This window comes from Cyprinodon tularosa, unplaced genomic scaffold (genome assembly GCF_016077235.1).
Source record: "Cyprinodon tularosa strain WSP-4 unplaced genomic scaffold, ASM1607723v1 ctg15, whole genome shotgun sequence".
Classification (NCBI taxonomy): domain Eukaryota; kingdom Metazoa; phylum Chordata; class Actinopteri; order Cyprinodontiformes; family Cyprinodontidae; genus Cyprinodon; species Cyprinodon tularosa.
The window spans coordinates 459,271-603,449 of record NW_024038331.1 but is presented as its reverse complement, the minus strand read 5'-3'; the positions used below and the strand labels follow the sequence as shown (position 1 = coordinate 603,449).

At 38.0% G+C, this 144,179-nt stretch overlaps 6 protein-coding genes and 1 long non-coding RNA gene across 14 annotated transcripts; 5 read left to right on the top strand and 2 right to left on the bottom strand.

The window, feature by feature from the left end:
* Positions 1-8,882: 8,882 nt before the first annotated feature.
* Positions 8,883-26,730, top strand: efna1a (ephrin-A1a). Of its 2 annotated transcripts, none has more exons than XM_038279298.1 (5): positions 8,883-9,221; positions 22,552-22,847; positions 23,603-23,668; positions 23,757-23,849; positions 24,844-26,730. In XM_038279298.1, exons 1-5 carry the CDS (start codon positions 9,124-9,126, stop codon positions 24,951-24,953), a joined length of 663 nt encoding a protein of 220 aa, XP_038135226.1. In that variant the 5' UTR covers positions 8,883-9,123; the 3' UTR covers positions 24,954-26,730. The 2 variants fall into 2 exon arrangements, with proteins under 2 accessions (XP_038135226.1, XP_038135225.1); XM_038279297.1 differs by having other exon boundaries at positions 24,841-26,730.
* Positions 26,731-43,087: 16,357 nt separating this feature from the next.
* On the bottom strand, positions 43,088-44,166 carry dpm3 (dolichyl-phosphate mannosyltransferase subunit 3, regulatory). Its single transcript, XM_038279295.1, has 2 exons — positions 44,097-44,166; positions 43,088-43,902 (listed from the first exon to the last, which is right to left on the bottom strand). Exon 2 carries the CDS (start codon positions 43,875-43,877, stop codon positions 43,599-43,601), a length of 279 nt encoding a protein of 92 aa, XP_038135223.1. The 5' UTR covers positions 43,878-43,902; positions 44,097-44,166; the 3' UTR covers positions 43,088-43,598.
* A 30,194-nt stretch (positions 44,167-74,360) lies between these two features.
* trim46b (tripartite motif containing 46b) lies at positions 74,361-96,364 on the bottom strand. 4 transcript variants are annotated; one of them, XM_038279292.1, is made up of 13 exons: positions 96,243-96,363; positions 95,971-96,133; positions 92,317-92,578; positions 92,037-92,226; positions 91,335-91,533; positions 89,825-89,971; positions 88,490-88,585; positions 87,533-87,786; positions 86,398-86,519; positions 85,929-86,267; positions 78,860-79,089; positions 77,459-77,526; positions 74,361-76,196 (listed from the first exon to the last, which is right to left on the bottom strand). In XM_038279292.1, the coding sequence occupies exons 2-13, from the start codon at positions 96,061-96,063 to the stop codon at positions 75,749-75,751; spliced, it is 2,448 nt and encodes an 815-aa protein (XP_038135220.1). In that variant the 5' UTR covers positions 96,064-96,133; positions 96,243-96,363; the 3' UTR covers positions 74,361-75,748. The 4 variants fall into 4 exon arrangements, with proteins under 4 accessions (XP_038135220.1, XP_038135219.1, XP_038135221.1 ...); XM_038279291.1 differs by having other exon boundaries at positions 95,971-96,364; XM_038279293.1 differs by lacking the exons at positions 95,971-96,133; positions 96,243-96,363 and adding an exon at positions 95,304-95,387.
* Positions 96,365-101,301: 4,937 nt separating this feature from the next.
* On the top strand, positions 101,302-104,170 carry LOC119779670. Of its 4 annotated transcripts, none has more exons than XR_005280262.1 (6): positions 101,302-101,316; positions 102,828-102,938; positions 103,161-103,260; positions 103,428-103,464; positions 103,539-103,698; positions 103,941-104,170. It is a non-coding gene; the product is annotated as an uncharacterized LOC119779670 (long non-coding RNA). The 4 variants fall into 4 exon arrangements; XR_005280261.1 differs by having other exon boundaries at positions 103,114-103,260; XR_005280263.1 differs by lacking the exon at positions 102,828-102,938.
* Positions 104,171-109,034: 4,864 nt separating this feature from the next.
* Positions 109,035-110,510, top strand: s100a10a (S100 calcium binding protein A10a). The gene is made up of 3 exons (XM_038279431.1): positions 109,035-109,192; positions 110,014-110,176; positions 110,272-110,510. The coding sequence occupies exons 2-3, from the start codon at positions 110,036-110,038 to the stop codon at positions 110,425-110,427; spliced, it is 297 nt and encodes a 98-aa protein (XP_038135359.1). The 5' UTR covers positions 109,035-109,192; positions 110,014-110,035; the 3' UTR covers positions 110,428-110,510.
* Positions 110,511-113,238: 2,728 nt separating this feature from the next.
* LOC119779605 (ictacalcin-like) lies at positions 113,239-115,978 on the top strand. The gene is made up of 3 exons (XM_038279290.1): positions 113,239-113,332; positions 114,418-114,563; positions 115,717-115,978. The coding sequence occupies exons 2-3, from the start codon at positions 114,426-114,428 to the stop codon at positions 115,858-115,860; spliced, it is 282 nt and encodes a 93-aa protein (XP_038135218.1). The 5' UTR covers positions 113,239-113,332; positions 114,418-114,425; the 3' UTR covers positions 115,861-115,978.
* A 3,947-nt stretch (positions 115,979-119,925) lies between these two features.
* Positions 119,926-137,260, top strand: snx27a (sorting nexin 27a). Its single transcript, XM_038279289.1, has 13 exons — positions 119,926-120,375; positions 125,151-125,376; positions 125,477-125,669; positions 125,779-125,843; positions 126,619-126,723; positions 126,847-126,925; positions 127,030-127,193; positions 129,795-129,884; positions 132,065-132,214; positions 132,627-132,755; positions 134,689-134,748; positions 134,886-134,934; positions 136,485-137,260. The coding sequence occupies exons 1-13, from the start codon at positions 120,071-120,073 to the stop codon at positions 136,553-136,555; spliced, it is 1,686 nt and encodes a 561-aa protein (XP_038135217.1). The 5' UTR covers positions 119,926-120,070; the 3' UTR covers positions 136,556-137,260.
* Positions 137,261-144,179: the final 6,919 nt, after the last annotated feature.

The following is a 144,179-nucleotide window of genomic DNA, read 5'->3' as shown; positions in this document are numbered from 1 at the left end:
TGCTTTGCTAGCTCCTCCTGCATTTGTATGTTGTGTCTCATCTAAACAACTTATTAAATCTTCTGTTCTTATTCGTTTCCTATTTACCTCCATCTCTGCTAGCTGTCTAGTATTCATTTGTCATCCATCCCAGCTTCCTCTTCTCATCCGGTCTGCTCTTTGTCTCAGTCTTATTTATGTTTACACATTAGCTCTCTTTTCACCTCGATTCCCAGCTCCTTTCGTCGTTATTAAACTTACTCGATGCATAAATTGAAGGGAGCAAATAAGAAGGACTCTATCAGTTCTTGCTGCTTTCCAGCCTTTAGGCTTGGCCCCTGAGACACCACTGCATTGTACATTTGTTTGTCCGGAAGTCACCTGCAATATATCAGAACGCACTTACTAGAATGTGGCAGTGTTGAGAAAATGATGTATTGCACACTGAAATTTAAATTTGCCCAAGGGAGCTAGCCATAATTACAGGTCAGTAAAAGCTACATGTCGACTAATTATTGGTCCAAAGGTCTCTCTGCATCATTTATTGCTGAAACATATTTATTGCCTCCTTATGTTATTTGCCTTCTAGCCTATGTTTTTCCTGCATCACTTTGCTTTGCATGCTATCCCTCTTACTGCATCTTTATAAAGCTCTTCTCCCACACGCCTCCTCACTTTTGTTTTCATTCTTGTTCACATATACTCTTGTTATCTAACACTGTGTTTGCAAATTCTCCTCATTCCTCCTCTTCATCATTATCCACCTACTTCTGAGAGGATCTTTGTCTCTTCGCTTTGTTAGCATGACATGTGTGCAGGCATTCATGATATTTTTGAATTCTAGGTATCCTTCTCATTCAGTTTGAATACAGTGAACTGTAACCTCAGGAATAAGTTAGCTATTTGGCTCAGGAGAAGGAGCAACTGCAACAATCCACATATTAAAGGGGGACATTTGTTTATGGGACAACTTTAAGACTACATACACTCAAAGCTGAAGATGGTAAATGTACGGGAAACACATACTTTAATGCTTATGCAATGCCAGAGAGAGGTAATGATACCACAAAAGTAAAGAAGGAAGAGCAGGGCATGAACAACAAACCCAGGAGTAGAAAAAGAGGCATTTGTGTGAACCAACTGCATGGCGTTCTGATCAAACTCCAAGAGGAACAAATTGTATTTGTGTGAAATCTACCTTAAACTGAGTAGCGTCTATAAAATGTCTGCAACTTTTTAATCCACCATTTTTGTTTTAGTCTTGGCAGCTATGTGCCCAAAGGTGAGGCGATTAGTTTTTCCACCTCCCTGTATGGATGGGATCCCTTATCAGACCAAGAAGCTTATTGATTACAGACTAAATGGGCCAGGGTTGTACTCAGAAAATCTGACTCTTTTGGAGCACTAGCAAGAGGAGAGAAGCGTATCTCTCAGGCAAGGTTGGTGATTAGATGAGAGGTTGGTAATGCCATGGACAAGGTCAGCAGTCAGTCCCAGGCAGAGAGCAAACATATACACACTCACACTAAAGGGTTATTACCAGCATTGACAAAAAACTGCAAAGTTCAATACAAGCTGTTCAATACAAAGCAAAAATCTGCTTCAGGATTTGCTGGTCAAAAGAGACCAGCGTGAACGCACCTTACCATTGTTAAAACAGTGGTTGTATCATTTAGTTGGACGGCATTTCTTCAGCAAGGACAGAGAATTTTGTCAAAGTAAATTGAAAGAGAAAAGGAACCTAACACTGGTAAATAAATCCTGTTAGAGGCTGTAAAATACTGAAGATCTAATCAGGGTCAGGACCTTAACTGAGAAGCAGAACTTACGAAGATTTTTTTACTGAAGTTTTTTTTTTTTTTTTTTTTTGGGGGGGGGGTCCAAAAAAGGAAGGATAAAAGTATATAGCGGTGAAAATTAAGGAGCAAACCATTGAAAGCTTGCATTGATATTGAAAAGCAGGCTTGGCATCGCTAAATGAAACATTGAAAAACTAAACTCATAAAATTCAAACAATGATATTTCAAACATTGAACAGTAAGACACCATACAGCCAATGAAGATAGTGGTATTAGAAATAATATCTCACTTGTGGTTGAGCAGCCGCATTTGAGCGAGAAATTCACTGCAGGTAGAGAACGAGAAGTATGAGAATAACTGAAGGCCCTTTAATGGGGCTTTAGTTTAGCCCTGCTGCAGACGCCAAAACAGTGCCAGCTTGTAGTGACATCCCAACTGAAGTAACTCTGCAGTAACACTGAAACCATCTATCTTTGGGGGAAAAAACTGCTGCATAAAATGGGAGTCAAAATATTTAACTTTTTCGGCAGCAATAAGATTTTTTTTGAGCGTTTAAATTTTCAGTGTCTGACTTTTCAGTGTTCAGTTTTTTCAATGCCAGTTCCCTTTAAATATCAATGCCAGCTCTCAAAGGTTTAGCTCATTAGAAAGGCTAGTACATAGCCAAAGATGGCTCTACAAATAACTCTACTAATGCGTACCACACTTCTCAGATTGTGATGACAAAGCCATTGTGAAAAGCATTTGCATCTATGTGCTACGATCTTAGTCTGCCACATAGAATTCCAAAATACAAATTATAATTTCTGGTTCTAAAGTGATGAAAGGTATCGAGGTATTTTGTTAAATGATGTTTTTGATTCAAACACAGCCAAATAGAACCTTAAAGTTAAAAAGAAATTATAGACACATGTTTAATTGTTTTACATTTATATACCACTTAACCCTTCAAAGCCTGAACCATGAAATAATCGACAGAATATTCTAATTTTCCAAAACTAGAATTGTCATTGAACTTTCTGACAATTGAAATAAAAATATACATAAATCATGCCAGCGTCAGAAATTACATCATTTAATTGGATCAGTTTTGATACATTACGCATTTCTATATAATCTTTTATATGTTTTCTCTAAACTACTACATGTGTCTGATTATGTAAGTCAGGGTTTCAAGAACAAAAACATCACAATGATATGCAGAGGTTTCAAAAACTCAGGTATCAAATATGATACACTTGGCTTTAAAGGGTTAAGTCCTTGCTGCCAACTGGGCGCTGATGCACAGTGAATGGTTCTCTGAGTAAGAGATACAAAGCTGACATATTGACTTATTTTTGCTGGTATTATAAACCAGGGAATAATAATGTCACAGCAAAGTCCAATTTGCTGTGACACTTCTCTTACAAAAAAGACAAGAAACATAATTATTCTTTGAGTATGAGGAGTATTGATTTATGGATGAGGTTTTCCAGAGCTATATTATTGTATAAATTTCCATAAATCATTACGCATTGTGATATATATTGTATTGTGACACGTTTCATGATACGTATTGTATCATAAACATTCTTGCCAGATGTGTCTAGAATTGTTTGTAGTCAAAGATTTACCATGTTTTGTTACTGAACTGAGTTGACAGTTGACAGTAAGGAGGCAGCACTTATTTATTTTTCTGTCTGTCATAATGTTTCTATTATGTAGTGATTGCCTTAAACAGTGTCCCGCCTTGTTATTACCTGTCCTTTAAATTACTGCAAGTAATGAGATGTTTTTCTACAGGCAACCTTATAAAAAAAAGCAGTAAACACCTTTATTAAGTCTTGATTTGAAAAGAGAATGTAGATTTTAGCAATGCTAATTACAGCACACACTTCATTTGCATTGTTTGCAAAAAAAACAACAAAAAAAAGCTCTCAGGTTGAAGAACAACTCCAGTAATCGAGCTGCACTGACTAATAATGGGGCTCAGAGAGGCTAATATAAAGAGACACACACTGGATGAAGCACTGCTGGGCTTCTTGACAGCATCAGGGTCCACTTATGCAAATAGACATTTTTTGTTTAAAGATAGGGGAACATAATGATAATCTGCCATTAAACCTCTCATTTTTGTTAACAGAAAAGGGAATAAGCACTGATAGCTGGGCCACAAGAATAAATTGGTGACTGTCTTTATATGACTTTAAACTGAGGGAAGTAAACATTTGGAAAAAAGTCATGCAGCAATGTTCTCAGATCTGTTAAATCTGTTGTCTGTAACAGTAGATACTTTCTGTTTCATCAATTTGTGAGAGGGGAAAAAAAATTACCATTTTATTTTCTGGTTTATCTTTTCAGAATCACAAAGTATGTGTTTCCATGACATCACCTAATCACTCTGGTTATGAGGGTTGAGAAATAAAGATGTTTCCTCATGTTCCCATGCCGGGATGAAATGGCTGTCCCCTTTCATTTTCCTATATCTCATGTTTATGCGGCAGAGAAGGCTCGCTGCAGATATTGCCAGGAATTGAGGTGAAAAGGGTTGTGCTTATGATGAAATGTGTTTTTGTAGGGGTCTGTGAATGTGTGTTTTATCACATATCTGGAGTTTGCAGTTTTCTTAAACCGCATCTGTTTGGTCATTTAGAAATTTAGGCTTTGGATGAAGTTAAGGGACTTCGAGCTTTGAAGTTTTGACATGCTGAAAGCTTCTTCTTTTTTTCACCGCAGCTTTTTATTGCAATGCAAATGACAATTATGCTGGCGGTCCCTCTTAGACCCCTTATCTTTGAATGCAAAGCCAGAAAAAACAATTGGATTCTGCAAAAATTGATTCAGCAGGAGGAGGATGAGCACCCTTCATGAATACAAAACCCCGCCTTTTTTGATGACCTGCTTGACACAGAATGGTGCACAATTACCAGGCATACATTCATTTCTTTATTTGCACTGTGAGACCTGAAATGGTTTGTCAGCTTGGAGAGAATTTTAAAATGTAGATTGCCTTAGCTGGCGAGGACTCACCTCCACTGAACGCAGAATGTATTATCTGTGGAGTGCAAAGAGCTCGAGTCGGGGACTTTTGTTACAGAAAGTGAGTATTAAAAGGAGTGAGTGGATGTATGGGTGGGTTCATAGTTTAGATCAATGAAAGATAAGGAAACGCAAGCAAAGATTCAAATAGGAGTTAACAGGAGATAAGGCTCACAGGTATTATATGGGCTCTAAATCTGGTGGAAACCCCAGATAGGTTGTTTTAATTGCAATCACAAAATTAAATTGTCTGATTAATATGCAAATAGCGTCTATAGCTAAGCTGATAGTGTAATTATCTTCTAAAATTTCAAATTGGTACTGTTTACAGTGACCAAGTTGCAAAATCTAATTGAGAAAAACTCAATTGAGAGATTATTAACAAAAATTATTTACAATTTAGTTTTACATTTCTTTTAAAAATACAATCAGTAATTAGCAGACTGCATTAGTATCCAGACCATTTAAATGTAAAACACTTTTAAAAAATTCAAGCTCTGGCCTTTAACTAGGCCATTCTAGCACAATAATAAAGTTTGATCTGAAACATTGCATTGCAGCTTTGAAAGCTTTATTAGGGTCAACATGCTGCTGGAAGGAAAGGCTCTGCCCCTGTCTCAAGTGTTTTTCGTCCTCTAACTTTCCTCAGGAATGTCAGTGAGTTTAGCTCTGACCAGCTTCGCTTCGCTCACTAAGAAAAGAATATTTCAAGGCTCAACCATATTTCAAGGTGGTGGTTTGGGGGGGGTGGGGACGCAAAAGTTTTACATAAAGAAAAAAAAACATTGAGAAAACAACTCTTTTAATTGTTTCCCATAATTCCCTAATCTGCTTATGGTACATAGAACTTCCTTTGTAAACATATTTTTTTCTTTCCAGCCTTCCATAAGGGGCAGATTTATATTTTGTATATTACAAGACCTTCAGTGAACATGTCAAAAGATATAGGCTAGCAAACTCTGCAGCTCTACTAGAGGCAACTTGTTGCTTCTATGTTTAATGCTCTATAAACTTTAGCTGGACATTGTTAATTTGAGGGATTTGAAGATTTGCTATAATGTCTTAAGTTCAGTATCATGTGTTGTATGAGATGCTTGTAGTTTAAGTCATTGTTTCACATCCAAACTTGCTATAAATTCCTGCACCATTTTATCTCCTTTATGTTCCTTGGGTTTTTTTATGCTGTTTGTTCACTAACGCTCTCTAACAATATCTAAGGCAAATGTGAATTATCTCGAAGGAGATGATTTTTGCAAATCTGTTTATATAGGTTTTCTTATTTCTATTCCTTTTTTAATATTGCATTTACATAACATGGGTGCTGTACCTTTCACCATTTGCACAATTTCTTCTTTAAGCCTCCTTTACATCTTTTTGTGAGTCAGTCCAACAGATTGTGCAAAGCTGCATTTTCAGTATTTACTGTTATACCTTTAAAAGTTAGGTTGCAGAACAGGCCTTAACTAGAGTGCCATGTGAAGCAGAAGTAGGCTTGAAAACACCCTGTGGGCAAAGTAGTGCACTTGACTGAGCAAGCAGCTCCCTGTCAAGATTATTTATTCAATGTTACATAAAATTAGGTTGATCCAATTATATCTAAAAGCTGAAACCTTTGAATAAATATAAGAAAAACACCCGGAACTTTACTTTTGGTCTATCTTATAGGTAAGGAAGGATTTAATCTACCTGTAAATGAGGCAGCAGAACAAGTACCTCTAATGTCTGTCATTACTCGAAGGTGTCAGAGAAAACCCGTTGGATAAAAATACACCTTGTGTTAATAAAATCACTGTGCAAGCAACATGTTAGATGTTGCTCAACCACCACTATTCCAGCATGGCTGGTGCACTTCAGTGATAGACTGACTCAGGGGAAAACATCACACCCTGAATGTGTTGAAGTTCAATAATTGCTTGCTTATTTGTGAACAATGCAATGAAGTGTAAAAGGTTATCTTTGACACTTGGCACACCCTTTCTAATGCATAAGGTGGGGAAGATAATGAACCATTATGGTAATACTTACACCAGTTACTAATTGTTCCAGCAAACAGATTTATATTGTAAATATAAGAATCCAGATTTAAGTAGTTAGACCAGCTGACAGAGATGTCATCTGAGATCCCTTTTATAGGTAGAATTTATTACATGTTATTTCTGGCTATAGCCTATTTTGTCTCGGCGTTTGTTTGGCTTTTCTAATAAATATTTATGCTTTGCTTAACACCCATTCTACCGACTCTCTGGCTTTATGTGCAGTGTAACTGTCCTGTAGAAAGTGAGCCTCTGTATTTGCCTCTAGTGCTTTGCAACACGTACCAGGTTATATTCTGTATTTAGCTCCACTGTACTCAGACCATCTTTCGTATCCCTGTTTAAGAAAAGCATTATCTGCACTATGATGATGCCTCCACCATGTTTCATTATGAGAATGCTGTTTGTGTTTGTCATAAAGCAATACTGTTGCCATTTTGAAGTTATGAAAACAACTGTGCTTTATGTAATCCTCAAAGCTTAGCACAATGCTTAATTGTCTCCATAACCTAACCTGACTATTGTGTTTTTTGGTCTTAATGATGCAGTCATGTCTCATAGTTATTTAATACATATATATTATCAAGTGTTATTTAAAGTGTTTGTTTTGCTTAAAGATGTTAACACTGAGCTTTTTTTTTTTATAGTCCTCACTAATCTTCCTAAAGAACAAACTTCTGAGGCCACAAAACAGCTGTATTCATAGAGAGATGACTTTCCATACAGGTGGACTTGGGTGATATCCAACAGCTGTTGTTTGACTAAATTATAAAAGTGAGGGGGAGTTAAATTCAAATGAAAGGGACAATTTTCATTTATTTTTATATCTACTTCACAATTATGGATTTCTTTATTCTGGTCTGTCACATAAGATCCCAACTATAAAATGAAAATTGTAGTTTAAGCCTAGCCCTAATGTGTAAAAGTTTAAATGGTCCCAGTAGTTAAAAGCAATACCTTTGACATTTATTTTGAAATGAGATAACTTTAACCTTGCTTTTTAAAAAGCGAAATTATTTGCCTTAATAGATAGATCATACATTTACAATGGGTATATATGTCTTTAGTTTTTTAACGTAGCTTCAGATCTTAACTTAGGGATCAGAACTGTCATTACATCTGTAGGAGCCAAGTTTTTTTTTTTTTTTTTTTTTTTTTTACATAATCCAGCTAAGTTTATTTTAGTTGATTTTAAAATTATTTTTAATATTTGAGATTTTTTTGTTTGTTTGTTTTTTGGGTTTTTTTTTTTGGTTATTTAGTTATGTTCCTTTGTTTTTGGTTAGTTATTATTAATTTGGGTGAATTATTTTTATAAATAGGCTGTCAGTGGTAGGTCCAGCATGTATCTGGGTGGGCCTATGGTTTTTGTATGGTGGGCGCAAGAGACACATGGAGGAAATGTTTGTCGTTTTCTGTTTGCTTGTCTGAGGAAAAAATAAACTGAGAAAACTAAAGTAGTTTACCTGGAACATTTTTTCTTTTGCCTGCGTAAAATTAGTCCAAGGTGCATCTGTAACCTTTGTGGATTTCCTTTTTTTTGTGTCATGCATGATCAGCATGATCATCATCATCATCATGTAGAACACTTTAAAACAGCTACAGCTAAAATCAATGTGTTATAGCTAAAAATAATAAATCACAATGAAATAATAAAATACAGCATGAAAATATGAAATAAGGCCATCATTTGTTAAAGCAAAATAAAAATGGTCACAATAACTAAATCATGCCAGCATTAAAAGAAAGCGAATAAATATACGTTTTGAGCCACATTTTAAAGTTTGGCAGTGAAGGAGCCTCCTTAATGATAATTTATAACAAAATTGAACATCTTAAGAAGATTCAAAAGTGAAGATTTAGATAATAATAACAACTGATACCCTAATTATTTAACAGAAGTTGTGTATTTGCCCAGATTTTCGCTTCTAATTTTGCTTTAAAGGCTTTGAGCGGCCGATTTGGCGGACAGCCTTCTGATTGGTCCGCTGTCCCTCAGAGGGCGTGTCCTTCTGTGTGTGTTTCACAAAACCAGTCTCCGCGGAACTCATACTCTCATTCACTACGGGTTTGTTAGGTTGGCTTGATTATCCAGAGTTCTTGCCCACTTTTTTGCAACTCTTTCTGATTTAAAGGAAGCGGTTTGATTTTTTTTTAGCGTGCAACCTCCATTGAATGTGGATGTGCACTTTACTTTCATTTTAGCGTTTTTCTATTTCTTTATTATTTGTAGCTTTTGCACAATCAGTTGAGCTCCGTGTATCTCTGCGCGCCTCCGGCTCTTCGCTCCAGCATGGATTTAATTTGGATTGGGGGCTTCATTGTGAGTTTCTGCGCCTGGTTTGTCTCAGCGGAGCGACACAGCGTCTACTGGAACAGCTCCAACCCAAAGTAAATATCTGCTTTCATTTACACCTTGGATGCATGCTAAAAAACAACAACAAAACGAACAAAAAAAAAGAGAGAAAAAAAAAAAGAAAAAAATTGTTTTTCTGTTTGTGAGTTAATAATTATTGATGCTCGTTGTTTAGATTCATGCATGAATAATTGCAACATGTCTCCTGTGGTTGTTTTGATGAATTTTGCGATGGAAGCAACTGCTGTTGACATGATAATGCCAGTCAGTTGGGAGTGTTTCTCCTCCCTCTCTCCCACTTTACTGCACTTTCCTTCTTGCTCTGTTATTATTATAGGGTTGTTTATCTGTAGGTCATGGCCCAACCTGTTCTCATTTAATCCCTTTTGCAATCTGGGCGTGCATGTGCTGCAGAATTACCATCATAGTGTATTTAGGCAGCGTTGTTAAACATTTCATGCTTTTAAGTGGAAATAAGGCGAAATTAATTGAAAGGGTTTAATAAAAGCTGCAGGGATTTAAAGTCATTATCCATGCTTTTAAGAAACGTCACTCCAACTCACTTTGCATGTAGTTTGTTACCAACAAACCTTAGTACTCTGTTTAAGACATTTTCAGTCAAGATAAAATGATTAAAAAAAAACATATTTTCTGTCTCTTGTTACGTCATATAAGGCATAAAGCAGCACAATTATTTCATTTTTATTTATGTTTTCATTGCTGTTCCCCTCTACTACTGTTTTGTACATGTTTTGGAACACTATTTTAGCTGCATAAAAGAATGCTACATGATTATTAAGGAAAATTTGGCCACAGCAAAGATACAACACCTAAAACAATTATGGTGGCTGATTAAGAAAAACGACCAATCCCTATATCTGCCCATTTATTTTGGTTTAGTTTAAAATGTTACAGATTGGAGCAGTTTGCAAATATGAAAACAGATTTCATTATCAAGAATGTTCTGCAGTAATTTCAAGCAAAATCGTTGAGATCCCAGAAGATCTGGAAAAGTTCATTTTCAAGCCCCAATATTTTTTTCCCTGCGTTTGACCAGTCTTTACAATCACAGCCATTACTGTCAACACCAGGGGAAAGAAGTGAGAGAAAAAAACTGTCAGAAAGAGGAACTTTGTTTACATAAAAGTAGTTAAGTTCAGACTGCTTGCAGTGCCACTGTACTGGCTTGGCATGTAGCTAAGGCGTAGAAGAATATGGTATTTATTCAGATGTGTTGAAAATTTGATGAAATAAAATCAAATTGAAAAACAAACTAACAATAGAGCTGAATGTGTTACAGTCAACGTTTTGACATCAATCATTGCCACTTTCACAGTTTCTTTAGGCTTCAATGCCATCTGAGTCAAACTGACTGAGATATGTGACGTTTACTCCCCTGCAACCTTGACTGAATAGAAGGGGTTCAGAATCCCAATCACTGCAGATACAATGTAACATGAATCCTTGAGAAAATAGTATACAAAAGCATCCCATTTTTTGTGAGCTCTGAGTATTTCTGATAGTAAAACTCTATTAGTCATTGAAGAAAAGGAGGCACAGAAGCCAGAATCTGTCAGTTGTTCCTTAATTTCCCTTGATAGTTTATCTGTAGATAAAGTACAAAAAGTATTTTATACTTTATCTGTTGATTAAATGCATGAGAATGAAGAACTCCCACTTTTTACATCATCATGATGCATAAACATTGATAGTTTCCTTGTTTTTCTACAGGAATTGTCTGGTTGCTCTTCCAAGAGAACTGATAAATCAAAATGTTCATAATGTTTTTATGGTGATGGTGTTTTGTTGTCCATTTAATGTCATTGTTGAATAGAAATACACCACTGGATGGCATCTTTAAGGTAGATGCAACCTAAAGCATCTGTTTCAAAAACATATTATTCATGGACTAACACCCTGTCACCTCATAAACTTTTCCATGATTTTTACAAGCTTTACTCACAGCAGAGCGTGTTGAAATATCTGTTGCAATATCCTCCCGATCTGACACTGAGTCGGTAGGTTACCATGTCTCCTAAATCAAGGAATATCTTTCGCACAGTGTTCTACGTGGGCCGTCAGGGAGACAGGCAGGGGGCGTTTATGGTGGCAGGGCGAGCAATAATGGTGTACGACAGAGACAGAGGAGGTAACATGAAGCCTGCCCAACAGGTCATACTACGTGGGAGAGAGATGGATTGCTTGGGAAGGAGAAATTGGAGCTCAAATCGTTGGGGTTAGAGGGTAGCTATTTGGAATAAGTGAGGGGGGTCAATTAGAAATATAGTTGATGATGTTTGGGGTGAATCGGTCCACAGAAGGTCAGGTTCATGAAATCAAAAGCAAAGTTCTGCACACAGATGCTCACACAGTGACACACATGGGCGGGCAAGCACAAACAGAGAGTCCTGGCAGACAACCACTCAATCACGTCAACTGACGCCGTCTAAATCAATCAAGCTCTCTCTCTTTCTCTGCAAACACCAAATGTTCTCCCACACACAACTTTCTCCCCATGAGGGATAAAACTGCTTGATTTAATGTTCACAGAAAGTTCGTAATTACAACAGCAAAGCTATTCTCCGAAAATTCAGAAGAAAGTCAAAGTGCCAGATGGAGAGGGGATTTTTTTTATGTTTGTCTGCTCCTGCTGTGCAACAACAGTTGCGGTGCTTGCGTACAAACTAGTAATCCGTCTTGTTTGCACTGATTTTATCCAAATGACTGAGCTAAATTTCACCCTTTCTCTTTGGCTGCTGTTAATCCCAAGCAGAGCTTCTGAACTGTTTTCTTTCTGAACGTTTTTTATTCAATCTAGCTGCCTCCCTCATGAACAGCCACTTGATCAAGTGTGTTGACGTCCATCATTTCTCCCTTGCGGTCTTCTTTCTGCTCCAAGGTTTTTAACCCCGTAGAAAAGCTATCGTTAATCAAACCGTTCTCAGATTGATCACTGTGCTCAATACGGCTCAAGCTCATTTCCTGTTTCACAGCTTGTTTGTTCAGCAGCTCACACTCATGCATATGTACTGTTTTCCCCAGTTGTGATGGTGCCTTGGGGCCTCCTGACTTCCAAGGTCAAGCTTGCATGAACCTTAAAGGATGACTTTGATTCAGAGTGGCTAAAAGGGGCTAAAAATCAGTTTGCATTTCAACACTTTAGCAGCTCTTCCCAGCTTTTGTTCCAGATTAGCATAATCTTAAAAAGCTCTGATTCCCGGAAAGTGGAGCACAGGTTCTGCGTGGTTCGGCATGTTTTTTTGCAAAAGGGAGTGTCTTTGGGCAGAAGCTTACTCACACTGTGACTCACGCTCTCTCATACACATTAACCCGGCTATGCACACATGTGCTACGTGGGTATGAAGGTTAACATCCTCCCAGGAGCCCTGTGAGCCCTAAAAATCCAAATCTAAGGCCATAATTTACCTTTTCACAGCTTCCTTTTACATTTTCCCCTCGTTTTTTTCCCGATTTGGTAGAGAAACTGAAAACCACCAACTTCACTCTCCCTCCTCTCCTTTTCTGCTTTGTACCTGTCTGCTTCTCTCTCTCTCCTACTTCCTACTCCTACTTTTTGGCAGGGTTCTCCTCTCAGCTTGGCTCTTTAACTTTTTTAACTGTTTCTTCACTCATTTGTGCAATGATTTACTTTTTCAGTCAGCTACATTTGTAGGTTAATCTGCCTTTATTCTGAATTTGAATATCTCTTAATTTACTTAGATATAGAGATAGTTCCACTGTTCTATTAAGTATTCCCCTTCTTCTGACAGCCACAGGGCTGTTAGATATACTGTACAGAAGGTTTAGGATGTGTGGCTTTAGTTCAGTTTGAGATGCATTCAACAGAGTTTTGTGGTCACTTTCACAATTTTTATGTAAAAATGTAACTTTTTTTCCCCCCCAATTCATCATTCTTGTTCAGAATGCCAGTGGAGAAAGATGGGAATTTGTGAGGTTAAAGCAACAAAATGATGATACATTTTTAAAAAAATCTTTAACAAATATTTCCAATTTCAGCATTTTTGATGTCAGACATATATTATGATCTCCACAGGATAAAACTGACCCTAATTCGCCTTGGTATTTTTGGTTCAGATTCTCATACCAGTCCATGAATGTCTCATACCACCACATGCTTTAATGTGTGCAGTTATTTCTGGTATGTTTCAGACCCTTAAAAGATTTTCTTGCTATTTAACCAGTCGATGTGGCTGTTTTGTTATGCGCCCCATACAAATTGGGGAATGGTCTTCACAGCGGACGACAGAAAGAGAATAGTAACTGGTGTGACCGATTGAGGGTCAGAGTTCACTATGTGATGAAGTGGCACAGCCTCTATCAGTCTGTCAGTCATTCTGTCATGGCGGCAGTCTGTGAATGCCACTTTGCCACTCAGGCCAGCGCTCTGCCGCTGGGAAACTCTCTCACTTCCCCCTTCGCGTTTTTTCGCTCCCCATTCGCTCCTTCTTTGCCAGCTTTTATCTCAACTTTACAAGCTGTCCCTTTTCAGTCTATTATTTCCTTACCTCCAACTTTGCTTCTCAGAGAAGGTAATGGGAAAGAGGGAAGCATGCTAAGAGGTGTGGAATTTTTTTATTGTTCTTGGCACCGAGGTACTTTGCCCTTTTTCTTCACACTTTTTTTTCCTCTCAGCCATTTCCCTTTAAGTTTCCTTCTCCAACCTTCTCATCAAAAAGCCACTTGAGTCTCTCTTTTGTACTGTTTCTCATCTTTTCACCTCCCTGCCTATACATAGGTGTCCCACATTGAGTGTTTTTTAACCACTAGAACCAAACATCAAATAAAAATCAAACAAAATGCTCAGTACTACTACTGTGAGTTCAGCTTTTGCATATGTGAATCAGAGATTAAAGATAAAATAGCCTTTTTTTCTGAAAGGAAAAGAAAGACGAAGCTTTGAATTCCAGGTAACTTGACCCAAAGTTTCTCCCCCTTAAAAGAAAGCATCCAGGTTTTCCACTGAGGTTCCTGATCTGGGCCCATACCTTCCCCCTCTTCGCTGGTCAGCATTCTCCTCAGAAAATTCCTAAGTCGATTCATCCCTGTCTGCCCCCTCTCCCCCTCCTACTGCCCTTAATCTAGTGTAGTAATCTGTCGGGTAAATTCAATCTCGAAAAATGCTGAGGGAAATTGTCAAACTGAAAGTAATCATGTCCAGGGTTGTTCTTCCCTGTCCTATTCTATTCTTTTTCTTGCTATGTCAGTAGTAAGAGGGTTGTGTTTTATTGACTGCACCACATAATGAATCGGGCCAAAGGCTTTAAACTTCCTGCAGGCATGCTGTCGTGTCGCCACTGCCAGAGTCTGCACACTGTCTCCTCCGTAGTGCTGAGCTTCCTGTTAACGTGTTTTCCCGGGAAAATGCGTATCCTGTCTGCACAATAAACAATACGTTTCTCACACACCAACACACGCAACATTGGAAGGCCTGAATGCAGTTGATTAAACTTCCCAGGACTTTATTTGAGAGATGTTTGGAGGGTGAAATTAGTTAGATTTACAGGTATTCATTGTTTTTCTGACATTTTCAACCATGATGATTTGCCTAAATACGTATTTTTTGAATCACCTGTGATCAGTCTTACCTCTTTAAACCTCTTCATTTCCCTCCTTGCCCCCTTGCCTGTCCTGATTCCTCTCTCTTATCTACTCACCAGACTTCCCCCTTTTCCTTTACCCCTCTCAACTGATTTACAAGAATCCTGGAGGAAGAAAAATCTTAGTCACAGCTATAGTTTTTAATCACGACTGGTTTGAATAAGGAAGGAATTACTAAAAGAAAAGTCAGATGTTATCAGTAAAACATAACATTGAATTTCTTTGTAAGGTAAATAAAGGCTGTTTTGTAACTCACCTTTTATTGGATGCTGTTCAAGAACAGCTATAACCTTACTAAACTTCTTCTAAAGTAAAATGCTTACCAGAAACATCCATAACATGTTCCATAAACTGGAGCCATGAATTAATCTATTTGTTTGTAATCTACATTTAAATAGTTAGATAATTCATTTTGAATACTGTGCTTCTTGTAAGCATTTGACCAAATGTCTGAGGAACCATCTGAATGTAGAAACATAGATGGTTTTAGAAGCATAACTGAAGTGTAATGAAACATTTTACAAGTAAAACTAATGTTGTTTTTTTTGCAAACCGTGGGCTAAAAAATTAAAATATAGGTTGAAATTATTTGTTCTCTAAGTGAATAATGATCCATAATGTCCACTAGAGGTGTTTAATATACAAATAAGGGGGTATTACTTGAGGTAGGTTTGTACGAAAAGGTCCCTGGAGACATTTTGATTTATTACACCAAATCTCATTAATTATTAATGGTCAAATCTGATGTGTAATTTTCTGTTGGATTCAATACTAATACCTCTCTTGCATATGTTTTCATAGTAAGCATTTCATTGGTAAAATAATTTTTACTTAATTTAAAATCTGCAAGCTAAACCTTTAAGGTCGATAATAGTATGAATGATTTTAGTAAGAGATTCAAGCTGTATCAGGCTGCTATCTTAGATTGTTTGTAAGTATGCACAAGTAGAAAAATAGAAATATTTTCATTGTGGACATCAATCCAGCAACGTTGTTATACAGATATTTGCTCCCTGAGAGATGTGATGTCAGTGCTGACCTTTCTGCTCTGGCCTTTTAGGAAGTACAAATGGCATTGGGGCCAGTTTGAGAAAGTTGGAAAGAGCATGTGCATTTGTCTGTGCTGCCTCAGTACCAAAGCTGTGGCCAATTATTTTAAAGCTTTGTCATTTTGCTGGGTGGCAAAAGAAGCTTGGCCTGTTCAGCCAGAAACGCCGCTGGAATGACCAATGATGCAGTCAGCAGACAAAGGTTGAATGGCAGCCAGGGGGGAAGCTGATTGAGATGGATGACAAAAAGTCACGCCGGCCTACAAAGAGCAAAAAAGATGGAATATTATGTTTGGAGGGAGGGGTCAAGAAAGCTCATTGGTCCACATCTAAGCCCTGCACAAACACTTTACGCTGCAAATGGCGAGCTGTAGAGAGCCGCATATTTGGAATACCACCAGGACAGGTTATGATTGGTTCAGTGGGTTTGAGGTGGAGGGGGTCGGTGGTGGACATGAGGATCTGGTTTGCTTATTGAGTGATGAAAGACGGACAGAGAGTGGGAGGGAATGGCCGGCAGTGATGGATGAATGGAGAGACAAAAGTTACAAGAGGAATTCAAGCAGAAACACTGAACAGTCTGACTTTTTGGCTCAATCATTTTATTAAGCAACACGTGGGAATCTTGAAGTAAACTTCTCCCTTATGTCCAATTTTTTTATTACTTTAATTGCTTCCTAATTACTGTTTTGCAACATTTCAACATAAACAGTGTATTCTCTTTGTGCTCCAAAACTGTAGTGTATAGAAGTACTGCCCACTCCCAATGTCGGGACAATAGACGTAGAAAAAAAAAGCTCCAGCCTGCCTGTCTCACACATTACTTTGTCCCTGATTTGGGCCTCGCTGTCCACTCTAAGCCTCTGTATTAAGCAGAGTCTGGGTCTGATGAATAGACCATTGCACAGACTCTGCTCCACCCAATAATCCAGGCCTGGATGAGCCGATTAGTTGGTCCCAAACATTTTGGTTTACTCATCCCCGTCTTTGTTCAGGAATATTTTCAATCATGTGAACATAACCCAGGAGACCATAGTTTTATGCTCCCTTGTTCAAACAAAAAGCACTTGTATGGTATTTCTTTATGGGTTTGTGTTTAAGGTGCAAGATAGTAGATTTGACAACTCTCCAAACTTTGATCCGGATCATGGCCCCCTCGCCTCATAGGTCTAGCATTCCAGAGGGTGATAGAGCAAAAAGATGGGAGGGTGATGGATGGATAAAAGGAGGGGATAGAGGTTGGGTAAAAAGGAGAAAGGCAGACCTGGTAGATAAAAGAAGAGAGATTAGACTCCTGCTTTCAGAGAACCCTCGCTTAAATCAAAAATTCCTCTGCATGAAGGGAGGAAGAGAGACCAGATACAGTCTGCAGTGTATTTTTCATCAAATCCTTCAACATTTGACACACTCCGTCCTATCATAGCTGCTTCTTATTGGTGTTTATCCTCCACCTTATCGCGACTGAAACGCACTCCCAGATTCCTACGAGCTCGAGAGGGAAAAAACACACATACACGCCCTCTCAGACATAAACAATCACACACTTAAATGTATCAGGCTGAGACAGACACGCATGCAAACAATAACCGCTGCTTGCCTTAGTTCCACAAATCATCTATAAAAGGGAAAAGAGCCTTTTCTCCATGCTGTGACATTTACAGAAGCACTGATGTGATTAATAGAAAGCATCCTGGCTTAAACAATAGGAATAAATCAATGCAGTCCATTAACCCGAAGTGAATTGAAGAGTCTCAAACAGGGAAATACCAAGGCACCAGCAGGTTGAGTATGAAAGATTAGTCAGGGATTGGAAAGTAAAGGTGGTAGGATTAGAGTTTGTTAGCATAACTTTTAAACACAGGAGCTAAAGCTCTCTTTGAAGGGAGTTACTCCAATCAGTTAATTAAGCTGATGATGTGGAACGTTTCAATGCAGAGGTGTTGGATGGGAACAAAGGGCAGAGGGATAATTAAAACTGTTTGCCATTAATAAAAAGGCATTAGCCAGCCTCCCCTGGTGTCCATTCAGATACTGTTTTGCCTGCTAAGTGAGCTATTCCCGTCATCGCCATCAATAGAGACGCGTATGAAACGGCCGCATTGATAAAGCAAGAAACAGAAACACTTACTGATGGGGAAACTTCAAAAGCTGGAGCCCTTTGACCCGCCTCGCCCACTCCTATTCATGTCTCCCGTCTCCCCTGCTCAGACTCTCACCCTAAATGGGCTTGGAGGTGGAGAGCAGTAGTGCATAATTACCCCCCTCCAGGGTGACTTTAATACCCCTTTTTGTGTTTTTAATTGCACCCCCCCTTCGACCCTCTTTTGATGAACACATCGGGACCATACCACAACCAGTTTGTAATCAAGGTTTAGGCAGTTTGTTGTTGGGGGATAACTCTGTCAGGGATAGTGCAGACAAACACTGCTTGTTCAAATGTGTTATCGATTTAACTGCAATTGAAAGCAACAGCAGGGGGAAAAACACTTAAGCTCCGATCTGGTAAACAGAGTGTGGCAGGCAAACGGGAGATAAGTACTGAGCTTTCTGGAGCATAGCAAAATGATAATAATTGTTCTCTCTCTCCACAAGTTGGCTGTTGCACACTGTTATCAGCACAGCTCACTGGAAGTTTCACAATTATACTAAAGAAGCCCCGTATTGAAATAGTGCTGGTGGTTTATCTGGCCATCAGCAGTAAGGGAATGCAGTCAGGCAGAGATTGGTAAACCGATTTAGGGGGGGAGGGGGGACTAAAAGGGGAGTTGGGGCCAAGAGCTTGGAGCCATACCGTCTATCCTGTTACCAGGGGGTATCAGGAAGACCTATAGCAACAAACAAGCTCACTGACTAATGAGCGACTGGTGCCTGTGCATGGGCCTTGATACTTTGATCGTTAGTCACACATATGGTACCTGTCACTGAAACCCCACCAAATGCTACTTGCTAAATCCAAAGTGCTTTATGAGAAAAGGCAGAATTCACAGAGAAGGATATACGTTAGTTTGACGCCCTGAAGGCTTTTGAGAAGTTATAACTTGTAAGATCTTTGAAAAGATAGTTTGCTGTCTTTTTTTTTTTTTCAGCTCTTGAAAGCCTGACCCTACATACTTTCACTGCACTACTTTATTAGGTATGTCTGTTAAAGACAGCTTCCTGAGTTTAAGCTGAACTTCAGAATGAAGACGGAAGGGAGTTTAAGTGACTCCTAAAATGTTATCGAGGATGGGGGTCAGTAGAGAATAGTGTTGATTGGTATGAGATGGTAGAATGGTAATATGAAAAACTAAAATTGAAAAACTGAAACTATAGCTGTATATGCTCACCAATGTTTAACAGATATTTGTTGGAGAAAAAAAAATACATTTTTAGGATAAGACTACTTTTTTGCTGAAACTTGTAAGAATAAGACAAAAGCATGTCTGAATCCTATCCACATTCCAGGGGAAAACTGGTGCTTTAAAATAATCTGCTGCAATATTGGGGAAAACTGGTACTAAGTGAATTTAACAAACCATTTTAACATTATTTAAGCATTAGAGCATTGTCCTCCAGGAAGCAGTCATCAGAAGATGAGGACCCTGTGTCATATCATTACAGTAGGCTATGATTAGGAATTTCAGGATGCTTACAGTATTCAGGGAGGCTGTGTAAATGTACGTCTATTGAAAATTACCATTTAATCAGGCATTAGAAATATTATTCACATGTTATTGGTGTGCAATGAAGGTATAAAATGATTGATTGAGTAAACTAAGAGCTTTGCAATACTACTCTAATTTATGGAGAGAAAAAATGCAAATGTAATTTTCTTCAGAAAATATTTGCAGCGCCACGGCACCACCAGATGGAGCCTAAATCGAAACAGGAGAATTGCATCCGGGGTATGCAGCCAAAAAATCTGCACCATCTGCATGATGCCATTATCTTTATATGGACATATTTTCTCAGGATTTTTCAGACACCTTGCTTTGTCAATGCCAGGAAGAATTAAGGCTGTTTTAGAAGCAATGGGTTCAGCCTAGTACTTGACAGCTAGAGTGTATAAGTAGTAAAAGATGTATAGATAAAACATTGGTAGTTTGTTTTTTCTTCTTTTTTTAGTTTTTGAATATCAAAGAGTACTTGTCTTCATTGCAAAAGCAACAAAACTATATTCTGCTTGAAAGCTGTTAAAATATTTAGGTGTGTCAAATCTCATCCCTCCTTTGGGATTCCCTTGATACCTCAGAACTGTAAGAGATGGTAAACTGATCCACCTTTTTGGGGGATGGGGAGGGAGAGTTTCTCTGTGTGGGTTTGGTGGGTGTAAATAGTAGGTAGCTACAGCTTTAGGTTGTTGATAGATGGGAATTAGTGTGAAGTGTGTGCAACTAGTGTGTTACGAGCAGTTAGCTACTGCTCCTGGATGGTGATAGATGGCTTTAGCTAGGAAAGGGCATTAGCTATGAGCCACCCCCAGAGTTCCAGCTCAATAAGGAGACAAAAACTGAAATACCTTTGGTGGCAGTCCCCTTGGAGATACATTCTCAATATCTCTAAAGGATGGGCTCAAGAAGGAAGAAGAATTCTGGATTATTGAGATAAATCATAGTTGAACTCATGGGTGCAATACTCCTGTTTATTTTTCCACTGTGGAAGAGACTAAAATACATCTTTTTCTGCAAGGAAAAAAAAAAAGTTTTCATGAAGGCTATCGTAAAGAGGGTGGAGGACTGAAGGGAGGGATTCATGTAAAGGGAGAGAGACAGTCTGACTGTCTCTGTGATTGTAATGAGAGGGAATGTGATGGAGGACTGTTAAAGCCCTTCACCATGTTGCATGTTTGTTAAACTAATGAATGGGTTAAAACATATGTTTCTATCTTGGTTACAACAGGATGGTTTAGTTAATCTCAACTGTGTTCTATACATTAACTGATGATATTACATCCTATATATAAGGGAGGAAGTGTGTGGTACGTCCCAAATTCTTTGAGAGTAAATACGTGTCTTTATAAACATATTCACTTTTCATTACATATAACTACGTTTGACAGTTTGCTAAATGTGAACTGCATTCACTAAAAAGCATAGGACCGCTGTTGTTAACTGTATCAATACCCTTAATATGCAAAACTTATAGATGAAAAGTTGTCAATCTTGCAGATTTTAAATGACAATATATATTTAACCTTTTATCTTTTTCTGAATAATTTCAGTGCATAGTTTTGTTAGCAACATTTCTATTGACATTTGTTACAACATTTATGGGCTTGGGTATTTTAAATTTTTAAAAGCACAACACTTATGCTGGATTCATTTGGTATGGCGAGGACGATCTCCTCCACTTGTAAAGTGGAAATTACCATGGCGACATGTTGGACCTACAGATTATCTTGACCCGCTACTTTGGCAAGATAGTTATGGATATCCTCATTTACTAGCTGCAGGAAGAAGAGGATGCTTCATATGCATCAACTGACTGCTGGGGAGAATCTGATCAAATCAAATGATAATGGTTATTTTAAAATCTACAAGTTTGATGGGCAATATTTCTTATTTTTTATGTATGTAAATGCATTGTATAGTCAATAAACATGACGTGAGAGGACATTGACAAATTTTATGCCAAATTTTATGCTACTTAGGTATTATAATAAAAAATATCCAGCTTTCCAGTGGAGATTACGTGTTTTCATGTTGGTTTTTCATATTTACCATAATTAGGATACCACTTGAAGCATCATTAGCTGTGAATAAAACCTTTGAATTGCTTAATGTTTGCATCTCCTGTAATGACATTTTATATTGACTTGCATTATATCATACCTATCTACTGTTTAGATTTTAAGGTTTTTTAACAAGATCGCTTAAGTTGTTGGGCTAATGATTTTTAGTAAATGTCCTGTAAAGAATTTTCAGGGTTGTAACAACTTGTGCGTGTTTAATGTAGAAATAAATAACTGGCTGAATTCAGTTTCTGATTGTAGCTTACAGGGCGGATGGGAAACGGTTTTACATAATGTCAATTTGAACTTTATTACTGATAAGATCAGGACGATTGATTGGCGTTGGCATTTTACAACAAATCTGAAATTCTTCATTATCAGGTTATACCTTTCTTATATGAAGGAATTCATAAAGGTATATAGATCAAAATATATATTAACAACGTTACACTATTGCTATTTAATTAGTTGACTGCAAAGTAAATAAATATTTGTTTACGTAGAATTGCATTTCTCAATTATGCATTCTGATACTCTCTGTTTGTGTGTCGCCTTGCTGCTGTCGATACTCATCGCTTGTCTTGACAGGCTAACTGACTGCTAATGTTTCTTTGTAAGCATCCTTTAATTCCTGGGGGACGTGGGATCGATGTGCATTCTGTGTCAGCTCCTAAAACAGCAGCTATCTCACTTTCATCCATATTTACGTAAATTGCTCAGCAGATCACTTTTTCTTACTGTTTTCCCTTTCATTCCACTTAAACACACTCATCTTCAAGCTCAGATGTCCCCTCTTTGGTCCACTATCCATCTCTTATTCTCAGTCTTTCCACTGATTTCCCTGTTGTACATCTGGAATGCAGCCGATCAATATATAATCACAGGTTTTGTGGCTAATATTTATCACCTCTCTAGTGCTAAAATTACGATTATGATCCTGCTGCCACTGGTTTAACCTTTATCGCTTGTTCCCTTCCCCCTCTGCAGGTTCCAGCGTGACGACTATACCGTGAAGGTGAAGCTCAATGACTACCTGGACATTGTGTGCCCCCATTACCCTCAGGGTGAGGATCCACTGGTGAATGCAGAGCGATATGTGCTGTACATGGTGGAGCGAGAAGATTACGCCTCCTGCAAGCCCCAATCATATGACCAGATGCGCTGGGAGTGCAGCCATCCATTTGCCGCTCACGCTCCAGAGAAGTTCTCTGAAAAGTTCCAGCGTTTTACCCCATTCACCTTCGGGAAGGAGTTTCGTCAAGGAGAAAGCTATTATTATATCTGTAAGTGTTAATCATCTTCAGATTGCAATTTGTTCAAGATTTTCTCAAACTTTAAACTTTCACACAAAAAAACACTTGCAGATTGGATAGTTGTTTTTTTTTATTACATTAATTAAATTAAGTATAAATTGAAAATACTTGCATTCACAGTATTTTCCTTGATATATTGTCTAAAAGTTGCTTCCTTCCATCCATTCTAAGGTGTTTGCAAAACTACTCATTGTACACTAATGTTAACAACTTTAGGTAAAACTTTTTTTTTTTTTTTTACATTAGTTTATATTGTAAACAGACATCGATATATTATCCATTTTACAAGATAACACTCATTTTAATCTGAGGGTGGCCCTGAAAGAGGGTGAAATCAAAGTTAATGTAATTATTCTCAAACTGAAATCTTGCCCTGATAAGAAAGCGTAACCAGAACAATCTCTGTGCACCAGCTGGATTGTAACGTTCAGCTCTGAAGCTTATCGTGTTAAAGCTGTTGGCACAGTTAGTGCAGTGTTTGTCCTGCTAGACTGTGCACGGATCTGGTGCAATTTTCTCACCCTGACCATGGTTGTAATTAGACGAACGCCAGGACTAAACTCACTTTGCCTGGTCACACAGATGGCCTCCCAAGGCTTTGTTGCCAAGAATCTAAGCGTGTTTGTATGCTTACAAGCATGAAGGTGGATTAAGGGGGAGGATAAGTGCATTAGGCTGGATGTTAATGGCTGTTTTGTTGTTTCCCCAACTTGCTTCCTCTGCAGCTAAACCGTTGCACCGCCACGGCAAAGAGTGTCTCAAGCTCCAGGTAGACGTCATTGCAGCTGATGGTGAGTTCACCCTAATGTCTGATAAAAGGAAAAATAGGTCAGGACAGACCAAAGCAGGAGATTTAATCATGTTTTTCTTTTCACGTAGGCTCCCAGGAGGCCAGAGTAGCCAACAAAGGTACAGGCGGGGGTGGAGTAGGAGCAGGGGGTGGTGCTCATAACCCCTCTAACAGACCTGTTGGTACGTTTGCCAGTCCCTTGCAATACTGTTTTTTTTTTTTCAAGAAAGAAAAAAAATTCAGACCTCTTGAAGTTTTCTAGATTTAGTTTTTAATATTTTCTACACAAAAAAATCTGAAAAGTGTGGCTTGAATTTTGCGTCCTGCTATAGGGTGCTTCTTTGCACAAGTCTCAAATCTTTAGCAGCACCAAACACACACACACACACACACAAAAAAACATAGACTAGTCTCTGACAACTTCTGGCATCTCTGAATAGCTTCTCTTCCTGCAGAAGGAAGATATTCCCTTTATTCCTTATACGGTCAATGCCATGTTGAACTTTTTATTGATCTTTCACAAAAAATGTTTTCTACTCTTTCCCAAAGATTTATAAAGGGCACAACTGACAGACATAGTCTCAACACAATCTCTCACCTGAGCTTGGGATCTCTGCTGTTCCTTCAGAGTTGCTTATTATTTCGCAAATGCTACAGTTTTGCCATAGTCTTACTTTTTTTGAATAGTTTTGGAAAGCGCTCTGGGTGATATTTAGAGGAAGGGATGGTGTTTAAAAATCTAACCATGCCTTATGTTTTTTCTAGAACATATCCTTGACCCTTCCACTGTGTTCTTTAATAGTCATCATTCTATTTTATTAATTCTTTCCAAAGAAAAGCGTAGGTGTAATTATGCTGAAAATGTATTTATCATAATTGGTGTTTTTTTTTTTTTAGGGCTATCAGAATAAAAGGCATTTAATACAAAAAAAAGGCCACACATCAGATTTATTTGTGGAGTTTGAAGTATTCCAACATCTTAAATCTACTATTGTAGAATTATGCATTACGTCCATCACATAAAAGTGCAGTAGAGTCCATTAAAGTTTGTGTTTAGAACTTAACAAAATGTCTAAAGTTCAAGGGGTCTGAAAATGTTTTAAAGGCAGCATTCGTCAGGCTGAGTTTGAAAATCATAAACTTAATGTCTCTTCTTTATGCTCCTTCTTCCAGCAGATGACCCTGTTGCAAACCTACCAGATGTCCAAAGTGTCCATTCTGCTGCTGCAGTTACGTCACTCTCAGTCCTCTCATTGCTCGTCTCCTTACTCCTTTTATTACACTGAAAGAAAGAGAAAAAGACTTGTTTTTTTCAGGGACTACATTGAAGTCAGTCAGTGGGGTTAGAAACCACTGACTTAAAGTAAAAATATTATACCTGGTGCAGGCCACTGGGTGATACTTTCAGAACTCTTAAAGTAACAGATGGACCCTCATTTTGCATTTCAAAGTTTTTTTCTTTTGTTGAATTTTCAAAAAGATAAGTTTTTTTTTGTAAAACAAAGCCCTCTTTGAGTTGTATTTGTCTGGAGGGTGCAACAGTAAAACTTTTTGGAGGAAACATTCTTTCTAAAACTATGAAGACGGAGAAGATTTCAACGTGGATAACGAAGAATCAAGAAATGCTAATATGACCATCTAGGGGTTGAATATCTGAACTTGAGCCAAAGATCAGCCCTCTCTACAACTTGTACACTATTCCACCCTTGACTATTGTGTACCGAGTCGTTGTGTTTTTATTGTTACCAAGTGGCGTTAATGTCTCGAGTTATTCCTTCTCTTTAAATGTAGCATTTAAACTCACAGGAGCTGTTCTCTTAACCACAATCCCTCAGCGGACCATGTGCTTACATGTTGTAGCACTGACAGACTCTTATGCAGTGGCTCCTAGAAGGATTCACATACAGCTCAAATGAAAGTTTTTTGAGATGAATCATTTTTTAAAATGTTTTCTACACAATTCTGTCTTTCTTGACCATCTCTGCCTTTTATATTTTTTTTTAATATTTTTATTTTGGAAGAATTTCCAGCATACTTATTTTCCTCTTCCCTATACATCTACAATTCACCTGATTGATACCTTTGTTCAAAGAGATCATTCTATCTTTGAAACCTTTCTGCAATCTACGACTTTATCTAAAGAATTCAAATGTCTAGAAAATGCTAAGATGTTTTTTAAAATTTAGATTCACCTATTTTATTTTCTGTAGGTAGAATTGGGGTTATTCTTTCTAAATGTGTCTTATTTTCAGTTGAATTGGGATGGAAAAATGCCTAATTATATGTGTAAAACATTTTAAATGATTTATCTTGGTCTGCTTTTAGCATTGGGATGTAGACCTTTTTGGAGCCAGTCTAGCTTGAACACTGATGCTGTGTGAAGACACTCCACTACACCATACATACTTTTTACGTGTACATTCTGTGAAGGTAATTTATGACATTTTTTGCAGCTCAGAAGTTTTACTGTACATACCTTGTGCTCACTAAATGTAATGTTTACCGAGGGCGATGAGTGCTGGGCAGCGCGTGTGTGCGTGCATGCTTGTATACGTGTGTTGATTTGAAATTATGAGAATGTGCTTGAGCTGTGGGGAGTTTTGATATAAAGGAGAAATGAGACAAAATGTTTTCGATAGCAAAAACACTGAGATGATGCGAATCGAGGAGAGGCTGGACTTCTCTGTTAGTCGGGTTAAGCCACTAAACTGGTTGAACTCTTTGACATGAGGGGCTGGTTGAAAATCTTTCTAGATCTTAAATAAAAAGCAAAAGATTATTACTCATCACATCCCAGCAAAACAGGACACAGCATCGGATGGAGTTGCTAAGCTCATTTTCACCCGACCAGAAACGACAAAGCACAACAGTGTATGACTACCATCTTTTTTTTTTTTTCCCAACAGAACTCTTGTTGCCTAATTTTTGTACATGTGTAAGTAAGAGCTGTGTATAATATGTCCATATGTATATATATATAAATATAGATTATATAAAAGACCAGTTTGATAAATGTGAAAGATTTTCATGTGAAATAAAAAAGATATTTTTGGAAAACCAAAACGTTGTTCTTGTGATTATCTTTGGTTGTTATAGCAGAGCTGCTACAGAGATCATATTTGTCTGGATGACTGAATTCCTTCACAGCACTAATTACACTGCCAAATCATCATATTAATACACACACACTGCCAAGTATTAAATCCCAAATCATTTTTTACCTTCAGGCTTTTATTTTAGCACATAATTAAAACATTCATACCATCCACACAATATATTAGAATGCTGTAAATGTCAATCTTTTTAGAAAGTGATCCTTCTGTATTGCATAAATGTATTATTTATTGAGGCTTGCAGCTAATTAAGATCCAAAGTTCAGATATTGTGACATATTAGAATGTAAAATAATACTAGAAAGAAAAGGATTTATGATCTTGTCATGCTGGCCTTAGTAAGCCTGTGCACTTTGTTGAGGCTTCGTTTGCATTAATTACCATGAGTGCAGCCTGGATAGGCAATCAACCCGTGGCTTTGATGAGGTGTAATAAAGAACAGTGTTTCCTGTAACGTGGCTTTCAGCTTGTTTACAGATGTGCCTCATCTAAGTCCACATCACAAAACATCTTAGTCTGTTAATAGGATGTAGGTCAGGGGTGTTTTCTTGCTAAAAGTGCAGTAATACCATAGTCATTAAAGAAGGTATCAGACTTTTGTCTTTTTTGGCAGGTGATATTTTCTGCTGGCAAATTAAATTAGCGTGTGCATGACTCTTGTTCAAATCCTTGCTCACCGAAGAAGGGTCACATTACACACCAAGCATCTCTCCACCCCTCCTCCAGATTCTTTTTATTGAATTTCTGAATGAATAAAGCTGTTTTAGTATAATTCATTAAGATGCACGTGTCGTGTTTTTAAACTTTCTTGCAAGTAATGATATTTCTTGTGTTCTTTTTCATTATCATAATTATTTTCTCACACAATAAAACATGAGTGTTTAAAGAATATATGCTAAAAGGGATAATCCCAGTATAACCGGTTAATAATTAACCTGACTGCAAGGTTAATTAGCTACACAAAAATGAAGCCATCCAGCCTCTATAAAGGGATGGACGGATGGATGGAGAGGAATCTGGATAGAGGTTTCAGACAAACTTTCATCGACAATGTATAATGGTAAACTTTTCAAAGATGTGTTATATTATCTCCTTTGTTTGAGAGCTAAAACCTTTTGATGCAGATGAATTGCTCAAACCTTCTGTTTTTCAACCTTCCTGTTTACAAAAAAATGGATCCTCAAAGTCTACAGACTTGTTAAAATCGCACATTTTATGTATTTAGGATGAGGTAATGATACATCATTTGGAAACTTTTTCCACCTTGCATCATTTAAAATAAAGAAAAGAAAAGATACCATAAACTGATTGCATGAGTGAGCTATGAACTAAATCTAAACAAAAATATTCACTTTAAAGTTCTATTATTCTTCAAATGACACCTGCCATCAGTACCAAGGAAAGAATGATCAATTCTCATTGGATTTTTCCAGCCTTTAGATGTAAGAAATGTGCATAGAGGTTAGCTACAACAAAAAAAAAATCTCATTGTAGAAAGGTATCAAACAAATTATAATTAGTAGCAGTTATACAAAATCCACAACTTCTAGCAACAGGTGCAAAGACCTCATCAATATTACAAAAGAAGGAAAAGCTGGACCAATAAAATCCATTTTATTTAACCAGGTTATTAGATTTCTTCTTTTCATTTTGTTTATTTGTGCTCTAAGCAGATTTCTCTGTCAGTTTTTAAAAAAACATATTACAACTCTGTGGTATTACAACCTTTATTGGTTCTTTTATTGTAGATATATAGATATAGATATAGTAGATATGGGTCATTTAAAGGTAACATATTAAACAAATGTCACTCAGGGAATTTAGGGAAGCACACCTGTGCATGGCTGGGGACAGTATATCCATATTACTGCTTTAAGAATAGCTTTTAAATATGCCTGACAGAAACACCAGAGGGACCACAGTATTGGTGCAATCAATTAATAATAGCGTGGTGCAAAAGGAGAATGGCCAAGTGTGTGGGAACTTCTCAGACTGAAGTTATATCTTCCATCTGCGCATGAGAAAAGGCTGGAATGATGTAATGCGAGCTCTGGCGTTTATCTTAAAACACAGCCTTCCTAGTGGGCAGAACATGGCTTTAGACTCTCAGTCTAACACTTGAAAACAGGAACAAATCTCAGAAAGCAATAGTGACACTTAGTTCTTTCCTTGGCTGAGCTCCTCTCACGGTGTTAGTGGAGCACTCGACCTTTTCCGATAACTTTACAAAACCATGAGGAGCAAACGGATTACCACTCTTCCATAGCATCTGTAAATTGGCCTGGATTACTTCACCATGTAGAGCACCATTTATCAGCATCCAGCCATGGCACATCGCCCTTGGTTGGACTCCTAATGGGCAGTGGAGTAAATATTCATGACAAAGAAGCAACTCTAAAACTACCGCGATTCAACCTAAATGGAAAAAAAATAGCTTTTCTTTAGAATTGATGTGATTTAGAGTTAAAAGGCTCTCAGGAAACCTAATCTGTCCCTCCTTCTGATTAAAGCAGAGAATGGCCAATATCAGAGATAATGGCTCCAACAAACCGAAGTGTCAGGAGGCAAATAGGATCAAGAGTAAGGGAGGCTGACAGAGGAAAAGTAACAGAAATGGGGGAAAATACAGAGATCCAAGCAGGGATTACCATAACTTGTAAATGCAAAGATGTGATCCCTCTCTACTTACTCCATATATACTCACACCTCCACATCTCCCAGGGCCAAACACTCTGCTTTTTTTGCAAGCTACATGACAAGTCGTTGTTCTCCTCCCTTTCCCAGGAGAGCTTTATGGCCATGACAGTAAAACCAGCTGCAGCACCAAAATCCTCGGTGCCACAGTTTAACAACTCCCTTGTGTTTTCAAAGAGGTGCCGATAAATTGTAACGGTCAGACAGGCCCTCTTAACCGCCCGACCTCTGGAGGAGGCTCCGCTCAGTAGACGATCATCGGGAGGGAAAGTATTCTTTTTATTTACGAACTGGTTCGGCATACTGGCCTGTGGAAATGTGGAGAGCGAGTGTGAAATCTTTTAGGGCCGCAGTCAACGTTTGGAGGGCTTTCAGGCTAAGAACATAAGCAGTGTCACACACGTAGGAGACAAGAAGGTATATCATTTCAAAAGGAAAAAAAATGTTGTATTTTTTACCTATTGAAGAGCATAGAATAAAAAAAATTGGGAATGGCCAATACAAAGAAAGTACATCCTTTGCAGTTTTAAATGTTATGAGTATCAGGACATAGAAAATTAAAATCTACTACAGAAAACAGAATAAGCTATACCGGAAAACATTTCTGTGTAAAAGTATTGCAACATTTATATATGATTATTACAGGAAGACTGGAAAACAAGGTTTTTTGCTGTTCAAATGCACTGAAAAAACTGAACAGGCCTGATCAACTCTAGAAAAGCAAAACTTTTGGTCTGCTGCCAAAATTGACAAAATATCTTATTTGACAAAATAATATTCAGACTCTTATATATTGTTTTGTGAACAAAATCATGTCTAATAAAGCAGAATGTTTGGTCAATTGCAAATATTGTCAAAGATGTAATTTAAACGAATATTATTCAGACTGCCATTTTTTGTTTTGTGGACACATGACAAACTGGATGTATGTTAGGATAACGAATAAAAGTATGAACCGTCTTAGAGACAGTTTTTACCCAACAGCAATAACAAAACTAAATGCAACCAAAAATAACCATTAATCATCATGGATGATGTGTGTTAGAATGTACTATTCTTATTTATTAGTTTTTTTGTATCAGTTATTTGTTATTTATTTCTTATATTGTGTGTAAATGGTGGGACAGTGATTTTTATTTATTTATTTTTTTAAGCATATGCACTGATTGATGGCACTTTTTAAAATTTCGTTGTTCTTGTGAAAATGACAATAAAGATAAATTGAAATTGAATTGAATGAACACAGAATAAATTCACCACATAAACCTATATAAATATAAGAAAAAATCGTTATATTAGCCATTAGAATTCATTTTATTTGCAATGAGGTTAAATTAGCTTTTAGAGAAGCTATTTTTTTTTTCTTCTCGGATGATTCACCCAGTGTCTTGCATCACAAGATCTCCTGTAAACTCAGAGATAAATGTTGTAGAACAGTCTGTTTTTGCAGCAATCTGGTTCTGATATTAACCACTGGGAGAACCACTGAGCCTTTGATGGGTCTTCAAATTCAGGTCCTTAGCTTCAATGTGGCTGGCTTAGAAAAAGCCTCAAAAGAGGATTAAAGACTGTGAGGTAAGGTCTCTGTCCCCAAACACAGTGGGAGACAAGATCGCGTGGGAGTGTCTTGAGAGAGGTTCTTGTGAGAGGGGTGTTAGCAGTTTGGAAGTTGGGTCCAACAGCAGAGCAAAACTGCATCCTTCTACACCAATGATCAAAGTTAATATCATTATCTGTCCTAACTGTCATAATATTAATTTCATGGCTTAATAACATTGGCTCAACACTGACACAGATGCAGGGTATGCATTCTGTTTATTTTTTACCGTGTATATAAAAAGTACCCCACCACTATAATCGGGTGCACTTTCTTTTCCAATAGGTAAACATTTGATAATTTATTGGTTTCCAGTGGCTTGTGATTTGTTGTGGTATAGCCTCTGTTTGTTTTTTTTTCTCTCTTTTGTTTTCTATATCTGGTTGGACAATGATGTGTCAGCCTGCTGATACATCTCCTTGACAAAGCCAGATGCCCACAAGGTGATTTCCCTGCAGTTTTTTCACCACTAGTTGTCAGCTGTAGACATTCAGGACCCGTGCTTTTTTTGGTCCTTTTGTTTGCGTGAAAAAAACTGTTGGTTTGGCTTCTTTAGCCATACCCAAGCCTAACACTTTACTTTAAACTTTGTTTTTCCCAAAGAGAATAGTAAAGCCAAAGTATGTAAAAATTTACATTTTGAGCACTTATTATTAACAGTAGGAGTATCTAGCTGCTTTAAGCATTACTGATTGGACGCAAAGTGTAAGTGTGCATACATTTATATATAGTAGTGTCATTACACTGAAGGAATCTTAAAAACAAAAATATATCTCCTGTTAAATTCAGTCACAGCCCCAGTTTCCAATGTACTTAATTGTGGTTTTATGTGATAAACCAAGACAAAGCAGTACAAAGAGGAATTAAATGTTTTTCAAAGCGAAAAGAAACACTCTGGCCACCACAACCTGATTAACACAAACCACTTTACCAATCAGACTTACCATTCTGAATATTCTATATTTAAAGAATAATTATTATAATGTACAAATTATTCTAAAACTATCACCCGGGGAGTGTTGGCCTAGTGGTTAGAGCAGTGGGCTTGTGCTCTCAGAAGGTTGCAAGTACCTGGTTTGATCCCCACAGCCGGCACTATGAGCAAGACTCCACACTGCTCCCTGGGTGCTGCACAGTGGCAGTCCACTGCTCCTCTAAAGGGATGTGATAAAGGCATAGACTTAATTTCGCCATTGCGAGATCAATAAAGTTAAATTTCTATCCTTTTCCATTTTTCTGAAAACTTATCAGTAGGGTTGGGAATTGAAAAGATTTTCACGATTCCGATTCCCTTTTCGATTCTATGAAACGATTCGATTCTTAATCGATTCTTTTTTCGATTCCAATTTGGGGGAAAAAGGAGAACAAACAGTTTGATTATCAGAATCAACTTTGTTTACTTAACTATTGCACAATCTTACAAACTCAAAAAGATCAAGATGTCCACAGGAAATGTGAAACTGGAGTAACATCTGTGTTTAAATGAAAAATGAATACAAGAACAAACTTAATAACCAACAATGTCTAATAACAAATGATGGGATAATAACCTATTTTAAATAACAAAAAATACTAATTATAAAACAGTAGTAGGGAAAATTAACAGTTCTTTTGCAGAAAGATGAGCATATCTGCTTTTTCTGGAAGGATACGGGATCTTTCAGCGCTTATGGTGTCTCCAGCCGTGGAGAACACCCTCTCAGATGGGGTGGAGGAAGCCTGCACACAGAGGTAGTTTTCAGCCAGTCCAGATAGCAAGGGCAGCGTATCTTGCTTGTTCCACCACCACAGTGTGGCGCTATCCCTGCAGGGGATGGAGGGCAAGCTTTTATAGAGCTGGATTTCCTGATCTACCCTCTGGGCTAAGGAAAGACGGGGCTTTGATTCACAAAGTGACCGCAGCACGTTGTCTTCCTCCTCGAATAGTTCTTCCAACTTGCGTAACTTGCGTAACTTGCGTAAGTTGCGTAACTTACGTAAAAAACGTGACGTAAGTCGTGCTCCCCAGAGCCGGCGCTCTCGGCTCTGGTGCTGCGGGAATCGAAAAAAGAATCATTCAGCGAGCTGCCAAACGATGCCATGGAATCGAAAAATACGGAACCGGTTCTGAACAGGAACCGGTTTTCGATTCCCATCCCTACTTATCAGGACACCTGTTCCTCCAATTCAAGATTCCACAAAAACATTCTGCCAAGATCTCCACCCAGAACCATTAACGGTTCTTGTCTCTTGTCATGGTTTTGGTTCTGTTCAAGTTTTATATCTGAGTTTTCATTGGTCTTATTCCCATTTTTGTGTTCCCATTTGAGTTCTTAGATATTTATTGTTTGCTCTCTTGTGTCAGTCTCCTTTTCCCTAGCTCCTTTCTTGCTTCTGTTCACACCTGCTCCCAATCTGCTAATTAACCTGGTCTTTGTTTCTCTCTCCCATATATTCTCCTTATGTTCAGTCACTCTTTGCTGGTTTGTCGTCATTTCTTTGCCCCCTTGTTGTACTGTAAGTATACCTGGTCTTCTGTATTTTTGTGGATTTATGTTTTTGGATTTTTGCTTCTGTTACCCTTTTTGTTATTAAATCTTCAAGTAACCTCCTCAAGCTTTTCTGTCTGCATTTGCGTCCTGTCAAACCTCCACCCCCAACTTGACATCTCTGAAGTCAGGGGAGAAACTATACTGCAGAGCAAAGCAGAAAGGTTCAACCACAGCCTCATCCCTTAAGCTATGAGACAGCTGGACTCAAATTAAACCCCAGGCTCCGCCTCACACCCTCTTCTCCCTCCTTCTCCACCACTAAGGACAGTGCTGATCCCTCATTATGGTCTAGGGATTGACCCTTTGGTCTGTCTTTATTTTATGCACAATAAATACAAATTGAGCCAAATTTACATCATACAACAAACTGTTGGGCAAAAATTAATTTAGTCAGCCACTTAAAAAGATGTGAGGAGTCTGTGAAAAAAAAAGTTATTTTCCCCAGCCCATCTTTTCTTAAATGCATTGTAAAAGGTACATTATCCTTCATAAAAACCTCCAACATTGGTTTTATTAAGTCAGTTTTGGTCCAATCAAAATGGATCTCACCCTCCTCATCAAGCTAGTTATGATGGATAGGCTATTTGCTTGCTTTTTCTAGCCTGGCCAGCCAGACTGATAAGATGCATACATGCAGTAAGTATACCTGTCTCATCACCACACCCCCCTGCACTGTGAATGGTGTGGCCAGATTTGGTCGGGGTCAACTGCAGTTTACCAGACTGAAGTACGCTCCATGTAATTCAGTCTGGCTAGCCAAGCTATGCTTTTTCTTCCTAGTGTTGATAACTTACCTGCTCCTCAACATTATTTTACAGCACTTAGATGCCTGATCTTATTCCTTTTATCTATTCCCTCACTCCTCCTTTCCTTTTAATGGTCTCACAAACTCCAAGGTATACATTATGGGGCGAACACTCAACCAGTGATGTAACTAAAGTAAGTATGTAAAATTGTATTTGTAAAGCAGATTTAAGTGGCAATTTAAAGAGCTTTACATTATAAAAAAAAACTAAATATAAATATAAATCCAGTACACATCAATACATCAGATTCATCAGACAAAAACATAAAAAACTGATACACATTATTATCATAGGGAGATGGTCAATGTGTAATAAGATATTTTGTTGCAGCTACAAATCAAAAGCAGCTTTAAACAGGTGGGTCGTCAGCCTTGATTTAATTAGTGTTTTGGCTGTTTTGCAGTTTTCTGGGAGATTAAAGGTGCATTAAAGCCCAAAAGTGCTTTTTCATGTCTGGTTCTGGTTCTGGGGAAACAAAGTAGACTGGAACCAGAAGACCTGAGTTCTAAATATAGTGGTGCTAAACTATTCAGAGATTTTATAAACAAGTAAAGTAAAAAAAAGTATTTTAAAGTCTATTCTATGAGCTACAGATACCCAGCAAAAGGACTTCAAACCGGGAGGGGATGTGCTCCATTTTTCTAGTGTTAGCGATAACACAAGCAGCAGCATTTTGGATTAACTGCAGCTGTCTGATTGATTTTTTGTGGCAGACCTGTGAAGATACTGTTGCAGTAATCAATGCGACTTAAGATAAAAGCATGGATGAGTTTCTCTAGATCGCGTGGAGACATTAGTTCTTTAATTCAGGAAATATCTTTAAGGTAGTAGAAAGACTTTGTAACAGGTCTGAGCCCATTACTACACCCAGATGCCAGGCCTGTTCACAGGTTTCTAAATGTAGCAACTGAAGGAAATAAACTCCTCTTTTGTTTTTGTTAAACTGGGGAAGGTTTAGCCACATCCATGCATTGAATTAATTGCTCCTGCTCAGCCTGGTGGATTCAACAAGGTAGATCTGATTGAAATGCACAAATAGCATTGATTGTTAATTTTAAACAACAAGCATGACCATTAGAAATCTATTAGATCCACCTTATTTGCAAACACTGAATGGACCAGCAGCCAGGAAGGCCACCTTGTACTGTCTGCCTCTCCCAATGGCCAGTCTGAGCCTCATGGGTTATATTTGTATTGAGCACTGATTACTGTTTTAGCCCTAACTTTTGCAATAAGGTCTGAGAGAAAGATGTGCAGAGGTTGCAAACATACAAAGCTAAAGCAACCTATAAACCATCTAAAACAGACAGGTTGGTCAGGGGGAGCATTAATCAGAGACATGCACAGACGTAACTTTGGAGGAGCTTCAAAGGTGCATATCTCTGATAAAATCATTCTCCACAAATCAGGCTTTAATTGAAGAGTGACAAGGGTAAGCTAATGTTGGAATAAGAAGCCAGAGAACATGGCCAACATGTAGGGCCAGGTGTTTTGCTCAGTTCAGTTTGACTTACTTAACCCAAATCCAAAACTCCATTTGTGTCAGAAAACTAACTCTGCACATTATACTGAAAAAGCCCTCTGTATGGCAGAACATTATGAGGAGCTGTAAGGGACAACATTTTGAATTTGCTGTAAAAAACACTACTGAAATGTTACAAGCTCTCACACACACTTCTGAAATATTTCCAATTTATTTCAGTTGAAATGGAAAGATAAAGATTATGATGAACTGATTATGGCAGTACCGAAGAGGAAGCTTAAAAAGAGGCGGCCAAAAATTTTCCAAATAAGAACACAGATGATGTCAGAAAGTCTTGCATTTGCTGCACATAAAAGATGAGATTATCACAGGTTTTGGCACATGAGCCAATATATTTGTATATAGTTTTACATTTTTCTCATTTCTAACATCATTTTCTGATATATTTTGTGCAATGACAGAGGTTGATATTTTTTCCTCACATCTTTACAAAGCATTGAGAGATTTTAACAAATCTCTCATGATAAGTTTCACAGACAACCTAATGACCACTAAAGAATCAAACACTGTTTATGGTAGCATCACACAGGGAGATGCTGAAGCTTGTGGCATTTTGCAAAAATGTTGTTCTTTAGATGCATAAGGCTGGTCAATACAAAAAAAAACGTATTTTTTTGTATTTTCAACTAGAAAACAAGCATACATTACCAACCACATTCCTTTTTTTCATTTCTGTGGGTTATGATTATGGTTTTTAGAGAGCCAGTGCTGTGAGTGATACTGAAACCTGGGATGCAGCCATGGAAGTTACGTTTTCCAAAACCAGCTGGTCCATCTCTGCCTCTCTGAGCTATGTCAAATCTCCTATCAGCAGGACAAATGACGAGCGGTCCCTGTTCGCCTGCCAGCGTATGGTTGATCTCACAGAAGCCAGAACAGTCTGCCTCAGAGGACCTCTGACAGGTCACCTAATGCCTTTGTAGCTATTTGGAGCATTTATAAGCCACCAAGCTGGCCTGATCAGAAAACCAGCATTCTATAAGTATTAAAGCAGCTGTTCTAGAAAACCCTGACCCAGAGGTGACTTTTTTCTTTGCATTATTATGCTCTGATGATATTCTGCTAGTTCAGATTAGTGCCTTTCATTCTTTTTTTTTTTTCTGGTGTATGTTAAAGCTTTGGGTGATGGCAGGGTCAGATGAGGCTGCTGGGAAATTGAGCATACCGCTTTTGCAGAATAAGCTTGAACCTTTGGGCTAACTTTGGCCCACTGCCAAGGTTGGGGTGTGGTCTCCCCTTCCCGAAAAAAGTCCTGTCACAGACTGTCCCCACAGCCAAGGTCATCTTTGTCACCAGCTCATGGTTTAGTTTCCTGTCTGCCTTAGTCACTTCACCTTCTTTTTTCATGCTTTGCACTTCACCTCATACCAGTCTGAAATATCTTGTCAAGGTCACCGATTCTGTAGGAAATAAATCAAAATCTCGATCTCCTTGTCCAAAGGCTCTGATTACCGACTCGTTCTGCCTTCCTGTCCGTCTCGCGATGGGTTTGAGGTTTTGCTGTGAAACGTGTGGGTGGGGAAAAGGGAGTCTTTTCGTAGGACAGAAACGATAACCTATCATTTTTTAGTCATGTTAAGATGAATTTTCTCCCGGCACTGTCACTGAATGTCTCAAAGAGAGCTTTTTAAGGTCCCCAAGGGGCCATGCGTTGGGCATGAACCAAAGTGCTGCTGTTCTCATTGGCAAAATCTCCTTTAGGTTAAAGAAGAGGGGGACAGCAAGTCTTTGTTTGTCTCTTTCTGCAGGCTTTATGATCTGCAAATCAAATCTAGCTCAAGAATAACAACCTGTCACATCACCTAAAGAAAATAAAATGTGTAGAGTTTAACTGTATCGTATAAGGACATTACTAGCAACATTTTTAAGTACTGCACAAGGCTATTATCTATCTATTATTTCCATGATTTATTATTAAGTCAGAGACAAACACTTAATTTAAAAATTATGATGAATTTCCTTTGACCAATTCAAATGGTAATGGTATTTTACCATTTAGCATAAATTAAAGGGATAAATTACATTTATTAAGTTCCTGAGGAGAATGTCTGCTGTGGACATATGGATAATAAAGATTGGTCACAAAGATGGCTCAGAGATCATGTCATCAAAATTATTCAATCGAGACTGAATGGAAGAAGAAAGCGAAATTGGGTCATCGGGTCACCAACAGCTTTGCATGAAGTCGATTTCTTCCCAAAAATGTTTAACAAATAAAGTCTTAATAACAAAGGGAAAAGGATTAGCCTGTAAGTTTTGCTAATTTATTACATGCAAAACGAATGACTCTATTCACCACATTGTGATTTCAGCCAAAAGGTATTCCTAGGTATGTCTCTACAAGCTTGGCGCACCTTGTTTTCTGGTGTTTTCTCTAATTTTTCTTCTCTATAGATTACAGGTGCTGGTCATAAAATTAGAATATCATGAAAAAGTAGATTGATTTCAGTAATTCCATTTAAAAAGTGAAACTTGTATATTATATTCATACATTACATACAAACTCATATATTTCAGATGTTTATTTTGTTTAATTTTGATGATTACAAATGACAACAAATGAAAATCTCAAATTCATCATATCAGAAAATTAGAATATTACTGAAGACCAATAAAAACAAAGGATTTATAGAAATGTTGGCCAACTGAAAAGTATGAACATGAAAAGTATGAGCATGTACAGCACTCAGTATTTAGTTGGGCCTCCTTTGGCCTGTATTACTGCAGCAATGCGGCGTGGCATGGAGTCGATCAGTCTGTGGCACTGCTCAGGTGTTATGATAGCCCAGGTTGCTCTAATAGTGGCTTTTAGCTCTTCTGAATTGTTGGGTCTGGTGTATTGCATCTTCTTCTTCACAATACCCCATAGATTTTCTATGGGGTTAAGGTCAGGAGAGTTTGCTGGCCAATTAAGAACAGGGATACCATGGTCCTTCAACCAGGTACTGGTAGCTTTGGCACTGTGTGCAGGTGCCAAGTCCTGTTGGAAAATGAAATCTGCATCTCCAAAAAGTTGGTCAGCTGCAGGAAGCATGAACTGCTCTAAAACTTCCTGGTATGTGGCTGCGTTGACCCTGGACCTCAGAAAACACAATGGACCAACACCAGCAGATGACATGGCACCCCAAACCATCACTGACTGTGGAAACTTTACACTGGACTTCAAGCAACGTGGATGAAGTGCCTCTCTTCTTTTCCTCCAGACTCTGGGACCTTGATTTCCAAAGGAAATGCAAAATTTACTTTCATCAGAGAACATGACTTTGGACCACTCACCAGCAGTCCAGTCCTGTTTCTCTTTAGCCCAGGCAAGACGCTTCTGACGCTGTCTGTGGTTCAAGAGCATGGCTTGACACAAGGAATGCGACAGCAGAAACCCATGTCTTTCATACGTCTGTGTGTGGTGGTTCTTGAAGCACTCACTCCAGCTGCAGTCCACTCTTTGTGAATCTCCCCCACATTTTTTAATGGGTTTTGTTTCACAATCCTCTCCAGGGTGCGGTTATCTCTCTTGCTTGTACACTTTTTTCGACCACATCTTTTCCTTCCCTTCGCCTCTCTATTAATGTGCTTGGACACTGAGCTCTGTGAACAGCCAGCCTCTTTAGCGATGACCTTTTGTGTCTTGCCCTCCTTGTGCAAGGTGTCGATGGTCGTCTTTTGGACAACTGTCAAGTCAGCAGTCTTCCCCATGATTGTGTAGCCTATAGAACTAGACTGAAAGACCATTTAAAGGCTTTTGCAGGTGGTTTGAGTTAATTAGCTGATTAGAGTGTGGCACCAGGGGCCATCAATTTTTAACCTTTTCACAATATTCTAATTTTCTGATATGATGAATTTGAGATTTTCATTTGTTGTCATTTGTAATCATCAAAATTAAACAAAATAAACATCTGAAATATATGAGTTTGTATGTAATGTATGAATATAATATACAAGTTTCACTTTTTAAATGGAATTACTTAAATCAATCTACTTTTTCATGATATTCTAATTTTATGACCAGCACCTGTACCTCCAGCTCTGTTAAGTTTGCTGGGAAACAACTGGGTATGATGTTTTCAAAAATCCTTGAAAAAATCTCCTCACATTGACACCAACATAGGGATTTTATTTTTTTCATGCCGAAATATGCAGCTAAACAGGAATCAGGATGGCAGCATATATAGAAAAGTCCAGGATGCTTTTTAATCACAAAGATTAAAATTTCACTGGTGAATGAAATTAGTAATTCTTTGCTAATCTTGAAGTGATCCACATAAACAAATCTGTTTGGTTCAAACAAAGTGAAATCTGAGTTCATTTAAGTATCCAAGTGGATCTACTTTCAGCTGAAGTAAGAAGATGAACAAATGTGGTTCATTTAAGCTATTTTATGTTTCTAATATTGGAATTAAATGAAAGGGCCACAAATTTCACTTTTGAACTATTATTTTTTAATTATCTTCAAAACATTTTGTCCAGAATCATAAATTCTTTTGTTTTGTGCAAATAAACCACATTAAAAAGAGACAGTGAGGATAAAAAAGTGACCAAACAGCTTTATATGTGGCTACAAGTGAGAATGAATCTGGCTAACAAGGGAAGGATTTCGTGAAATTCCCAGATCTGAAGTTTGCTTTTTTACAATAAGTAACTGGTTGCCTTTCATCCAGTTTGCTTAAGCAACAGCTTGCATGATTCATGGGGGGGATGAGAGAACGTTACGAGGCATGATGGGGTTGCAGCCAAACAGCACAGCAGGCAAAGCTGCCAACTCTTTTGCATTTGTTCAGAAGTTATTGGATCTTTTGAAGCTCCATAATGATGCCTTTGGTTGGGCAAAGCTTTGTTTGTATGCAGCAGGAACTCAGTAAAAATGAGCTAAGGCCGCTTGTTAGGGATCAGACAAAAGAAGTGTAACTCCCAAAATCGATTGCTTGATGAGTTTTGCTTGAATTCAGAACTCTATAAGGAAAAGAAAACTACATTTCTATTAACCTCACTGTAAATTTTTTGATGTTCTTTGAATCCTTCCTCATTCAATCACATTGCAACCAAAACCCTTGATGCATACTATTGAGATTTTTATGGGATAAATCTACACAAGTAGCAAATAGTTGTGGAATGGAAGGCAGTGGGGGTCGAGCAAAGCAGCAAAGATGACTGTGAAGGAGCTACAGAGACCCACGGGTCAAGTTATAATAGCTGCCTATTTATGTTAAAGCTGCATAAAAAACTGTTACTAAAAGAAAGCCGTAAAAAGCAGTTTTCAACAACATATTTAGAAAACATAAGGAGGAAGATACCTTAATAGTACAATTTAGTCTCCATGCAAAATGCTATGACTTGTTTAAAAATTCAATATAGAAAAATAAATAACTGGCTTTACCTTTCCTGACCTAACGTTTAGTTTGCATATCATTACACATGGGTACAAGGTTGGAATACTGCTCAGGTGGTGTTTTGCTTCAGAGAGGACAGGAAAGCAGGTAAAAACTGATGGAAACCTGGATGGAAGAATTTTGGTTCACTGCAAAAGACTTAAGACTGAAGCAGTTTTAACAGGCATGGGGAATAACTAATTACATTTATTCACTGAAAAAAATAATACAACCGTTTTTGGCATTTACTTAATCATATTTAGTTACTTTAACACAACTGTTTCATGTTAGCAGGGTAGGACATTAAAAAAAAAATGTGTTAAAGTAACAAAATATGAGTAAGTAAATGCCAAAAGTGGTTGCATAATTTTTTTCAGCGTAAAAAAAATAAACGAAAAACTGTCAGAAATTGTACCTTCACCGTACTTTCTACCCAAGTGAAGTAATTCTGGTAATCCTTTTTGGAGTGTTGCTATTTTTATTAGAACCAATGAGTAATTTTAGCAATTCAGAGATCCAATAAATACACTGTAAACAGTAGATATTGTAGCTGGAAGTTTTTTTTATCCCTTCCTGTCATATATTCATACCCTACAGGAGATTTGTTTAACTGCTTTATGTCGATTTGGAAAAAGTGCTTCCTCTGTCCAAAATATGCCATGGTGGAATCATGTTGTGTATTATGATTTGAAACACAAGCCTTTGCACGTTGACTAATTACATTTTTTTAAACATTAATTCAGATGTCATAACCCATTGGTTATTCACTACTTAAGGAACCATTTTGCTTATTCTTCTCCTGAGTAATTTCTAGAACAGATACTCTCTACTTTGAGTTAGTTGCAAGCAGTGCTTTTCCTGCTGCATAAATTTGAGGTACTCTGCCCACTTTTGGGGTGCACCTTCAAGCAGGACAACAAAGGTACAGTGAGGGCTATGATTTAGATATAAGACTTCCAGCTTTGATTGCAGCAAGAGATGGCTTTATGAAGAAGTTTGTTAGGATAACAGAATACAAAACACATGCTTCATCTTAAATATTTGAATTTTTTTTATGAGAACCATGGAAATTTTGTCTATCAAATTGTGTGGTAACATGATTTGTCATTATGGCATAATAAAATATGGTTATGCCCAGTGGCAGTTCGTAATTTGGAAAGACCCAGTAAACATTGCACAAACTATCAGATCCTGCAACCCACAGAAAGACACCAGCTGAGAAAATAGGCTCTCATTTAATTAATTCACAGTAAATGGCTAAAGGGCACATTTTAGTAACTGAACAGAGGAATGCACAGTTCTTTACAGGTTAAATCCAAGCCCATCTGCTCTGACAAGCACTAAGCTCTTAAGGAATACAGAAAACCTATATTTCACTGTAGCTCGGCCGACAACAACTGGAAGCATCCAATAAATATCTGTCGGTGCACCAAGTGTTCCTTTGTAACATTTTCAGTACCTTATTGTGGTTTCAGTAAAATGCTGCAAGATTCTGGTGGTACAGGTAGATAACAATCCAACCATATTTTTGAAGAAATGCACAATCACATCATGCAGCACTGTATGGCTTCCTATTGATTAAATGGATTAAAACTAAGAGCATGATGCTGTTTCGAATTATCTTAATGCCCAGCTGAATTTGCTTGAACAATTGTGTTGAGAAATAAAAAAAGGGCTTATCAGCAACATGCTTCACCGAATAAACAGAACCATCCAGGTCCTTAACCTTAAAGAAAAAATGACAGAAAATAAAATTGAGTCTTGAGGAAGAAATTATCTTACAGATATTGATCTTTTATAGTGCTAATAAAAAAAATCCACAAAACTGCATAACCCAAATCACAGAAACAAAAACAAATCAGAGCAGAATATTATTTAAAACATGGAAAAGAAAATTCATAACACACTATTTTCCTTTTGTATTTTACAGTCCTAAAAAAAACTTGTTAGTATTATTTTTTTTGAAGTTTTTGAAAAGTGAAACAGGAGAAAAAAAAACAACAAGTAATACTGAATCAGTATTGGCCCAAATCACTGCAAGCGCAAAAATGCAAATGGAAAAAATTCCAAATAAATCTGTTAAGGTTGCCTGGTCTCAGGGGGAATAGATTTATCCTAATAAAATAAATATTTAAAACAAAATAGAAGAACTATTGGAAAAACAATATTGGAAGTGAGTTTAATCCAGTGACTTTAAACTAACTTTCTGCCAAGAAAAACATGACGTGACAAGGACCCTCCTTTTCTTCCCCCTTTTTCAGTCTCCACAGTTTCAATATGTGTTTTATAACTTTAACCCCTTTTTCCTCAGGTCCTCTTTTGCTTCTTTGATCTGCTCTTGAAGTTCTCTGGCCGCCTCATCGCAGTCGTTAAAGGTGGCCACCCGGTAGCCAACGGTGGCCAGGGAGTAGCAGCCGAATGAAACCAGCAGGTAGAGGGGCATGGGCCAGGCCACCTCCCTGTAGGTCCCGGGGACGCTCAGCTCCAGCAGGTCGAAAGCGATCACAGCCCATATGATACCCAGAAGCGAGACTCCAAGCAGCCACTGAAGGAGTTTAGTCATGATGGAAGTCTGAGTAACGACGAGCCTGACAGAGAGACCAAATGTTAGCACCGTAACGTAGCAACGGCTCCGATTGAAGATAAAATACGTTATACAAAACAACCAGGAGGTAGGACAGTTAAAACACGCTCAATAAAGAAGTACTTGCAACGAAAGAAGAGCTGAAAGATTCAATAGCTCATTAATTCTTCTAAGTTTAAACAAAAGTTCAATGTTTACCTCCTTACAAACGCCACCTCAGCTCTGCGCAGGATGATGACGTCAACCTTCCTAACGCCTTATGGGAAATGTTGTGCAATACTTTGCTCTCGACCACAAATTAGATTTTCAACTCAATAAAATGTAATTTTTACGGAAGAGGATTGGGTCCACTGAAAAAATAAAAAAGTTAACTGATTTTTAAATATTATTTCACTTTAATATGGGAAAAACGTCAGAATTCTGACTTCAATCTCAGAATTTTGAGAAGCTGAGTGATCCCACATGTCTTCCACATCTCTTCCACATTCTTCTATTCTGAGGAAAAAGTCAGAATTCTGAAAAAAAAGTCAGAATTCTGAGATTAAGTCAGAATTCTGGGAAAAATCTCAGAATTCTGATTAAAAATGCCAGAATTCTGATATTAAAGTCAGAATTCAGAGGGAAAGAAGTCAGAATTTTGAGAAAAATGCCAGAATTCTGATACTAAAGTCAGAATTCTGAGATTAAGTCAGAATTCTGGGAAAAATCTCAGAATTCTGATTAAAAAAAGTCAGAATTCTGATATTAAAGTCAGAATTCTGACTTTTTTTTCATACTATTCTGAAATAAAATTTAAAAATCAGTTAACTTTTTTATTTTTTTTAGTGACCCTAATCCTCTTCCATAAATTTTTGATATTGAAAAATAGTAATAAAAAGCAATACATTAAATTCATGTTCTTGCATAAAAATCTTCATAGCATAATAAGATATAACAGATGATAACGATATTGTTAAAAAATATATATAATATAATAAATATAATATAAATATAATAAAAATGTCTTTGCTGTCTGACAGAGGGGAAGTTTGGCAAAACTTAATAATATGAGAAAAAAATTGCAAGATTTAAGCTTTACATTAGAAGAGATTTTAAAACATTTTAGAAAGAAAAAGGAAACATGTGATTATTAATAATGATGGTAAAGAAATGGTTATTTAAGTAAAAATGAGAAATGTTCAAGTAAAAAAAAATTAACAGCAGCTCGATTACAAAACAATATAAAGTCTAATAGAAAAAAACATAGAACAACATTTAATATGCATATGTATAACTTCTTTCTATTTGAACCTTCTAATTGGTCCAAATTTAAATATTTTGCTGTTTATGGGTTTTTTGTTGTTGTATTGGACATTTATGACTTTTATCAGACATGTTTTATGTCTTGATATTTTAAATGTGGAATTATCTTTAAAACTATTTTTTTGTATGATGGCCATCAGAAAGACCTTTTGAGAGTAGATGTCAGAGATATCTTACTGCTGTGTGAAATTTTACCATTGGTGTAATAACAACAGCCATACCCAGTCAGCTGTGAGAGAGATGACAGCTTGTTTTGACCCTGCCTTTAGTTAGGCACCCCACATAAGCCCTGTAACCATTTTAGAAATTAAGTACCATTAGAAAATAATAAAAGCTCTCAATGACAGCTAGTGTTTTTTTCCCCTGAGAGAGGAATCAAACAACAATTTAATGAGGGTTCTGCAGGAGGCTCTCTGTTCTTTGATCTCAGTCTCTGCCTCCTTATTCAGGGTGGTGAACTATCCAGGTGCAGAGGGCAGATTTCTCCAGGGTGGAATCAGGACTTGGTCGAGATATAAACATCATTCAGTGAGCCGGGTAGAGCGACACGCTGAGCAGCCACTGAGAAATAAACATCATTCTCTGGAGAGAAAATGGAGAGTTATTCTTAGGGCTGGAGTGTTTATGTTTGTCTGCATTAGTGTTAATAGTGTGAGCTTCTGCCAGAAGGGTAGAGCCTATTTCTTATGTTTATTTTGACTCTAGTAGGCAAGACTGAAAAACAGGCTGCATGACATTAAAAAGAAAAAAAAAAACTTAAGATGGCATAAACAGAATTAAAACATTAAGAAATTACTTTAATGTTTATTCATTGGCCTTTTTTGAGTTAAGCTGATATAGTGTGGTCCAAAAACATTAATAAAATGAAACAAAAACACAAAATTATGAATAAAAGACACGAGATAAACATACAAGTTAGTACAGGAGAAAAACAGATTTTAAGATTTATTTAAGATGTTAGAACATATGACAGTGAAATGTTGATCATAATCTCTGCCATAGGAATTTACTGGGGTGTTCATTTGGTCATTTAGAGCTAATGCTAACAAAGTATCTACAGAGCCGTATGACACCATTAGCTCACTGCAAAAAAAGCATCTGGAGGCATTTTACCTGTTTGCTGGAAACTTTAATCAAGTAAAACTGTCAGACACTCTGTCGCTTTTTAGCACTTCTCCTTAACCTTGTAGGGGGGTCAACACTTTGGGAACTAATATTTATGGTTAGTGCACAAGACCAGAATCTTCCATGACCCATCCGAGGCATCACCGACCACATCTTCATCCTACTGGTGCCAGCATATCGACCACTGATGACAGATTAAGCCAACTAAGAAATGGCCAAAGAAACATAGAAAATTCAGGGTCACCTTAACATCAATGACCCACTGCGCATGTGGAAAGTCATCAAATTCATCACAGGCAACACAGCACAGATACAAAAGCCCAACAGGTTCTATGCCCACTTTGAGAATTCCAACACCCCTATCAGCACCAGGCTCTTTTCACCATCTGGTAAACCACCCCTCCATGAGACCTAAGCAGACATGAGGGAGACCCTCCAGGGGTTCACCCCCAATGAGGCTGCAGGCCCCAAAAACATCCCAGGGTGAGTACTAAGGGATGGTGCACACCAGCTGTCTAAAGTGTCAGCAGAAAATTTTAACACTTCACTGTCACTGGCATCTGTTCCAACCTGCTTTAAGTGCTCCACAGTGACAGGCCTGAATGACTATCAATCTGTAGCCTTAACATTGGTAGTCATGAAGTGCTTAGAGATACAGCTACAGGTACCCGGGTGTGCATTTGTCTAGTGACCTTACCTGGAGTGCCAACATTTCCTGTCTGGTCAGAAATGTCCATCAGCATCAATAATTCCTCAGGAAACTGCAGAGAGGTGGACTCTGGAGCTCAATCCTGAGGGACATTTATCGCTGTGTTGTGGAGATTATATACCTACATCTACATCATCATGTGGCACAGCAGCATTAATGCTGAGGGGATGGCTCTGCAGAGCATGGTTGAGGCTGCACAGATTATTGCATGAAACAGCGTTTCCTCCATCTCAATCTCTACACATCAAGATGAAAAATTAGAGCACTCCCCATCAATGGCGTAACAACACAACAATAGGCCTGTAAGCAACATTATCAGGGTGGGCCCCATATAAAGTACAACACCCTCTTTTTGGTATCCATCATCGCTAACACATTGTACGGAACGGTTATGGTTTTAAGTCTTTGTGTAAAAAATAAAATACTCTAATACATTGTTCTTTTAAGATCTTTATTGTGGTTTGAAACATATTATATGAGTGTATTTTTTACCAACCGTCTAATGAATTATACACAGTTGTTAACATAGTAATTAAAAGTACCTGCTTTGCTATTGTTATCTTTTTTAAACGGCCCCCCATCATGTTGAAATCTGCCATTTCTTAGGGTATAAATAAGGTCTGGTCAGTAGACGTACTGTAGTATCAGGTGGATTTAAGAGGAATTCTTCGCACAATTACATCTGCAAAGAGACGTCCTAGATCACAATTGCATAGGGGGCCAACCAGGTGTCAGTGACAGGGCACCTAAGAGGTCAGGGGCCCCTAAGCAATTGCAGTCTCTGCTTACCGATAGTTACCCCATTGCTCCCCATCCTCCAAACTGTTCCATTGAGCATTTAAAGCAGGACTACCAAGATCAGAAACAGTTTCTACCTTGCAGCTGTTAGACTGCTGAACTCAAGTCAGACTTAATTTAGGTTCCTCTATTTCTACATCTTTTTTTAAATATTAAGCTAATTGAACTGGGATTTGAGTCTAGATTTTGTACAACAAACATGCAAATGTGAACTGGTATGACCATAAAAAAATATCTAATCCTGAAGCTAAGAACCCACAGAAATTAGTTCAGATTGAAATAGAATTACTGCGACTATCATCAATGTCTCATCCAACAGCCTGATGTCTTTATTCATGGTAAACTAATGCTAAATGGATTAACAAGTGAAAGTGTCTACTGCATCCATTGCTACTTTGCTTTTTAGACCAAAGTTTAACAACAGAATCCAGACGTGTGTTTTACACCTCTCACTGGTGAACAAGATGTAAACCAACAAATAATTAGTAGTAATAGTTCCAAAATTTTTCCAAAATCGAGCATAAATCTTTGGACAAGTTGGCCTAATGCTGAATGCACATAATTTTATGTTTAACCTAAGTGTTTAGGTCAACAGCAAAATTATACTGTACATGGATTGCAATAAGAGACCTCTCCCACAAAATAAATGTTTTGCTATGATATACAATAAGGTATGGGTGTTTTACAGGGCTGTAGTTTGGGGTGAAATGATTTTTTCCAAATTTTAAAGTGTAAATACCAAGAAATATTTAGTATTTGTTTTACGGCCATGGGCAGAGACAATGTCCTTAGTCATCATGTACAAACTAGAGTATAGACATGGGTTTGAGTAACTTCAAATAACTACCTATAGTAATGCACTCTACATTGTGCAGTCTGGTGGATATGAGTGTCATTACCCAGAGATATCCAACAACTCCAGGAACAAAATCAGGTCCTACAATAACATTCTTTGTTCTCTGAAAGGACTAAGGAGTCAGTAGTGGACTTCTATGTTTCCAGACAGTAATTTATTTGTCAAATTTTTATTTGAAAATAAAGTTAGTTGACTTTATTGTCAAATAAGAATGCAGATTGCAGAATGCAATTCCAATAAAAAAGATGGAATTATCAATACACGAACTAATGCACTCAGGGAAGGTAGAAAAAAACTCATACTTTCTTGGTATTATTTCTACAGGAGATGGTGATGAGGCCCTCCAACCTCAAAGACTTGGAGCTCATCCCCAAAGATAAATCATTAAAAAAAACATTAAAAACATGCCAAAAGTATTATAGTTGTCCCCCTTTGGACTTCTTGTTGAGTTTCTTTTTGAGCGCTCAGTTATTTAAAGTATGTCATTCTGTTTTGTTGGTCAGTGTTTCCTTTTCCATTTTGCCTTGTATTTAAGCTGTGTTGAATTTTTTGAGTTACTCTCTGCTGCCCCCTTGTGCCATTCTCCTTTCCCCCCAGCTCCCTTCTAGTTACTTCTATCCACACCTGCTCCATATCAGCTGATTAGCCCTTTCTTTATTCTGTCCCCCATATATGAACCCTCTGTACAGTTCCTCATTGCTGGTTTTCTTTGTTACTTGGCTTCTCATGTGTTTGTTTTCCCCTGACGGCTTATTGTTTTTGTGGTTTCCTGTATTTTGTTCTTCTATTTTGTTTATGTTGCCCTTTTTGAATTAAATCAGCAAAAACTCATCTCTGCATTTGGTTCCTCAACCAACCACCACCCTACCTTGACAAAAAGGTGGTCAGCTACTGTACAATGTATGTCCCAAAATATTCCAGAGTATATATAAAGGTATACATTGCTTGGTATATACATACTTTATATCTAGATGGAAAGTGTTTTTGTAATTGTTTTTTGCATGGACTGTACCTTTTATCATTTTGCTTTATAAATATCAATGCTTGAGATTGAGAACTGAGGTGATGGAAAAAGATCTTGAATTAATGTGTTCAACATGTTACACTCTTGCTTCACCTAATTAGGTGGGATATGGTACATATCACACTGTCAAGGCCAGCCGCCTCTGCTGACCTCACAAGATAAATTGGATCCAGATGGGATCACCTTTGACACACAGCATCATCACACCCATCTCTATGTGTGCTGGGTCCAGCTCTGGTTGTGCGGATACAAACACCAGCCTCAGCGTGTATGACGCTCAGTGGGAACAGTCAAGCTGGCTTTTCTCAGTGCGTCTCTCTGCCAGCTCCCGTTCCGTTCCAGTACTCAGGAAACCTGTGCTATGGACAACAAGGCCTGGCAGACACAACACGACAGCCTGCAAGCGGGAGGGGCCCAAAACTGCGAAAATGAGACGGAGAGAGACAATGACAACTCAGAGAGGGAGACTTACAGGAGGAAAAACAAAGCAGTGGGGGTGGGGATATTTAGAACAAAGGGGCTGATGCAGTGGCAACTGATTTATGTATTTCTTTTTAAATATGGCATAGATATAAAGCAGAAACAGGATGGGAGGTGTTCAACACTGACAAGACAAGAGAGGAAAGGCTGAGAAGAGCAGAAATAAAAAGAAAGGGTGACCGAGTATTTGGACGAAAGAGGAGAGGACACAGCAGGGAGGTTAGACATAGGGGGTGGAATCTGCAGATTTGCAGGTGCAGCTTGAACAACAGATGACCTTAATGGTGCATTAAATCCAGCTGTTGCTTATCCAAACTTCAATCCAACACCTCAAGCAACGCTCAGACGTTGGTTCCCACAGTAATGCAATCAAACCTGAATCTCAGTCGAAAATGTTTTGTCACATAGTCACAAAAAAATGATTTGTTTTGATTCTTCTTAATCTGTTCATGGAATTGAGAGCAGAAATAGAGTAGACAGAGTGACTCCAATCAACGAGAACAGAAAAGAAGGGCAGATAAAACAGGAGAAGTTCTGTTGGGAACTTCTGTTGACTTTTTCTGTCTAGATTTGTCAACATTACGAAAGTGAAGGATCCTGATAACAAGGTGGTGCCTGCAAATAGTTATATAGGGATCAAGATGCGAGTAAATGATAACTTTTTGATATGTGGAATAGTTGAAGAGAGAACTCATGAGACACAAAAGAGAGCAAAAGCTTACAGTGCTGTTTAGGATAACAATAGAGCATGGACTGAAAACAGGAACCCTCTGTTTCCTGAGCTGGAAACCAACCTCTGAGTTGTCATTAGATCCAAGTCGAAGGGATAGAAGGTGTTTTTTTTCCTTCTCTTTTTAAAAGACGACAATCTGTAAAGCTCTACATTAAATATATCTTTTGAGAGTATATTGTAAATTTAAATGTACAACAAAATTTAAAAAAAACACTTTAAAATAACACATTTTGTGTCTTTCAGTAAAATAGCTTATTTATGTCCTTAAAAGAAGAATAACATGTTCCTGAGTGGATACGTTGAAGAACCTCCTGAAACTTCTTATCAAGGCTTGTGGAAGTACTCACACAGCTGATAAGTGTCCTCAGCCCAGGCTCGTTTGGTGAGAGTTAGAGTCAGTATTAAATGACTGTGATAATAGCTGTGGGACACATATGCTACTAAGGACCTACTTAATGAAATCTTGGGTTATTCAAAGGTCAGAATGTGGTCAAGTGTGACCAGCAAAGACCACATGAGAGCGGCACTTGTGTTCCCCTTGTTGCCCTCTTAAAAGAAACACACCTGTTCCAGTTGGGAAACATTATAGGAATTTGCCCCCTTATCCTCTTCCAGCGAGCTTCTGCTGCTGTCCTAATGAATCTTATGCCAGTGGCCTGTGGTTTCCCTACTAGTGCTTTGTTTGTTGACCTTTACAAAACGTCATTACTCATTATATTCACGGGTCGGAGAGTTTTGCCCCATGACACAGACCGTTCAACGACAATCGTGGCCCACAATAAGTGTACATCTGTGTCTGATCAAATCATTCTTGTCAGTGTAACAGCCTTTAACAATGAGCCATATGCTTCACCATGTCTCCCTCCTTCCTCTATCTGCTCTCTCAGCTAACCCCAAAACACAACGTCCTACAGCATTACTGTTATTGACAGTGAAATTAATTGGTGCATGGCCATGAAAGATCCCCCTGGGACATTTTAAAGCGGTCTGCACAATTTTCTTTAGCATCTATATCTGCATTCATGACCAGAAGAGATATTGATTATAGATGTACTAATATGGGTCATTGCAATTTGCACAGGAAGGGGTGGATGATGAAGGGCTGCATGTCTAGACTTGATAAACTGACCTCATCCTTGCTTTGCATAATGGGTTTTGATTTAAAATAATAAAAATCATTAGCTTCTTTCAGTGCAAGAAAATAGTTTTAGATTCAAGCTAATATAAAAAAACTGAATCGAGTGAAAAATCCAGTTAGGAGTAGGTTCAAGGTATTGGGTTTGGTGTTTAATTTCTCAACCTTTTTTAATTATTCCTCCAGATAATATGCTCCTTTCCAGCAAAACTATCTAAGTTGTTGTTGGTAACTGACTTATCATTGGATCAGTACAGATAAAATGAGGCTTGTTTATAGCTAGTTTATAGCTGATTGCATGCAGAGTAGATCTGTTCTATACTACTATCTACTGTCACACTATGTCCTAGTTTGGGGTTTAGGTTAAAAAACACAGAAAAAACTTTTTTGAGGCATCAAGTCCTATCCTCTTTTGTAGGATTGGAGTTGCTTTCGGCATGGCCTTGTGAATGTTTCTGTGAGTGGAGCTGGTACAGAATGTGTCATATGAAAACAGGTCATGTGATAAAGATAGCTTATTCCAGTGATTAATTTTTAGTCTAGGAATTACACTTCAGTGACTTCAAGTGGGTTTATGAGTTTGCCGAGTCAACCAGAGTAGTCCATGCCAATTGGTTCTCTTTAAGATTCCTGTTTGCAGAGATGAGTGACTTTTTATGAGATTAAGGCCTGTTTGTCAAGGCTCAGAGCAGAGGACCCAGTATTCAAGGCAGACAGACATTGAGATTGGTCAAAAAGCATTGATTTAAAAACAGTGGGCAGCTAGGGCGTCTAAGGCAGGAACCTCTGCAGGAGAGAAACACAGGTTAGTGACCACTTTAATCGCGTGGAGCATGATTACAAACGTGTGAGTCACTTACCTGCCCATAAGTTCAGTCCGTGCCCAGAGGAAGAGGTGGATTCCAACCAAAAGGCTACCAACATAAAGTGGTGAACGCTGCCCAAAGAATTCCAAAGACTGACACCTAGAAGACTGCAGAACTGGCAGGAGGATCCAAGCAGACAAAGGAAGGCAGGACAGGACCTCTATAGACAGGTCAGGCAAACAGATCAGATGGAAAAAGGTAGGCTCAGTGATTGGGAGAGAGCAGGTCAGGATCAGGTAATCAGTAACATTAAGGTAATGCTGACACACTCTCACAACTGGCACTGATGACTGTTTTGAGGGCTGGTTGAACAGAGGCTGGAGCAGGTGGATCAGATGAGTGGCAATGAGAAACTGGGCAGAGTTAGACAGGTTAATGAAATTAGTAATTAAGCCAGTCATCAGATCATGACACTGCTATTATATGTGTTGTTGCAATTTTTGACATCAGATGTAAGAAAAAGCTGCACCAGTGCCACACGTAGAGGTTCCAAGAAGATCTGTGGTGTTCTGACTTATTCAGTGATTCAATGTTGTATTCTACAGCATAAGTAGCTATAAAGGTGTATTATCTATCAAAAGCAGCACATTTTATGTATCTGAAATCCAGATTTTTTTAAATAAAAAATCTTAGGTATAATTGATGATTCAGATTGTATTATCTTCTCCATTTTTATAGAATATTTTAGTTGTATATCAAATGCATTGGATGCTAGTTGTGACAGAATGTTAACAACAAAGTGCCTTAAATCCAACTACATAAATGAAAACTGGTGTGCTGTGGATTTACTATGCAGACTTACTTCCCATTATAAGTAAATCATGGAATAAAAATGAAAAAGACTAGCCTCTGAATAATGCTAATGACTTAAAGGCTAAAAATTGAGGGATTATATATTTTTAGAGCCAGTAAGTAATGCCATAAAAGCAGATTTTGGTGAATCCAGACAGTCGTTCCTTGCTAATAGTAAAGATGAAGTTGGATTTATGTGTGATCCTGTCTGGGTTGACACTAATCATGCTGCATTAATATGTTTCAGACAACAACTGCCCCACAGAAATATCTGTTAGAAATATGACTCTCTGTTTTTTATTTATTTTTTTTTTGCTGGGTTTTGAGGCACCTGGTGAACTTTGACCTTTTTACTGGGAAAGCATCTGGAAGGTGAGGAAGGACAGATTAAGCAGCCCAAGCTGTTGGCTTGGTAACAGATCTGCTCATCGAGTCAGTAGACTTTAGAACCCCCTTCATTTAGGAGAGCAGTTCCAACTTCCCCTCCCCTAATGCATGATCTACATGGATTTTTCCTATTTGATATCTCATAAACACAAATTTTTGACACTAGTTTTTTGTTAGGGAATATACAAATAAAAAAGGCTGATAACATATCTATATCTAATGTTTAGATCTGAACATGTTTTAAAACTTGTGCTGAATTTTATAATAAATGCATAACGTAATGGATAAAATTGTACTAAAATACAATCAAGACTGTGATTGTATCATGACAACACGTGAAAAAAGTCATGTGGTACAAATGCTTCAAGCAAGACACGATATGTCTGTTGTCGTGTGTCTGCGTCCGACTGTTTGCTTTTATTCCTTTGTCCTTCGTTCTTTCCGCTGTCTTCACCAGTGCACACATATTATTCAGCTTCTGATGTATGCACAGCTGGTCTTGACAGAGCTGTCCAGGAAGCCTGTGGTATACAGATCCCTTAATGACGCGCAGATTTGACTTTCCTTTTTACCTACACAGGATTTTAACTGCGTTAGTGAAAACTGAGGTCCAGCTCAGTGTGTTCGACCATGGTGGGAAACCGCTTAACATGTGGTGCATCCTGATTGACTGGATGGGTGTCATTTAGCACATGAAGCCTGATACAGAATTATGGTTTCAAACCATGCAGGCAATGGCTCCACACCTGCTCTCTCCATTTGTTACGAAGAATTTTAGGTTGTTAGTCTTCCTAAAATGCTTTTCCACACATTGGTTTTATGGGAGCTATAACATTAGACATTAAGTCCCTGTGCAGACATGTCGGTGGTGTTCAAACTCCGGGACCAAAAGATATATATCTCCACCTCACACACAGCTGAGACAAAACAGAGTGATTGATAAGGCAAACAGGTGGACATTTTATTGAGAAAGTCTTTACTGTGTTTTAAGTTTTTGAGCCGTTCTTGTCACGTTTTTGAACTTCAGAACTTTAACGAAATCAGAATTAACTTTAATGATTCTCCAGCTGCATGCTTTGAGATGCTCTGGAGACGTATACCTCATCTTAATGTGGAAGCCATATAATCACATTAGTTACTTCAAGCAAAATGGTGGGTATGCCTACGATCGCAGGTCTCCAAGAAGACAAATTGCAAGCACCAAGCTGCTCCCCCACCACCATCACACCGACCTTGAGTACTTTAAATGAATGCCTTTACTGCAAACAGGTGCATTCTGTACTGCAATAATTTGACCATAAATGCTCCTCTGAGACAAAAAAAAAAAAAAATCAAGCATAGAAAGGACAAGCTGACTATCTCCAACTTTAAATATATTTTTTAGACATTTAATTCATTTGTATGCTCAGTATTTGCCTTCCAGCAAAGGTTTCTTTTGTGTGTGTGTGTTTTGCCTTTTTTTACAATGTTGACCATCATTCAATTTCTTATTAGGAAAAAAACATTATAAAAAAAACGTTAATACTTGAAAAAAAGGTGCAAAAAGATTACTTTTACTTCTCCAATTAAAAAAAAGGGTTTTAAATTCGGTTTAGCTTGTAACCCACTGTAAAAGTTAAATAGGCATCTATATTGACTACCAGTGAAGAAAGGCCATATTTGTATTGTTACAAGTATAATTGCTGTATCAAAATATTACTTTAGATCTCTAAACAGACCCTTTTGTGACAAAGTGATTCAGTTTGTGTTCACCACGTGTCCCTTATTCTTTTTTCAGATTTTTAATGGTGAAATTTAAACATTAGTTTGCAACTTTGCTTCACTTACTACCCCGGGTTTGTTTGTGTTCGCATTATGTTGCAGTTTCCATCTATTTATGTTTAGGTTAAAGCTATTACTTTTGTATGATTGGTTGAAATTGTTTGTTTTGTTTCAAAGTATATGCATGGTATTTGTTTTCCTTTTTATTCACCATTGTTTGTCTAAATATTTCCTGCTAAATTGGATATTTATTTTAGATGTGATTAATCTATCTCTGTTACAGGTATATGTACCTAAAGCTTTTAAGGTTGCTGTAATTAAACCTCTGCTTAAGAAACCGTCTCTTGACCCAGATGACTTGGTTAATTATAGACCTATATCCAATCTTCCTTTCTTATCCAAAATTCTTGAGAAAGTAGTTGCCAAACAAGTTTGCGATCACTTCCACCATAATGAACTTTTTGAAGAGTTTCAGTCTGGCTTTAGAGCTCATCATAGCACTGAAACAGCTCTGGTGAAAGTCACTAATGATATTCTCATGGCCTCAGAAAATGGACTTGTATCTGTGCTCGTCCTGTTGGATCTTAGTGCTGCATTTGATACAGTTGCCCATAATATTCTTTTAGAAAGACTTGAATATTTTGTTGGAATTAAAGGAACAGCACTAGACTGGTTTAAATCTTATCTATCTGATCGAATTCAGTTTGTTCATGTTAATGATAGATCTTCAACACGCTCAAAGGTTACCTGTGGAGTACCACAGGGATCAGTGCTAGGATCAATTCTCTTTACTTTATACATGCTCCCAATTGGTAGAATTATTAGACAGCATGGGATTAATTTCCACTGTTATGCTGATGATACCCAGCTATATCTGTCTATAAATCCAGATGAAGCTAACCCATTACATAGATTACAGGCATGTCTTGAAGACATAAAAACCTGGATGACTCTTAACTTTCTGCTTCTGAATGCAGACAAAACAGAAGTTATAGTCTTTGGACCAGAGTCTCTGAAAAAGAAGCTGATTAGCCAGTCAATTCATTTGGATGGGATTAAACTGATTTCAGATAATAAAGTAAAAAATCTTGGTGTTATTTTTGATCAGGACCTGTCATTTAAATCCCATATCAAAGAGGTTTCTAGAATTTCCTTCTTTCATCTGAGGAACATTGCAAAAATTAGAAATCTCCTGTCCAGGGGTGATGCTGAGAAACTAGTCCATGCATTTGTTACTTCAAGGCTGGACTATTGTAATTCTTTACTATCAGGAAGTCCACAAAGTGTAGTTAAAAGCCTTCAGCTGATCCAAAATGCTGCAGCCAGAGTTCTAATGAAAATTAAAAAGAGAGATCATATCTTGCCTATCCTGGCTTCTCTTCATTGGCTTCCTGTTAAATCAAGAATAGAATTTAAAATCCTCCTTCTCACATATAAAGCCTTAAATGGCCAAGCTCCATCTTATATCAGAGATCTGATTGTTCCTTATGTTCCTAACAGAGCACTTCGCTCTCAATCTGCAGGTTTACTAGTGGTTCCTAGAATTTTTAAAAGTAGAATGGGAGGCAGATCTTTTAGTTATCAGGCTCCTCTCCTGTGGAACCAACTACCAGTTTTAGTCTGTGAGGCAGACACCCTGTCTACTTTTAAGGCTAGGCTTAAAACTTTCCTTTTTGATAAAGCTTATAGTTAGGGTGGCTCAGGTTATCCTGAGCTATCTCTATAGTTATGCTGCTATAGGCTTAGACTTTTGGAGGACATAGGGACCCCCATTTCATCATTCTGCTTCATTCTCTCTCTTTTCTCCTATTCTGCAGAATCTGTTAGTTCAATCTCTAACCTTCTGCTCTCTCTGCTTTTCCTCAGAGTAGCTTTGCCTCGTCTGTTCCTGTTTGGCTGTGACGTCATCCTGGAAAGAAACATCAGCTGTGCTGCTTCTATCAACACCCTTGTTTATAGATGTTGGAGATCGGCCAGTTTTCCAGTGTGGTCCTGTTTCTCTGACCGTGACTGAGTGGATGTGCTCTCTTCGTCCTCTGACATGGGAGCTGCCTTGGAGCTCTTCTGCCTGGCTGTGTGTTTCCTGGACGGGGCCGCCTTTTACAGCTGCTTTTTGTATCTCTGCTTCTGTCTCCTTGAACCCCAGTCGGCCTCGGCAGATGGCCGCTCACACTGAGCCTGGTTCTGCTGGAGGTTTCTTCCTGTTAAAAGGGAGTTTTTCCTCTCCACTGTCGCTACAAGCATGCTTAGTGTGGGGGATTGTATTTGAGTCAATGAGTCAATGCAATCAACTGGTTTTCCTTAGATAGAAAACTTTGTATCAATTTGACTGTATGATCTGGTTGAACTGTAAAGTGCCTTGAGATGACATGTGTTGTGAATTTGGCGCTATATAAATAAACTGAATTGAATTGATAGATGATGTTTTCAATAACCTTGCCGGGTTCTACCATTTAAAGGGTTTCCTTTGGAGTAATGCTTTATTTGTTCATCTATAAAGTAACTTTTTGAGTTATCTTGTGTTACATTGTTTATTTTGCAGACTCTTTGTTTATGTAGATGAGTTTGTAAATTAGATTAATAAATTTATGCTTGTTTCTCTCTTTAGACTTTGTTTTTTTTCTACCAGTTTAATTGTGGCTTGGTCCACTCAAGTGCAGGTGTGTTGCCACTTGGTTATATAAGCACTGAGCTCTTGGAAGCTCAGGAAGGGTTGTCAGAGTGAAATGCTAAATAAAAGACAACAGATAAAGCTGTTTTTTTTGTTTGTTTTTTTTTTGTTCACCTTACTGATCCAAACTACTTCACACCTTTATTAGCTCACATTTGTATTTGGTGTAACTGCTGTGTTTTTGCTAACAGGTTTTTTTCCTATGCTATACACAACAGTTAGTTTTTAACTTGATATATCTTTTTATCTGCACTTATATAATATTTCCTTGTGTCGTAATGCCTTCCCTCGTGACAATATTATGTTCACCTTTCTAGTGTGCCAGCTTGGACTCCATTTCTTTCTTTAAAAACCGTACATCTTTAGTGGAAGAATTAAGAAAGATGTCAGAATATTCTTCAAAGATTTTGGTCCATGTTTTCATATCCTCATGAGGCTGCTGCATATTTGCTACATCCATGGTGTGATCTCCTGTTCCTCCACAACCAGCGTGTGCCCTGCTGTGGGGAGTTCTGGTGTTTAAGGAGGCTGCTGGAATACAATGAACTTATTGTCATGCTCACAAAAACGGTTAGAGAGCTTGTTTGCATTGTACCAAGCAGCTGGCCACCACATGAACAGGTGTTACTAATGAAGTAGCGAGTGTATGTACAATTGATGAGTTCAGTAATGCATGCACACACCATTAGGAGGGAAAACAGTTCACACTATCCTATTTATTTACAACAACACTATTGATTTCAATTCTTGTCACAGGAGTTTTGCTGATTAATCTTTGTTTCAGTACCATTCCGCTGTCTAGGATTTTGAATGTATTCAGTTTTATAGATTTTACCAGTGCATATAGAAAAATTACAGATCTCAAGAAGCATGATTTCTGTCAAGATCTCATAATCCATAGGCGGATCTTTTTAGTGGACAACCAGAATCTTTGTTTAAATCTTTAATTTCTTATACAATTAGTTTGTTATACTTAACATCTTATAATATCCATTAGGAGTCTTTTTTTGCCATTGAAGGAAGCATTTCTAGATGCTCTATGTCATCTATGCACAGGGAAATTATCAGCATGAGAATAACATTGTGATAATGCAAAATCACTGGTGTAAGGATTGGATTTTTATATTTCACTTATACTCTTTTCAAGCGATGGTGCAGTAAAAAAATATCTTTGAATTATTTATTTATGCAGAGCACGGCTCCATTCAACGGATCCAAGTTTTAAACTAAGTGAAATAGTTGCAAGTACCACAAATATAACCACACAATGACCTGAATTTAATGCAATCTAATTAAAAATGCTTTTTTTCGTTATTAAATGTGAAATTAACTATGCAGAAAGAAAATATGTCTTTATTCAGACAGCATTTACAAGACCTTAAGGTGCCTAATCAGCAACTGGTAATTGTTTGCAAATGAAGAAATTGGCAGACTCCGCGGATGGAAAACAGCCCTTAAATATGCTGAGCTGTATTGGTCACTTTACAAGACACACAAAAAAAACAAGAAAAAAAAACCAAAATTTTTTTGGTTTAAAGGATAGTCACGTACCCAGAAGCTTTCAAGTGAATTTTTATAACTGTTCTTCTGTATGACCGCCTTTTGCTATTCATAAGTCAATTATAGGGCACAAGCAATGAGTCATCAAGCAAATGATTCACTGCTGGAGGAACTTTTTATGGTGGCTTTTAATTGCTAAGAGCAAAGCATTGCCCTTGGGGGAAAAAAATTGTTAGCGCTCACCCTGTAGTTATTGTCTGTCTTTATTAACGGACTGCTATTCTGCTATTATTTATGAATGTAAACATTTTACAGTGTTTAAATCGCTGTTATCTAATTTCCCATCATATTCAACCAGACTAGAATAAACAAAGAACACATTTACATACTGACAGAACAAGTAAAGTTCTAGTTTGACTCATAAAACTTTAGTCCCTTTTTACACAACAAAACAATAAACCAATCATATAGAATTTCACAACCTTTTAAGAAAAGCATAACATTTCAACATCTAGTTTACTAACATCTAGTTTCTAGTTTCTAATTCACTGTAGCACCTACTGTAGCTTTGTTTTATATATTACATAGTTTGTGTGCAAACAATTAGAAATTCAATTTTAGCTGTGTTATTTATACTTCTTTTTACTACAAAGTAATCAGTAAATGCTTTAATCAATCCAATAAAAGATGAAACATGTTGATCTTCAAACAACTACATTTCTAACTATTTTGTCTGAAAGTCAACAGGTGGAAGGTACCGTAAATGGCTGAATTCTTCACAAACATCCAAATGTGCTGCAGATACACAAATGAACAAACTTCAAAACATACAAATGCAAAAAAAAGAAAAAATGCGGGACAAATATTGAAAGCTCATTGCGGGTGCGGGTGGGAGGGAGTGCGCACAGTGTGGGCGGGAACGGTGATAAGCGGGAGTCCCGCGAACCAAAAACATGTTTTAAAACTTAAAATAAAATGTAAAATACAGTCAATTATCAGTCTATGTCTATCATATATATACATCACAATGTGCTGGATATTGCAGCCGGTGTCACCTAACGCGCGTCATGCACTATGCGGTGAAGAAGCCAGTAATGTGCTCAGCTAAGTGTGTTCATTCCTCAAACTAATGACACCAATTGCCTTGAACAGTAGGCGAAAGTTGGAATCATGCAGGTATTGCGATCGGGACAAACTATTACAGGTGTGGGCGGACTGAAAATCATAACTCTTTGCGGGAGCGGGACTGAACACCATGGGAGCGGGCGGGTGAGGGACTGGAAAATCCCGCGCAGGCCTCTATAATAACATCTTATAGCCTGATAAACCAGACTAAATGTGAGATTAAATGTGTAATTTAGTCTGGCCCCAGTGACTGAGACATCGGAAGATTGTTGATGAGAACATTGCCAGGTCTGTGCCTATTGGCCAACACTCTGACCAATGAGCGCAACTGACTGTGACTAGTAAGTCCGACAGAAAGCTGGTGGGGGAGTGTAAACAAACAGCATGTGATGTGAGCAGTGGATAACTTGTTGATATCATGGAGTAGGACTATTGTCGTAGTTTGTGCAAAAAGTATGCAAGTAGCCGGTGTACTACACCACTGTACACAACTTTTTTGAAGTTCAAATCAACCGTTGTCAGTGGCTGAAAGATTACAAAAAGTTGCAGTGAATGCTTCGATTACACCGGGGAAATCCAATATACATATATACATTCATGTATACTTGTAGAACGGTGATGAATAGACTGGAAAGAGATCTGCCGATTTATTTGAGGTTGATTAAAATCAAGGTTGAAGAAGGTGATCCCGCAGAATGGACAGCTGCTGAAACACTGAGAGACTTGAAGAAGCTCCGCCCCGACACAGACAAGCCGAGGACATCTGTCATTCTTCTGCAGAATATAGCTGAGGTAGATGGACATTATCAGTATATAATTACGACCAGTGATGGCAAATCTATCTGCTTAATTATCTAACACAGTCGTGCACCATAGCTTTTAGCTCCTTGTTATGCTTTCTCAAGCGTAACAGAGCTTTACCTCATCAAAAAATTCAAAACACATCTCTGCGTTGTGATTGGTTTGTCAGTTCTAGGGCCTTGGGCATTGTTCGAGGCTAGACCCACTCGCAGGCAAAAATGATTTTGGCTGCTGAACGGCTGGGGCTAGTTTACTAGGCTAAACATCTTAAAGGAATAGTACACCCAAAACATGATTAGCCTTCATTTTCTACTCACCCCCATGCTGAACAACACTCTGGAGTACTTTTTTGATATCTCAAATGCATCTGGAGATCTGGGAGGCTTCTTGCTGTCTGCTGGCATTCAAATAATGGAGGTCTATGGTGACCGAGACAGAAAGGTCCATAAAAGTCCACAAAAAACGTGTCAATATTCCTCCATACTGCTCGTCCAATGTATTCCAAGTGTCCTGAGTGGGTAGCATCCAGAATTTACTCGAAACAAAGTCATTTAGAATGTTTTTAGAGCATAAACAGTAGTGTATAGGATTTCCTGAAAGCGCGCACATGCGCGCTCACGACGCTACGGAAGCCGGCAGACCAAACCAGCGCAATCAGCTCGGCAAAGAACTCATGCTCTTCCTCAACACTGAAGTCCTCAGACATTTTTCTTTCGTTGTTTCTTTCTTTGCACAGGTAAACAGCACATTTCTTCTTCTACGCTTGCATTATTGGCAGAGCAGACGCTGAATGCGCACTTTCATCTGGTTTGGTCTGCGGGCTTCCATAGCGTCGTGAGCGCGCATGTGCGCGCTTTCAGGAAATCCTATACACTACTGTTTATGCTCTAAAAACATTCTAAATGACTTCGTTTCGAGTAAATTCTGGATGCTACCCACTCAGGACACTTGGAATACATTGGACGAGCAGTATGGAGGAATATTGACACGTTTTTTGTGGACTTTTATAGACCTTTCTGTCTCGGTCACCATAGACCTCCATTATTTGAATGTCAGCAGACAGCAAGAAGCCTCCCAGATCTCCAGATGCATTTGAGATATCAAAACAGTACTCCAGAGTGTTGTTCAGCATGGGGGTGAGTAGAAAATGAAGGCTAATCATGTTTTGGGTGTACTATTCCTTTAAACAAATCTTACACTAAAAAAAAAGAAAACATGTAGGTGTTACCTTTAGAGGTATTAAATGTTTACAATAACAATTTTTTTTTCAGATTTTAGGTAGTAAGTAGTTTTAAAACCCTTTGTCATCTGCACCTCATTCCGCTGTTTGATGTTAAAACCTTTGTTGCCATCTGTTTCTCAAACTGCGGGACCCAACGCAAAGCAGTGCACTTATGATCAACTTCAACGCTAAAACCAAACATGATGGCATCCTTGCTCCATCTCTCCATTACTTTTTTCCTGAATTGAAAAAGAAATTGAAGACCCATGTCCAGCACTCATTGCTTGCTCCTATACACGCTTGACGGCAGTTGTTTGTTAGGAATCCAGTTTGTGTAGGCTGTGTTTTTGTGTGTTTTTCCTCCACCACCAGGTGGCGCCTGGTTCTCGTTGGCCCCCTCACACACCTGCGGTTGGTTGCCTCATTACCTGAGGACTCTTAAGCTGCTGACTGCCATTACCTCGACATCAGAGTGTTTGTCAGTTTTGGGTACTCTAGCCAAACTGAGTTTTGCTGAGTAAAAATGAGTTTTTTGTCAACCTGAGTCTTAACCTTGTTGTTTTTTCGTCATTGCCTCTCGGCAGGAAGTCATCCTGCAAGTTGGATATTTTGCACCTTCTCCCCCTGGAAGGATCGCCTGAGCTTCAAACTGAGCTGGGGATTCAAACTGGAGGTTTGGATCAACTTTTCCCCAAAGGATTGTTTGAGCTTCACACTGAGCAGGAGATTCATCTCCACAAGAAACTGTTCAAGTACCGTAGGAAATCTAAGTGGCAGTCAGCTCCTCCATTCCTCAAGGAAACACCTCAACCTGGGTAAACCCTGTCCGCCCTCCAACGAGCAACTCAAGTACTGGAACCACCCACGCCGACTGGATTCAGAGAAAGACACCTTTTCTGGAAACATGAGTCCTGTTGCCTTTATCCCTTTTGCAAATCGAAGCTCAAATTTCCCACTGAGCCTGAACTAACCACAGGAACTTCCCCTTCACTTTTCAGTCCTGGTTCGTCAGTGTTCAGAGCAGCACTGGACCCATCTCTACCAGTTCTCAATAAACCTGTTAAACCTTCCCCTGGTCTCTCTGTTTGATTTTCTGCATGTGGGTCAGATCTTTGAATAAAACCATAGCATTGTTGTTGCCAAAACTTTACACGGAAATTACCTTTTCATATGGCCCCTGGGTTTATAGGAATAGATTTTTTTCTTTCTTAGTAGAGAGAGTCAGTATATTAAAACTGCTTTTTATTGGGGGCAATACTGCATTAGCTTTGTAGGATCAGATAGGCCCGCTTATTCTAGATCATGTTAATGTTCACGTTCAAAGTGGACCGCTCCTTCTGGTAGAGTTTATGTTGAAGTTCTATCATTATACAAACAGCAGTCCAAGATGTTTGCACTTAATCCAGATAAGGTTTACACTAGAACTAGATGAGCCACACTTTTGTAAAAGAAAACATATCAGTAGTTTTAATCTATTATATAAGACTTTGTTTGAATATTGAAGCAGTTTATTCCCAAATGTTTGACAAAAAACCTTATCAGGCCCACTAGATGTTCTTATGAAATACTAATGTGTAACATCATTTAAAGGAGTAAATAAAAACACAAAAATCCAACAGAATAGAAAACCCCACCATAGTGTAAATGTTACAGTGAGTTAGGTCTGAGTTTTCACTCTCGACTACACATTGTGTGTACATACAGTATGAGCTCTAACTCACATTACTGTCAACCCCCATTCATTACAGAGAGGGAGAATGGCCTCCACTCTACCACCCAAATCCTTTAGGCCAACATTTAGCAGATTGATTTCTCCCTTTGTACTTCGATTCAGATTATCAATGGGATAAAAGCAGCAGGTTGTAAATTATTGAATCATTCAAGGTGAAACAATGGTGGAAAAAAAGGGACATCAAGGTTTTTAGCACTGACAAAATCTGGAAGAATATAAAAGGAATATTGTTATATTAAGAGACAGAAAAAAAACCCACTTAAATAAATAAATGTCTATATATGAATTAAAAAATTGATTTGCCGTGAGAATGTAGCTCACTTATTTTCTGGTTTATTACGTTTTCTTCCAGCCTAAATGTTTTAGATCATCAAACTATTTTTTAAAAGGGAAAGACAAAATGTTTGGAAAACATAATTTAATTTCTTAGGGAAGAAAAGCCTTGGATTTCCAGATCACATTTGAAGAAAATACTTTGACCCTTAAATTTGAACACAGCAACCCTTGTCGCCCCTCTCTTGGTAGCAAACAGCTGCCATTAAGTGTTTGTGACTATTGGCTATGAAGTTAAATATCTCTGTGTAGAAAATATGGCCCGCTTCCTTTTTCTAAATTGCTCCAGTTAGTTCTATTTACTTAGTTATTTTAGCTGTGGGGTTGCCGGTGTGCTTTGTATCAGTGTTTAAAGAACAACCAAAGCGTCCCAAAGCTAAAGGACATACATTTCCCTGCAGGATTTTCTGCTTAAAGAGTAGCTTTGATTACTCCATCAATCATGGCAAGTTAGCAAAGTCCTGAAAAATCAAAGCAGCCCAGACCATCACACCACCACTACTGCATTGGAGCTTATCAGGCTCTACTTTTGTAATTCTCGGTTTATACCACATGTAAACAAACACCTTTCAAAACAGAACAGCTTTTTTTTTGGGCAACAACAAGAAACATGTTTCAATTTGCCTGCAAGTTTTTACACTCCACAAATTCAGCTGCTGAACTGCCAACTGCAAAAGAAAACACAACAGCAACACAATAGTAGAGGAGGCTTTTTTTTCAGTCTGATAAGGAGGTGGAAAGTAAAATGCTTTACATTACTCAAAAGGTATGTCACAGAAATGTTCAAATTTTTCACAAATTGTCCATTATCTAACAGATCACTGTACATATTTCTTCACTGCAAATATGGGAGGAATTTACAAACCAAAAGCAAAAGAGAAAATCCTCCCAGCTTTTCCTACTTAACAACGTCTATCCAAATCCATACCAGCCACACAGCTATTCTCAGACACAAAACAGAAAAAAAAGTTCTACCCAGATGATGTGTCGAGAACAAGCAGCCAGATCCCCCAAGTTAGGGCTGCTAGACAAACATGATATCAATTTTGTTTGAATAAGTTTCTTGCTTCTCATTGAGTATCTAGTGGCCTTTACATTGCTGGTTTCTTTTGTGACCTCCTGGTTGACCTGTACACGCTCTCATGGAGTGTTTAGGGTAAGCCATTCTCTCGTAGGAAGGTTCACCACTTTTCCATATTTTCTCTCTTCTCAGGTGATGGCTTTCTTTGGTTTGTCTAATTCCCCAAGCATAAAAATTTGACAAAAACACGACTTTATTTCTCACCTGTTTCTTACGTTTTACAGTGGAAAAAAATGTCTTGATTATTTACATATTTTACCTACTTCCTGTTGTCAGACAAGTTCTACGTAAGACCTTTGTTGTTACTCATATACTTTACAGCAATCAAGTTTGGGGGAAATTTAGTTAAAAAGTGGTTTAAAAAGGTGAATGATTTAATCTTGGACATTAAATTGTTTCAGCTCAAATGCAGAATCAGAACAAATCTTCAGTTGAGGGATATTTTTTCCTCACAATCATTTCAGAAAAAAGAGTTAGGTAGGTCTGTCAGATCAAGCTTTCCTCACAAGGATGCAGTTACGATTCCATCTTCTTATTCAACCCACTGTTTATACTCCAGTCCTTTTATCACAAAGATCCATGATGACGCTTTTGATTCATCACAGCCGCCCCCCCATAAACAATGTATTCCACCTCAGGGTTATAGAAACCGCAAACTTCATTCAGCAACCAGATCAGGTCTGCGGAACATGTGTTTTAGCTTTATGTTGTTTAAAGACAGTTGGGTTAGCAGATTCCATCGGTTTGCCCTGTGTGTTCACCAGATGCCACCGCGCACCAGCCTGAGCAGTTCCCTGCGAGCTTCTGATGATCCCCCCCACCCCCAGCCAACTCATCTGACTCCCCTGAAAAATAAACTAAATGATGATCATGGAGATTACGTGTTGGTAATTCCTGCAAGGTCTTTAAAGGAATGCCCATGCTGTGAGCTTTAATACCCGGCAGAGGGGATTATGGAGACCCCTACATGTGGTGTTGTGGCTGCATACCTCCAGTCAGACTAAACCCAATCTGTTACAGATTTGGACTAAATAAGAGAGGTGCAGCAAACGTGGGGAGGTTGGATGGCAGGGTTTGCGTGAGTCAGTATTCATGCCTTATAGTACATTCCAGCTCTTCTAGATCATGGGGGGGTTCAGAGTTGAAACCCATTTTTGCAAATTGTATTCTTTGTCTGTTTGTAGGAACATTAAAGACAAATCTTGGCTTGTGTTAAGACTTTCTTTTTTTTATCTCCCCTCTGTTGCTCAGGCAATCCCCAGTTCCCCTTACAGTTTTCTCTTAAATGTGGGTCCAATTAGTGACATATGTGCATTTTCATATTGAAGCTCATAAAAGGTAAACTCCAGTGATTTACATTACATTTACATAAGGAATGCTAAGCGCCTGCATATGTGAGGTGTTCTAATATCTTTATCAAAAGCAGACGGACTTTCACTCTTGATCACTCTTCATCCAGGTCATTTTATTGAGCAACAGTCTGACTTATGGGAGGGTTTGTTTTTTTGATATCTGGAGAATTTCTTTCATTTCCCATCAAGGGAGATCAAACATTTCGACATCTTAAGGAATCTGAAGCATGTTTACATTTTTCACTCTGTTTTCTATGATGATTAGCCAGTAGGTGGCATGCTTTACACCTGAAACCAATCCCCTACCAAAGACACACAAATTTATTTTTTAAAGGTTGGATAATATTGTAATTTAGCAAGTCTCACAGGATCCTTACAATTATAGGCTTTTACAAATCAAGTGTTTTAATTTCAAAATCAGACTAAAGCATTCAGCACTGCGATCCTCCGACACAGAGGCTGAACAGACAACTTATGCTTTTTATTAAATCCGAGGTCCTGTTACCCCAAATACTTTAAGTCTATTTCCCTATTTCTCTTATCAATTTGTTTCCCAGTAGCTGGACTTGATATCTATATTTTTAAAATGATATGAGAGATGCCAGTACTGGTTTGTTAATAGAGGTAACAGCTCATCCATTTACATTACAACATGACATTTAGGCCTTTAAGAAGCGAAAAACCCAGTCAGATTCAAACTAAGGCTCAGAATAAGAAAGAAGTGAGAATTGCCTTAAAGTCACACTGAAGGTAGCCTGGTTGTAGGCACCAGACAGACTGGTCTGGGTCTTTCGGAAACTGTTGATCTACTGGGATTTTCCACACAAACATCTCTCAGGTTTACAGTTAGAAGAAGAAAACGTATACAGTGAGAAGCAGTCATGTGGATACAAATGCTCTGTTGAGTGTGAGAGATGAGAGATGGGAAAATAGGAAAAACTTGTCTAAGATTAATGGAAAACGGCTAAAGTAGCTCAAAGCTTCGTTTACCGGAAGACCACAAAGGTGTCCCTCCTGCCAGCCAAGCACAGGATATCCTGCTGTCTTATATCAAACATGCAGGCTGGTGATGGGGTATTTTTGGTATACTTTAAACCCCTTGTAGTATCCGGTCAATACATAGAAGGCAAGAACTCATCGTTTAATAATTGCATTGTGCCGTCCATGTCATCAACCAACGTAAGAGCTAGAAACAAATAAACCGTGTGTTGCCATTACATTTCGACTCTTACACAGCTTATTACACTAATTTCCGTTGTTAGCATTTCCAAAATTACAATAAACATTCAAGAAACTCAAAAAGTTTTCACATTAAATTTACAAACCTTGTTCCCCAATTGACCGAAGCTAAACCTTGTAGTTTTAACAGTTTTTCCATGGCTTTTTGCGCTTTAACGTTGAACATTTCCAGACTTTTCCGCATCTTTTTTCTCCATTCGTCAAGCTAATTTCCATTACCATATGTCCAGTTTCTATAGTTACTAAAGTAAAAGTTCAATACCTTAATAATAAAACCTTGTAAGATAGCAATAATGAAAATAGGGCTAAACTACTCTTTTGGACTTTACACCCTTTATCTAGTCTGGCTTCTATTACATTTTATTACATTTTTCAGTATACATGAGTGCTGTTGCTGATCATGACCATCTTTACATGACCTACCTGTCTTAGGACAGTGTGTTCACTTGCATCCAGTGGCCTCATCAGGCACCAGTTCTATAGCCAGTAGAGACCTTATGATGAGTTGAGGATCAGGGGATTTACATTACAAATTTTGAGCTGACATATCTACCAGAACTGGTTGATAGATTCATGTCAAAATTAATCTTGTTTAACCTACTGTATACCATCATATATCAGCACAATTCCTAGGGATCTAGCTTTAATACATTGCAGATAAGACAGTTTGCCTTTGAGAGTTTCACAGTCTAAACAAAAAGAAAGAGAAGGCAGGTGAAAAATGAAAGCGAATCCAACATGTGGTCTTAATACTTAACAGCACGTGTTGCCAGAATAGAACAATGATTTGGCACTCACCCTACAAATTCTCTGGCTCTCTGTTTCCTTGAAATATTTCCTAATTTGGATCTTTCCATGTGTTAGAAAACTGTGTTTAAAAAGGTGCTTCAATGTCATGCCATTTGGATTTCATGGTTATAAGTCGATTCAGTTGCACCATCATTTTTCTGGAAAAAGACAAGTCTTCTCAGGATAGAAAGTGTTGCATAACGGAATAAATGTAATAATTTAGATGAGGGTCATAGATTTATTGTGAGAACAAGCAGACCCAAAGTGCCGTGTACAGTCTAGCCAAAGCACTTTGTCCCCTAATAGGTCAGTCGTTTATACTGGATAGTTCGCTTGTCAGAAATTCTGAGAAATTATTGAGGGATGGCTGATCTGAACATGTAGCATAGACTAATGGCTTTTATATTTTCCATCACTGGTGTGCCTAATGTGTCTGCCTATGCAGCTGAGGCTCAGGTAGTGAATCCATGTTTTCTATTGTCACTAAACTGTTACCACATAAACGGGCAGATGACCTGGGAAGGCACTCCTGCAAATGGTCCTGTTTTTGATAAGGTTTAAGTATGTAAAAAGATTAATTTTTGACTGTTTCTATTTACATAATATCTCTAGATTCTCCTTTAATGCTCTCATCTCTTTAGGTAAGCTTCAAGAGGTTTATTTGTTTCTGTGCTGACGACTGATATGGCCAAGGAAGAAGGTTGAATATGTATCTCATTAACTTTTTCTGTCTTAATTTTAACATTATCATGGTGGAAGATGGGATGGAATTCCCTTTTCCAAATTCATAGAATCTTTCCACCAAGTTTTTACTTAAATTTCTTAGCACCTCAAAACCTTTGAGCGCAAATAAGAACATCCCCAAGTTCTTCGGAAGAGAAATAGCCCAACAGCATAGATCCATCTGATAGTTGAAATTGGGTGCTTTTCTACATGTTCTTTTGTTTTACAGCAGATCCCTGTGGAGTGTTTTATTGTTACAATGTAGATCCTGATAAAGCTGCAGTGGTGTTTAGCAAACGCAACATGTTAGCATATATCGTAGGACAAATAAGTAGGCATTTGTCATTGAGCCATTGTCATCAGTTATTTTAAAAAGTGAAATGATTTCTGTGATTGTTAATCTGGACACATTTAGGTTTTTTGTTTTTTTTCCTGTAGCCATTCATTTTTAAATACTGCAAAAATCACAAACATAGTAATTCAAATTGTCTTGAAATAAGGATATTTTCTAATTCAATTCAGTTTATATGTATAGCGCCTATTCACAACACATGTCATCTCAAGACACTTTACAGAGACAATTCAACCAGATCATGCTGTCGGATTTGTTCAAATTTTTTTTTTATCTTAGGCAAACTAGCTGATTGCATTGACTCATTGACTCTCCAGCAATCCCTCACGCCAGGCATACATGTAGCGACAGTGAGGAGGAAAACACTGTTTTAACAGAAAGAAACCTCAAGCAGAACCAGGCTCAGGCCATTTGCCGAGGCCAACTGGGGTTCAGGGAGACAGAAGCAGACATAGAAAAAGAAGCAGAGATATAAAAGGCAACTGTCAACCGGGAAACACACAGCCAGGCAGATGAGCTCCGAGCCAGCTCCCACCTTAGAGGACAAAGAGAGCACATACAGTTAGTCACAGTCAGAGAAACAGGACTACACTGAAAAACAGGCCGATCTCCAACATCTATTAACAAAGGTTTTGATGGCAGCAGCACAGCCGATATTTCTCTCCAGGGTGGTGCCACAGCAAACTGGAACAGACCAGATAAAGCTACTATGAGAAAAAGCAGAGAGACAATAATGTTATAGGTTGAACAAACAAACATTTCAGAATGGGCGAATAGAGATAGAATGCAGCAGAATAATGAAAGGTGGTCCCTATGTCCTCCTGCAGCCTAAGAAAATAGCAGCATAACTACAGAGAAAGTTTAGAATAGTCTGATCACTCTAACTATAAGCTTAATCAAAAAGGAAAGTTTTAAGCTTACCCTTTAAAAGTAGACAGGGTGTATGCCTCACGGACTAAAACTGGTAGTTGGACCCACAGGAGGGGAGCCTGATAACTAAAAGATCTGCCTCCCATTCTACTTTTAGAAATTCTAGGAACCACTAGTAAACCTGCAGATTGAGAGCAAAGTGCTCTGTTAGGAACATAAGGTACAATCATATCTCTGATGTAAGATGAGGCTTGGTTATTTAAGGCTTTATATGCAAGAAAGAGATTATAAATTCAAATTTTTATTGAACAGGAAGCCAATGAAGAAAAGCTATTAGAAATATGATCCCTCTTTTTTATTTTTATGTAGCCTCCTTGTTTTAAGCAGGGATGTAAGAGGATTCTCCAACGGAATAAGATGATTTACGTTTAAAATAACACAAAATGACCCAGTTATCTTAAGTGCATAATATCAAACTACGGTATCTTGTTTTAAGGAGAAAAATACTAATTCTATTGGTAAGTCATCTTATTTACCTGCTCAAATTTAGGGCAATTACACTTAATTAAAAAAGTTTTTACCTTCTTTTAGAACAGTAATTGCAGTGATGGCTTACACTCACTAGTATTGAAACAAGGTATTTTAGGGGGTCACAGAGCTTTAAAATTGTGAAAGTAGGACTGATTCATTTATTTATCTTAGTTAACCGCAATAAGTGAGGCAACCAAGAAAGAAATAAAGCAAGAGAGAAAGCCAAACCTTTAAACAATTGTGCTGCATTTAGCTCTTACCTTGCCTATCTAACTATATGCACAAAGAGATCAAGATACATCTGCCGTTCCAAAACTGTGTTGCTGGGTTTGCTGTGAGGTGACTTAAAAAAAGAAAAAAACTAAAAATAAAAAATCCCCTTTTTATACATATCAAATCTCTCTTTAGCTTGACAAGTTTTTCTTGCAACTTCTCAAATATTTTTAAAACAGTATTAATAACAAAATTAATAAAATAATATCACCATGGTTGTCAGATCACCAAAGGGAGCCTTCCATGCATTTCCAAGTTACCACTGACATTAACAACACTTCTATGCAGCGTTAGTGGTTTGAGGTTTTAGCACATGAATATCATCTTCTTGGGGTTTGATGCAAAGCATTGCATAACATTGAAAACAGTGAGTAAAGAAGGCTCAGATAAGACTGAACTGGATTTTCTAGGTATTTTATATTGAACTCAAGGAGTTCACTACATTTGGCCTTAGTGTAGTTCATGCATTTATTTCATTTTAATCAATCTAGCCGGGGTTCGATTTGCCAGTTTGTATAGATTGAAGGAAAAGATCTGTAACATGTTCCCCTGAATTTGAATAACGGCCACCGAAATATATGTTTTGCAAATATTCATATCCCTTGATCAATCTTTCAAAGTATGACTACTTTTACAAGTTGCAGGTGCCGGATCTTTTGCTGGTGTTTTGCTGCCCCCCAGTGGTGAAAGTTCAACATATCCACAAGTAAAAAAAAAAAAAAATGCTAAAGAAAACAAAAGAAAAAAAAACAACCAACACACAAAAAAGAGGAAGCCAACACTTTAACTTAAACAGTTTCACTTTATTCCATTAAATTTCCATCCTTATATTTTATTAAACACTCCTTCAGCAGGGGAAAATGATTCTGACTAATTTGCTATTTCTTTATAACAAGCATTGCTCATTCATTTACAGTCAAGCAAAAAAGAAGGACACATTAAGTGCCAGTCGTTTGTTGTTGTTATCTTTGAAACCAGACTCTCCTAAACGCACACGCTCTAACATCAGACTCATGTGTTTGAAATACGAAACACTAATGGATAAAAAAAACTGTGGAAAGTAGTGATTAGCTGTGCAGCAGAGGTATAATTGGAGCCTCTAATTGTCTTAGTGGCTCATTGTTACTCTGTACCTCTAATTTCATTTATTTACATAAAACGATAACTTTGGCTGAGATCAAAATGGCTAACAGTAGGTGTGGCGAAATACATCTATACTTATAGCTTCTTTAATGCACTTACACAACCCCTCTCACATTTGATGTCATCCCTGGCAGATGTCAAAAACCTTAATAGTAAATTAACCCCACACTCATTCTATCTCAAAAAACTCCTACCTTTAAAACCGGTGCATTAATACAATACGATAGTAAACTCAAAACTAAAAATGATGGTGATATCACAGTAACTACTGTAGAATAAATCTATGTTGAAAGGTTTGCTTGGTCTTAATTTTGTGGGCTTGTTCTTAAATAAATACTTTGATCCAGCTGTCTAACCTAATTCACTCCCAAGAATAGTAAACGCAAATGTAAAGATATTTATAATGGTATTACGTATCAAATTCCCATTAACATGTTTTAGTTAATGTTAACACAAATCTATAAAATAAACTTTACATGATCCATATGCATCATTTCAATATCGCTTATTTGTTTAAAATACATAATTGTCAGGTGTGTATATATAAATATATATATATATATATATATATATATATATATATATATATATATATATATATATATATATATATAATATACTTACTCAAAATGAATACTAATGGATGTATCTAATTCAATTACATAAAGTCTATTCTTTGAATTGCATAATAATCAGGTTTACCTTTATGTTATTCAGACATTAAACTTTATATATTTGAAAAAAAATACAATCGGCATATATTTTGACTAAGTATAGTTTAATAATACTAAATACAAATAAACCAGATGATCATGCATTTCAAATAAATAAGCTTTAATAAGCAAATGATGTACATTATGTAATGTTTATTTAATATATTTGCGTTAAAATTATCTTTTAATTAAAAGTTCATGGAATTTAAAATTTAATTAATCTTATACTCTTGGAGAAATATTTTTTGTGAGTCTATGGTCTAAGGTATTGAGGATGTCTATAATGCTGTGGGTATGTTTCTCTTCCATACAGTCTAGGGGCACTCAGACTGCATAGCAGTATAGAATTATGGAAAAAGCAGAATATTTTAAAACATAAATCTGCTGCCCGCTATCAGGAAGTTAACAATGAGTCATCGTTGGGATCTTTCAATAGAATAGTCACCCAAAGCATGTTACTTAATTAACTGAAATTATTCCCCAGCCCTAAATCTTACAAAATCATTAAAAGTCTGTGGGATGAGCAGAAGAGAAGATGGTATTGTAGATAGCCAAAGGCTCTGGATGATTTAGAGAAACTGCTCAAAGAGGAATGGTCAGAAATCTGCCTTGACTGGCATCTTGGGTAATACTTTATAACTGCCATCTATTCGCAATCAATCAAAAGTGGGTAATTATCCAAAGTCTGCAGCGGAGTAAAATGCAATGGAGTCCCAACCAGCAACAGAAACAGGGGAATCAACTGCCAATTTACTGCACATGCAAAAAAAAAAAAAAAGAAACTGTAAAAAAACCTAGAGAACAAACCCCATTCCTCATTTAATTTTGGGCCTGAGCAACTGCCCATATGAGTTATCGAAAACCATCACTGACTAAATGGTTAACGAAAGGAGGCTGTACAACTTAAATATAACATTATCGGGTTTGTTTAAACACCGAGTATTTGAAAAATAAAGTCGTACTTTTGAAGGTTTTTCATGCATCCTTCCCAGGGATGCCAAAAAGTGTTTAGGGTTCTGTATATAACACAAAGGCAGACATTAAGGACATTTGATAAAAGCCTATACATTATAGAGAAAGCTGTGTTTAGTTATTTTCTTTCTTTTTTTTTTTTTTTACATAAGCTTCACAGATGTATAAGTTACATAGCCCGGCTACAAGTGCAAGCTCTGAATAAATAATTACAAACTTAATCCAGTAGTGCCTGGATTAACCAGACACTGCTTAAGCAAGAACTCTTGCAAAACTGCATGTAACAAAATCTAAGAAACATAATTACATTGCATATTTTCTGCTATAGAAACATCTTGTTTTATTAGATAAAATAAAATATAAAACAAAAGAAATCGCTGAGAAGTCTACCTTTTTGCTGTAGCTGAGTAAATACTTGCCAAATACATTCCAGATTACCGTTATCATGTCTGATCAGGGATCAGTTGTTGTTGTTTAAATTGGAGACGCGAGGTTGAATTGTCACCTTCCTGACTGGAGTCTGATCAGCATTGCGATTGGCCACCAGCTCCTGCAACTGCAAGGCTCCTCCGCCGATGAAACAGAAAGCCGGGCACACAGGCCCAGAGCAATCAACGTGACCCTCCCAGAGGGGCCGCAGTGAGTGGGCGTCGTAGAATGTGACCCGCCCCTTCTCAAAGTCAAGGCACACGCCGAGCCTGGGTGGCAGTGGGTAGGTGAGCCCAGTGGGTGAGGAGGCCACATTGTTGTTGGTGAGGGGGTCTCTATTGTTGTTCCCGTGGTTACTGTGGTGGTAGCTGTGCTGGGGCAGGTATATCTTACCCATGCCCATAGTGAGGAAGCAGAAGGGTGGCGCAGAGTCCAGTGCATCCTCTGCTCCACTGTCATGGCCGCTGTCTGGGTCATAGCTGTAAAATAAAAACACATAAACACGCTGATTAAAAGTAATAAACACCTAAGCATGCAAGCTGGTTCTGTTAAAGCCACCTTTAAACCTTTGTGGTTTAAGCCCTGTCTTCCTGGAAGAACCGTTTTAATTTCCCTTTGATGCTTTTAGTTAATACCACGGTATCTCAATGTATTACTCTCTCTAGATCCCTTCCAACATTCTTCTGTTTTGTTGTTGTTGTTGTTTTGAATGAGTCATACAGCAGGGAACTTGGTGTGCTTTAGATAATGATCCTGTTGAAAAACACAAGTGTATTTTGTCCCAAGGTCACAAAACAACGGTTGGACCTTTTTCATTTAAGGTTTTACTGCTGCAGACCAGAAATCATGATTCAATTAATTAAATCAAATTTATGTGGTACTAATGCAGCAAAGCAGTTTCCAACCATCACACAACCACCACCATGCTGAACTGATTTATTGGCTGGGTATAATTCTTTTTTCTAAAATGTCTTTAAGGCAAGATGGAACTTACACCACCCCAAAAGTGCTTATCTCCTAACTCCCCGCCTTACTACTAGAATATCATGAAATAAATCTTTGTTTTTTTGGTTATTGATTTTTTTTTTTCAGTTGATTCTAGTGAAAGCTCCTTCAACCAGTGGCTTAAAAGGGGTATGCAGCCTTTCAAGCCTGCTTGGCTTTGAAAAACTTAAAGCATAGTAAAACTAACACAAAGACAGATTTGAAAGAGAGTTCATGGATAACCTTTTCATTCTCTATTCAACTAATCTGAAATCCCAACACTGGCCTGTTTATGCCCTTTTAATCTTCCAATATCTGTGTTGAACTATTCATCCATCTTTTTTCCTCTGCCATCTGGGGTCAGGTCACAAAGGAAAGGGAAGCCCAGACATTCCTCCTCGAAGCAACCCTACCAAATACATGTTTTTCCCAAACCAGAAACAAATGATCCCTGAATCTAAATCAGGCCTGACCTTGGGGTCCAGAAACCCACCGAGGAGAAGGAAGGTTTTACCTCACTATCTTCAGCTGCCTGGTCTCGATGTAGTAAACTACAGCAGGATGTATACTCTGAAATACCAAAAAATGACCGAGCAGCTCAGATTAGTCACACAGTGTCTTTAGCCTCTCCATCTAATCTGAATTGTTACCCATTTACACCTGACCTGCTTCGCTATGAAAACCAGAAACAAAGACCACACCATAATGCTGCCACCAAGATGTTTGATAGTCTGGGTGGTGTGTTTGTTTTACTCACCGGGGACTGGCCATGTCTTGTGGGAGGTGAAACCACTCCTGCAGTTTGGACTCTAATCCAACTCCTACCTGTTTACCAAGAACAAGATGAACAGGTGTGAATCAGGCAGCCTCTTACATCTTATGAGAGGTTGAGCCTGCCTACGACATTCATTTCAAAAGCAATCTAAGATCAAATAAATCTGCTTAAAAATGCATTGTTTACTTAAAGGTATAGATGACGAACTTTTATTTCCAGGTGGATCATCTAACTAAGTGGTCCTCTGACTGTAATTGTCAATCATTCTGTGATATGTTAAGGTAAGGCCATTCTACGTGCTTGTCTCGTTAGCCATCTTTTTCTGCGTATGCACACTTTCAGCCGCATATAGTGAGCTACTGTTTCAGACAGTGATTGAAGCTCACCTTTCTCACAACGGTTCTTTGAAAATGACTGAGGGTCATAAGAGAAAAAGTGTCTATGAAGTGTATGAGAAGAAAAGAAAGGCCTCAGAAGAGGCAGATACATTCCAAAATGCTTTAAGAAACAACTTTAAGAAATTATGACTAAAAAACATTTGCATGTAGCAGATGTGAGATTTAACTACTGATCATGAAAATAAAAGGGGAAAAAAATTCATCTGATTTAAGCAGTTATTTTAAACATGCAACTATGGGCTGTTGCAGGTTGACAACCACTTGTATGTTCTCATTATCGCCCCCCTGGACTGAAGGTGTAGTGCAGTTTCTCTCAGGCTTATTGTCTCTGCACTTTCAGAGTAAAGAGAAAGCTGACGTGTGAATTACCCTAGGTTCCAATTACTTAGGAAATCCCGGGGCTTTAAATCCCGGTGCTAACAGTGAAAAAGGGGCTAAAATGTTTTAGGGCAGCTTCATTAATGTTTACAGTGGTTGTTTTCATGTTTTTTTTCTGAAAAGATTGTTTATAAAATGTAAACAATGGGATAAGAAATACAATATAAAAAAATTGAATCTATTTATATGATCCACATTTATCCACATCTGTGCAAAAATATCAGTCATCAAATCCTATAATGAAAATCCTGCATTTTTGCTATTGTTACAATGGCAGTTAAGTTTATCCCTTTTTGTTATAACCCAGCAAAATTTGACTTTATTCTCTATTTAGGAGTTTTTTTCAAACGCATGAAAGCAAATACTTTACATAACATAAAATACCTAAGTAATATCACAATATTTTGTGCAGTTTAATGTACAGGACTCTGATCACTGCAAGAGAAAATAAACCAAATATCAGTGCTGCAGTTAAAGTAAATCTTCTTGCCTTTTGATTGTTACTGTTTTTATTTACAGGCTGTATGAGTAAAAGAGATTAATAGTTCCTCAATAAGTTTGCTAACTTTATTTGGTGCAACAAGGAATACAGCTATAGCAAACTTGCCTTTACAAGGTAAGACCCAGGCTCGACTGAGCATGCCCAGTAGTGTCTTCCTTGTGTGATGGCTACATCCCCCACCAGGAGGTCTGACGTGAGGTGGCAGGAAGTGAGGGCGTGGTCGGCAGCCTGCAGCAAGGAGAGGCCAGGGACGCTCCGAGCTCCACGTTGCTCTTTGCTTACCACCAACCGGTCAGCATGGAGACCCCAACGGGAGTCAAGGTAGAAGTTTAGCACTGACAGAGAGGATGAAGTAATGAGGAGAGGAGGACATGGAGAGATCAGGCCGAGATGCATGAGAGAAGACAGAAAGAAACACCAGATTTAGCATTAAAAAGTGACAGGAGAAGTTTGGGGGATAACAGAAGGAAAGTTGTGCATATTTTTTGCCAGATAGGAGAAAAAAAGAAGAGAGCAAACATGCACCTCCTCCCATAGGAGCTGCAAGAGAAAAACACATTGATCTTTACACTGATGACTCAGGGAGTCAAATAAACAGCAGTTACCACCACACAGCTCAGAAAGAACCAAGCCTGGTTGTTGGGCGGATGGCAGGAAGGGAAAACAGCCAACAGGGGGCAGAGGGAATTCACTAGACACACAAATCGACCCTTACAAAGCTTAATCCGACTCATTTTGTTAAGCCCAAGGTCTTAACAAAGTACAAAACTATGCGCTCAGACAATTCTTGGTATGCGAGTTAAAATGGGATGGTCATGTAACAGAGGAAGGCAAAGGGTTGCAGAGAGGAGGAACAGGAATGAGTGAACTTCTTACGTTCTGTGGAAGGCATGTAGGCTGGCAGCGTGGATGTAGCACAGCTCAAGATGACAAGAACAAAGCTGTGAAATGGAAATAAGTCAGGAAATAAGGAGCGAGACAGTAAGGATGTGTCGGTAGTGACACGATCATTACAGAAAAAGGGAGAAAATGGGGGGAAAAGAGAAAAAAGAATGATTTACTTTTTGTGTTTCACATTTTACTGCTACTATAATCAAGCTATACGACTGATAAGGCTTTGTGGATCTTTTATTTACACCATTAGTTACCGAGTGATACTTGAACAAAAAGGAATAGATTTATAGAAGCATAAAGACTTGAAATCAGATCTCTATAAACAAAGAATGTTCTTACAATAAATTATTATAAACTTTTCCAGATTCAAATCATTGGGGGTTATAAAACTTATTTTTATTTGCTTACATGCCAGAAATATATTTTTTTTATTTTAAACTAAAAAAAAATTCACTTTCAGTAAATTAAAGAAACTAAGATGACCTTTATTTCTAAAAGCTCGGGTGATGATGTATATGTGGATTGCTTTTAAGGTACCATAAACTAGCGGTGTCCCAATGGAAAAATCTAATTATATAATCCAAGAGTTCTGGAATCAAAATCTCAAACAAACAAATCAAATTCTTTAGAACAATTTCCAGTTGTCAAAATGTGCAATATTTATCTGTTTCCATTATTATGAGAGAATGTCCAGCTGTCTTTCTGGCTGAACGTTCTACTTAGGGCAAATGATTCTGTGTTTCACATATGAAACCCTTTTTGTGTTAAAGGTGCATATCTACTGCGGTAATGAGGTATCAATATCCACAGTAAAACCACTGACATACTGAGATGGCTTTAAAACCATCCACTGGGGAAAAAGCAATTAATCGAAGAAGCAACTTTAAAAAACAGATTCTAGTTTGCTAATAGAGATGGGGACAAAGACCTAATCTCTGACAAGTGTCCCATGGTTTTTAAAAACTAAAAATGGACTTTAAAAAAGGTAGAAGACACTTTACCATGTAAGGCAGGAAATTAAAGCTGGGACACAAAGGTGTCTTCCAAATGAACTATGACCCATAACATGTCACTAAATCATGTGACAAATGGCTAAAAGAGAATAAATACCAGTTGTAGTGCTCTGCAAATACTTGGACACACCCTTTGCTAGGTGTGTCACGGAATGGAACATGAACAAAAGCTGTGTGACCTGTGTACACAGTAGAATCTACCCTTCGTACTACTCACTTGACTTCATTTTATTGTGTTTCACGTTTGTTGAGTGATGACAACATGAAAAGTGTCTGATTTTATGGCAGTGCCCTCTTAATGAAGAGAATTAAAACCAATCCATCCTTCCGTCATCAGGGAATAAAACCAAACAACCTTCAAAGGACCTAAGTGGCCAAATAAAAGGGTGCGGCTTAATAAATAACAGTTTATTCGTGTTTTTCACATAATGAAATCTTTTAATATAGTGAATTATTAAACAAAGAGGACTATGTTGTTATGATTAACTTAGTTGTTTATATCTGATAGCTGTCATGTTTATTTGTAGTTTTTTTCGACCCACATGCATAATCACAGACAGAACTAGTGAGTTTCAACATTTTATTTACAAAAGCCACAAGAATCTGGATGCTGAGAACTGCAAGAAACCAGTTCAAGTTTCTGGGTAGTTTGAGGGGAAAAAGAAGACTCAGGAAGGAGTTGCTTGATGAAAACTGATGACTGATTGAGGTAGCCTTGTTCTGTAGGGGTTTGATTCATTGGGTTTTGTAGACTGTATCCCAGAAGTCCAGGGGAATGTTAGTGAGATGTAAGAGTGTTGGTACTTCCAAGAGACATTGTGCTGCAAAGCGTGAAGGCAGGTAATGAAGACTGAGAACTGGTGCACACATGTAAGACCTTTTCCATGCCGACTGGAGACAGACTTAGGTTCACTGGTTGTCTGGAATAATAACAGAGTTCACACTAAAGATTTAAATATAAGAAAAATTTTAATGAGAAAGATATTCCTGGTTTGGGTCTTTGGCTGAAATACCATCAGTGTTAATCATCAGGTGAATAGAGATGATCCTTCGTCTATTTATATACACTCTAGTCATCTTGACTGAGAAATGACTCAGGTGTGCATCAACACAGGTCAATCCAGCCACCAGCAAAGATCCTCTCTGTGTCAGGAAGCTCCAAATAACAGCAAAACCCCAGAAACCCTAACATTAACCCCCCTTTCAAGGACTGCGACTGCTAGAAGAGGAAGAGTGAGATGACCAGAAGTCCCAAACACGGTCAGAGTCCAAAAAAAAAAAAAAAAACAATGCTCAAAGACCGTTCCTAAGATCCACAACTCTCCGTATTCACCAGATACCGAAAACCCCATCCTTGGCAAAAAGCATCCAAAATCCTTCACACAGTGAAGACTGGGTGTCTGTTTATGTCGTGGGTGGAGGGGGGCTGAAAGGAGTGCAAAGAGGACTAGACCTGACAGGCCTGATCAGAGAGATGTGAAAAAATAGCACAAAAAAATTATCTGGCAGTTTGAGGCAAACCACAGACCGATTGAGCACTGCCTGGATTTCAAATAGAGCTTTGAATCTGGAACAGAGTTTGCGATTACAAGCCTTTAGGTTAATGTCCCATGTTGATTGGCAAACCTTTTGTACAGGTTAGTACTGGGGAGCTGGAATCCTTCTCTAATCGGCCAGATGCCGATTTTTTTCCACTGACCGTATTAAGGCAGAAACCTTCCGGGTTCAAGACCCGTCTGATGTAGTGTTTGACATAGGTAACTGCAATGTCCTGCTCATCAGATGGAAACAGGGGAGGTTGGGGTCAAAGAGAGGACTCAGGGGGAAGAGGGGAAGAAAAACTAAACCGAGAGCAGTCTTCGCTAGCCTGGGAGCCATTCCGAACTTAGTCCCACAACGTTTGAGGTCGGGAAGTTCGGTCTGGCATTGCTCAATAGTAGCGCGAGTATGCTCGCACAATATCTGGCGGGCAAATGAAATTGTCAGGGCGGGCTTTATACGATGATGGACAGATGATCAACAGTAACGTAATCAACCACGTCACCCAAGCATGCTTGGGTGACAACAACAATGGCTGCCGCTGGAGAGTTGAGGTGAGTAGATTCTGCTATTAGGTCTGTTCTAGAAGATATCGACAGCAAATTAATTTTAAAAGAGGAACAGAGAAACGCAATCAAGGCTCATCTTCTTATTCTAGGTGTGCAACTGCACGCTTTGATTTTTGTTGACAACAACTATGCCTCGCTTAACATACGTCACGCACTCTGTTGCTCTTATTGGTTGTAGGTCTATCCAATTGAGTGCAGGGGCATTTTTTTTCCTGGTTCGTTCAAAACACGCCCCATAATCACAGCTCTATGGAGCAGTATCAGACTCATATTCTGACTAGAATTGAGTAGGACTACGTCAGGCTAAGTCTTCGCCACTAAAGAAGTACAAAAATCATTCTAGACCCTGGAAATAAATTGCTGACCCCTGTACAAACATGCTTAGTCAGGAGCTGAGATGTCTCAAGGGAGGCTGGAATTCGGGGAAGAGGGATGAGGTGGCAGGCTTTGGAGAAGCGGTCAATTATAGTGAGGATGGGGGTGAAACCCTTAGATGGAGGTAGTCCTTTACTGAAATCCAAGCCTATATGGGACCATACGTGTTTAGGGATATGCAATGGTTGAAGAAGACCACTGTGAGGCTGGTGACTAGCTTTGCCTTCTTTACCTATGTGCCTTCAAAGGGAAAAGACAGTACATGGATTAAGTTTATATCATCAGAGGGACTTTAAGAAAAGACGACACCCACTTCTAAACCAGATGCATCAACTTCAGGGAAAACCATTTCTCTGGCTGAAACAGATGAGGGCCTTGGCAAAACTTTTCTTGAGCTCCAAAAAGTGCTTTCGGCTTCAGGTGACTGTATGAAAGGTATTTTGGAGAATGTAGGGCTAGTGAGGGGTTGAGCTGTTTGACTGTAGTTTTTAATGAATCTGAGATAGAAGTTTGGCAAATCCTAAAAAAAACATTGTAGCTGCTTGCGAGTTGAGCGAGTAAGCCAATTGAGAATGGCTTGAATCTTCTATGGATTTGTTTTCCCCTACCTGCTCAGAGAGTGTGTCACAAATAGGTGACTGGTGTGTTATGAAACTCACACTTCTTGGCTTTGATAAAGAAGAGGCAGACTGTAGACAGTTTGACAGACAGTGGTTACTGCATGACTTAACTCTATTGTCTTTCCAGTGCTGGTTAGAATTTTGAAGGGTGTGCCAATAGTACCCTAAAACAATGGGAGATGGGAGTGAGGAGTAAAAAGGAACAATCATTTCCTCAATATGATTGCCTGACACAAAGTTTTACTGTCTCTCGTCAGTGCGTGATTTCATGCAAAGAACTTCCATCTAGAGCCGAGACATGAAGTTGTTCAAGTAGGTGATAAGTAATTGTTCAGCTAAATTGTTATCCATAAGGCTTTGTTCACAACCAGAAACGATTACAGCAAAAGAGGGACTGATTTAGTAGGAGAGAGCAGGGTAATGTCATGAGAAAGCATCGGTTCCTAAAACTTCCCTTTTTGCTGCTTTGGGAAGGAAGAAATTCAGTGACCAATCTCACTACATTACAGGCAGAGCCCAGTTTTCTTCTGACGTTGCTGTTCTTCAGGTGAAAACCGGGTACAGCCAATCTGCATTGGTTCCTCTAGATCTGGCCTAAAAGAATCAGAAGCCAGTGAACAATCTGGAAGATGAGATTCGGGAAGAGGTAAATGATTTTGTTGTTTTCCAGATTCTCTCCTGAAATCTGTTGCCAAAGCGAATAGCCGGAGAGATTAATTCCTCTAGAGTTTTAGACTCCTTTCTGAACACTACTTCATCCTTAAGTCTTTTGTCCAAGGCTTAAAAAAGAGCACCCTTTAAAGCTTCAAGGTTCAAGGCTGAAGAGGCTGCCAGAGTTCAAAACTCAATGGCAGAGTCTGATATCGGGTGGTTACACTGTTTAAATTCCACATCTTACAGAAAATATCTGAAACTGACTCAGTATTTCCAAATATCTGTTTGAATTCAGCGGTAAACTGGAAAATTTAAGCAAATTGGAATTGAAACTCACCCCAAATCTTGCTTCAGCCTACTGCAGGGCTTGATCTCTTTTGGGTGTTGGCAAAATACAAATGTGAAGTTGAGGGATGAGTTAGCTCAGTATCCTGCAGAAGTGATTCTGTAAAGCAGCACCTGAAACATGTCTGTAAACTGCTCTAAACCCCTTTGCTGTGCAGCAAAAAAGTGGATTAACTGATCGTGATGATGAAAAATTCATGTTCAGTGCAAGAGGGCGAGGGAGTTTCTGCCGGGCCAGACTTGCCAGAGGATTTTGTGATGTTGTTTGTCACTTTTTTGAGCCACATGCAGAATTATGTACAGAACCAGTGAATTTTAAAGATTTATTTACAAACGTAAAAACAAAAATCTGGAAGCGGCGGACTGCAGGAACTCAGTTGAACTTTCTGATTGGTCTGAGGGGAGAACGCATAGTGAAGGAGTTGGTTAATGACAATTGATGACTGATTGATTTCCTAACTGGCGAACTGAAGGGGAGGTAGCATGGATCTGTAGGGGTTTTATGCAGCTGGCTTTGCAGACTGGACCCCAAAGGTCCAGGAGTAAGATCCAGGAGTGTTGGTACTTGCAAGAGACGTTGTGCTAGAGACCAGGCAGGCCGGTGAAGAAGACTTAGAAATTGTGCACGCAGGTAAGACCTTTTCCATGAACATCAGAGAACTAGTTGTCTGGAACCATAACAGAGTCCACATTAAAGTAATTCACAATAAGACACATTTTTGTGACTTTAATGTGGTAAAAACAAGAAGGAGCAAAAACAAAGCAAAAAAAGGACTGATCATCAGGTAGAGAGAGAAATTATCCTTTGCCTCCTTAAATACATGTAAGTCATCTTGAATGAGAGCTCATTCACACCAGAAAAACGCCAGAGATCTCACAATAGCTTGTAAAGGCCCAAGATTAAGTTCCCAGAGAATGACAACTGGAAAAAAAAAGAACAATTTTATAAAGAAATGAATGCCAGGTGGAAAGAATCTTTGTTTTTAAAGTTTATCTCTATCTGCCTTAGGTCAGGAGCAGTTTATTACAAGGCTTGTGAATTTTGGAATGTTGTAGCTCATACCATAGATCCATTCATATGTGGTGACCGTTAAAGAACAAATCGTTTGTAAATAAACTGGTTTTGTATTAGTGTTGCTTCAAGGCAAGATAAGTGTTTTCTCACCTGGTGCAGGTGGGGTGTGCAGGTACACCTCCTCACTGTACTCTCCATAACCCGCCTTGTTGCAGCCTCTCACGCGGAGCACGTACACGCTGTCCATCTCCAACCTGTCGATCACGGCGCTGGTTCCGTTCACCTCATCCAGCCGCTGCCAGCCCCATCTGGCGGCAGAGAGCCCCCCTCTTATCCCACCCCTGGAAGCACCTCCAGGCACCACGCCTCGGCGGCGATACTCTACAGAATAGTGCCAGGCGGGCACAGACTCTTGAGGCAGACGCCAGCACAGGAAGAGCTGGTCGTACGCCAGAGAGCGCTGGGTGTCGATCACAGGAGCCAGAGGAGCTGCAACGAGAGCATGTTCAGTGTTCACTATTGTTCATTTTTACTCAGTTTAATTAATCCCTTTATCTTTGTCTGTTTTATTTTCTGTCCATGTGTCTTCACCCTTTTCCTTTCACGTCTTTTTTCTCACCCTGGATGAAGTTCAGCTCTGTCAGGAGTTTGAGTTCTTTGGAAACATCCAGCTGGAAGTGTCTGAAGGACGGATCAGCGGCCAAAGTGAAATGCTGAAGATTCTCAATCGCTTTGCTCAACCTGTTTCAGTTCAAAATTAAAAATAAACACAGAGTTAGTGGAGGAGCAGAGTTTATACAATTCTTTCAGCAAGAGGGATTAAAGGGATACAAATAATGTTGAAGTTATTTAATACAAGTCAAGACCGCAGCCATTATGGATTTTTATATCTCCTAACAAATCTGTTAAACCGAGCCAAAAAAACAGCTCATTAGTTCTAGGAAAGACATTAGTGTCAAGTTGGTGCAAACTTATTTATCCATGCTGAATTTGGTCTTCTGGGTTATATTTATAAGAAAGTATGACTTAAACGGAGAGGAGATGAACATTAAGGATTGTTTAGATGTGGAAATACATTTTTAAATTGGTTTTCTTAGCAGAAAACATCTTGAGACTTTTTTATAAAGAGCAATCACATTAATAAGGGCAACAGTGTTTTTATCAATCATTACTGCAAAGATTGGTTGACCCATTGGTTGACCCAATGATAATTCGAGGCATGTGCTTGCTAGTTTTCCTTTGCTGAGCGTAAACACTCCAGTATTTCATATCCAGTTTCATTCATTCAGTGTACCTTCACTGCTCTCTCTGTATGCGTTTAAAACTCGAGTAATGCAGACAGTCTGTAGAGTGACATTTGAAAGACGTCAGCAGGACACGCATATACATTTGATAGTTGTTCCCCCAAAGGAGCAGAAGAGCAGGAAGGATGGTCTTGCACATGTGCAGTTATTCAAAATTCAAAGTTGAATCGGAGATACGTCTATTGGGATTTTGTCATTTTGTGACATAGCGGTCTAATCTCAGTCTGGTGCTCCTGGGATTCATTCATAAAAAGTTTGGCTGGAGAGCTGATATTTAAAGTAATCTGCTTTTTGATTCTAGAGTTATGTAAGCTAAATAATTTATAAATGGCCTTTTGCTCTGGTACTGTAGGTAGGAAATGCTTCTCGTAAAGGGTTTCTAATGTTTTTTCCAGTATACATGAAGGGTTGGATCTGAGTGTAACACCAAAGGTCAACAAAAGAGAAAACCTGTTATGAGTTTGACGAGCAGCCTGCACAAAACAGGGCTGGTCAGTTTCTTTCAGCAGCTCCTGAGTGAAAGCCATGAGCCCTGCGTGTTCCATCAAGCCGCGTCTCTCCGCCACCTGAGCAGACAGCGCCTCTCCTCGTTTCTGCCGCGCCGCCTCCAGAGCCTGGGTGAGCGAGGCGTGGCGCTCAGCTAGGGCAGCCGTCAGATCCCTGATGCTCTGGGCAAGCTGCTCTCTGGCTGATACGCTGTTCACCTAGTGATGAAAAACATAGAGGATCTAAAATGTCTCTCAAATATAGGTTTATCAACAGCCCCTTTTTTATATTGAAAATGTACTTTATTAAAAAAAAGTAGAGTAGTTAACTTTATAAAAAAGACTTAATGCAATATAGCCAATACAAAGTTTATCTTAAAACATATATAACCAATTTATTTTGATATTCATAAATAACCACAACAACAATACAATTAATTAGCTGACAGTTCTGAGGGACTGAGAGTACTGTAGGTTTACTGCTACTTAGTGATACTCCAGCAGTTCCTAAGCAGCCGGGATCCTAAGACCTTTGGTTGAACTAGAAAGTAAAGTCCTATAAAGTCCACTATATGGTCCCAAAAATGTGCATTTGCTCTTGGGAGCAGGTACAGAGTTGTGCATGTACTTTTTTTTATTTTTATTTTTTTAAGTGGAGAGGATGGGTCTTTTAAAAAATTTCGAAAATCCTCCACAATACCTTTAACAAAATTATAATTTTCCAAACCTTCAGTTTGTAAGATTGAGTTCCAACAAAGTTATTTAAGGAAGTATTCATACTGATTCATACTCAGACTCAACTTTATCCCTTGGGATTACTCCTTCAGGGAAACTCTTGGAAAAGTCAAATTAGCAAAACACTGTTTCTTTAAACTATAGTTAACTATAGTTTAGAGAACCACACTACTAGTGTTGTAATCACCTCAGTCTGAGTGATGGCGCTCTCTAGCTGGGTGATCTGAGCCAGAACTGTGTCCTGGCTGGACAGGATGTAGTTCATCTCTTTAGTTATCTTCTCCTGTAAACATAAAGAAGCAATAAAGCAACAGAGTTTCTGCTTGATAACAGCAAAAAAACGTGACCTTGATAAAGACATAGAAAAACAAATAAAAATGAAGTTATAAAATAGCAAATTTCAAAATATATAATATATAAATATATGTTTTAGATGTGCAAGATAAATATTTAATCTTTAAAGACGAGTAAAGCTGTTTCGTTCATCGTCAGATTGGTGACAGATTTCCGCCCTGGGGTGCAAATATTTTTGCTCATAGACTCTTGTTAAAAAATGTGCACTCTCAGTAGCTCCTTTTCAATGCAAAAGATAGGACCATCCTGGGGAGCAGCTCTTTGGCACCCAGAGCTAAGAGCAACTTTATTTGCACACAACCTCCCGCCACAGAGCTGACGTGACAGTCGTCTGTTATAAAGTGCAGCTGATTCGCAGGTTTATATGATTATTTAGCTATCATGTAAACACATCGGTGTGATACTTTAGTATACATTTGGTTGGTTTTTGGTATATGTCTATTTTGAAGTTATAGCCCCCCTTGGAGACAACTCCACCAGCCACCACTGAATGAAGGTAAGAGGAAAGTAAGAAAGAACAAATGCAGACGAGGTTAAAAGATAAGAACGAAGGAGGGATAGAAGATGGCAAAATTATTAAAAAAGAGGAAATAAAGAAGAAAAGAACTAAAGATACAAAAACAGAAGCGCAAATGGGTGGAGGTAAGAATGGATGCCATACGGCAGGGATAAAAGCCTGACCAAAAGAGGACAGGAAGGAAAAACGCACACAAGAAAGGAGAAAGGAAAGGGAGAAAATAAGAAGGACAAAAAATTGAGAAAATACAAAAGAAAGAAAAGACTCAACATTTATTGATTGAGAGAGGATCCACTGAATGGCAATTTTTAACATACTTATAGAGCTGGAAAAAATATCTATAATTTTATTAATCTAATGTAAGAGAAACTAACATCCAAATTCAGCCCAGTGCTGCAGTATAATTTTCAGTATAAATAACTTACATGAAATACTTTTTAAATAGTACTTTTTACTTCATCATAATCATACTAAAGATATTAATGAAGGTACAAGCTTGAATAATATATTTCTAAAGTGATTAAGAAAAAAATAACTTTTTTTAGATACAGTTTGCAAGAAAAGGTCCTCTCGTCTTTAAAATAGTTAAGCTCAAAAGAAAGAAAGCGAGCTTCAGTCAAAGCTTTCACAAAACGTATAGTTGTAAAACACCTTGAGGGCTTGATAAGCCTGTGCCACCGGGAGGATTTTGTGTCCAGTGTGGATGCGTCGCAGTTTGCAGAGTGGACAGAGCAGCCGCTGGCAGGACCTGCAATAAAACTGCAGCTTCTCCTGGTCGTGCTCCGTGCAGGTCAGAACCTGAGGGGAAAAAATGAAAAATAAATCTGGGGTAAGACTTTATACCACTGTATTATTATCACTAGAACAGAACAGAATAGAATAGAATAGAATAGAATAGAATAGAATAGAATAGAATAGAATAGAATAGAATAGAATAGAATAGAATAGAATAGAATAGAATAGAATAATTTGAATACAATGATTTTTAAGTCATAGAGAGAAATTAAATAAAATTTCTGTGATTTACATTTTTCTAACTTTCTTATTTACAAACAGTAACAGTTACAAGTTACACATTTTTTGTAATTTTGAAAGACAGAGAAAAATCTATAATTAAAATAGTTGAAATGCACAACTAGTTTTGCGCGATAGTTTTGGAGCAACCGGAGTAAAACTCAGAATGTCAAAGGTTATTACTTTGTTATAGAACACAGTCCATGTAATGGTACTCAACAGTTAGAAGAGGTGTAACTTTTTTTGCGATTGTTAAATTATCGTCATATTTCTCTAACACAGAGGACAACTTTGGATAATTTTTAAATAGAAAAACAAAAATGCAAACAAAAGAATATAGGTACAAAAAAAAATATGAAAAGAATATAAATCTATGTTTAGCTCATAAATGGTTCAGACAGCAGAATGCATTTGGAGAGTGAAGGTACTAGCGCTGTACTCAAGATCACACCAACCAAGACCAAGGAGTACAGAGACCTTAATGGTCTTGACATTCTAGTGGTATGTTGTTAAAAAAAGCCGTCAATAGCTTTAATACAAACAAGCTTTATGGTATATTATACAAATTAAATATAACATGTGTACCCTTGGACAACAATCTGTTCCACTTGAACTTGTTCATAAAACCTCACATACTTTATTGCTTTAATGGACATTTTATGTGATGCAGCAAAACAAACATATGCGTAATTATCACTCAAATTCTAAAAGGTATTCTGTGCTTTTCTTATTTTCTGTTTACTATAATAGCCTACAATACAAAAAGTAAAGTTAAAAAAAGGTTTTAGGTTTTTACTTCTAACAACTTCATTTACCATACCGTACCTAAGAAACTGAAATAAAAGATAACTGCAAGCACACCAAAACATGGCAAAGGATCACAAGAGTTACCATAGAGACCCTACATCTCATTTGGAATGTAAAACTAAGACTTGACATTTCCCTAATACTTATCATCCCACAGCGAAACAAGGTGGTGGCAATATTGTGCTAAGTCAAGCAGGTCCAGGATGATGAGGATATAACTGGAGCTAAATAAATAAATAAATCCTGATAGAAAGCAAGATAAGAGGCTGCAAAACACTAGAAGTTTGTATTTGCAGCACATTGTATGCAGAGGAGCATAAGCAAAAAGGGTTTTTTTTACCTTTGGTCTGAAATTAAGTGTTGGCTGGATGTGCTCATGCTGCGCTCGCGGTGTTCCCCAAGGATGATAGAGCTTAAAACACTCATTGCAGAAATTTGACCGGCAATCAGCACAGCCCTTGGTGGCCTCCAGAGTTTGAGGAGGCTTACAGAACTGGCACATCACAGCAACACTGCCCAGGCTCACGGTGTGTCTGTACCTGATGGGGGAGTGCAAAGAAAGCAATAAATAAAATCCGGGAATCTTGTTAGCCTCTCTTTAAAGTGCAACTGAACCCAACAAATGTTAAAAGTGAGGAGTAAGCTTCTGTAGAAAGACTCAATCATTAAGTGTAGCCACAGTACAGCACGTTGCAGTGCACACTGTGCAGGATTTTGTAACAATTCAGCTGCAGCTAAATAATGAGATCTGGGCATGAACCCACATCTCTGTATTTTAGCACCAAGTTGTCTTATTGTACTCTTGATAGTTATCCTATGTAAGGCATATGTGTCAAATTGATATATCTGGCCCTCAAGAGCCAAATATGGCATATGATGTCATTAAATAGTGGAATATATTATTTTTGTGGCAAAACTGCAAAAAATGGGAGCTAAGTTATAATACAAAAGCAGTGTGCTCATTGTAAGTGAAGTAAGTATTGAGTGGTGCAGAATAGGAAATAAAATTAGCAACATGTCATGATTATTATGTGACATCTACCTCTCCACTATGCGCTCCAATGTGAGATTGCGGAGACAGTCAGTCAGGCCCTTCTCTCCCAGCTCAACATCTCGGCCACAGGGGACGCAGGGAAACATCATCACAAGAGGAGGACCCTCCTTGCGGCGGCGCCCTGGATATGTTCCATGTCCAGGAGAACGAGGCATGGATGGTGAAGGCGGATGGGGACCTCAAGCCGAGACAAACAACCAGTTAAAGTTAAGCAAAAGTATATAAACAAGAAGATTTTTTTCAACGGATGATGAGGCAAATTTCCTACCTGATCGTAGGACTCGGTCGAAGGGCCGCTGTTCGTGTTTGGGAGTGGGCCTGCGTGCTTGACGAGGAGAGCGTGTGTTAGGTGTGGAGGCAGGAGAGTTGGGCTCTGGGGGAAGCTCAGGAGGAGGGTAGCCGTTAGCCACCAAGACCTCGGAGGCACACAACAGGCAGACGCTGTGCTGGCACGGCAGAACCACCGGCTGCTTGACAATCTCCTTACACACAGGACAATGCAACTCATGCTCCAGACTCTTCATGTTAGACTGCAGGGAGAGAGGACAAATTATTATTATTATCTCAGAATTTTAACAAGATGCTTAGAAAGGCCAAAAATGAACAATGGGAAGAGAAAATAAATAATGGGAACATGGTTTAAACTCAAAACATGTTCACCTCTATAGTCAATTACTGAGGTCTGGGAATAAAAATGGCAGCTAAGTAAAGATGTTCCAGAGAGGTGACATAGGCAACCAACCTTGTTAATTATAGATAAAGATCAAACATTAAATATTCAGCCTCCGCATTCCTTACATAACAGTAGCCTGCATCTTTGGCCAAAATTCAAAATATGCTTTATTTAACAATTATTGAGCCTTATCATTATTTTGCCACACATGCAAATGTGGTTTATTATTTACAACTTATAATCACCCAACGGTCTACTCATACTGTGGCTGTCCAGAGCTATAAATTAAGTTATTTCATCCCCCAACTTTCATCATGACCTGATCCTTCATCTTTTATCCCTTGACCCTTCTTTCCTCATCCTTAAATCATTTTCCCTCCTCCTTTCTTATCTCTCACACCTACCTTCTTCATTCAGCATCATTCCCTCCCTCACCCTTCCATATTCCATTTATCATGTTCCTGATCTGTCACCCATTACTTTCCTTATGACTACTGATCCTTAATTTCGAACCCATACCTCCACCATCTTTTTTTATTCAACATTTATTCCTAAACTACCACCATCTTCCTGTAGCATCCTTCACCCTACCAACTACCTCCCTCATCTCATGTTTCACTCATTTTATCTCCTTTTTCATTCCTACAGGGTGTCATCACACAATCTTTCTTCATTGCCCACATTTTTTTCACCCTTTACCTCATTATCCCTTGTTGATGCACCGATCCGACACCTGAATCCCATATCGGCTCTGATATTTACTAATTAGCCGGATGGGATAGCGGTGATTTCATATCGGATATAGGAGATCGAATCCAGTGCACTTTACAAGGAACTGTTATCTTTCTTTTTGCTGCTTCCTCAAGAAATAATAAAAAGTACATTTATATCAGTTTTAATTTGCTTTTTCAAAGCAAACAACCCCATGCAAGCACATCAATGCAGATCTGTCTGTTCCATATCGACTCTAAGCAATGTCAAAGCCAAAACATTCACTCACACTGCCAGATTCAATTCAATTCAATTCAGTTTATTTATATAGCGCCAATTCACAACACATATCATCTCAAGGCACTTTACAGTTCACCAGATCATACAGTCAAATTGATTCAAAGTTTCCTATCTAAGGAAAACCAGTTGATTGCATCCACTCATTGACTCAAATGTAATCCCTCACACTAAGCATGCTTGTAGCGACAGTGGAGAGGAAAAACTCCCTTTTAACAGGAAGGAACCTCCAGCAGAAACAGGCTCAGTGTGAGCGGACATCTACCGAGGTCGATTGGGGTTCAAGGAGACAGAAGCAGAGATACAAAAAAAGCAGCTGTAAAAGGCGGCCCGGGCCAGGAAACACACAGCCAGGCAGACGAGCTCCGAGCCAGCTCCCATGTCCGAGGATAAAGAGAGCACATCCAGCCAGTCACGTTCAGAGAAACAGGACTACACTGGAAAACAGGCCGATCTCCAGCATCTATAAACAAAGGTGTTGATGGCAGCTGCACAGCTCATATTTCTCTCCAGGATGGTGTCACATGTATGGTTGATTCATTTAACAGTTGTTTTGGATGTATCGGAGAACTGCCAATACGTTCAGCCCAGTTATCGGTATCGGGCTGGATCTGAAAAAAACTGGATCAGTGCACCTCTAGTATCCCTCATCCAAACCTTCATCCTCACATCCATTTGGCCTGCTGGCTCTCTATCTTTAAGGTCATTATCTAGCACAGAAAACTGATGATCTGAGAAAGAACCTCCATTTTCCATTTGACACACATTTACTTCTCTGAAAATGTATGATTTAAACTGTCACCAGTGTGGTTCTAGCTAAAGACAGCTCTCCTGATGATTTCTTACTTGCAGCCTTTACTGCATTTTCAGTTTGCATTTTGCAGGACATTGTAGCTTTTGGTTTCCTCTCTCTCTCTCTCTCTCTTATCTGTTCATTGGATGCCCTTGACACACAACCTCAACCCAAAAGCAAAACTGTTGCAGCTCTTGCTGCTGCCACCTCACTCATTATGAATTAACCTCAAGCTAAAGACAGGAATGTCTGAATCTGCTGCGTAGGAGAATTAGAAAAGGTTGTCACTGCTGTGATGTGATGGAGGAAAACAGGACAGCTTATCTCAGCAACCAGAAGTGGTGAAAGGAAATCATGTTTAATATAGCAGGGTAACAAAAAAAAACTAGTGTTGCGTCCGAGTGATAGCACCGGCATCTTTCTAGAAATAAAAGAATAGATCATGCCAGCACATTGGTTGATGATAACCAGCCTTTACACCTGCAAAGGGAAAGAAAGCTAAGCAAGCGCACACACAAAAAGCGCAAAGCTGGAATCAATAAAGGAATCGGAATAAATCACTTTATCCTTCAGTCCACCTTTCTTGCCATTCTCCAATGCCAGCTCCGGCCTGTCTGCCACATACTCCCGGATTCACATTTCAGGCCACTGCCATGTTTTCATCCAGGCTACAGATCCCACTGCAAACTGGAACCCCTGTGCATCCTTCTTAAAACGGCCAGTGCGTGTTGCTGCTGCTGCTGCTGGTGGTGGTCAGGGCGTTAAAGCAGCGCATCCTTACCTTCACCTGGAATCTGGGCGCCATGACGGCAGGACTATACTTGCATAGTCAGTTCCTCCACCCGCATGAAGAGAGGCAGCTCTCTTGGAAAGCAGGGGAGGGGTTTAAGGCGTTACATCGCCACGGAGGAGGTGTGAAAAAGCCCCAATGCAAGCACATCAATGCAGATCTATGTGTTCTATATCTACTCTTTTTTTTTTTTTTTTTTTTTTTTTTTTTTTTTTATCTTATTGCGCTCCGACCATCGCTCTTGAAACTGAGCGTTTCTGGAGGAAAAAGCCTCCATGCCCGTTGTTGCCTCTATCCTCAGCATCAAACCGGAATCCTGGCTGCATCCCGTCTCCATGGAAACAAACGGAGCCACCGTAATAAAATGTGTGATTTTAGTCACCATTTTATGTTTGAAAAAAATTTCTGACAAGAACAATCACGCTCCCCCAGGTATCTTCACCTCAGGTGAAAATAACAGCAATTAATTAATTAATTAATTAAAACGTGGCGATTCTCCATAGCATTGCGCTTTTTAACAAATAATATATTTCAATAGGATTGAAAATTACGCGATGGATGTTTTTTTTTCTTTTTTCTGTTTTTTTCACATGCAATCAACAGAAAGCATATGTGTTTAATCCAAAGACACATCCGAAATAACCTTAAAGACACTCACGCTGATCCGAGCTAAGGCTTCCATCGCTGATGGGGCTGTTTTCACATCCATCTCTGCCACATGAAGAAAATAGCTGCCTCCCGCTTTCATCATCTGGATACCAGTCGAACCAGACCGCTGATCTTATAGTGCATCTTATTTACATCAATATATTGGAATATCCCTTCCGAAAAAAAAGAAGCTCATCAACCTTCCTAAAATAAAATATTGTAGTTGTTTTTCCTTAAGACGCTCAAAGCAGATATACAATAAAAAATAGGCATATGATAAACCATCATATCATGATGCGTTTAGACGAAAAAAAAGGAAAATACTGCCTATATGTAATATATCGCCTAGGAGAAGCAGCAGATGCCTGTAGCTTTATTCCTCACCCAGACATCCCGCCCCTCATCCTAACCCCTCCCGCACCGGATGCTATAAGTGATGTGACAAATAGGGGGGTGGGGGGCATATTGGGCCATTACGTATGTTCACGGGCGGTTCTAGACAGGGTCCAACGGGGGCCAGGGTCCCTGTAGATCAAGTCCTTGCCCCTGTTATGGCCCCTGTATTGAAGACATAATACTCAAAGAAATTCTAATGATGATATGCATTGAAACAGACATGGTTACTGACAGATCCTTTGGATCTATTTTATTTTTTTCTTTACAAATTCTGTTTTATTAACTGTTAAAAAACATAGCATAAGTGGTATTGAGATAGGATCCCAGTTTTCATCTGCTAAATTTTTTTTCCAAAACAAATGTAAAAAAAAAAAAGCTCTACTTTTTACAACAGTTTTTCTTAAATTCTAATTCAGATTTTATAGAAAACTGTAATTTCAACTTAAATTAAGTAAAAAATAAAGTAAAATTCTAAATTCTGAATGTATATTGACCTATTAAGACATTTAGAATTTTAATGAAACCTTATTGAATAGAAATTTCACTTAATGCAGTTATCTTAATTTATTTGAATCCCTTGGCCTGTTTTTTTATTTCATGCTTTTCTGTGCCCCCATGAAAACACACTGGCCCTCTCCTGGCTCCCCTGGTACATTTGTTCTAGAACCGCCACTGCGTATGTTGTTTCTATTTAGATTGATATGTGTTTGTTTACTGATTAGTGAAGTATTGTTAATAATTTCAGCTATGCTTGAATAGAAAATTGTAAATTCACACTGGTAATTAAAATCCTACAAAACTGAAGAAAGTGATAAGAAATAAACATTTACTAAATGATAATTTAGTAAAATAAAATATTGATTTTGAACTTTTATTTGAAAAATTACTCTAAAAAACAAAAAACTGTCCCAGAAAAATTAAAGTACAGTGCTCTTAAACAGTTCACTAACATATCTGTCAGCAGGTGCAGAAGTCTTATTGAACATTTACTAATTTCCAGAGTACAAAACGAATTGTCATAGGCCCAATCCCAAACTGGGTCCCTATACTAACCCTAGCACTCACCCTCCGTTCACGCAGAGGGTCCACCACATTAAGTGCCATCCCAAACCACATCCATCCATTCATTATCTGACAAGCTTAATCCCAAGTGGGGTCATGAGGGGTGCTGGTGCCTATCTCCAGCTGTCTACGGGCGAGAGACGGGGTACACCATGGACAGGTTGCCAGTCCATCTCAGGGCAACACGGAGACAAACAGGACAAACAACCATTCACACACCCACACCTAAGGAGAATTTAGAGAAAGCAGCTAACCTAACAGTCATGTTTTTGGACTGTGGGAGGAAGCCGGAGTACCTGGAGAGAACCCACGCATTCTCTGGGAGAACATGCAAACTCCATGCAGAAAGATCCCAAACTACATACACTGAAAAAAGTGTAACATGTAGCTGTTCATTTAAACTAATGACTGTCACTCTAAACTGGATAAAATTATTGATTTGATTGTGTAACTCATTCTTTTGGGATTTTGAGACATCAAATTTGATTTATCCTGAACTAAATACACCTACAAAGGACCCAAAACAAAATTTTTGATTTCTCGCCATATGTACGTATTTATTCATGATCTGCAGTTCTTTTTTTTTTTTTGTTTGTTTGAGTCACATGTGAATTGAGTCCAACTCCAAGTCCCAGACAATGAGACAGCACCATTTTCATCGTCTCAAAATCCTGGGTGGATTACACCTTTAAATAAACGCAAGTAGTAAAGAAGTTGCTTATAATCACTGTTATAGCTGGCTAGTTAACGAGCTAATATTAGCTAGCTGACGTCTGAGAGGGTTTACGCATTTACCGATAACGTTATGACAATAAATTGCTAACGTTAGCTAGCCAAAAGCCCTCGCTCGTTCAGCTGGGCTACATCCAGAGCTAAACAAACATTGCTTGAAGGTACAGTGTGGAGTTTTGTTCACGTTAAATGCTGGATACCCATCCGTCACTGGCAGTGGGAGCCTCCAGTGTTATGTTATAAAGAGCATTTTAGCTGTTGCGGTGAGCATGTCAGCGACAGATGCTAACTGCTGCCGCTTGACGAGGTTAGTTAACATCAGTTTACACACCTGGATTTACACCATTTAAGGCTATATTAACAATTGATAAATGCATTTAAAGTAATCCAGGTGTTTTTTAATACAGTTTGTAAGATGGGAAATGGAAATAATTTTTGTAGTAAAGTCCAATGAAATGTGAAAATTATAATTTGGTTATATTTAAACTAATTAACTGGTATCAACACAAACATTACTTCATGTTAATTTAGTTAAAAATAAGTAAATTAGGTTGGTTCAATTTCAATATATTAGTTTGGTTCATGAAATGAAATGTTCAGAAAATTATTTGATTTTACGTTGGGTCAAGAGCAGTATTATTGTTTGCATCAACATAAAATAATTGGGTCATAACAAGAGATTCAATTCAGATTCTGTGAAGTCAAATATTCTAGATGTGATATCTGGACATCATGTTTTTTTTTTTTATTTGAGCAAGGTTATACTATTTCCAGTGTAGTGGTAGGGCCAGTTGACCGTTCAGCCCATAAATAGCGAGTCTGCATCAGCTGCAGACTTGCTGGATTTCGGCAGCAGATGTAACGGTGGCCTGGTGGCAGAGGAAACATGTTCCTCCAAATGTAAATTCAACAGGTTTGCTGATCTTGATCATACTGACAAAAAACGTAATTTATTCCAAAATGGAAGGTCTTCTTTGAAATTGTTTTATGTAACTGTAAACATTTGTTTTAAGAAAGGGGCAAATGTTTAATGTTATGTTAATCTGTGCCACAGAGCTACAGCCATGCACATGGGGCCCATAGCAAAGACTTCTTTCCTTTTTTTTGGAGGGAAGAAGCTGTCCCATTCTCATTTATAACCCCCACGTTCAATCAAGGCGCCTTCCACAGCTGCGAGTGGGACTTCACTGGGAGTGACAGTTGATACCAAAGTGTTAGTGGTTAGGGACAGTTTGGGATTGGGGCATGATCTTGGGGCTGATGACTGGCTTGATTGTTCATTCCATTCACCTGCCTAGCTCCGACCAGTTTCTAATCACTATTCATCTGTATCACCTGCTCCAATCTCTATTTAACCTGCCTGCATCCAGTCATCAGTGCCAGGTTATCCGAGCCTTTGGTGAGAGTGTCCTAGCGAGTCGTATTTTTTTCTGATGCCTGATCCTGACCTGTTCTGCCTTTGGACCTCTGAGCCTGCCTGTTCCCGTTCTGATCTGTTTGCCTGATCTGTCTTCGGACTACTGCAGGATTCTGCTTGTTAACGACCCTGAAACTGCTTCCTGACATCAACCTGGATTCCCCTTTGGTACCTCTTCGTGTCTCTGATCTTCTGGCCCCGGATTCCTGAACCTCTTCGACACCAGCTCAGGCTACTTCCTCTGGATTATCCTGCTTACCTTCGTCTGCTTGGATCTGATCTGCTAATTCTGCAGTCTTCAAGGCTTCAGCATCTGGAACTCTCTAAGCAATGTTCGCGTGTTGGCAGCGTGTTGGCAGTCATTTGGCTGGAAATGACCTCTTTCTCTGGGCACGGACTGAACTTTAAGACCAGGTTAGTGACTCACACATTCGTAATCATCCTCCACTAGTTTAACGTGGTCACTAACCTGTGTTTCCCTCCTGCAGAGGTTCCTGCTATAGACGCCCTAGCTGCCTGCTGCCAAACCGTAGTTTTTAAATAAACACTTTTTTGAGAAATCTGTCTGTCTGCCTTGAATACTGGGACTGGGTCTTCTGTTCTGAGCCTTGACAAGAATAAGTGTCAAACTGCTTCTACATGAGCTGTGAATCGCTTCAGTTCGTACAGAGTTTCCATGGGCCTCTTGGCTCGTCCTCTGAATACTGAAAAATGTAATTGATCCTTAAAAAATTACTTCTTTTGTTTCAATAAGAAAAAGCTTCATGTAATAATATACATATATTTGCTTTACAACAACAGGGCCAGTTAAGATCTTTGCTTAATGAAAAAAAAGGGCAAATACTATATCTAGCAGCCCTATTATCTTTCCCTTTAAAACAAGAATCAGTGACCACTGTGCATTACTTTTGCATTTTCAAATATTCCTCAAAGCTTTTTTCATGACACTGCTTGATGTTCATGGTTCAGTTATTTATAAAAGTCCTGAAACAAGCCCCTGGCCATGGGTTAACGTTGCTTTTGTTTCCGCCCCACCCTTTACTGCCATTCGTTAGGCATAAGAGAAACTATGGATTTACCAGTTAGGTGACTACTGAATGCAGTAGTTTGCTATGTGGGTTTATGCCACACCTAACAAGAAATGTAACTGAAAAATGAAATGCCCCCCAAAATATATGAAAAATTGTGGCAAGTATGGGGAAGAAAATGGAAAAAAAATTATTAAAAAAATGATTCATTTTGCAAGCAATGCTTGTTAAATTATCCACTCAATAGAGTTGATTTGAAAAAGAAAAGAAAAAAAAAACAGTTACACTCTAGATGTAAAAAGGATGTGCTAGAGTTGAGATCCTGCCAAGACCTGAAAGGATCACAAATCTAGCTTTACTAAATAAGGTGTAAGGAATAGCCTTGGTGACACGGTGTCTGCATCAAGGACAACTAGAAGTTGGCTTCACAAATATTTTTTTTCAAGTAATACAAACAGAGCTTCTTAAGTGTTGCTGAATAAATTCATTTTATTTGACAATGTCAAAACGTGGCTGAAGCCACATTAGAAGGAGCTGTTTCCAGATCATAGTGGCTCCATTATAGCTCTGAGAAAAGGCTTCTTCTACTTGGCAAAATTATTGTATTAAAGTAGACTAAAGCAGAAACAAACATCAGTCAATCTTTTGACTGTTGGGGATGACTCAAGAAAGCACACCAGCTCAGAAGGGGTGTGGATGTTATCGCTTTTCTTCTTGACAAGTAAGTTAAATTAAGTTATTAAGTAAGTTATTTGTTATATCGATTAATCTTCGTCTCATTTTTTGTTTAGAATATGAACACATATTGGAAAGCTTGAACGCACATGGGTGGAGATTACTTCCTCACAGGGAAGTCAGCATCTGATTCTGAAATCATCAATTATTTATCTAACCTCTAATTAGCCTTTTTAGGAAGGATTTATGATGTTTTAAATCCTTTTTCAACAATATATTAATTCCGTCACTTTGGTGTAGTTCATACAACTCTTGCCTTCTCCCTTTTCTGTGCAACAAAAAAGTGTCCTTTCCTCCCTGTTTATCTGCAGCCACAACACTTCAGTAATGCATACAGAGAATATATATGGTGTTCCTATTACAAAGTGGCGAAATCAGCAACTTTACTGTTAAAAAAAGCTCTTCTTGTAGAACGCCTGTTTTGTTTCACGTGAGGTCTGTGTTTTTCCAAATAGATTTGTCATCAGGAGATGTGTGTAATTACTACCGAACACTACACTCCCTTGACCTGATCTCTGTTCATGCTCTCTGCCACACCCTAACATTTTTTTTCTCTCTGAGTCTTGTTTAAACAAGCTTGATTTATGCTGATATTAAAGTAGTACAAGAAATAATATTTAGGTTGTTTCCAAACTTAAAATAAATAAAACATTATCAATGTTTGTATTAAGCCCTACTGCATCAGTATTTTGTCCAAAAATAACAATTTATTCTCTGTAGTCACAGCTGCATCAGTTCCTGGTTGCATCTTTACCCTCCCAGATCATCCAGACCAAAGATTTTCATAATCGGCCCAAATAGAATATTAACTGAACTCAATAGTAGAAGTATGAGTATTTCAAGTAATATTCATAATAGTAGTAGCACAAGTGTGTATTTTTGCTGTTTTGAAAGAAATATAATTCTGGACAGAGTAACCCTTTACTGACAATGTTCTTCTCCAGGGCTGCTTCTCTTAATATTCCTCAGCTCAAGAGAAGAGTTCCAACAAATCTTGACTAGATTATGGAAGATTGGTAGGAAGAAAACCTTGTCTAGCACAATTGTCCAATACAGAGGATAAAGCAAGCCAAACTGAAAGAAGATGCCCTGGTTATGAGAAAACATGCTTTTTTATATATGTTTAAAATCCTATGTGTAATGGGACAACTAACTATGCACATAGCAAAATATACTATGTATACTAAAATGTTCCAACCACAAAATATGTGGGTGGCAGTTTCATGGAATGGTGAAGATTTCTTGCAGCAAAGACAAGGAATCTGATCAGCATTGGTGGTGAACACAGAACAATCCCCGGATATTAGAGAATGTTAAAGATACCGGTACGTGACCTGAGCTGAGGTTAATCTTACCTGCAGGACACCAAACCTAAACTTACATTCTGAGCTGTGACAGGATGGTACATGTGTTAAATGATTCAGCTGAACTATGTGTTATGCTCACATGATGAATTACTAATGCTGCTTTTTTTTGTTTTTCATTTGTAATCTCAAGAATTACAAAGCAGCACACCACAAAATTCTTGCATCTGTTATTATAGCAAAAGGCTGGTCTAAAAAGCACCGATGATGGAGGGCTGGACATAGATACACACCAGAATTTCAGGTTTTAAGACAAAAACATTTTAATTCAATTGATTATTCTCTTTAATTTTCACATTCATGCTGTGTTGGTCCATCACATAAAATCAGACTTAGAAGTTGTAATTTTATCTGGTTTGAATAATTAATAAGCTGTGCGGAAAATTACATAATAAGTTCCTGCATGTCGTTTGTGTCAGGTATTGTGATTTGAATAACCTAAAGCCAGAAAAAACCTGTTAAACAGGTTAGAAAAAGGGGTGTTGGAGCAAAGGAGGGTGGGCCACAACTTCTATTTAAACCCTCCCAAACACACCGAAATCTCACTGTGGACTCTCTGAATCAAGGTAAGGACATGATAAACAAAGTGCAGCATATATATAATGTTTCAAAACTTTTCAACAATATTTCTAAGTAATTTTAGCAAATCTGCTTAACTGATACATTCTGCTACTTAATTCTGACCTATGATTATGCACACTGTACACTAATTGTATGCATCCAAATGTTTTAGGTGCAAGCCTGAAGAAACAACTCCTCCCCTTTGTCAGGTATGTAAAAGAAGACAAACTGCATGCAGTAATAAAAAAAAATGTTGATTCTGACTGCTTGTTTTTATGTCCAGATATACATCCTAAGGAAAAATGAACAGGCAGCCGACTGCTCTGCAGGTGTCAATGGGCGCTTTGTTTGGCGTCTATATGTCAAAGCAAGGGGCTGATGGAAAGCTCACAAAGCAGGCCTTTCTGGAACTGCTTAATGAGCAGATGCCCGCTTTTAAGAAGGTGAGGTAAAACATGTAGAAAGTTGCTGTAAAATAATTACAAACTGCACTCTCCTTTATATTTAAAAATATCTTTACTAAAGATTTATAGCTCTTGAGTTAAAAAAAAAGAAGTTATCGTGCTTAGTTATACCTTTTCAAATATCTAGAAACAACTTCGTCGTAATTTTGCTTCTCATTTTTTTTATTTAAATGAGAACATTAACAATTAACTGCATATTTTTTGTGATTTCCTCTGTGAAGGGGGGTGCTGACATTGGAGAGGAGGTATTCGAAGGTGTAGACATGAATGATGATGGAAAAGTCGACTTCAAAGAGTTTGCTATGATGACTGCCGGCTTTGCTGCTGCTAACTTTGAGGTCCTTCAGGAAGTAATGAAGGAACAGGGAAACTAACTTAGCAAAGACTGAGCAGCTATTGCTAAGTTGAAATACTTAATTCGACATAAAAAATAAAGTTCTTCTGCAAAATGTTTTTGCATTTCTGTCTTTTTTTTTTTCACTAATGCCATTGTTAAAAAAAAATGAAAATACTTCTAAATCCGGTATGATTGAATGTTTAGTAAACATATCACCTGAACAAGGTTATAAAGCTTAATTGTATCCAGTGACTGAGATTAAAAATGTGTAGCATTTTCCAAATATTTTACCTTTTTTAGTAACAAAATCTATGTATAGTACAGTACTTCATCCTGGAGAGTATCACAGAAAATCTGCTATTAGAATAATTTTACTGAGGTGAATTAAATAAATTCTTTGGAGCTCTGGCCCTGGCAAAAGAGTTTGATGTTGTGAATCAACATTCGTTTTGATAAGTAACCTATGAAAAGGATTAAAATAATCTTTCCCCCTGAGGAGGTGGGTGAAAGTTTGCTGGCTTGCAGGAGGGAAGCTAGGCCAGAAGCTAAACGATGGCTGAAGCTTGACGTGGGACACGTGGGACACCATGAGGACGATAAGAGACTTCCAGATTTAACTATCTCTTAAGCTTCATTGGAAAAGCGTTGAATTATCTACTCTCATAGAGAACTGAGAAAACTCAAAGTTAAGCATTTTAAAGTGGCTAAATGTGAATGTTCATTTGCAAATGTCTTTTCTGCACATTAGTTTGTTTCATTGCATAAAAAATGTGTTACTTATAAGCCAAGATGAGGATCTAGTGTAAAGTTTTGTTTAAGTATAATTTAAAACCCTAATACATAGTCAAAGAAAAAGCTGTCTAAAAAATTTGCCAAAAAAACAGGCAAACAGGCCAAAAAAACCCGCAGGAAAGAAAATTCCCATTCTATAAAATGTAAATTAGCCTTCATGTATGAAAATGACATGAAAGAAAAAGGCTTTTGTATTACAGACTCAGCTAAACTGGTTGAGCAGGGCATCATCACAGTATTATGTTGTCACCCTGTCTCTTTCTCAAATAGGGTAAGTGTCTTTATACTTTAGGTATCTTGTTTTAAAAAAGCCACGTACTGTAGCTGTTGTCCCGAGTCTCACCCTAACCTGCCTGAATCGACAATGGATCTGTTCCCTTTTTAGCTAAGATCTGGGTCAAAAAGGAATGTGTCAGAGAAGGCGTGTTCTTTACTGCAGGACCCTGTAGACGTTGGAGAGAGCAAATATTTCACAATAATCTCCAGCAGGAGAGGGTGATCAAACTTTTAATAGATATCTTATTATTTATAGATGACTATATTTGAATTCCTTACCCCAGTCTGTAATTGACCCTAATACCTAAGTCCTTATAACACAACATTTTCTTGTACTGAACTTCGTAGATATATATATATATATATATATATATATATATATATATATATATATATATATATATATATATATATATATATATATATATACCTGATGGATGCACTTTATTTTATTTTATAGGATGTTGAAAAACAGTAGTGTCAAAAATACACTTTTAATTCTCTCAAATCACACTCATGCATGCAGCTGAGCAATTTTCTTCAACATACTCTTTCTTAATTTGCAGCACCAACAGTTTTGCTTTTATATTGAAAATGCTTTGAAATTCTACATATGCCATCAATAAGATTTGTAATTTGATATTAATTTCAAGGCATCTTATTTCCTGCCGTTGTCATGGTGGAAGGTCTTATCTGCCTTCCTTTTTTTAAAGGGCTTATTATGTGTTCATTCTTATGTTTAATTAAGGGTTAACTGGATTAACAAGGGACCTAATTGTTACCATGTGTTCTTGAACCAACAACCAGGGGTTTCCCAAACCGCCATGGTCGTGATCTGCCCTGATAGCTGGCCTTAATTGTCATTGCCTTCTCCTGTCTAACTCTGCCAGGTCTCCAATTATCACTAATCTCATCCACTTGTGTCTGTTCCTTTATATTGGGCTCAGTTTCAGCTGTCGGGGCCAGGTCATTGCTTGTTTGCTGTTTGTTTGTTCCCTGTTAGATGTCTTTAGTTTTCATAAGTTTTACTTAGTCCAAGGTTCATGTCCCTATTCCAGTGATGATTCTGGAGCCAGTGTCTTCAGGCAGATTATTGCCTAACCAGTGGTGAGAGCGTTTCAGCGTTTCCCAAGGGATTCTGACTCCTGATTCTGTTCCCTCTCATCCATTGGCCCTGTCTGTCCCCATCTGATCTGTTTGCATGAACCTCCTTTGGACTCCTGCTGGACCCTGCCTGTCTGTGTCTTTGCGTTTCTGTCTGAGCTGGTTGCTCTACGCATGGGACTCTGAACCTGCCCTCACGGTCAGAGGATTCCTGGAGGCCTGTTTGGGTCGGGGACACTCTGGGCGGCTCACGGCCGCATCTCGTTGGCTGTGCATCGGATGATCCTGCCTTTTACTGAACTGTTAAACCAGGTAACTGACTCTTGCCCGATGATCGTGGTCACTCACCTGTGTTTCTTCAGTGATTGCCCCCCACCCCCCACCCACCCTCCTTCAGTCCCTGCAGGTTCGCAGATCCTTCAACTCTGTTTCTGTCCTTTTATTCTAATAAGTATTTTGAACTTTCGTACTGACTGTCTCACCTTGAATACTGGGTCCATCTGTCCCGTATTATGACAGCCATGGCAACCTAAGCAAAATTTAATTTTGGGGCTATCTACTCCTAGCCATGATATCGATTGCTGAAATCGTCTGACGATCAGATCATTCACACACCTACTATAAACCCAGTGCAGCTCTGGCAGTGCTGTTTACATTATCCAATTGGTATGCATTATCTTATATTACTAAGTAATATACTTAGCAGGACTTTTTATTTTTTGCTTCGAAAAAATAAATAAACTAGTATGCAGTTTATTTATAGAAAAGTGTCATGTGGTTCATATCTTTCAGTTTCAGCTGCAACAGCGATGTGCAAAAAAAACAAATTGATTTGATGAATACATATATTGGGTTTAATTTGAGATTAACAGGCATCATATTTAATATTAAATCAGAAAATAAAAGCATTTTCTTAAACAATGGAAATATAAAATAAACCAAATCCTGGCAGTGAAATTTAATATAAAGTTGAATTATTTGCTCTTAAAACTGTAAATTAATGTAGCTTTATGCAAAAGATCTATCTGAAAGCATTAACTACATTTACCCACACACAACTTTTAATGTTCCTCTGCTCTTCCTTTCCACACTCACCCTTAAAGTCTGTGCTTCTCAGCCTTTCTGATCGTAAAGTAATCACTGCAAGAGCTCCAATAGCCAACTTTTTTGTACATGTTAATAAGTGCTAGCCCACTCAGTCATTCTTCTAACATGGGAAAATTTAGCTAGTTCTTTATTAATTTGAGTGTGCAGAAAGCTTCTTTCTGCAGATGCAACACTTGCAGGCAGGTGTGCAGGTCATGATGAACTCGGATCTCATTTTCAGAGAGAAAAGTGAGTAAAGGAGGTCTGAAAGGTTTTCCATCTCTGTAGCCAGTGGACTGTTCTCCAAAGAAAAGGTTGTCTTGGAGAAGTATACAGTGGTTCTTCCTCATCTTCGTCAATCTACCCCAAATACCAAAATCATTTTCAGGTGATAATTTCTATGTAATTAAATATACATTGATGTAATGTAGTTCCCCAGGAGCCCTAAGCAGTCCTTATCCCCATGTTTGACAAGGGTTGACATCTCAAAGTTGTCTATTCTAAGCTAGCTTAAACTAAAACTGGTTGAAGATTTTGAAAATTGAAAGGTGAGTTTAATTCTTTCATCAAATAGTATCAGAGTGTATCTTCTTACTCATATTTGGTTTAGTCATTTTGTTCTCATTTACTTTAGAGCTGTTTCATTTATCTAAGACACAATTTGTGTGAAGGAATTTAACTGTGTTTCCTACTCTACAATAAATTCAAACTAAATTATTCATAATTCAATTCAGTTTATTTATATAGCACCAGCTCACAAAATTTCAACCCAAGGCACTTTACAGAGGGAATTCAATCTGATCATGCTCTATCTATAGAAAACTAGTGTCCTTCTTGCAGGATACACTCTTCCTGGGTGAGTTTTTGGGGAAAGAAGTTATAATCACTTGCATTTTGTCCCTCATGTTGCATTAAAGAAAGAATAAAGAACATTTAATTAAGAAAAACAAAGATATTGTATCAATTCGAGATATTTGAATATATCCTTGCACCAATAACCCTCCATATTATATATGGACTGCAGTACCAAGTTTATATGGGCTGCAGTACCAATATACTACCGCCAGATGGTGGCATTTATGCACTAAAACCACAGTTACCAGTAGTAGACAAGGAGACAGTCTGACCTACATCAGAAAAGAGCCACAAAACAATTCTCCCAACTTCATTTTTAACCTTTTTTTTAACCTTTGCAGAAGTACTAGAATTTGTTCATATTATTTCTTAGTGAATTAATTTCCCTCACCTGTCTTTAACCTTTTGTTGGGTTGACAGCAAAAAAGCTATCCAGGGTAGGAAGCAGCTCCAGACAGCCTTCAGCCTTATGGACGTCATTGAGTGGAAGAATTTCTGTATCTGTGTTCTTCACATTTGTTTGCTTGTATGTTTATTATTACACTTTAATGAAGGTACCAATCAGAAAGAACTGTCAGCCAGTTAATCTTTGCAGAGACAGGTATAACACAAAGAGGTTTACAAAGTTTAGAAACAGTATGATTTAATCAGTAACACACACTGGAATGATCCAATCAAGTAAACACATAGATGCTGTACCTATTCATTTGATGATACAACTATAAAGATTGGATCTAATGACATTATTCAGTGATGAAATAACTGGAAAGTAAGAAGTTAGTATCAGTCAGTGGTAACCAGATCCACAGCCTGTGCAGTGATTAAAGGACCTCTGGGCTACTCCCTAACTTCAAACCTTTTGCTTTCCGCCCTCATGCACTCTGTTATGGTTTCAGTGAACAGGAGAGTCTGACTCACAGCATTTGGGGCGGTGCCTGAGTATAAAACCTTTGCTGCTTTTCTTTCAGTCTTCTGCACATTTTCAGCCCTCTCCTCTGCCGGAGCCTCCTCACGTTCTCCACGGTAAGGACACACCAATTGTGTTTCTCTCTTACTGGTTGGACCAATCCAGGATTGTCTGGGGATTATTAATGCTGTTTTTTCATTGATGTATGCGTGTCTTTCAGTTATTAACCTAAAGTAAATCTAGTTTATAGAAATATGTCAGATTTGTGTAAGTTTAAGCGACTTCTTTCAGAGATGTTATAACTTTAGCCCCAGAAGATAAAATGAAGCCACATAAAATGCTGTTTGTTGCCTGTAGAGGTGCATTGTGGGTTAAAATTAGGGCGTAGTAGTGACCGTGGACATGTTGCTGCAGTGCCCTCTCTCATTGCTTGAATCCCACCATGCTGGGCCTCTCATTAGTCATCTACTTCAACTTTTCCACCAATACCACAGTCTGAGTTTTCCCTCATACTTCCTCTTTTTTCAAGCTGTTGCTACAACAAAGCATCAACAGGATTGAATTTGAAGAGATTATTTTTATTTCTGTCAGCTTAAGCCAAAAGCTCCTATCTTGCTGACTAACAACTTAATAACATACCCTGCATAATAACTGCTTGTGAACTTCACCCATTTGAGAGACAAAGCATACAGGTACTTTTAAATGCATTACATTCCTTTAAAACCATTTACAGTGGCTCATTTGGTTAAGTATTAAGATAGAGATTTAAATTGATTAAATCACCTTCTGGGGGTTTATTCCTATTTCCCAAATTAAAAATGCAGTTTAGAACTAAACTTAAACAGTTTAGATCTCCTTGTTCTGGACTTTGATTATGTTGATGAGGTTTGATCTTTGTATGATGTTTTTTTTTCTGTGGGCTGTCTGTTATTTTCAGCCAGCACATATTCACAGCAGCCATGCCTTCCGACCTGGAGACAGCCATGGAGTTGCTCATCGTGGTGTTCCACCGTTATGCCTCTAAGGACGGCCGCGCAGGTACACTGAGCCGGCGAGAACTCAGACAGCTGATGGAGAACGAGCTGGCTAACTTCCTCAGGGTGCGGGGAAACATTTTAGAAAATCTTTAAGATTAAGTAAGGAGCTAGAATCTTGCAGATTCTCATTTCTGATTTCTTTTTGTGTCTCCCAACAGTCTCAAAAGGACCCTGGTGCTATTGATAAGATCATGAAGGACCTGGACGCCAACGGTGATGGCCAGGTGGACTTTGAGGAGTTTGTTTCTCTGGTTGTTGGACTGTCTGTTGCCTGTGAGCAGTGCTATAAGATGCACAAAGGGCTGAAGAAATAAGTAAAAGACAGAAAGCAAAATGAACATGCTATTTTTTTTTGTAAAGATTGTTTCATCAAATAAATTCAGTGATTGATTTTAAACTTCTACAGTCTGTTTGATCTAAAAGAGTGTAAATTGATTATCCCCTTTTTAAAAACACTTTTATTCATTTGACTTTTTAAAGCACTTATAATACTTTATGTTACACAACAAAATGTTCATGACAGCCACAACTATGCTATTCACACTGATGAAACAGTCTTACAGCAATTTAATGGACATTTTAACACGTTTATCGGATAAAGTTATACAATTATGAAGTATAAATGAAAATCTCATTAAACATTCATTATGATGCTCTGGCACCCATCCTCTTAGATTCAATTATAAGACCTTTTATTTTTGGTTGGAGAGTCGGTCTGATTGGTCACTTGGTACCTTATTGGTTCATCCATTTTAACTTGAAACAGGGTAGTATTATCAAGAGAAACAAAACAAACATCCAAGATCTAACATGATGTACAGCTCAAGAGTGCATTCCAAAAAAATCAGTTTAACGCAACAAAATCTAACCAAGATTGATCAGACATAGTCCTAACTTGGCCTCTTGGAGGGTTCTAAGGTCCTTTCTCATTGATTCACTGGACAGAGCATGGGGGGAAAGAGGCATTAAGATGTGTTCATCATCCAGTGAGAGACACACTAGAAGTAACTATTTTTATTTATTTATTTTTTTGCATGTCTTACCTATATTCTTTAGGCTAAAAGAGATGCAAAGGTCCACGTTTTATTGCATTAGTAGTATTTCTTGACTGAGATTGTTTCGTTACAGACAGCTCATATCCCGAGTTTACCACATTAACAACATATCATGTTACAACCCATCAATTTCAAACACTTTCTGATTTCTAGCTTATAGCCAAAGAAGACTATTCTTATTGCAAACCAAATCATATCACTGAAATATAAACAAAAATACAAGAAATGTTATACATTTGACATATTTTGGGAATTACTATAAACCACTTGCAAGTTTCAGAGGTTAGAATCTTCGGTCCAGCAAAAGATTTTCTTTAAAGTGGCTATAGGAGGTTAATGTAATTGAATACTCAAAGTTGACAGACTTGTATATGCATCTGTTACCTACATAAACTGAATTTCACTTAAGTTTTCAAATCGAATAGGGATTAAACTCCAACAGTAACTTTTACGCCTTTTACCTCCTCATAAAACTCATTATCAATCTCTTGGCAAGAGGGTCGCTGAAAGCAAGTGTGACGGAGTAATGCTTTTATGCTGCCTCAAGTCTGAGAAGAGATGAACTTTGCTTCTTCCCCTCATAAAGTCCTGCTTATCACTGCCCTGAGGAATTTGCAAAGCGTTCCAGGCTCAACACGCCCTATTGCGAAGTAAACCCAGTCAGCTTGTGTTGCAACTTCCAACACTGTGATAAATGAAATGGACATTAGTAAACTGCAAAAGTGGGTGGATTGGAACAGTATCGAGGAAATCTTTAGGCCTCATGAGGAAATGCAGAGGGATAGAGTCACACAGTGCCTGTTCTTGTGCTGCCATGATTAGTGCCTCTGTGCTGTCCTTGAGTCCAGCCTTTTCCAGCCACCGGTAGGATTTTTTGATATCAGCCACTTCTTCTATTCTATTTTATTGTATGTATATGTATATATATATATATATATATATATATATATATATATATATATATATATATATATATATATATATATAATATATATATATATATATATATATATATATATATATATATATATATATATATATATACATACAATAAAATAGAATAGAAGAAGTGGCTGATATCAAAAAATCCTACCGGTGGCTGGAAAAGGCTGGACTCAAGGACAGCACAGAGGCACTAATCATGGCAGCACAAGAACAGGCACTCAGTACAAGATCAATAGAGGCCGGGGTCTACCACACCAGGCAGGACCCCCGATGCAGACTGTGCAAAGAGGCCCCTGAGACAATACAGCACATAAGTGCAGGGTGTAAAATGCAGGCAGGAAGTGCATACATGGAACGCCACAACCAGGTAGCTGTCATAGTGTACAGGAACATCTGCCATGAGTATGGGCTGGAAGTCCCAAGGTCAAAATGGAAGACACCTCCTAAGGTAGTTGAGAATGACCAAGCTAAGATCCTATGGGACTTCAAGATCCAGACTGACAAACAGGTGATGGCTAACCAACCAGACATCGTGTTGATCGACAAACAGCAGAAGAAGGCAGTAGTAATAGATGTGGCAATCCCAAGCGACAGCAACATCAAGAAGAAAGAACACGAGAAGCTCGAGAAATACCAAGGGCTGAAAGAGGAGCTAGAAAAGATGTGGAAAGTAAGAGCAGCAGTGGTGCCAGTGGTAATTGGAGCACTGGGGGCTGTGACCCCCAAACTGGGAGAGTGGCTACAGCAGATTCCAGGTAAAACATCAGAGGTCTCTGTCCAGAAGAGCGCAGTCCTAGGAACAGCTAAGATACTGCGCAGAACCCTCAAACTCCCAGGCCTCTGGTAGAGGACCCGAGCTTGAGGATGACACATACCACCCCACGAGGCGTGAGAAAACAGTTTTTATATATAAAAAATTTTTTTTTAACTTTTTTGCTGTAATGATTCTGGTGCTGTAACACCACAATTTCCCCATTGTGGGACAATGAAGGGATTTTCTATTTTTATATACTATCAATAAAACAATATAAAATGTGCCAGATTTTGACGAATAAGGACAGGAACAAAAAAAGAGGAAAGAAGGAGGAGTGTCTGGAGATGATGGGAGTGTTCCTACAGGCAGGGATTCAGGGCGTGGTGATGTATTAACCATCATTTAGATCCATTCCTTCATCCCTGCAGGACTGCTTCCTTTGCATCCCCTAACTTCTCAACCTGGGTGAGTACAAAGTCATGGAGATTCTCTTCTGCTTTTTGTTCAGAAATGTATTCTAGACTTACCTATAAAAGTAAATATGAAGCTTTAAGTAACAGAAACATTTACTTAAAAAAGAAAAACTTTTAATAAAAAGCTTAAAAACTCTTTGCTTTATTGTAAAATTCAATTTTTTAAATAGTTTCTTTAGAATTGGCCCTGGCACAGTCCAGTCTTTAAGATGTGTGCCGGATCTTCCTTTCACCTCCCCCCAGATAATATGACGTGTTTAAAAACGTAAGGCTTTATCTAGTTTATGTGCCAAACAGAATTTGTTATATAATACAATTTACTGGAATTATTTTTTCTTTCCATCTATGTACATAGCCTTATTCATAATACATAGACAACAGGTAGGGGAAATGGAAAGATCTGAGCAGGATTTCTGTCCGTTTCCTTCCCAATTCCCATCTGCTTACAAACCCCCTGATGACCAGGTTTCCTCTGCTAACTGTGCTCCAGGGAATGGTCACGATGCAACCACATCTGCTTCTGCTAAACTTTTTACAGCTCTACCATGGTACAAAAATTAAGCATTATAAGTAAACTCCTGATATATGGATTATTTTTAAGGCTGTTGATTACTAAACATGTTCAGGTGAGGTGATCTGCAAAGATAGAGATGTTACCATAACAACGACTCGTGTCACTCTGTTGTGTTAGAGACCAAAGTGACATAGGAGCAGAGGGGCCCCAAGTGGGATCCCAGCAGGGTATATTTTTATCCAGCTCGGTGGAAAATCAGAAAGGAAAAACACACCCAGAGAAGAACATCATGATATCAAGAACCAGCTGAGCTGTTGATGAATAAAAAGCACAGCTGATCTAGATCTAGATGATCTAGATAATTGCCTTGTGGTCTTAAAAGATGCTTTTTCCTTTTACTAACTCTTGTAGCCTGATCTAAGAATGTGATTATCAATCATGTTCTAGTTATGACACCAAATTTAACCTCATGATTATCGTATCTTTTTTGATTCATTTTACCAGTTTAGAACAAATCATACGCTTATCTTTTTATATTCTCTTTTTTTATTATCATAAACTAGCTGCCATCATGTCCGACATCCAAAAGGCTATGGCCCTCCTCATCACCACCTTCACTAAATATGCCAGCAAGGAGGGAGACCAGCACACTCTGAATAAAGAGGAGCTGAAGGAGCTTCTTCAGAATGAATTTGGAGACCTGCTGTGTGTAAGTAACCTGAGAGCTATTCATCCACACTGATCCACAGAAAAAAAATATTTCAGCTTTTTAAACTTATTAAATTATTTAATCTACATGAAAAACCTTTGTGCATTTCATTCATAAGTGAGTGGAAGATAAGGGATGAATTTTAATACATTATTTTCAACATATTATACAAATAGTCATAGAAAGTGCTGCACATTTCTTTTCTGTCCCAAAATAGAAGACCAATTGAGAAAGAACTGTTTAAATTACCATACAAGACCGATTTTAGTCACCACTTTTAGAGGAGTTTAGGTCGACCATTGTTCAACCATCAAGATTTGTTAAAAAAAAAATAGCCCAATTAGTATGGGAAGACGTCTATAGCAACATGAAGGATAAAATTATTTGTTACATTGAGAAAAATAACACCAGCAGTTTATTCAGAAACCTTGTTCTCATGGGAGTCAATTCATTATTTTTATATTTCATATCATACAAAATACAAAAAAACTTAATTTTTGTATATATTAGAGATTTTGGTAAATTGTTAATGCTTAATTTGAAGGTTGTAAAACAAGCACGATCTGCCTCCCTTTTTATTTAATATTCACAACTAATATTTAACCTTCCAGCAGGAGATATGGTTGAAACATAGATCAAGAGCTACAATCACATAGTTTACATAAATCATGTTTCAAGCAAATATGATAATCTATTTTGACGGAAGCTTGATATATTTATTATGAATGAAATAAACTAATTCGTATGCAATTTTTAAAAATAAAATTGTATTTTACAATTTAACACTTGGCAGTCAATGAAAAATAAAACCTGAATAAAACCTTCTGTATTGTGCAATACTGGTAGACTTCATGATTGTATCTATTACAGACATTGTTTTTTTTTTAGCTGCAACAAAATCTATGGGGTTCAGAGTGTAAGAATACCGCTTAAGGCACTGTTCAAAGAACATTCATCTTTTTTCTCAAAACAGTCCCATTTACCTTGCAATTGTTTGTTCGCATTATACACTGTATGTAAAAATCTATTTATGTCAGCTTTATGATCGTCCATATGATTTTGATATCTGTGTATCTTTGTACTGAAATGATGGTTAGATCTCTATTATGAGATTTAAGGTAAGAAATAGATTCACATTTTGCTTTTGCTACAGAAAGCCAATGACCAGGCTGCAATCGACCGCATCTTCAAGGACCTAGACACCAACAAGAGCAACAGCGTGGACTTCAGTGAGTTTGTCAACCTGGTCAGCTGCCTCACCCAGATGTGCCATGAGCACTTTGTTGGAAAAAAATAGTAGCCTGAGTGCCACCTTGAGGCCGTCTGAAAGATCTGCCTCTAGAAAAAAAAGAAATCACAACTCACTTTTGAGTGATTTTGTCATTAAAAAATAAATAGTTGTTTCCCCTCTCAAACAGTGTATCTGAGATTATTTTATCTTTACACCCTGACTGATAGTAAGCTATTATTTGTGAGGTTTTCCACACCCACTGTGGAAGGATGATGGTATTTGCATGCAAAGAGAAAAGATGCTGACATAGAGAAAGACCCCAAGCTCAAATTCTAAACCAGGATCTTCATCCTCTTAGGAAACAGCATAATTAACTCCGCTAGTCTGCAGCCTGTTGTTTAAATCACAAGCAGTGATACAGAAAAGTTTTGTGTTGGTTATAACTGCAAAACACAATCTTAACCATTTGAGATTATATAATGCCACATGAAAAATATGAATAAGATGCTCTGTGGGGCTGCGCAGAGGGTAGCACTGCTGCCTTGCAGCAAGAAGGTTCTGGGTTCAATTCCCAGCCCAGGGTCTTTCTGCATGGAGTTTGCATGTTCTCCCTGAGCACGTGTGGGTTCTCTCTGGGTGTACCCTACCTCTCGCCCGTAGACAGCTGGGGATAGGCTCCACTCGCGACCCCACTTGGGATAAGCGTGTAAGAAGATGGTCTGTTTTAAATTGAGGATTTACTTGAATTTTATTTTGTTTTGAAATATGTTTTGAAGAAGAAAATGCATAATTTTTCATTATAACATGGCTATAGTCGTAAGTAAAGTATGTATCTCCAGTTAGAGGCTCCGATGTTTAATTTGGACTGTTTTTTCATTTTCCACTGCATGCTCTGGTTCAATATAGATTACTTAATTTCAGGCTTATTTATCTGTGAGAGCCCCTTTTAAAGCCTATTGGTACATGTGTTTACATTTCCAAGCAAATTACATCTTTATCTCTTAAGACCAAGATAGACTTTCCGGGTTGTACCTTACATAAGTTACATATTTTTTTAAATAGCGGTCCAACTTATTTAATCAACTTTATTTACTTATTTTTTATTAATTTTACAGCTATATAATTTGAAGCCATATCACTCAAATCATTGTCTTTAAATGTATAGGGATACTGTGTGCATTGGCATCTGTCAGCAGGTTTGATTATTAAAACCATGGTTTGTTCACTTTTAAATTAAACCCACAGTAGGTCTGTGGCTATTAATGTATCCATAATCAGTAAATTAATGAATAAATGTTTTTCAGTGTTCAATGTCAACTCATTCAGGGGGACAACCCTCCATGTGCTCGCCAGAGGCAGCATGACTTCCATTAGGTACTGAGATGAGATCCACAGACCCCTTGTGAAACCATATGCTGGTGCAGTTGGCCCACAGTTCCTCCTAATGCACTACAATGCTAGTCCTCATGTGAATGAAGTGTGTCAGCAGTTCCTGCAAGATGAAGGCATGAAGCTATGGACTGGCCCTGCCGTTCCCCTAGACCTGAATCCGATTGAGCGCAGCTGAGACATCATGTCCGTGTTCATCCACCAATGTCACATTGCTCCACACTGTGCAGGAGTTGGTAGATGCTTTAGTCCAGGTCTCAGAGGAAATCCCTCAGCATACCGTCTGCCACCTCATCAGGAGCATGCCCAGGTGTTGTAGAAAGGTCATACAGGCACATGGAGGCCACACACAGTACTGAGGCTCATTTTGACCTGTTTTAAGGACATTACATCAAAGCCTGTAGTGGGTTTTTTTCCCACTTTATTTATTTATTTATTTATTTATTTATTTTGTAACTCTAAATCCAGGCCTCCATTGGTTAATAAATTGGATTTCCATTGATGGTTTCAGTGTGATTTTGTTGTCAGCACATTCAGCTTTGTAGAGAAATATTCAATGAGAATATTTCATTCATTCAGATCTAGGATGTGTCAATTGAGTCTTCCCTTATTTCTTGGTAGTGTATTTATTTATGCCATGGAAATGAAATGAGTCTTATACAATTAAGAACTAATGAGATAAAAACACAATTTTAGTTTCTTAAAAAAAGAAAAAAACCTTCATTTTAATTAAATAAGAAACCTCCAAGCATATGAACAATTTCAGTTATTGAATGCTTTATCCAAAGGAAGTTCTTGCATAAATTCATCTGCCACCCCAAAAGAATAAAAATACAGAAATGCAACCAAATATTAGCCTCTTAATTTTAAACACAGGGATCTCACAGCTAACAATGGTAAGAATTTAATATCGGTGTTTCAAAACAGGTCATGTTTGGCTTTATTGTTAGACCCAATTGTGTCACAAGCTTATGCTTCATCCTGCTCCTTTTTGAAACATGCTGTATGTTTAGGTAGCATTCTATGCAAACATTGTAAAATCATGTCATGTTTCAAAATAAATGAAATGAAATGAAATGAAAAGAAAATGGATATACGGGTACGATCTGAACAAAACCAATTACACTTTTATAAAATAAGAAACTCAAAGGCTATGAAAGCCTGAGGTTCTTAGTATACCTCATCTTTAAATACAACGTGGCTGTTGTGTGAGTCCATGTTATTATTTAACAATGTGCAACTTTTCATGGGGCTGCTCTCCTATTGGTAGGTTATGCTAATATTAGTTTGTCTGCTGACTGAATCCAAAAACAGTTATGATAAACTGGTTCTTCTAAATTACTTTCTGGCTGTTTCTTTGTTGCCGTTTAATGGACTGTCCACTCCGGTCGGCTGAATCCCAAAGATCTCTAAAGAAAGAGGCACCTACACACAGTGTTCGTAGGCTGAACAGGTACAGACAAAGGATGGGTGAGTAATTTAACATTAATGGACAGTATAACTGCACAATATTTTGCATTTAGGAGTATTTCTTATGATATCTGTATCTATAAGCTCTCTATTTGCCTTTCAAGTTTACCCAAGAGGAAAAATCGTATATATTCTCATAAATTTCCCTTAAATATAGTTGTATAGGTGGTGGAGGTTCAACTGTCAATTGTTAGGGTAGATTTGACAAGCCACAGTTACAATTAAATTAGTTAATGGTGCAATAATAGTTTTTACATAAAATTTACTTAATATTTAACATTTTACTAATTAATTTAATTGGTCTATATATTCATTGGAAATATTTTTATCCATCATATTTATAAAGCACAATATGTTTCAAAAAATCCAAGTGCTAAGTGAAGGGAACATATAAAATAAAAGGATAAGGGTAATAGATAAATAAAACAAGCACAAAAGCAGCTACCGTAGATTAAAAGAGCATTGAAACGCTATAAAAATTTCATCATAAAGAAAAGGATTCAGTCCTTTTCTAAATGCTTTACAGTTTGATGGAGCAACATTTTAAAAATGGATTTTCTATCATTCTATTGAAAATGTTGATGTATCATTTTGTAGTCTATATGAGTATAATTTGTGGCGTTAGCTTTGTAAATTACATTTTGAGAATAAAAGTTCTACGAAAGAGGGTTAGGGCCACTGAAAAAAAAAAGTTCACTGATTTTTCAATTTTATTTCAGTATAATATGAGAAAAATGTCAGAATTCTGACTAAATGAAAAAGAAAAGTCAAAATGTTGACTTTAATCTCAGAATTCTGACTTTAATCACACAATTGTGACTTTTTTCTCAGAATTCTAACTTTGCTTTCAGAATTCTGACTTTTATTAGAATTCTGACTTTGATCTCAGTATTTTGGATCGTACTGTAGATGGGCACCATGAAGGAAGAGATGTGGGAGCACTCAGCTTCACTGACAAAGATGTGAGTTGTTTGGGAGGGCCAGTAACACATTGGTGGAAAATTATGGAATTAGGCGACTTTTTAAGACAATGCAATTTAACACAAAGATGCTATTTAATTAATGGAAGGGCAGAAGTTTATTAAAACAAGATACATGGCTTAATGCCAACATGTTTGTTAGCTGTCAGAATTCAGAGACTTTAAAATTATTTGTATACAATTTTGCTATATATCATTTTGACGATTTTGCAGTTCGCACAGAATAAAAAAGCGCAGCATACCGACGCTTCCGGTTGGTCACGTTGTGTTGCTGTGACTCGTAACGTCACCGAGGGGCGTGGCCACATCAACAGAGTCGGTCTGTTTAGAGCTAACGTAACTGAGAGGGGGACAGAGCTCAACTGTTGTTTTGAATTTGCTGGAAATCACCGGCTGCAAACGAGAAGGGGGATTTTTAGTACCCGTTAAATAAGAAGATGGCGGATGTCGTCGGCGATGAAAGTCGGCCTGCTCACCCCGCGGCGACCCGCCAGCACGTTCCAGTCGTCGGTTCGTCTGCGGGCCAGAACGCAGCAACGGTAACGTCTGGTCCTCGGGTAGTGCGGATCGTCAAGTCGGAGTCCGGCTACGGTTTTAACGTTCGCGGTCAGGTCAGCGAGGGAGGCCAGCTCCGGAGCATCAACGGGGAACTGTACGCTCCGCTTCAGCACGTCAGCGCTGTTCTACCCGGAGGAGCAGCAGACCGAGCGGGGATAGCGAAGGGTGACAGGATCCTTGAAGTGTAAGCCAGCCTCAATCCTTCCAGTTAAGCTACCGAGGCTAGCCTCTCCATTTAGCGTGTTTGGATGACATTTGAAGACTCTGTAACATTTCTACTAATTTATAATTATAGCATTTAACAAACCGGTGAATATATATATATATAATATTGACGTCTAAAATAAACGTTTGGTGAAGTAGTTCACATGACCCTAGCTGGGGAGGTAAACAGAAAGCTAACCAGCTTACATAAGTTGGAGAACAGCCTGTGCATGTTGATTAGCCTGAGCTAACTAGCAAACCTGCTTCTGCTTATAGCTCAGCTGTTTGTTCAAAGGCTGTTTCATCTGGTTAGCGTTGGTTGGTTTAATTTAACACAATAACCCTGTTGGTTTAATATTGACTGTAGGATTTGGGTTAGTTTGCGTCGTAGTTCCTCGATATGGTGATTTAGAGCTAGCCGTCAACAGCCCTGTTGCTCACATCTTTGGACAATTAGGCTTTAGACTACTCACACTCCAGAGAGATACAGGTCAAACTTATTTCATTTAACCTAGAAGTTTATTTATAAATTCAGATGCTAAAAGATTTTTTGTTTTGTTTTGTTTATACCAGTGTTTTAATACAAAAAGTAGAATAGAAAATCCCTTTATTGTCCCACAATGGGGAAATTCTGGTGTTTACAGCAGCAAAAAGATTATAGAGAGAAATGGTCACACAAATGTTGACCTCAGAAAAATGTATAATAACAGAATAGTGAAGAGTTAAAAGATAAACAATACAATTCTGCACTGTAAAGTGTTTAACAGTATAAACTTGACTTGTGCACCTGGATAATAACCATTATACAGCTGCAGACATTTTTTACAGTAATGGATATTTGAAAAAAGCTGCAACATCAGAGATGTGCAAAATGACAGCAGCATGATATTTAACTGACTAAGGTAGAAACTGTGCAAAACCAGCATGAATGTAACAACTTATTGAGGTTGTTGGGAACAGTGGTGGTTATAGAGTCTTACAGCTGCTGGGAGGAAGGATCTGTGATTACGCTCCCTGGTGCATTTAGGGGGCAGTCTGTCACTGAAGGAGCTCTCCAGTTCTGCAACAGCTTCAGGCATGGGGTGGGAAATGTTATCCAAGTGCATTCTAAAATGTATTTGTACAAACCTCAATAATCTGTTAATCAAGAATAGAATGTCTTGCCATATAAATGTTAGAGGTTGATATACAGCGTGAGGATGAAAATCAATTTATAAACTTTATTAGTGTTTGATTATAGGTTATAAACAAAATGATAGTAAGACTTCTTAAGAAAACAGTAAACATCAATGAAAAATATTTATCAAATTGATTTTTTATATATAGAAAGTAACAGTAACTGCTAAGGTTGTATAAATCACATTCTCTATATAGGAATGATTTTTTTTTTCTTTTTTATGTATAGCTATTAGATATATTTTCCTTAGTATATTGTTTAAAGTTGATATAATTGACTCTTAGCTGCAGGAGTGCGTACCACAGTTATTACCTTATCAGACACGCTGCTTTTATCCCTCTAGCTGTCGCATAATCACAACTAAAAGGATGGATGGTGGTCTTTAGTTTCTATATATAAATGTAGGGGTGTCCTGATGCAAGTTTTTATTTCCAATATGATACCGATAATGCAGCTTTGAAGATTCACCATGACATTGTCCCGATGCAACATTAGCATGAATCATACATAATTTTTATTGCATCTTTGTTGTGTAGCATATTGGAAAAGGCTTGTTCAAGTGAGAACAATAGTCATCAACAGCACTTATGAGAACCACACTGACCAATTTTTACTAAACCACTGGTTTATGCAGTTTCTGTCAGCCTGCATATATCAGTGATTTTAGAGTCGGGCAGATATATATACGGATAAGTTCTCTTTTTTTTTCGGCTTCTGTTGGACTGATTTTAGATGTCGATATCGGATTGGAATATCCCTAATTGACTGTCAATGTGTTTTGCAGCTGTAAATACCTCCAAACAGCTTTATATCTTTGATAATCGATTCCCTCCTGGCCTATTTGTGGGTTCTCAGTAAAATCACTCTGAACATTGAAAATAATGTAAAATATTTTACTGCTATGCTTATGTTCATCCCTGCTATGCTGACATTACTGGTTACCAGTTTAACTTTTTTAATTCCCCTTTGACTGACATTTGGGCTCCCTCCCCAGGGCTCTGTCCAGCCCATTTTAGCCAAAACGCTGGTTATACTGAAAGCTGTCAAATTGAAACTGAAATCAGGCTGATACCCTGACTTTTAATGAGCGCAACAGCCACATTATTTGCACAAATGTGTGCGAAAAGCTCTATACAACATGAAGCCCTCAGACTCTGTCCTTGACTTACCCTGAGTGCCTACAGGCAGGTGAACACATGTGCTACGGCCCCGCTAGCTTAGAGAGAGGCTGCAAGTGGATAGTTCACACATGGGGAGATAATAAGAAGACATAAAAAAGAATATGTAGCGTAAAATAACCCCTCCTGCTACGGTCGTAAAAATTCCTGGTGAGAACCCTGACACATCCAAGAGAGCTTTAAGCCTTGACTCTCATGTTAAACTATTTTATGGGATGTGTGAAATCCTTTCTATCTTACCTGTGAACAGCTTCCTAACGTTCAGTCACCTGACTGTAAAATCAGCAATAAACCAGAGCAGAGAAAACATGTTCACATAATGTACATTCTCATAGGCTAAACAGGAAATAAGGAAGAAGAGAAAAAGAAAACAAGGAACACTGGCTCGCTTTGACTTGCTGAGTTGTCAGATTGTTTTTAAAAACACAGCCTTTCTGTTTTGTTTGTCCATTTAATCATTGAATGCCTCCGATCACGTGACATGTCCAATTTTTAACCGAAGACGTATTAATAGTTTGACCATTTAAAAAATCAGACAAGGATCAGTGATTAGGAGTTACAGACATCAGCATAGTTGAACAAAGAAGAAAAAAGCTACTTGTATTTAGAAAATTGTGCGTTTTTTATCAGCTTGACTGATAGGTGTGCTCCTGGCTTTGTAGAAGTAACAGTAGGCTAAATTAAAAAAGGAAACACAGCGATTAAAGACATAAAAGGATGCCCTAACAATCTGACACCTACATCAACTTTCTATGATATAATCTCACTACCAATAAGAATTATAGAAATTGGTCTTTTAAAATGTAATACTATATGTAACATAGATAGATTTGCTTACTTTTTCAGAGGTTTTTGTGTTTCTATTGTTTTGTTTTTAGGCTGAAAACACTATTAAGTCAGCCACATAACATTGCTTATCGCATTGAAGATATTAAGAACTTACCTTATGTTCCTGGATTAATCCTTGAGACACCATTACACGTTACTGCTTTTTTTTATTTTTTATTTATTACCTTCAAATGATCATGATTAAGAACTATCATGTGTTGATCATCAATAATGTGTTGCTGGGAGGAAACTAACACATCTTTGTTTTGTCATACTTGCTCATTGTTGAATTCTCAGTTGATCAATCATGTGGTTATTAGAAGCAGATATTTATTAAATGTTTTTTGGCATTTCTCTAAAAGTTAGCCTGGGCTATTTCCCAATATGGTGATGTTGGTTTTATATTTCATGCTAAGATGGTCGGCACAAAGAAAATTTAAAATATACCCATTTCTCCTTTCATTTCCTTTCCCACTTTGTATGAGTTGCAAGGGGTAGACATTTCTGTATAATAGACATTTTTATTTTTCAATTAAGTCACTCTAACAAGAGAACTTTGAATTATTCATTTTGTGGAAGATGATGTTTTGAATTTCATTTATCCATGTTGAGAGAAAAAAAATAGTCACAAGTTAATGTATATTTTTTTCGTCTTTCTATAATCCAGAAGCTGTAGCTTCATAATAAAAGCCTGGTGTTGCAGGCTAAGTCTGTGTACAAAGGTTTGAACCTGAAAAGGCATCCAGCATAAAAACTCTGGCAAGTCAACATGCAGGTTGTAACGTCTTTAGGTGTCAGAAAAACTTGTCTGAAGCACCTTGTAGGTTAAAATTTGTTAACTTGAGAGAATCCTTTATTTAAGTACTGTCTTTGGATATCTCTTTTCCCTTTTCTGTGTCCCTATATGAAACGCTACATCATTTTACTAGATGAGCAGCAGTCATTGGTTAATGTTAATGGCCGGCTGTTACTTCATAAGTTTCACTCTTCACAATCCTGCACAAATACAAGTTTTTAACACTAACTGATGTCTTGAATGAAAGATTTGTGCAAATCTTTCTGTGTTTTATTCCCTTCCTGTCCCCCCCCACTGTTTCTCAATGGAAAATTAGCAGAGACACCTGATGCCGCCGCCATCTGGTCTCATCAAAGCCAAGAAGAGCGAGGCAAAGGGAGGCATCTTTCAGTACCAAAGGAAGGGGAAACAATAGCGCTGACCCGCTTTACTCCCATCTCTGTATTAATCATTGACAGGCGAGGCCCTGATATTATAACAGCATAATGTCCAGGAAGAATAGTCAGTGCTTCCATGCATATTTATTAAATGCGCTTTACTTCTGCCAAAAATAGATTTGAGTGGGATTGTCAATATATTCATGGATGCAGAATTTCACCGATAATGCAGAGTTAATCAGCTCTTTGGGATCTGATCCCGTTTGGTTGTTGTTCTTACATATTGAGCCACATTCTGGTTTCAGGTAACATAAATTAAACCGGAGGTTCTTCTTACATGTATGGTGTGTTTGGAGGTGGCTTGCAGTTCTAAGTGTTTTTTCTCACGATTTAATTAAGGAATGGGGTAAATGTGGAAGGTGCGACCCATAAGCAGGTGGTGGACCTGATCCGTGCTGCAGAGAAGGAGCTGGTTCTGGCCGTGCTGTCCGTTCCTCCTCAGGAAGCCGATGGGTTAGAAGGCGGCGAGGATATCCAGCCTAACTACGACTACAGCGACAAGCAGGCTGTTCCCATTTCCATCCCCACATACAAGCATGTGGAGCAGCACTCGGAGAGGTTTGTGGTGAGTAATTCAGCCTTCCTGTTTCTGCTGCATTACTTGCACTTGCCTTTTAAATGTTTTCTCTATTAATAGTTATTTTATCTGTTTAAATGTCCCTCAGGTTTACAACGTGTACATGTCAGGCAGACAGCTGTGCTCAAAACGCTATAGAGAGTTTGCCATCCTGCACCAAAACCTGAAGAGGGAATTCTCCAACTTCAACTTCCCAAAGCTGCCTGGTAAATGGCCCTTCTCTCTCTCTGAGCAGCAGCTGGACGCTCGTCGTAGAGGTCTAGAGGAGTACCTGGAGCGAGGTAGGGAGACTCCAAGTTGTTATCCTTTAAAGCTTTTAATCAAGTCAATCAAAAAACACAAAAAAATAACTCTTCACTCTGATTGTCTCTTCTCTATTATTCTCTGTAGTTTGTTCTGTGCGGGTGATAGGGGAGAGTGACATCATGCAGGAGTTCCTCTCCGAATCAGACGAGGTATATGTCCTATTGATCAGTATTTTATTTTTGTTATTTAGCTTTCATATTATAATTTTTATTTTAATTTTCAAACTTAATTTACTGTCATTTGTTACCCTGATAGCAGGTGAAATAAAAAAAAAGAAAAACTTGAAAAATCTTGAGTTATATTTTCAATATAACAATGTCTATGTTTTCAAAAGAAGAATAGAATCTAAATAGTTTTGATGTAGGAATGGATATCTAACTATGGTCAGATTGTCCTTAGCTTCCACTTGCTATAAATTTAATTTTATGTTTTTAATTTACAACTATCATAGTTTAATATCCTAAAACCTCCTGAGGACACAGTAAACGCATCAACGTTGTTTAACTGCTTTATATAGAATATATTCTGCCTCAGGAAGTCTGTATGATGGATTTGAAGAATAAAACCATAATTAAACCTTGCAAAATAAAATGTCCTTCACCAGATTTGCTTTAAGAATGGAATTTCCTGTTTTAGTCCCAAGTGTTTTTGGAACATATGCTCTTTAAAATAAACTCTCATTAATGTAGGAGAACTTTTAGGGTTCATATTCTGTACTAAAATATCCAGAATACTGTAGGGAAAACCTTGTCATTTGAGCTTATAAAAAGAATGTGTTTCTTAATTATGTTTAGGGCCCCATTTATCAACCTTAGAATTAAAAACGGACGTATTTTTGCTATAATGCTTTAGAAAACATACTTTGGCTTTAATGTAAACACAGCTCTATATCTGCACTCAGCATTTTGTTGTTCTTGTTGGCAGAACTATAACGGAGTCACAGATGTTGAGCTGCGGATAGCCCTGCCTGACAAAACCACCATATCCGTCCGAGTGCGTAAAAACAGCACGACTGACCAAGTGTACCAGGTAAGAGCAGCTGTTTGGTACCATCTGCAGCAGGCGTTGCTAATACATCATGCTAATAAGGAAAGGTCTGTCAGATATGATCTCCTGGGAACTAACTGGGTTCTTATTGCTTGTTTTCTTTAGGCGTTGGTGCTGAAGGTTGGAATGGACAGCATCATGGCCAGCTACTTTGCTCTTTTTGAAGTCATCAACCATTCATTTGGTGAGAACTCTGTGTATATTGTAAACTTTCTCATATTGCATAAATGCCAAACCTATGAATAATACAACGCTCATTCTTTTCCCTTCTTCCTGGTCTGGTTGCAGTGAGGAAACTTGCCCCAAACGAGTTCCCCCACAAGCTTTATGTGCAGAACTACACATCAGCGGTTCCTGGAACATGCTTAGCACTCCGCAAATGGTTGTTCAGTATCCAGGAGGAAGAGTTGCTCAGAGACAACCCCCTGGCCCTTCACTACTGCTTCCACCAGGTATGCTAGAACCTTAAAATCCTGTTGGGTATGAAAAGGATCAAGGGTAACTAGAAAATGAGTTTTACCATCTAATTACTGAAACAAGGCTAAAGAAGCTTACAGTTTATCACCCTGTGGAGAAGTTTATATAACAAAGAGAATATAACATGCAAATGTCTGCCTCAAACACACACCATGAGTTTTTACAGCATATTAGGTCAGTCATTACCTCAGGCCTGTGAAGTTCAGCAGTGACCTATTAAAACACCTAAATGAACCTTTCTATTTCGTGCAGCCACTCTGAGTAAAACTGTGAACAGAGATTTTTCAAACATCTCTGATCATGGCTGTAATATTTGTCTCTTTCCAGATACCAAATCATTCAGGTTTTCAAATGTTTCTCTTGATTAGTCCGGTTATAGACAGACAAAATGCATCAGTGGGGAAATGTTTCTGGTCAAAGAAATCCTGGAAAAGACCAGATCTATTTAAAGGCAGAGTGGAGGAAAGACCTGCCCTCTGCATTTTAGAGAAAATGCACTTGCGCAACCCTGTACCTGTTCCAGAGAGGAAACGCGTATTAAACGTTTGCGAGATCATGCACAAGCCCATTTCTCCTCATGCACGCTCTTTTGAAAAATTTCTCTTCTCATAGCTCATACAAGCTTACTGTGCCCGAATGTCCGCTCTAACCCCTAAAACCTTTAATCGCTATATAGAGCGGGGACTATATAGTGGACTTTATAAACTGACTGTTCAGATAGACGATCACTGCTTTTTGCTCCCGTTGGCCACGTAACTCCTCCTCCACCACGTGGTGCCTGCGCCATTTTTATTAGTCACCCCTGTCGGGTAGTGGCAGCCTATGGCGACAGCAGTCCGCTGTGATAGTATGCTTTCCGTGCAACAGCATTCCAGGATATATCTGCGCCTTCTGAGGCCTTTCTTTTCGTCTCATACACTTCATAGACACTTTTTCTCTTATGAGCCTCGGCCATTTTCAAAGAACTGGGATGAGAAAGGTGAGCTTCAATGACGGTCTGAAACAGTAGCTCACCACAGATTTACACCTGAAGATACTCAGATAAAGATAACTAACTGGGGACGAGCACGTAGGACAGCTTTACATAAACATATTACCAAAATGATTGACAATTACGAGGACCACTTATTTAGATGATCTACCCACAAATAAAAAATCATCCTCTATACCTTTAAGAATTTATCATGGCTACCCCTGTCAGCTTGCCTTTGTTGAGCCACTCTGAAACCAGATATGTCACATGTGTCTTAGTACCAACAGAACAGTCCTTTTTCCTCTCATTAGATGAAAATAAAGGTCCAATCAGAGTTTTAAGAGACTACAATCTGGACGAATTGTGGAAGGGAAGAATATCCAGGATGCTTCAGGGCCAGAAGTTTTCAAATGCCTTGATGATTGAAGAACTCCTTGTCAAAACCAGACTGCTCAGCTGTCCACCAGATTTTAGAGCACTTTCTTTCCCTGTGCTTGACAAGTTTATTTGAGATGATGGTTTTATATTTAAGGGTACATAAAACCTATCAAAGTAACCAAAAATATCTAGTTCCTTCAGCAAATTCTCCTGATTTAAACTTAATAGAGAAACCGTGGTCTCTACAGTCAGAGACACAATAACTGCGGTTTTGCAATTGCAGTTTTTCCATTAATTAACTTTCTTTTAAGATTTACTGTAAATAAGTTTTTTCATACGATAGTTTTGAAAACAACATGGCAGCCACGGATGTAAACGCATCAGCTACGGCTCTAGTGAGCACAATCATCCTCCAACTCCAGTCTTCTTTGTTTCATTATAAAGCAGTAAGGTCCAGCTGCAGATCATGTGACTCGTATGATGAGAAAAACAGTGTTTCTACTTCAGTTTTCAAAAGTATAACTGAACAACCACCTCATTGAAGCGTAAAAACCTTATATTGAAAAACAGTATTTCCAGTTAGTGAATTTTGCTTTTTCAGAATTACAATCCATCTGGTTAATGGAAACACAGATAATGAAAGCTGGATATTCTTAACACCTTAGCAGAGGCACAAGCTGATCATCTCCATGCAGAGCTGCACTGATGCAGGGATTCATGAAACTGGAGCTCTAACCCAAACCTGGGTGCATACTGTACAATACAAGGACAAGTGCTGATTTTCCTGCTTTAGAAAACTCTGTTTCACCTGTAGAGAATAGTCAAATAATGGTGGTTTAATATTTTCATTTTTTTAAGAATCTGTGTTCTGTATTTTCATTACCTTTAACTAATTATAATCTAAATGAAATGAATACAAGCAGTTGGATCATTCTGTATTACACATCTGTTCTAGATAATTGCATTAGCCTTAATGAACCTCTGTATTTTGCTTAAGGGTATCTTAACCAGACCATCTTATAGTGGCTCATGTCTAGTTTGCAGAGTAATTATATTGTTTGAAACTATAATAACAGAAACAAAAGAGCAGAAACAGTCACTATCAGAATTTTTTTTCGTTTTCGTTTTTGCTGATTTTGTGCTGGACAGTGACTGTTTTTCCTCTTAAACATGTAATCATCTGTGCATCTCTCTGACCCCTTCCTACCCTTCCCTGTCCATTTAGGCTCTTGACGATGTGAAGAAGGGATTCATAAAAACTGAGGACAAATCCTACCAGCTGCAGAAACTGGCAGAGCAGCGCAAGATGGCCACAGTCAGTACCACAGGCTAGTCTTTGTTTATTGGGGGGGTCCGGGGGGACTGAATGGAAAAACACTCCCAACACAGACAGAAATGGTCTGAAATGTTTTCATGGTTTAGACAACAAACCTCGAAGGTTACAACAAGGACTTAGTTAAAAAAGAAATGGTTTTCCAGCTCTGAATGTCCCTACAATCCTAGTATCAATATATTGCATTACTAGACATCCAATTCAGGTAACAGCTAAAAAGTGTTTATGAAACCGGCAAAGTCATTTGATTGGATAAAAAATAATGAATTCTAGATCTTCCGCATCAGAAATTATTTGTTTTTTTTAATTAAGACTAATACCCTTAGGCTGTTTTTTTGCGACTTATTAAAGGAAGTTGGTCTCTAACATCACTCTGTGGTGCATTCTCAGATGTACTTAAACCTCTTTATGTTTTTTCACATTGTAACCTATTAGAGGAGGAGGTCATGTGATGGAGCCAAGCAAAAAATTATGGCTAAAATGATTTCCTTTTCACACAATATCTGTACTTTACACTGATGTCATTAATTAAATGTACTTTAGTTAATCTGCCTACATTAAGACTAGGGATGGGGATCGAAACCCGGTTCCATCAAGGACCCGGTTCCACTTTTTTCAAAACCCGAAAATCAATAACGTTTGGGCTTATCGATACCACTATCGAGTCTGGTCGTTTTTTTTCTTTTCTCCCGGAGGTCCTGTAACATAATTGTGTGTCCCTCGAGTCGCGTCACAGCATTTAAATCTAATCAATCCAATCACTGCAGCATGTCCATCAATGTTTTGGAATGAAATTGTAAGCAAACAGATATTAAAAGTAAAACAAGTTAAGTCTGGCAGTTAACTTCGCTCGCGACTCGAGGATGAATGAACAGACGAAAAGACTCCTCCTCCTCCGGCTGCTGCCCCGCCGCACCACAGCCGTCTCGTCTTCATCATCCACTCAGAGTACAGGCCCATTCATACCTCACGTAAAAGACGGATACGGATACGTGTGGAGTGTTTCATACGTTCTAACCGTCGATTTCGTCCGTACTTTGACACGAAAATTGGGAGCTTACGCTTACGGACGAAACGGATCAATACGGAGCAATACTACCGGAAACGGTGGGGGCGCTATTGAGTTTTTAATACAAAATGTCAACAAAATCACTAAGAATGCAACAGAATCAAGTCTTGGACCATCGCCATGTTTTGATCAATGACGAATCATTGGCGCCCAGCACTGCCACCTAGAGGAAATACGGGTTATTGCGCACCTCAACGGACGGAGGTATGAAGGAGTCAACGGATAGAACGTACGGACAGAAATACGGACGTGCAGGCCAAACGTGAGGTATGAATGGGCCTTAACACTGGTCAGCGCGCACACAGACTTTGTAGCTTGTCCGGTCAGTTAAAAATATTAATTGTGAAATCCGTGTTGTAATCGGAAGCATACAAGCTAGTTAGCTTGAAAAGTAAATAAAGTTTCAGACGTGCTGCGTGATGATGTGTTCAGATTTGCTCAGTAAAACAACAATTAGGTTATCATGATGCGTTCAAGTGTAACGTAAAGAAAACGGGAAATTTTGTTTTTGGCGAGAAACATGAGTAATACAGTTGTATATTGCTTTAATTATTTTAGAATATATAATGAAACTACTGATGCCAACATTTATTAAAAATTACATTTAATTTAAAATACAATTATTTATTTGTTAAATATTTTCCTAATCACTAAAAACATGATGAAAAGTGACAGTAGACGTATAATACATAAACCAACAATTGTGAAAATATATTCTAGTTAGTTTTATGTCATTTCGAAGTGGCCTATTACATTAGCCATGTTTATTGAAGGCTAGAAACATTTTGTTATGCTCACTTGTTAAGCAATAAAAGCAATAGCAGTTCTGTTAAAAAAAATTTGTTGCATCGTCTTTCCATTAAATAACAGAAAAGTATCGATAGTGGTATCGATAAAGACTCGGATCGATAAGGAGTATCGATAAACGTATCGATATCAATAAATATTAACGATCCCCATCCCTAATTAAGACTCAGTCAGTTCCATTTAGACAGTGGGATGCATTTTTTTTTTTATTCTTATTTTTCATGACTTTTAATTAAGCTGGTTGTTTTGGATATTACTGACTCCCGTCTGCTATGATGCTTGTTAGTACCTGAGCCTGCTGCGGACATGTGAGGGCTATAATGAGGTGGTCTTCCCACACTGCTCCTGTGACTCCAGGAGGAAGGGCCATGTCATCACAGCTATCAGCATCCATCACTTCAAGCTGCATGCGTGCACTGAGGACGGCACACTAGAGGTGACCATTTACCAATTCTATTTTAATTGCAGGACATGATTCATCACTTTTTATGTTTAATTTTATTGGGGATTCAAGATTTTGATCAATTGATTAATCTAAAGTTGATTGATCTTATCAATCAACTAATGATGGATGGATAGATGGATAAAGATTTATAGATAAGCGGCCATTTTCTTAAAAACTTCAGTTTCCTCTCATACCAAGAAGGAAAACTTTTATCAGTTAACCGGAGGAACAATTTTCAATTTAATAAACCATTAATCGACAACTACTTGTAAGTCGATTATTTGTTTACATTCATACTTTCTGTGACTTTGGGCGATAATGTCTCTATGCTTACTTTTTTAGATGAAAATCAGTTTTCTCACATATTTAATTATAACATTCAGGTAAATGTCTGTTTCTTTAGAACCAGGTAATAGCTTTTGAGTGGGCAGAGATGCAGCGGTGGGACACTGATGAGGAAGGCATGGCTTTCTGCTTCGAGTATGCCAGAGGAGAGAAAAAACCTCGCTGGGTTAAGATCTTCACTCCATATGTAAGTGTGGTTGCGCACTCTCTAAGGTTTTATTGTTACAAAATGTATAAATATTCACTGTCAGAGGCTGTGGAGGGATAAATGTCAGTTTTGACCTTTTATCCCTAAAAATAGCCTCACATTTTTAAAGTTTAACTTATATTTACACAAAACCTAATGTCTCCATACTAATATTCCCTCTAAGCTGTGGGCTTTAGCAATCACTCAATGCTAGCATATTCTTAGCGCTCAAAAAAATCTATGCTGCACAAAGAATAAAATCCAACATAAACTGTAAATCAATTAGACAAATAACTTTTATTTTTGCTGTACTTCTTTGAATCCATGTATCATTCTTTAATTTTTCAACTTAAACCTAACAATGAAAAAGAAACAGCTGTTATTTCATAATATAGAGAAATTGAGAACAGTTATATTTCATTACCACAATAAATTAAATGTATATATAAAAAAACAAATGAATTGGGTAAATATGAAATACATTTATTAAATTCCTATAAATCTATGTGCTCCATCTACTCTTCAACCCCAGTTCAAAATATCACTATCAAATAAGTTTTATAAAAAACAAATACATACAAGATTTGCATTTGGATGAATGTGTTTAATTAAACCTCAGTGTCCTTTAAAAAAGTTTACCAAATATCCTTATTCAGCGCATTAGAGAGAGCTACAGATGCATAAATAAATAATCCAGCAGAAAGAAGAATATGTTGGGGCCCCAATTCTTAACCAGTCTGGGCTTCCAGAACAATGATACTCACTAGTTTGCAACAGGCACACAGCTGAAGATGCGCCTCTTCAACGCCCTATGCTATATGTGACTTTTTTCTTCGATAAATTCAGATAGGCTACACGATGAAGCAATGACTTTAACAGGAGATAAGATGGCTGAAACACTTAGGTGTGAGGAGCTAAGGGAGATCTCACAGCTTGTGGATATTGGTGCTACATTTGAAGCATCCAGTGCTGATTGCGAAAGATTTAGTTTAATGATTCGTATCAAAACAGCATCCAGAAAGCTCTTAAAGTGGCATATTTGGAAAACCATCAAAGAAATGAGAAAGACAGACAAGAAAAACAGATCAGATTTTAGTCAGATTTGTTCCTATTCTAGTAACATTTATTGAGACATTTTTCCTATATAGATATTAATCTTGAAATGCTTTTATTATTATCTAATTTATTGTAGGATGCTAATACAGACTGTGTCATAAAATATTTTGCAGACTTACAGGGATACAGAAATGTACACAATTTTACAATGTCTTAATGTCAACATAAAGTTATGTCAGAACGATTTAATCTCTAATTTCTTCTAGAACAGGACCCTCAAATATAACATCATGAACAAGGGGCCAACTCACTTATATTAAAAGTTAGCTAATGGAAATAGCAGCTGTAATCTGATTATTTTAATAAGCAATGTAACTTACTATAATCCTGGGATTATAACTGGTATATTGGTGTGTGGCCACATCCTGCACATCTGATATTGCTCCCAGTGGGGCCTTGTGTAAATGCCCAGACACATGGATCATTATAAGGAACATTGGTCCATACCAGTATACATTAGGCTTCTCTTGCCTATATCCAATTAAATCTAGCTCCTCTCTCAGGTATCCCTGTGACTCTGTGATGAAAATAATGGAAAATAAAGCATTTAACAGAAACATTGTCCCTCTGAATATCTGCCAGTATTGCAAAAAAATATCACTAATACTATAGAAAACAGGGTTATTAACCATCTACCAAGTAGAGACAGATCTTAACAACATCTTGACCATTTAATTTAATTTTTTTTTATTCCTGTTACCCTTTATCAATTCACTGTAGAATAAAATCCTCTATTTATGTCTTAATAAGCAAATGGAAGTAATCTGAGCAGAAAAAAGTGTCAATAACAGCTTTCTCTTGTTTCCTCTTCTCCCAGTTCAACTACATGCATGAATGCTTTGAGCGCGTCTTTTGTGAGCTGAAGTGGAGGAAGCAGGTAAGGGACCCCTCCTTTCCTCTTTTGGGAAAGGCTTTGTGTGTCTAAACTTAGCCTGTTTTCTTACAGTCTCCTTTGCAGGGCCCATGCTTTCTTAGGATTTTTTTTTTTAAGTGTCAATTTTTTTTATGTTTCAGGTGGAGGAAGAGGCCTCTGATAAAGACAACAAAAACTGTAGCAACAGTGGTAAGCATTTTGCATTTATATATACATTTTTCAAGTAAAGTTCATCGGATTTAAAGTCTTTAGTTTGTTTAAAAAAGACTCAGATCCAAGATAGTAGCTTTTTATCGCAGCGGAATATGCAGCCTGAGAGCTGCTTTGATGAATAGCAGCCATCTAGGAACATGAATTATGCAGCAGACCAATAGGATCAAACCTAAATGTCAGGGGAAGGGAGAGAATTATAAGCAGTAATTCTTACTTTATTGAAAATAAATGAATACTGAAATTGGTAAATTATTTTAAGAATGAGGAATTGGTTTTATATTTAGAAAAGCTTATTGAGTAACATAAGCACATTGTTGCAGAATCCTTCATAACCATGAAGCTTTTGATATGCTTCAAACCCCAAATTTAGTGTGTTTTGTAGTGATTTTATCTTCCAAGCACAAAGTAATGCAGGATGACATGAAAGGAATATATATATACTGGCATTTAAAGGGAGTCTCCTTCCCACTTAATATAATCCAGAGTATCCAGTTACATGTAGATGCGTTTTAATTAGCCCATAGAGCACCCTTGTGTGGAATTTGATCATAGTGTGAATCCAGCTTTTATCCAAAGGGTTTGTTAGAGAACATTAGAGAACAAAGCAGAGTATGAAGACCAGGGATAAAGTTAAAAGGTGAGGGTTAGAATAGTGGACATGTTAAACTAGAAATAGGTTATAAAGGCTGGCACAATTAATCGTGATTAATCGATTATTGAAATGATCATCAACTCATTTAGTAATCGATTAACTGGAGAATAGAGACTGTAAAACATGCCTTTAGCTAAAAGATCAACTCATTTAGAGCAGTAATTATATCAAAATTGTAAGAAAGTATGCAAACATTTTGCATTTAAGATTAAATGTTTTCAATATGGTCTATCTAGAACTCCTCAAGTTGAAAAGTTGTAGTTTAATTTCGTAAAAAATCTTCTTTGAGGAATCTTTGGCTATCCGATTAGTAATCGATTAATCAAAAATATAGTCAACAGATTCATCGATTTGCAAAATAATTGTTAGTTGCAGCTGAAAGTCATATCCCAAGCTTTCAGCGCTATTTAGTTAATTTTCTGGAAATTAAACGTTTTTGACACAACTTCAAACCTACCAAGGTGTTCCATTTTAGGCCTAGACTCTGAAATTAGAATAAGGAAGTTGGACATTAATCAAGACAGTGTACGAAATAAAACAAGGTTCAGTAAGATGTTTATTATTATAATCTGTTTATTTAAAGAAAGAAAAACTGCTCAGCGTAGTAAAATTCTTGTCCTGTTGTGCCTTATGAGTAACGTATGACGGATTAAGGAGTGGCTTCCTAATCTAAGAGATCTACGCATCAGATGTTGAACTATTCAGCCAGTCAACTACGTGCAATTATCACAAGTATGTTAACAAGCCACTAGATAAATGTGAACGAGAAAGCTTTCTAGAAGCCGGAGGATCATAAACTCATCTGACCTGCTGGCAGCTTCCTCATGAGCCACATGACTAGATAAGGCAGTCACTCAGATTTCTTGTGTTACAGAGTTCCTGCCTCCACTGGAGACGCAACAGAAGGGATGGCGCCACCTAGGGGGAGAAATCGCCACATCCTAAAACAAGGTTAACCTTCACTTGAACTAGAACTGATTCACTCATCACAGCCACCCACAGAGAGTGCCCATTGACTAAAGAGAAGGAGTGAGTCTGAGGCCATCTCTGCCCCAGAACAGAAGGAAGTCCCTCTTTGGGGGGAAAAAAAAAACAACAAAAAATGTCACTCCCAAAGTAAATCCAAGGATGGGCAGAGTGAGGAGAGAAGCGAAGGAGAATCAGCATCAGCCAGCTTTCATGTCATTCACCAGACCTCCTACACGTGTCTGTTGTTTTTCCCTCCATCCATCTTCCCTGAGATGTTTGCTCACCATTGGACGGGTCAAAGTGGGTCAGCGCCACACAGCTCCACAAACGGCTCATTCCTACACTGACAGAGGAGACTTGTGGGTTGATAATTTGGCCCAGATATCCTGCAGGTCTGGAATGGCAAATTGAGCTGAGATTGAGGCGAAAAAGAGAAAAAGTATAATCGCAAATGTTGGATTTTCTTCTTTTTTTTTTTTTTTGCGCCTTAATATCATGCTCTACACTTCCCCTAATGCTGGACATTAACAGGAATGTTTTGTTTTTTTTTGTTTCTGGGGTTCTTTGCTTGTCAGACAATGCAAGCAGCACACATGTAACAGTGATTATGGATTGTGATCGTAATGATTTGTATGTTTAAAAATCATTCTTCTGAAAAAGAAAATATAGATTAATATAAGAGCAAGTAATTTTTGTTTTCTTAATCTGAAATGAAACACTGAATCGCAGTCAGGAATCTCTTACTAATCCCCATCTTTCACCTTGTCAACGGGTCTAGCCCGCACTACACAGAGTGACGTCTGTTGGCGCTCGGCCATTAATCTCAGCGTATGAATATTTATCCTCATTCCAGGTGTTTTTGTTATAAATATATATATCTATTTCAGCTGCAGTTTGACAGAGCTTGATAGTGCAGAGGAGGCGGCGTTGACATTCTGAACAAATTACGTCAATCCAAAGCTTTAATGTTAATAAGATGTCTCTCTTTATGCAATGTCAGATTGTGAATATGAACCTGACAGGTTTCTGAGTTTGTGTGCAGAGCTGCAGTTCATTAAGCTTCCACCAGGGAGCAGCAGTGTCTAAAATGGGGAACTGAAATGGAAATCTGCTCAGTTTGAGCCCTCTGGGTCTGTAAGCCTCCCAAAAAGTATCAGTCTCCTGCAGTTTGTCTTTTAAGCAAGTCAGGAGGAAAGATGTATGTGTGAGATAAAGTAGCTGTGCATGAAGGTGTGTGACCTCAACCATCTGCATATAGGGCGACGCAGCCGAGGATCCGCCTCCTTCTGCACGGGATACAGTATTACACGTGTGCAGCTGCACATGAAACAATTTTACATAAAAAAAAGAAAGCCTTTGTGAGTTTCTGATGAACAGATGGTTTGTTTATGTGTTTCTGTGTAGTCTGATCAGAGCTGCAGAGAGCAGGGGTACATGTCTAACATGGCGTTTTCCTAGATGGAGGTGGCATGCATCTTTGTTTTGATTTCATATATAGTTATGTTTGACCAGTTAAGGGCTGCTGGTTTTTCTCTAGCAGGCATGGGCTGGTCTGAACTATCGGGTTATTAAAAGGTTTTCTAAATGTACCATTCAAAGTTTCCCATCATTCCTAATTTAAAAAATAATCACCTTAAGATGTGACTCCAGAGAGCACCACATCTAGTTCACCTGTTGCTGTGCACAGTCTGTCAGCTGGCTCGAAGAAGGCAGCATTATTTCTCTGCTAATTTTTACTTATTTATCCTGCAATGGAAAAATGAATATATATAGCTGATGTTTAGTTTGTATTTTTCCTCATTTTTGCATGAAAATCAAAAATCTTTGTTAGTTGTAACATTAATACATATGTTAAAGTCATGTTTTATATAACAGGTAGAGAAATGAACCTTTCTGTTGATGTTAAAGAACATTACCTGTCTTAGAAATGTAAAAAAAAAAAACATACAATAAGCTAGGGTGGAAATTAGATTTAAATTTGGACCTATAAAGTTAGGCCAAAGTTGTTCTATATTGGGGTTTAAATCAAGATTTTAATTTATTCATCTTTCCTCTGACTTGAAATGACATCTATAGTATTTACTAATTGACCTGATCCTTAAAGATCGGATTATGGTGATGGAAGAAGATCTCACAGCCTCCATAAAGACGTGAGGCTCGTCACCAAAGATAAATCATCAAAATACTGAATATAATATTAGAAAGGTTAGATTCTGATGAAGCTAGTAAGGTTTGTTTTTTCCACATTCAGTTTTGACAAGGGAATTTTTTTTTTCCAATTATCCAGTCTTTGAAAACTAAACAAAAGTTTGTGTATATTTGTTGGAATTTGATCCTCTTATAGTATCTTTTGTTATATACCTTTGTCATTTCCTATCAGGAAGTTCATTAAATGACAATTTAGAATCTTAGATTGCTAGGATTATGAGTGATTTTGGTTTTACATTTTGCTTCAACATTGTTTACCATATAGCGTCTCAGCCCAGCCCATGCCTAATGTCAGCTCATAATTCTTAGTCATTCCTGAACCTTCTCTCAAATTGAAATCACTGTTGTTTTTTCTGTTCATTATGTATTTTAGAGCTTGAATTATCCAGATGATTTTCTTTTTTTTTACATTTACCATAAGTTGAAAGTACTTCTCTGCCATCCTAACAAGCTTTCAGTAAACCGGCTGCCACCGCCATGTGCTCCTGTGCTGCCTGAGTGGGTCCTCTGTGTTTGTCGTTGACATTGCTGATAAGCCTGTCGGCTCTGATTGGCTGCGACTGATGAGCTGTCGGTGTGAAAGCCGTAGAATGAAGATGGGCTTTTGAAGAGATGCTGAACAGATTTAGACTTAATGGGGTTTATGTCTTGTTGCCTGACTGACATGATCCACACAAGCACAGAGTAACATTAAGTGAAGCACAAGATATCTGACATGAAATAGTTGCCTTCGGGTTAGAAAACGTCTAAAAGGCGGGTATGTCGTAGCATTTTGTGTTACAGGCATGATGGGTGGTTTGAATGAGAAGCTGCAGATGTGCAGATTGCGGGACCACCAAAATAATGGCCCGTTTGGAGATGATATGAGAGCTGCAGCTGCTCAGCCATGATGTTATTTATTTTTCTCCCCTTCTGTGTGATAAAGAGAAGAGACTGTCTGAGGTCTGTGATTGTGTGCACTGCCTTGTTTGTCCTCTTCTCCCTCGCTCTCTCCAGGTTTAGTCTCCCGTCCTCGCAGGGGGATGCGGTTGCCGTGGCAGCAACATGTTGGCTCAACACGCGCAGTGCAGCTTCTGTTCCTTTTATTCCCGCCAGCCAACCGACTCGCTCCTCCTGATAATGTATTCGGAGCTGTGTTTTGGGGGTTTTTTTGTTTTAATTTTTCCTCACTGTTTGATGTTTGTTCTCTGTCCCCGTGGCTCGTGCTGCTGTGAATAGATTTATTAGAAAGCTGCTTTTTGTTGCTTTGGAAAAAAAAAATATATACGTTTGTGGTTTGCTTTGTCTCGTCTGTATCGGATTTCTTTTTAGGCTCAGTCATTGACACGTGTATGTTGATGCCGTCAGTTGCCGTCTGTCCAATCCGTGAACTAAATGTCATGATGAAAAGCAAAGATCTAACAGGAATGTAAAGAAGCACGTCTTTTAGAGAGATAACCTGTTGTGTCTAAGATGCTGGATAACCCGAGGTTTTAATTAAGCTGTATATTATGGAAAATGACAAAAATTCAAATAGGAGTTTATTGACATGAATGTTGGTGCAGCAACTATAGTGACAGTGGAGGTAAAATGAAAGTATTTTCTTCACTAACTGCACCGTCTGGGTTTTGTGTTAGATATGCATAGCATATCACAAAGCGCACACTCCTTTTTGTTTGGGTGAGTTTAGCCAGTTTTTCTGCTTCAGTTGGAGTATCACGTGCACTGATGCGTACATTAGAGATGCACCGATAGGAGTTGGGTGGCTAATCTTTGGTTTTGTGATAACACCAATTTCCCCCAATCTGGTTTCAAATTATAACTATAAACATTTCTTTTAGTTTGTTTTAAATGCTCATTGTCAATGTTTTCTTTCATTACCGTAATTTACTCTCCTGGTCCCAGCTGAGCACCAGTCCTTGTCTGAAAACAATCCAGTTGAACCAGTAGGGCTGTAACGTCAGAAACTACACTAAATGTTATATCATGAAATTATTCCAAATATAAAACCTGGGAACTACAGAAAATAACTGGATCATTGAAATAAATCAAATGTATACACACTAATTTAAATATAACAATTTTGTCGGACAAAAGAAAAGTTAAACACCATTAAAATACATCAAGAATGTTATGAAATAAAAATAACCTGTATCTGTAATGGAGGAATCCAGAGTGCATGTGAGGAGGTTACCTCAGTACATGTGTAGCATGTGATTACGGACCAGCTTAAATGTATTGTTTTTGCAGAGCTGCATGATTTTTAACTGGGATAATATCCCAGAAAACTGCCTTGAAAGTTACGGTTATGATTAATCGATGGGGTTTTTATTCCCTTTATCTCTAAGTTCCCTGAAACAGTCAGTATTGGCATTAAAGGAACTTAGAGCCCATCCAGCTGTAAATCTATTGTTATATAGAGCAGGAATCCCATATTAGAATAAATACCCTACCAATAAATGTATAAAGTCTTTTTTGTGATTGTAATTTTTAACACATAATTGTAATTTACCATACTGCACTGCTCTAAATATGTATATATTTTTTTTACCATACTGCGTTTAGTATGACATTAAAGTACAACCTTCGATATATAAGATTAGATGTTTATTGGAATAAATATGAGCTGAACCCCAGCAAACCAGTTTTCTTCTATCGACAGCTTAGAATTGAAAATGGGGAAAGGTAATGCTGGTTAAGTTAAATGAAATTTATCAACTTAATTCATGAAATACTCTACTTAGAAATTTAAACTTGCACTGAATGATCTAAATACATGGGTATGAAGTGTTTCATATAGGATGTAGAGGCAGGAAGGGATTAAATGGGCATAAAAGGAGTTATATATGTAAACTGCACTGTTTCTGTGTGTTGTCTTTACCATAATTTTCAGATCTAGCACTTTTATAACTCTGTTTGGAAGCTCATGACGATAAAACAGCAACTTGGCTTCTATCTTGGATCATTCTTCCTGTTATCCACTAAAACGTTGCCTGATTTATAAACAGCTGACTGAATGACCAACGAGTTTGCCTGTGATATGCTTTTTAAACATTTCAAAATCAGTTTGATTCGCATTATTAGTATTCTTACTTCAGTAACAACATCCACCTTGAAGAGTGTTTGGCTTAGTACGACCTTTACTTTCTGAACTGACAGGAAATCTGACTTGTTCTGACGAACTACTCGGTGCATCTCTATTGTGAGCTCAGTATTCTTCCATTTAATTTTTTGTTATATATTACAGGGTTTAGGTGGCAAAGATCACATCAGTGTTTGCATCTGCTGTCTCCTACCTTTAACTGACATGACAGGTGGATGTGTTTATAATGTTTGCCTACTTAAAATTATCTGCTTTTAATTGTTTTCCAAGGCAGGAAGAAGGCAACATGTTTAAAAAAAAAGATCTTTATATCTAAAATGTTGTTTTTTGAAAGAGTTCTGGCAAAAAAAGCTGGACTCTTCCTTCTTCAGCGTAGAAACTATTTATTTAAGCAGATATAATAAAGATTAATGCATTCATAGTGTTTAGCCATTGAGGCACTATTCACGTGCGAAACAGCTCCCTGGACGACCACTTAAACACAAAAAGTGTTTAAAAAACATGAGGTTTCTCATTTAATGAGTGTATAAAGACTAATAAACACAAGCTAAAAACAATAAATACGGTTTTATATCTAAAAGGTCTTTGAAGGTTTACTAACCAGTATAAATTAAAAAAAAAAAAAGTTTTAAAAAATGTTGTGTAGAGTAATAAATTGTAACAATATTTTAAATAAAGTTATATATATTAAGAAAAAATTATTGTCTGCATTTATTTTGCTTTCCTTAGAATATGTTTTTTGTTGACGGTATTTTTAGGTTCTAAGTGAGATTTCTTCTTTCAAATTGAATCATGACCGCTGTAAGTGTGGCGAGAGGGAGATTTTAAAGAAGTTTTTTTTTAAATACTTTGCACAATTTATAATTTTCTTAAAAATATTTTGGGAAATGATTTTGACTTTTTTTTATATTACTATATCATATATTTGCATTTTAATTTCATTATTTTGAAGCCTAATCAACACAAGGTCGTTGAAGTTAGGTTGTCATGGAAACGTCAAGCAAGCTAGTGGTCTCCTAGTAAAGAGGTATCCTGCTCACGGCAGCAAACGTGTAAATTTACATATTCTAATGAAAAAAAACAAGGAGCAAATATGGCAGAAGCCCATTTCAGATTTGTCCGCTGTATTGGGGAAAAAAGTATTCAACTATTCACCTGAGTTAAATAAACAGAGATCGATGGATTTCACTCAGTCGGCATTTTATTAATCATATATCTTTGCAAAGAGAACAGTTCATCATACAGCCCTTATGGTACAGCATTCATTCCTCCTTACTTACAATAATGGAAAAGTAGTCGGAGTCAAAACAAATTACAGACACTTTGGTTAACAGTAACATGTTATGAATAAACCTTAAGAAAGAATCTGGTTTGTTATGGGAAGAAGCTATATCTGGTCTACAAACATCATCCCGCAGAGAATGGTGTGGCCTTCAAGGTGAAACAGACTGAGTGAAAACTTTTATAGTGAGTAAATAGGATAAGAGAAATCAAAATTTTCAGATAACATCCACTTATGTGAGACTTTATCTCCATGACCCCAGAGCAACATTTGGAGACCTGTCACCATGGCAACCTGCCTGTAGCTCAAAGCATGGTGCCGCTGATCACTTTCATATCTATTCATGCAGTTTAACGTAACCATAGTTTTTTAGAGTGTTAGTTTGATCTTGGGTTCTTTGTGTAATGCAGGCATCCCCAAAGTCGGTCCTCAAAGGCCGCTGTCCTGCAGGTTTTAGAGGTTTCCCTGCTTCAGCACAGCCTATTATGATGATTGCAGTTGAGCAAAAGCCTGTTAATGAGCTTTCAATTAAAATCAGCTGTGCTGGAGCAAGGAAACCTCTAAAACCTGCAGGACAGCGACCCTCGAGGACCAACTTTGGGGATGCCTGGTGTAATGGATGTGTAGAAGTGATCAATAATTTTTTTTTTTTTTTTTTTTTTTTTTTTTACAGTGTCCTGTCTGGCGATATGGCAACAAGAATAATTGTCTTGATGCCAAAAAGAGCCCAACAGATTTTAGTTTCACAAGTGGAGCAGTACGGCTATCGCCATAGTTTTCTGTTTGATTTATGCATGTCAATTGCTTTATTATAATTATGCAGGGAGTTTTACAGATTATATGGACACTGCAATGTAAGTAGAACAGGAAAGGAAAAACAGAAAATAAGGAGAAAAGATGAAAGAAAGTGGAGATAAAAGGGAGATAATGATAAAACATTTTCAGTCGGCTTCCTCACCTGCAAAGAGATGTAAAAAGACCAGCACAACCAACAGACATGGTACGAGACATACAGGTGCTGGGGAAGA

Coding starts and splice junctions, on each gene's coding strand:
- trim46b (XM_038279291.1), bottom strand. CDS start 96,063: ATGATGAAAGCGGGAGGCAGCTATTTTCTTCATGTGGCAGAGATGGAT. Junction 89,972..91,334: donor CACTTAATTTCAGACCAAAG/GTAAAAAAAACC, acceptor TTTTCCCCTCAG/GTTCTGACCTGCACGGAGCA. Junction 87,787..88,489: donor GCGCCATCACTCAGACTGAG/GTGATTACAACA, acceptor TTTCATCACTAG/GTGAACAGCGTATCAGCCAG.
- LOC119779605 (XM_038279290.1), top strand. CDS start 114,426: ATGTCCGACATCCAAAAGGCTATGGCCCTCCTCATCACCACCTTCACT. Junction 114,564..115,716: donor AATTTGGAGACCTGCTGTGT/GTAAGTAACCTG, acceptor CTTTTGCTACAG/AAAGCCAATGACCAGGCTGC.
- dpm3 (XM_038279295.1), bottom strand. CDS start 43,877: ATGACTAAACTCCTTCAGTGGCTGCTTGGAGTCTCGCTTCTGGGTATC.
- snx27a (XM_038279289.1), top strand. CDS start 120,071: ATGGCGGATGTCGTCGGCGATGAAAGTCGGCCTGCTCACCCCGCGGCG. Junction 125,844..126,618: donor TCCTCTCCGAATCAGACGAG/GTATATGTCCTA, acceptor TCTTGTTGGCAG/AACTATAACGGAGTCACAGA. Junction 126,926..127,029: donor AGTCATCAACCATTCATTTG/GTGAGAACTCTG, acceptor GTCTGGTTGCAG/TGAGGAAACTTGCCCCAAAC.
- s100a10a (XM_038279431.1), top strand. CDS start 110,036: ATGCCTTCCGACCTGGAGACAGCCATGGAGTTGCTCATCGTGGTGTTC. Junction 110,177..110,271: donor AGCTGGCTAACTTCCTCAGG/GTGCGGGGAAAC, acceptor GTCTCCCAACAG/TCTCAAAAGGACCCTGGTGC.
- efna1a (XM_038279297.1), top strand. CDS start 9,124: ATGGATTTAATTTGGATTGGGGGCTTCATTGTGAGTTTCTGCGCCTGG. Junction 9,222..22,551: donor TGGAACAGCTCCAACCCAAA/GTAAATATCTGC, acceptor CCCCCTCTGCAG/GTTCCAGCGTGACGACTATA. Junction 23,669..23,756: donor AGACGTCATTGCAGCTGATG/GTGAGTTCACCC, acceptor CTTTTCACGTAG/GCTCCCAGGAGGCCAGAGTA.